The 142,486-nt window shown below is 31.1% G+C and overlaps 17 protein-coding genes across 23 annotated transcripts in view; 12 read left to right on the top strand and 5 right to left on the bottom strand.

The window, feature by feature from the left end:
• The window catches only part of LOC107922079 (villin-3), a 13,376-nt gene extending 12,710 nt beyond the window's left edge, over positions 1–666 (top strand). The window contains exon 24 of the mRNA XM_016851914.2: positions 75–666. Coding sequence (XP_016707403.2) covers positions 75–188 — 114 coding nt within the window. The 3' untranslated portion in view covers positions 189–666. The remainder of the gene's footprint in view (positions 1–74) is intronic.
• A 2,969-nt stretch (positions 667–3,635) lies between these two features.
• LOC107922230 (transcription factor MYBC1) lies at positions 3,636–7,482 on the bottom strand. Of its 3 annotated transcripts, none has more exons than XM_041114332.1 (3): positions 7,308–7,479; positions 6,139–7,181; positions 3,636–3,984 (listed from the first exon to the last, which is right to left on the bottom strand). In XM_041114332.1, the coding sequence occupies exon 2, from the start codon at positions 7,087–7,089 to the stop codon at positions 6,151–6,153; it is 939 nt and encodes a 312-aa protein (XP_040970266.1). In that variant the 5' UTR covers positions 7,090–7,181; positions 7,308–7,479; the 3' UTR covers positions 3,636–3,984; positions 6,139–6,150. The 3 variants fall into 3 exon arrangements, with proteins under 3 accessions (XP_040970266.1, XP_040970268.1, XP_016707635.1); XM_041114334.1 differs by lacking the exon at positions 3,636–3,984 and adding an exon at positions 5,367–5,860; XM_016852146.2 differs by lacking the exon at positions 3,636–3,984 and having other exon boundaries at positions 5,367–7,181; positions 7,308–7,482.
• Positions 7,483–11,897: 4,415 nt separating this feature from the next.
• On the top strand, positions 11,898–13,977 carry LOC121229624 (cytochrome P450 98A2). The gene is made up of 3 exons (XM_041114336.1): positions 11,898–12,470; positions 12,681–13,078; positions 13,160–13,977. Exons 1-3 carry the CDS (start codon positions 11,987–11,989, stop codon positions 13,802–13,804), a joined length of 1,527 nt encoding a protein of 508 aa, XP_040970270.1. The 5' UTR covers positions 11,898–11,986; the 3' UTR covers positions 13,805–13,977.
• On the bottom strand, positions 13,908–15,697 carry LOC107920920 (uncharacterized). The gene is made up of 3 exons (XM_016850751.2): positions 15,194–15,697; positions 14,926–15,073; positions 13,908–14,623 (listed from the first exon to the last, which is right to left on the bottom strand). The coding sequence occupies exons 1-3, from the start codon at positions 15,578–15,580 to the stop codon at positions 14,388–14,390; spliced, it is 771 nt and encodes a 256-aa protein (XP_016706240.2). The 5' UTR covers positions 15,581–15,697; the 3' UTR covers positions 13,908–14,387.
• Positions 15,698–17,717: 2,020 nt separating this feature from the next.
• LOC121229628 (5-formyltetrahydrofolate cyclo-ligase-like protein COG0212) lies at positions 17,718–21,672 on the top strand. The gene is made up of 6 exons (XM_041114345.1): positions 17,718–18,200; positions 18,306–18,396; positions 18,976–19,202; positions 19,941–20,016; positions 20,859–20,984; positions 21,323–21,672. The coding sequence occupies exons 1-6, from the start codon at positions 17,763–17,765 to the stop codon at positions 21,478–21,480; spliced, it is 1,116 nt and encodes a 371-aa protein (XP_040970279.1). The 5' UTR covers positions 17,718–17,762; the 3' UTR covers positions 21,481–21,672.
• Positions 21,673–24,545: 2,873 nt separating this feature from the next.
• Positions 24,546–28,262, top strand: LOC107922499 (dihydrofolate reductase). 2 transcript variants are annotated; one of them, XM_041114348.1, is made up of 4 exons: positions 24,546–24,792; positions 25,071–25,304; positions 25,405–25,636; positions 27,689–28,262. In XM_041114348.1, exons 1-4 carry the CDS (start codon positions 24,748–24,750, stop codon positions 28,033–28,035), a joined length of 858 nt encoding a protein of 285 aa, XP_040970282.1. In that variant the 5' UTR covers positions 24,546–24,747; the 3' UTR covers positions 28,036–28,262. The 2 variants fall into 2 exon arrangements, with proteins under 2 accessions (XP_040970282.1, XP_040970281.1); XM_041114347.1 differs by having other exon boundaries at positions 24,546–24,784.
• Positions 28,263–44,531: 16,269 nt separating this feature from the next.
• LOC121229631 (serine decarboxylase) lies at positions 44,532–47,551 on the top strand. Its single transcript, XM_041114352.1, has 5 exons — positions 44,532–45,236; positions 45,481–45,712; positions 45,795–45,988; positions 46,092–46,228; positions 46,594–47,551. The coding sequence occupies exons 1-5, from the start codon at positions 44,927–44,929 to the stop codon at positions 47,155–47,157; spliced, it is 1,437 nt and encodes a 478-aa protein (XP_040970286.1). The 5' UTR covers positions 44,532–44,926; the 3' UTR covers positions 47,158–47,551.
• A 2,236-nt stretch (positions 47,552–49,787) lies between these two features.
• LOC121229636 (uncharacterized) lies at positions 49,788–51,832 on the top strand. Its single transcript, XM_041114360.1, has one exon. The coding sequence runs from the start codon at positions 50,261–50,263 to the stop codon at positions 51,587–51,589; it is 1,329 nt and encodes a 442-aa protein (XP_040970294.1). The 5' UTR covers positions 49,788–50,260; the 3' UTR covers positions 51,590–51,832.
• A 15,968-nt stretch (positions 51,833–67,800) lies between these two features.
• LOC107921025 (trihelix transcription factor GT-2-like) lies at positions 67,801–69,324 on the top strand. Its single transcript, NM_001327184.1, has 2 exons — positions 67,801–68,081; positions 68,178–69,324. Exons 1-2 carry the CDS (start codon positions 67,801–67,803, stop codon positions 69,322–69,324), a joined length of 1,428 nt encoding a protein of 475 aa, NP_001314113.1.
• A 5,301-nt stretch (positions 69,325–74,625) lies between these two features.
• On the top strand, positions 74,626–87,599 carry LOC107921720 (uncharacterized). Its single transcript, XM_041095552.1, has 14 exons — positions 74,626–74,670; positions 74,854–74,905; positions 84,790–84,809; positions 84,982–85,038; positions 85,128–85,206; positions 85,322–85,469; positions 85,624–85,747; positions 85,907–86,075; positions 86,326–86,354; positions 86,483–86,631; positions 86,721–86,823; positions 86,929–87,024; positions 87,116–87,168; positions 87,265–87,599. The coding sequence occupies exons 1-14, from the start codon at positions 74,626–74,628 to the stop codon at positions 87,509–87,511; spliced, it is 1,371 nt and encodes a 456-aa protein (XP_040951486.1). The 3' UTR covers positions 87,512–87,599.
• A 1,384-nt stretch (positions 87,600–88,983) lies between these two features.
• On the top strand, positions 88,984–103,962 carry LOC107920944 (tetraketide alpha-pyrone reductase 2). The gene is made up of 6 exons (XM_016850777.2): positions 88,984–89,163; positions 89,270–89,442; positions 102,109–102,303; positions 102,402–102,564; positions 103,334–103,523; positions 103,675–103,962. Exons 1-6 carry the CDS (start codon positions 89,055–89,057, stop codon positions 103,814–103,816), a joined length of 972 nt encoding a protein of 323 aa, XP_016706266.1. The 5' UTR covers positions 88,984–89,054; the 3' UTR covers positions 103,817–103,962.
• LOC107921318 (glycosyltransferase BC10) lies at positions 92,737–95,984 on the bottom strand. Its single transcript, XM_016851195.2, has 8 exons — positions 95,095–95,984; positions 94,479–94,577; positions 94,261–94,361; positions 94,083–94,154; positions 93,891–93,981; positions 93,724–93,804; positions 93,233–93,292; positions 92,737–93,157 (listed from the first exon to the last, which is right to left on the bottom strand). Exons 1-8 carry the CDS (start codon positions 95,476–95,478, stop codon positions 92,966–92,968), a joined length of 1,080 nt encoding a protein of 359 aa, XP_016706684.2. The 5' UTR covers positions 95,479–95,984; the 3' UTR covers positions 92,737–92,965.
• LOC121229640 (uncharacterized) lies at positions 97,340–99,566 on the bottom strand. Its single transcript, XM_041114365.1, has 7 exons — positions 99,470–99,566; positions 98,585–98,613; positions 98,308–98,456; positions 98,116–98,218; positions 97,915–98,010; positions 97,771–97,823; positions 97,340–97,674 (listed from the first exon to the last, which is right to left on the bottom strand). The coding sequence occupies exons 1-7, from the start codon at positions 99,477–99,479 to the stop codon at positions 97,428–97,430; spliced, it is 687 nt and encodes a 228-aa protein (XP_040970299.1). The 5' UTR covers positions 99,480–99,566; the 3' UTR covers positions 97,340–97,427.
• Positions 103,963–106,916: 2,954 nt separating the features above from the next.
• Positions 106,917–109,175, top strand: LOC107921070 (ribosome-recycling factor). The gene is made up of 8 exons (XM_016850922.2): positions 106,917–107,202; positions 107,410–107,553; positions 107,654–107,769; positions 107,906–107,997; positions 108,147–108,168; positions 108,263–108,331; positions 108,641–108,709; positions 108,800–109,175. Exons 1-8 carry the CDS (start codon positions 106,989–106,991, stop codon positions 108,878–108,880), a joined length of 807 nt encoding a protein of 268 aa, XP_016706411.2. The 5' UTR covers positions 106,917–106,988; the 3' UTR covers positions 108,881–109,175.
• A 1,121-nt stretch (positions 109,176–110,296) lies between these two features.
• LOC107922438 (60S ribosomal protein L21-1) lies at positions 110,297–111,896 on the top strand. The gene is made up of 2 exons (XM_016852479.2): positions 110,297–110,802; positions 111,431–111,896. The coding sequence occupies exons 1-2, from the start codon at positions 110,566–110,568 to the stop codon at positions 111,686–111,688; spliced, it is 495 nt and encodes a 164-aa protein (XP_016707968.1). The 5' UTR covers positions 110,297–110,565; the 3' UTR covers positions 111,689–111,896.
• Positions 111,897–113,329: 1,433 nt separating this feature from the next.
• On the top strand, positions 113,330–119,771 carry LOC107922222 (carbon catabolite repressor protein 4 homolog 1). Of its 2 annotated transcripts, XM_016852135.2 has the most exons (12): positions 113,330–114,113; positions 115,455–116,208; positions 116,579–116,665; positions 116,750–116,833; positions 116,910–116,996; positions 117,089–117,175; positions 118,166–118,219; positions 118,313–118,404; positions 118,590–118,704; positions 118,887–119,031; positions 119,123–119,277; positions 119,409–119,771. In XM_016852135.2, exons 1-11 carry the CDS (start codon positions 113,956–113,958, stop codon positions 119,266–119,268), a joined length of 1,809 nt encoding a protein of 602 aa, XP_016707624.2. In that variant the 5' UTR covers positions 113,330–113,955; the 3' UTR covers positions 119,269–119,277; positions 119,409–119,771. The 2 variants fall into 2 exon arrangements, with proteins under 2 accessions (XP_016707624.2, XP_040970314.1); XM_041114380.1 differs by lacking the exons at positions 119,123–119,277; positions 119,409–119,771 and having other exon boundaries at positions 118,573–118,704.
• Positions 119,772–134,460: 14,689 nt separating this feature from the next.
• LOC121229645 (DEAD-box ATP-dependent RNA helicase 37) lies at positions 134,461–138,131 on the bottom strand. Of its 3 annotated transcripts, none has more exons than XM_041114386.1 (7): positions 137,859–138,131; positions 136,830–137,714; positions 136,666–136,749; positions 135,923–136,165; positions 135,596–135,763; positions 135,281–135,394; positions 134,461–135,031 (listed from the first exon to the last, which is right to left on the bottom strand). In XM_041114386.1, the coding sequence occupies exons 2-7, from the start codon at positions 137,586–137,588 to the stop codon at positions 134,537–134,539; spliced, it is 1,863 nt and encodes a 620-aa protein (XP_040970320.1). In that variant the 5' UTR covers positions 137,589–137,714; positions 137,859–138,131; the 3' UTR covers positions 134,461–134,536. The 3 variants fall into 3 exon arrangements, with proteins under 3 accessions (XP_040970320.1, XP_040970319.1, XP_040970316.1); XM_041114385.1 differs by having other exon boundaries at positions 137,912–138,110; XM_041114382.1 differs by having other exon boundaries at positions 136,830–137,769; positions 137,859–138,110.
• Between the last annotated feature and the right edge of the window lie 4,355 nt (positions 138,132–142,486).

Consider the following 142,486-nt stretch of genomic DNA (forward strand, 5'->3'; position numbering starts at 1 on the left):
GCCATCGATGTTTTAAGTTGATTCTTATCTATTTTGCCTGAACATATCCATATTCTCACTCTTCAATTTCTCAGGCTTATTTGGCGGATAATGAGTTCCAGACAGTATTCGGTATGGAAAAGGAAGCATTCTATAAATTACCAAAGTGGAAGCAAGACCTGAAGAAGAAGAAAGTTGGTCTATTCTAAGTGTTAGGGGATTTAAACAAGTTATTATGTGCTTCATCTCCATTCAACTAGCAATCCGTCATTCATTTTGATCTTTGATTCTGCCAAAAATTTGTTGTTTCGTTGGAATATGATTTCTGGATTGCCATGTCTAGCTTTTTGCCTTCTGCCTTCTTGATGAATGTAGTTGCGATTAGTATTCAAGATTGATCATATGATGATTTAAAAAGATTGATTTTTCCCCTTTCCTTTTTGGTTGGTTTCCCCCCTATCTTCTCATAGTGTCACTGGACACTGTAATGATCACATATTGTAGTTAAGGACAGCTTGGCATGGCATGCCAACATTCTTTCATTTGATTGCCATGTATCTCCATTATCTGTGGTTATTCAACTTTATTTTATTTTCCAATGTTTGAATTTGTTAAAGGTGCTGTATATGGTATTGCATTTGTAATGAACTACAATATTATAAGTAAAGAAAATTCATTGTTTGAGAACCGCATGTTTTAATATTCTTTATTACAGATATGTGGGAGATGATTGAAGTAGACAATCAAACGGCTTAATGAATAATGAGGGATTGTTTGAATTGTGTAATGCTGCAATTTTCCTAATTTGAGAGATCAATCATCACTTCTGCAGCCTTTTTATCAGTTGCATGGCCATGGCATCACCATCTAACATGATGTGTCTATAACCCTTTTGTTGAGCAGTCTCTGTTGCCTTGGTCACAGTGTACATCAGCTGTAAATAGCTTTGGAAGATGTTCTAATCTGGTTAGGATAATATCTATATATATTACAAGTTTCTAACGTATTTATACTGAAAATATTTGACATGTGGTACGGGAAGTTTGTGGAGGGGAAAATTGTAACATAAACCCCTCCCCCTTTATATATAATTTTTAATTGCGCTTTGGAAGTTATATTTTTATAATAAATTTTTACAATTTATTATATTCAATAATTCAACTTATGTTTTGATCTATCACTTTTGAGTCACCCAATATTGCCTCTGAACCGGTTGGGAAGGTTAATTCAAAAGCGAGGACACTCATAGACAGTTTAGACAATCTTAAGAAAATAATCATTACCTCCTCACTTTTGAAATAGGTTTGTTATACTCTCACTTGGTTTTGAGATACTCATAGACGGCCCTCAGCCTCACAACACTTAGCTTCACACTTGAGGAGTACTTAGATAGTCCCCCACCTTACATCGCCGCTCGAGCACATTGTCGTCCAAGCCATCCACTTTTAGCTAGAATACACTCATCTACATGGGGGACCACTAAGGGACTACAAAGGTGTCGTCCAGGCCACCCACTTTTAGCTAGAACCCACTCATCTACATAGGGGACCACTAAGAGACTACAAAGGCGTAACAACTTTGAACTACCCTAGCCAAGGGAGTGATAGATTAGTACCATGCATAAAGACAACCCCACATACAACGGTCTTGTTGCTTGGCTAACCACACAATCACCATATTCCAGGTTTGTTCAGTGACGTGGCATCATTGAGCATGAGACTTCCTCTCTATATATACCATCCAGGATGACAAAAAAAGAATCAACCTTTTAGCCTTTTAACAATCTTAAGCATTACGCAACACTCAATCTCTTCTATCCGTCTTTCTCTCTCCGCCTATTTAAGTAAACCAACTTTCCTTATACACCACCTTTTCTTTTTTGTCTCCTCCCATGTTTGACACTTACATCAACAAAACTCATTAATAAGTAAAAATATTAATCTAAATTTAGAAGTTTGATACAAGCTTTTAAAATATAAACTTTATTCAAATTCATTTTTAAATTTAAAAATATCTTTATTTATTTTTAATCATTAGATATATTTTGAAATAAACATTAATAAAAAAGTGTTAAATACTAAACAAATAAGTTTAGTGGTCATAAAGAAAACAATTTATTTTAGGGTAAACTATATTAGTATTTACTCGATTATTAATTTATTTTTGTTTTGGTTATTGAGGTCTAAAAAAAATTATATTTTAGTCACTAATTTTATCAACAATTAATATTTTAATCACTCCCCCGTTAAATCATTAATGAAGTATTAATATAACTTTTTATTGGCATAATAATTAATTTAGTCATTCTATATTTACAGATTCTATCAATTTAATATTAATTCTAAAAAAATTTAACAAATTAACCCTCAACTTTATGCATCCTATCAGTCTTTAATTCTATAAAAATTAAAATAAAAAAAACAAATTTATTTTTTGATAAAAATAAATAAATTATTCAAAATTCTCTTCTCGACCTCCACTGTCGCATTCTTTCCCTTCTCTACAACCATCTCTTCCTCTCTCATCTTTTCCTCCACCACCACCCCTTCCTCCTCAACTCTTCTCGACATTTCCTCAAACATCTTTCTTTAAGCCTCCTGATTATCCACTTTCATTTCTTACACCACCCCTAAACTTGGTCCAAGCTCAGTACCTTTTGCGAGAAAGAAGTAATAGTGTGATATATGGCTTTTTTTTTTTTGAAGAATAACTTTCTCCAAATTTTGCGTGTTTTCTTTCAAGTTAATTTGTTTTACTTTAGGAATTCCTACCACAAACATCAAACACATATTAAAAATAGAGATCAACTTAGAAATGTATGCAAGCTGCATATATTGAACCCATTTAAGAAGTATCGGTACTTTCTCAAATACTATCTAAATGGACATTTTAGAGGGATATGGTATTGATGTCATTGATACCTACAGTTAAAATGATATGAATTCTTTTATACTCTTGGGTACATGAATTTAAAATTGGATAAATACATATATAATGAACGAATTAATTAGAATTCAATATAATATATATTTGAAAGGTATAAAAATATGGATGTATCGAATCCAAAAATATTTTAAAAATGACTAAATATGGTACATCCTTTTATCTTCATGCATCATATATTTGATTGTTTTCATCTTTTATATTTCTTCTATTATCTTTCATTTTCTTCAAGTAAATCTATTGCAATTCTTTGCTTCTATACCAACAAGATAAACTCCATTATCTTTATTATTCAATCAAATACACCCTTACTCATCATAATAATTTAAAGGGCAACCCCTGTATTGCAAAACATAACTTTTAGGTTGTCAAATTATTTTTTAATTTACAAGTAAAATCACAAATAATATATGCCTAAACCGGAATAAATCTAAATAAAGTTTACACACAAAAGGATTTATGTGTGGGACAACCTACACATGACTTAATATATCAAAGTTCTTAGAACCTCAACTTTTATAATTTTAACCACGATTTAATGACACTTTCTCAGCTCAGAAAGTCTAATAGAATTTCTCAGCATTCATCCTTTATGATCCACTGCTACTGTCAAAGGGTGAGGCATGAATTAACTTGATTCGAATCCCAAGTATGGGAGGGAATGGAATTGAAAATACTATAATTCAAACACCAAACTTACTGAATATCACCCGTACAAAGCAATTGAGCTAAGCTCTAGATTCTATTGCTCATCAATTTTATTCTTCGCCAGATAATATTTTGCATCCATGAACAACACGCTTTCCCAAAATGACAAATATCAATTTAAATTTAACACACCGACTTCAGAAGAACCTGGAATGCCCTACATTATCCACTATTCCAAGCAAAGATAAAATGTCTGGTTATTTGCATACTAGTTCAACCCTGAGATTATCATTACTCTGTTTCATGCGTTCTCCAATGGTATTTATGTCCTTAGCACTCGGCAGGATGCACCATTTCACCCATTGAGAGAGTGAATGAGATGCTGGTAAACTTGCCATGTTCCTAGTCATGAACCTAGAAAGAAGCCATGAGTCTCTTAATGTGCTAAAGTTTGATTAAGCATAAAAATATTCATACCATCTTTAATCTATGAGTTACTTTTGTGGATTAAACAAATAACCCCTACGGGTATTACAATCAGGGGCAACATTTCTTAGCCAAAACATCCAATTTTGTTGTCTGTTTTAACAGCAACAGAATACTAATGTGGCAAGGAAATGAAACGGAAAGGAAATTAGAACCAAGAAAAGGAAAAAATGCTTCTTCTAGGAATCCTAACCTCCGGTAAAACTAGCCCCAAATGTTATCGACCACTCTACTCTGCTGCAGTTAGTAGAGTTAATAATCAAACAGAAAAGTACACCAGAATATAAAAGTTTCACTCAGAATTTATCCAAGTTACCTACATCAGGTATAATATGGCAGTGGCAAACAGTCATCCAATTCCAAGCCATTTGCAATACTAAATCCCCTACTTATCTAGTTTATTAAAAGAAAACACTGATCAAAGTCACCCTACCTATAAGAATCTAGCAATGTATTAGAATCAGATCACAAGTGCAATTAGAATGCGCATAACAAATTATACCACTGCCACCACTCAAAAGACTAGAGTAAACAATCATGATCAATCTCAAGGCTAACTTTTAATGTGATCAACAACTTAGGTGACTACTCTAATCAATTTAGAGATTACATGTAGGTACTGTGACCACAAGGAAGCTGATTTATAGAATCCATTATTGAAAATCTCTCTCCAGTTTTGAAATTTTAAAGAAATTATGAAGGGGATGTATACAGTCTAATGCTCTGCTTAGTTGCATAAATAATTGCCTATAGTCAGAATTCCAAAATGTCACTAGTACCAGATAAATATCCTATTTATTACAGAAATGAAAGCACAGTTGGCCTAAAAATGAACAAGCCCCAAAATTTAAACAATGATATGGTGCAGAGAAAGAGTAACAAAATGGCTCAATGAACATGGCTTATGCACTCAGATCACAAAGATGCTTCACTTTCAATGCAACAAACATTGGCACCAAAATTCTTTCTCTAGTTTGCTTTACAACAAATGAGAACTGATTAGAATTTCATCGACTGCCTTCTTGTTTGTTAGATTTAAGATTTCAGCCACAAATGACCGAAAATAAGACCAAAGATGGTATGTTGAAGCAGCATGCCAACAAATTCTACATCATTCTTTGATCAGAAATGCCGAGTGTTCTACTTAGCAGAACAGATTTATGTAATTCAACAATACAAGAAAAAGTTGCCGATGCTGTGAAATTTTAGCAGCTAATGTGTATGGGAATAAGACTTAACATGGAAAAAGTAACAAAAGCCAGAAAAAAAAAAATGAAAAGAAAAGTGAGAAGAAAAAAGAAAGTCAGAGATATCTGAAAGTCGCCCTTCATATCATAGGTCCAAAATCTTCTATGGAGTCATTCAATGTACAACAAGTACAACTTACCTCTACATAACACTGAAATAAGAAGAAGAAATCATTAACACAGAAGAGAATATAGGAAGCTCGAGAACCTCAATACCGAATGTAACAAACAGAACCACCAACTAAGATTGTCAACATTATGTCTTCTTTTCCCCACCTCAAGCTCAAAATTTAGTCATGTAGCCTCAAAAACCACCTTATTGGCTGAATGACCTCCCAAGCATGCAGTCTATAAATTTTAAGTAAACTGAGATATTTCCCAGTAACCATTGCCACAAAGAAAACCATATTAACTTGATACCAGCACACTGATGTAATTGCAAGATGATAAGCCTAAGAACATATTGTCACTTAGAGAAACATCACGATTAATATCCATCACCAGAAGCTGACTGAGGACACAGAATGCCACTGGCAACTTAATTGCAGCCGTGAAGTCTGCACAACTGACAATTACAAAAGAACTGACACTGCAACAGTGACACAACAGAGTGTAGTAAAAGAAACACACTAAGTATACTACCTACAAGCTCAAGATGAAACTCAGAAATTGAATTTCATTTCCAATTACCAGCACCCCCTCAGGATCACTTAAAAAAAAGCCAGAAAGAGAAATAACTACTAACCAAGACTCTACATGATGAAACTTGAAGAAAAGGGCTAATTAAAAATAGAGCAGAAATGTTGAATGATGAAAATGGGGTGTCAATGATTACCAAAGTTTTGAATCAATCATCCCCAGTAGGAAACAATGTAAGAACCTTCCTTCCACCATTCCCATTGGCCGATTCCAAATCTTCCACATAACTACTGGGAGCTTGATTATGCATGGGTGTCCCTCCGATCCTATGCATTGGTTGCTGCGTCTGCCTGCCTAAGAAGGGATGCTCAAATTGGCTATTCGGAGATGACCCATAGTGCCCCATTTGTGGCCTATGATACTGAGACTGCAAATGGGGATGTCCTACTGCAGCCGCCACTATCTGCTGTTGCTGGTGATGATGGTGATGCTGCAGTGCTGGCACTGGCACGAATGGTAAGAAATGCTCTGAATTACCCCTACCTGGATGAAGAAAGTGTGGTGGAACAGGTGAGCTTGCAAACAAATGGTCTGTGGCTGGATCAGCCGAGGCACCTAATCCGGCACCCCCAGATCCACCATTGGCACCACCTCCACTACCACCAGATAAACCTTGCATTCTCTTCAAATAAAGGCGATACTTCTGCAAATGACTAGCAACGTTCTCTCTTGTCAAACCATCAACACTCATCAACTGCATTATAGTCTTGGGGACAGCGTTCTTGATCCCCAAATGAGCCACAGCGTCAACAAATCTCTTGTGAAGCTGTGGGGTCCACACGAGACGAGGCCGCTTGAGAGTCCGTGCTGGCTCATCCCCAGCAGCCCCGGATCCCAAGTCCCCAGAATCAGCGGCGAATTCAGCTAAGGTAGGTTGAGAAGAAGGCTGGACAGCGGCGGAAGGTGGAGGAGGAGCAGGCTGTACTGAGGACTGTTGCTGTTGAGCATGGTGATGATTGGGGTTACGAATGTCGAAGGCCATAGCAAGATCAGGAGTAATTAGGGATTGGGAAAGAGGCATAAGCTCATCCGGAGATGGCAGCTCTTCCTCCCATCTAGAGAACCAATTCGAATCCTCTTCCCTCATAATTATTCACAAATTATAATTTTAAAACAATTGTAGTAATTAACCCAAACCCAAGCTCAGACCAACAAATCAAAACCTCCTAATTCTGCTCACTGCACCAACAATCAAACAATCACAAAATTCAGAACTTACATATTTATGGATTTATGAAATGCTAAAACCACAATTGCCTAATTAAAATAAAAAACAATAACAAGACTAAGGAAAGCAATACTCACGTAGCCAAGCAAAGGAAGAAGAAGAAGATTGGGGTTTGGTCGAGGGTTGAGAGCGAAAGACAGAGAGTGGAGGGAGGTTCGAGGTGGATCTTTGTTTTCTTTCTTTTCAGCTTTTATCAATGCCTACTGTTTCTCATGCTTTTCTTAAAATTCCTTTCCTTTTTTATTTTTTCATATTCCTTTTTTTATTTCCATTTTTAAAATATATAAAAAATAATAAAAGGATAAACTGCACCCTTCTCACTTAATTATACCTATCTTTCCATTTTCATCACCCAACTTTAAAATCTTATAATTGGATCACTGTTCTTTTGTCACCTATAGGGCCGTTTTTAATTGGTATAATAATAAATTTAGCTTCGATATTTATAAATTATATCAAATTAATCCCAATTTTAAAAAAAAAGTTAAACTCTTAAAGTGTCAATTTGGTATAAATAAAGTGAATTTTAGTGCATGCAATGATATATAGAGGAAACTATTCAATTATTAGGCCATCATTTTCTGCTTAAATTGAACTTTCCCTTTTTGTAATAAGGATGAATAGTTTGAACTAAGAAAGAGATTTTTATTTTTATTTTTTTGGTGAAAGCAACTAACAAAGGGATTTGAATGTTGATAATTTCATCTTCCTCCTCCTCCTACTCCTCCTCCTTCTTCTATTATAAATTTGAACAATTTCCATTAGGGCTTGGAATGAGTATATCAAATTTTAAATTTTTTTAATGAATTATTTTAATTATTTATATTTATATTTATTATAATTATAATTTTTTTATTTTTTAGAATCACGACTAAATTGATGCAATGTATAAATATTGAGGACCAACTTTTTAGAATCGGGACTAAAATAAAAAAAATCTAAAAATAATAATAGCTAAATTTTTTATTATGTCGATTAAAAATCCTTCAGTTAGTTATTTAACAGCTAGGTGACAAAAAAAACACACCCAATAATTAGGTGATCCAATTGTAATTTATTAAAATTAAATGACTAAAACAAAAAATTATAAAGTAATGATGATTTATTGATTCAGCTCTCTAAGATGTGAGATCTTATTTATTTATTAGTAAAAATTAGCACACCCATCATCCTGTTATAGGAATTAAAATTACATTTTTGGAAAAAATAATAATTTACATACGATAACCTTTTTAAGAAAATGGGAATAGTTTTTACTTTTTAATATATATATATATAAAATCATTACTATATATTTTTCTTAGTTGATTGAGTTTTATCTTGATTGGCAAGAGTATTATTGTCAATGCAAGAAGACATGGTTTTAAGTGCGTTGAATCGCATTATCCTCCTATTTAAGAGTTGGAAAGGGATTATGGATAATTTTAAGCATTATATAAAAAAATACAAATATAATAAGAAGGAATTGTAAATAACTTACAATGATTGAAGATTCATGCATCAAACACACATTTCTCCCATTATCTATTGGGAGAGAGGCACATAGCTTGCAAGTGAGGTAAGAACTTAGATGAACAAAGAAAATTTGGTTACGTAGTTCAGATTACTTCTATGTCTATCGGATTTTATTTAGAGAGTATTCATTATACTTTAACAAATACAAGCAACAATTTAAGTTCAACAGATTCACTATGTAACGGCCTCACATATATTCTTTAATATAGATCACTTTCCATTAAGACTTTCTCTCTAAAAGCTTCATTGTAAAGCAAGTGATTCACTTGAGTTTACTTACAAAATGCACTAGAATAAAGCTTCTTATATGAGCAAAGATAAGTGCTCTCTTGGTTGTTTTCTATCTAGTTCAAGACAATTATATATAAGTAGCCACACACAAAAAAAAAATAGTTATTCTAGTAAAAACTAAGATAAAGACCGAGATCTTCAATATATTCCAAAGTCAAACATGATCCAATCTCCTTAAACAAGAGAACTTTGATTACATTAAAAGACTTTGAGTAGATCTTTTGTGATTTGATTATGCACAATTGAACATTATAGATGAGCCATAGATAATTTTCAGGTGACACAAATATAAAACCCAACACGTTTCTGGATCTAAAAATTGTCAACATAAATTATATAAATTTTGACTTACTCCAATTATATATGTGAGAATAACCATCCCCTTATCCTTTCTAAATATCAGTGTTTTTAGAATTATATCGGTGATTGAACCGGTCAAGTCATTGGTTCGTTGATTCGATCGATTTGATTAAAATTTTATTAAAATTTAGAAAGGAAAAAATAGTTCAACTGCTAAGTTAACTAATTTTTTAATTGATTCTATTGATTCATATCGATTTCTAATCTAACTAGTTCAAAATCATTCTCCAAACTAATATCTTAATTTATATCAACCCGACCAATCAATTTGGTCCAATTTAAACATCATTGCTTAATACTCCCTCATCCATCCCGTACAATAAAAACCATCATAAGCCTCCAATGAAGTCCACTATAAAGTTTATCATGCAGTTCATCTTCAAGTTGATAAAAAGTAGAATAAACCATAAAAAATAAGCCCGTTTTTGATATTATTGGGGCCTTAGGCAAAACAATAAAATGAGATTTTAGGTTCCTTAAAAGTTGGAGAAAAATTTTCCTAGACCCAGGAGCGAAGTCAGAACAAATTTTTAAGGGGGGCCGGATGAAATTTTAATTTTCTATAGTCAATATCTTTATAATTTGTATAGGATTAAATCAACTTTTTATAATTTTAAGGGGCCAAAATGCAATTATAACTTCACTATTTTAAATTTTTTAAAAAAATTTAAGGGCCTAAATAACAATTTTACATTTTAAGGGGGTCGGGGCCCTTGCTAGCCCCCCTAGCTTCACCTCTGCTTAGGTCCCTTAAAAATTGATAAAAAAATTAAGGTTATGATGAAATCAATTTTAGAGCTAAACCTAAACCTTAATTTTTTTTCCCTTTTGCTCGTAAAGATTTATAAATTCTATAACAAAATTGAATTTTAATTAATATAACGAAAAAGAAAGAGAAAAAGAAAAGAAAAGAAAATAAGTATAATATGTAAACGATATAATATACAAATGATTAAATATACATATAAAAAATAAAATCAAGTAAAAGAATTACTTTCGAAAAACCTTTTGAAGTAAGAGAAAATTAAGTAAGAGGAAAGAGCCAATAGCTGCTTATTCTTATTCTTTGATCCTTATGTTTATTAATAGATTAATACCCTAAACTAATATAAAATAAGGTTACTTTTGTCTTGATATTTTTGTAATTTTCCAATCTACACGGGAAAATAACTTTTTCACATTTTATCACGAGGAAATTTGACATACCAAATATTGGAATCAATTTCCAACAGATTAAAATCTCCAAAAATTTATTACTTTTCATCATACCGAATATTACCCAAGTCTCGAATTGAGCATTGGGTAAGAGAAATTGAAGCAAAGATTTCTTTTCCTTTTTTTTTAAACTTTAATCTCGTTATAAATTCTTATCATATCTGTTCTTTTTTATACAATACTTAAAACTATTCATAATCCTTTTTCAACTCTTATATAAGAGGATAATACGTTTCCACACACTCGTTCTTTCCCTTTTTAAAAAAAATTAAAAAATATTTGGGAGAAAATATATTATTCTAACTCTTAACTTTATTATAAAGATGTTAGTAATATATATTTCTTGTTGCACCAAACACATACCACTTTAGAAGCTCTACTCTAGTGCCCCTTGGATTGTTGTTTGGAGATTTTAACTTTAATAGAAAGGAACTGCTACAACTTAACTATTATGGGTAAAAACATTTATTTGATATTTTTTAATTTCAATATTGAGAAAATTGATCTTTTTAAAAAAAATCGGAGTAATTTAATTTATGATAATTTTGAAAGTAAACATCTAAGGGCAATTAATTATGAAAATTAATATCTTTCATTAATTGTACATAATTTTGATTGATATAATAACAAATTAAGCCCTCGATATTTATATATTCTGTCAATTTGATCCTAATCCTGAAAAAAAATATAAAAATTTAAAAATTCAAAAAGAGCTCAATAATTATATATATGTGGAAAATATTTAGTGACAAAATTTAAAAATTTCATCAACAGAGTTGGGTTGATGACAAATTTATATAGGGTATGATAATATATATTTTTAAATATATATAAAAGAAATTAGATACTTGACAAATTTACAACTTTACTTGTGTAATTAAAAAGTACATTATTAATATACTAAATACTCACCCATATATGTATAATGCGTAATTAATATTTCAAAGTTAATAAGGATTTAATTTCTTCGAGTTTTTTAAGAATGACGAATTTGTTAAATATTAAAATCGAAAAGGATCAGAACGATCTTTTTACCAATTATTATGTTATGTAAATACCATGGGCTAAGGATTAGGAGAGCCCACCACCATGTCACCAACCATTGACTCCTGCCTCCCATTTTCTTCCAATTTCTCACCTCACCAACCACTCCAATCAATACTTGCATAACATTATCCACCGGAATCCCACTCCCTATCTTTCTGACGTGTCCTATTACCATTGGCCCTTCTCACCATCCATCTCAAATGTGCATGTTACTGTATCATCTCTCGTCACAAAACTTCGAAAAATCAACTCACCAACTCCCTCCTCTACTATATAATGACCTCCTCCCGACCATTGTTCGATCCAAGTTAAATATAAAAATTAAAAAATGAGTCCTTTTATACTTGCCATCTCAACCATCGCCATCATCTTAGCGTACAAGCTGTACCAACGGCTAAAGTTCAAGCTCCCACCAGGTCCACGACGGTGGCCGGTGGTTGGGAACCTTTACGACATAAAACCGGTTAGGTTCCGGTGCTATGCAGAATGGGCACGGGCCTATGGTCCGATAATTTCAGTATGGTTTGGTTCAACATTGAACGTGATCGTGTCGAATACGGAGCTGGCAAGGGAAGTTTTAAAAGAGTGTGATCAACAGCTAGCTGATAGGCACAGGACTAGATCAGCAGAAAAGTTTAGCAGAGATGGAAAAGACCTTATTTGGGCTGATTACGGACCTCATTATGTTAAGGTAAGGAAAGTTTGTACGCTGGAGCTTTTCTCTCCTAAGCGGCTGGAAGCTTTGAGACCTATTAGAGAAGATAAGGTTACTGCTATGGTTGAATCCATCTTCCTGCACTGCTCCAATCCTGGTATCCTCTTCTTCTTAACCTTTCTTCATTTGTTTTTCTGAATTACAATATAACAATAATAATGTCGGGAGTATAATGTATTTCTAAGAATCACCCATTTTACTTAGTTTTATGTATGAAGTTATTAGCCTTCTAAAAGCTAAAATGAGATCAATGGCTAACTCTTGTATTAACAGAATATATAATCAATATTAATCTCCTGCTATACAGAAAACAAGGGAAGGAGTTTGGTGGTAAGGAAATACTTGGGAGCAGTAGCATTCAACAACATAACGAGACTAGCATTTGGGAAGCGTTTTGTGAACCATGAGGACATAATGGATGAGCAAGGCCACGAATTCAAAGCCATTGTGGCTAATGGACTTAAGCTGGGTGCATCCCTAGCCATGGCTGAACACATTCCATGGCTACGTTGGATGTTTCCATTGGAAGAAGAAGCATTCGCCAAGCACGGGGCACGGAGAGATCGTCTCACCAGAGCTATAATGGAGGAACACACCGTTGCTCGCCAAAAAAGCGGTGATACCAAGCAGCATTTCGTTGATGCCTTGCTTACATTGCAAGACAAGTATGACCTTAGTGAAGATACAATTATTGGACTACTTTGGGTAAGCATGTTGAAACGTAAGCTAAGGTAAGCCTAATTATAAGTTGTTACACTAATGAATTGAATTGAATCGAATCTGCAGGACATGATCACAGCAGGCATGGATACAACAGCAATCTCAGCAGAATGGGCAATGGCCGAACTAATTAGAAACCCAAGAGTACAACAAAAGGCACAAGAGGAGCTAGATCGTGTTATAGGATCCGAAAGCGTGATGTCCGAAACTGATTTCTCGAATCTCCCTTACCTTCAAAGTGTAGCCAAGGAAGCACTAAGGTTACATCCCCCAACACCATTAATGCTACCCCACCGTGCGAATGCTAACGTCAAAATCGGTGGCTACGACATCCCGAAGGGATCAAACGTGCATGTTAACGTATGGGCAATAGCTCATGATCCGGTTGTGTGGAAAGACCCTGAATCGTTCCGACCAGAACGATTCCTTGAAGAGGACGTGGATATGAAAGGCCATGATTTTCGTTTACTTCCGTTCGGTGCGGGGAGAAGGGTATGCCCCGGTGCACAACTTGGGACCAATCTGGTAACATCCATGTTGGGTCATTTATTACACCATTTTTGTTGGACACCACCTGAGGCAATGAAGGATGAGGAAATTGACATGCTTGAAAATCCTGGTTTGGTTGCTTACATGAGGACTCCATTGCAGGCAATGGCAACTCCCAGGTTGCCTTCTCATCTTTACAAACGCATTGCTGTGAATATGTAATAAGTTTTATCTGTTTTATACTTTTATTATGTCTTTAAGTGATAAATCTTACCTGTGATTGTTCGGAAGAAGAAAGGACCAGATAAAATTTCTCGTTACTATATGAACTTTAATTTCATTGACAAATTTATATAGTTTGTATATGGCATATTATCAATAAACAAATTTATATACATCCGTAATGAAAAAGCTTCTTTTTCACCAAACACATTATAAGGGTCTTTAATAATGCATAATCTTTTGGAAGGAATAGATTGGATTATTCAAGTAAAAGTACCATGAAAATCTTTATACTATGAGTTGAATTGTATTGTGTCTTCTCTACCTAAAAAATAAGCACATTAATCCTTATACATTAGATCAAAGATCAAATTGGTCCTTCTGTTAAGCATTTCATCCATTTCTATTGTTAATAGAAAGAACTCATCTGCTCTTTGATCTAATATATAAGGATAAATTTACCTATTTTTTGAGTAAGTGGTGGCAAAATGCAATTTGAATTCTAATACAGAAGCCTCCATGGTACTTTTACCGATTATTCACAATATATACCATGTACAAAAGATGGATGCCTGCAATGACTTTATTCACAGAACAAAAGATGGTCCTCAGCAGCTTTCAGAATTGGAAGCCTCACTTTTGGAGATAAAGCTGAAGTATGAGCAGCAGATCCATTAGGTCTTTGAGGGCAAAATACAATATACACAACTTGATCAGAATCCATTTCTAGGTGATAAAGGTGCTGGCCGGCAGCATAGGCTCCGAGGAGAAGGTATGACCTCTCTGATTGTTCCATTGTCACACATATATCATCACCACCTGGTTAGCCAAATGTTATAATTAGTATATCATTGTATCAAAAGATTATCACACGTCTCAAATTTTAGTCTTTTTACTTTTCGAAATTTAAAATTTCGGACCTCATTAAACGATAACTTTAAATTCATTAAGTTCTGTTATTTTCGAAATTTAATGTGACAAACATATTACCATACCTAACACCATTTCAATTTGTTATTCTTATATATTATTCACTAAGAATTTAATTAATGGATTAATAATTACGGTTTACGTCAAGATTGAAATTTCAAATTTCTGACTACATAAATAAAAAAACTCACAGGCAGCCAACTCAATTTGAGTATTGTAAATGAAGTTGAGAACAGCAGAAATGTCTTGTTCAAAGTCATAGAAAGGTCCACTGTCGAAATCCATCTTTCTAAGTTTACACAGCCCCTCACCTAACTCCATCATAGCTCCTTTATGGTTCTGCATATATATATATAACAAGTTCCCATCATAGCTCCCTCACACACTGGTAGATGTTAAAATTAAGATAAAGACATGATGATGATGATGATTATAATAATGTGAAATTTGGGTTACAACCTGGTTAAAAAGGTGGTGGAATCCAACAGCACATTGTAGAATACCATGAATGAGAGTTCTAGTGGGATCCTCGGCTTTGTTCCATAAGGCTTCAAGCAAGTCATGGCACTTATAGTATTCCCTTTGGTTGAAAAGGGAAACTGCCTCGTCAAAGCTATGGTTGTCGTCTTCTTCTTCACTGCTGGAGTAGCGATACCAGATGGCGAAGGAGTGTGTGTTGGTAGGCCACTTGGAATGTGCATGGATTGGAAGTGGAGAAAGACAAGTGTTGGGGTTATAGGTAGAGTTAGAGTGATGGAGGAGCCAAGAAGGAGCTGAGCGTGGAGGTAGATGAGGCGAAGAAAATGGGGAGAAGTATGTCAATGGCGGTTTGAAAGCAAGAACCATCTCTCCAGGAGAAAATAGGAGACGAAAGCCCTTTCCTTTGTGGCCTTGGCCTCTTGCCTCTTTAGATTTTGTTTTGTTTGTGTGGTGGTGGGTGGTAGTCAATCTTTTATGTAATAATACAGGTCGGAATAAGACTTGGATTTGTTCCTTAATAAGGATTAGCTCAAACTAGATTTTTTTTTAAAAATAATTTCAAATATATTATATTCGGATATAAATTTAAATATATAGAATTATAGTTTATAATGATTTATTTTAATTAAAGTTATTCAAAAATATTGTTTCTAATTATGATTGTGATTTAGGTTGAGTCATCCGTCTAGATTTGATTCGCCCGAAAAACAGAAAGCTTTAAGCAAAAATATAGACTCGAAAAATGAGTTTGGATAAAAAATAAGGTCGTTTTCTTAATTAAACGAGCCTTGGGTAAGATCTTTTTGGGACTAGACCTGACCCAGCCCGACCCAAATCTAGCTAAAAGAAATTTTCCTACTACTATTTTGCTACCATTTTGTTGCTATTGTGTGGATATTGTATAACTCCTATTTTATTATTAATTTTGTTACTATTTTAGAGACATTTACTTGTTAAATTCCAACTATATTAGTGTTACTTAAATATAAAGGTTTTTAAATATATTTTCAATTTGTTTAGAAATATTCATTTTTAATATTTTTAATGTATTTGATGTATTATTTTTAAAAAAAAATTTATAAAAAATAATATAAAAAATTTTAATACGAACAGGTGAGGTTAGACTCGAGTTTAACATTTTTTATTTAAGCCGAGTTTGAGCAACTAAAATTTTGTATCAATCTAGTCTGACCCAACCCATGATCAAGTCTACTATGATTATACTTATTATTATACTTGTAACTTTAAATATCTATACCATCTATATTAAATTATTAAAATACCTTTATTTTAACAAAGTAATAAATATTAATTTAAAGTATTTCTATCTTTTTATACAAAATCTAGAAAAAGAAATTTATGCTTACAATGAGATTTGAACCCAAAATACTAAATATATGCTCTCTTAACTCTGTCCTTTCAACTAAAGTAACATTTCTTATATGTTACTTATAATCACACCCATATATTTTAAATACATAATTTTGATACGTATATCCATGTGATAAAATTTCTACTCATCTATAATTTCTCTTTCAAATTTTGCTTAAACCAGAGTTTCACATAAATATATTTTTAAAATATTTAAATTTTTTTATGTATAAATTTCTTTAAAAATATCTTTATAAAAAATATCTACTTAAATATCTTTATAAAATATCTTTATAAGAAAAGGTTAAAATATGTTTCAAGTTTCTGTACTCTTTGCATATTTGAAGTTTAGTCCTTCTACTTTTATTTCTAGAAATTTAGTCTCCTTACTTTTCATATTTCAAAATTCAAGTCCAATTGATAACTTCAGCTAAATTTTTCTACTAAATTTGTTGATGTGACATTTTAAAATTAAAAAATTCACTTGGTAAACTATGTAACATGACATTGTAATGAACTTAAATTTAACAAAAAAAAGAAGATTTTGACGGTATTAACAATTAGACCTGAATTTTTAAATTTGAAAAGTTGAGGGACTAAATTCCTTAAAATAGAAAAGTAGAGAGACTAAATTCTAAATGTATGGATATTTTTAGGGCATATTTTAACCTACAAAATAATAATAAATACATCCTCGTATTGCTTCAAGTTGCCGATGGGATATTTTGGTATTTGAACTTGACTTCAAGGTTTAAATTGGTACTTTAAAGGTTTTTTTAGTTCAATTAGATACCTAAATTTGGTTTTATAATTCAAATCGGTTCAAATAACTAAGCACCAAATTGAATCAGAAAGCTAAGTTCAAGTATCAACTTAAACCAAGAAGTCAAGTTCAAGTATTAAAATAGATCAATATAAACTTTAGGTATTAAATTAAACGTTGAATCCGTGTTTAAGTACATAATTGGAAAAAAAAAACTTTAAGTACCAATTTGAACCCTGAAACCAAGTTCAGGTACGAAAATATATATTTACCCTATAAATTATTTTGAATGCAACAAAATTTATTTCATTTAAATTAATTAATTTTAAATATTAACTTCTTAGGATGTTGATTAATCAGATCGAATCTGAGCCGTTCAATCCTACCTTTATCACTTCAAGTAAAAAATTACACATGCATGCACCTGAATTGCTTCATTATTACCCGAAATTCCATTCCATGGACTCGTATATGATCCGATTATCAAGTCCATTTACCTACAATCACAAATGCTACCTTTTTGCCAATCAAAAACTTAGCCGTCATTTCACGTCATTCAATTTCAGGCTCCAAAGCAGGAAAAATTCTACTTCTGATGCTAAGGAGTTCGACGAATCAGCATTTGAAGCTGAGAGGTTGAGACTGGACGCAAAGGCTCGAGAATCAATGGCCCAGATTTCCAAAACAATGACGGAAACGACTGCAGAAGCCGAAGCTGATCCCAAAGCTTGGAAATGGGTCATTCGTAAAAGGATTTGGGATTTAATGGAGGCGCAGAATATTGCACAGAACCCAAGACCCGTTCATCATCGGATCCCAAACTTCGTCGGTGCCTCATCTGCTGCCAAAAAAGTATAAAAGTCATTAACCTTTTAATCTATTGAGTTTTCTGGGTTTCGAGAAGAAAGAAAAAAGAAAGAAAGAAGAAAACCCTTTATTTTTGTTGTTGTTGCGCAGTTGAGTGAGCTGGAAGCATTTGTGATGGCTAACTGTGTGAAGGTAAACCCGGATTCGCCACAAAAGCAAGTCAGGTTTCTCACTCTTTCTGGTTAGTTTTATTCAATTAATCAGTTTGGTTTATGATGCCTATACCGATTGTATGAATGCGTTCCCTTCAAATTTTTTAAGTACTTTCATTTTGATCAGGCTGTCTTTCCATGTAATTCTGAATTCTAATATGCCTCATTTTGTTATTATCCTGCAAATTCTGTAGCTTTAAGAATGTGCTTTTGATATTTGTAAATATAAATCATATTTTTTTGTCTTCAGTTGATCTATGAAATGCTTCTAACAGTTGCAGTAACGGGAAGTGTTATTGAACCCCGGTATTTGGCCCATTGGCCAAGGGGATTCACCCATACCCCCGTTGTGAGATCGAGCCACAAGAATTGCGTGTTAGTGGTGTGTGTGGTAGTGATTTTGCCTAACTGGTGTGGTGATGTTTTTCATTGATTTGCTAGGTAACTGTTGAGGATATCATACAAGAGAGTTTTATTTGGGTGTATATTCTTGGATTTTAATAATTTGAAATCAATCCTTGTTCTCTTAATGACGTTTATAACACATCTGTTCTGGTACCGGAGTAGCTATACTTTTGGTGTAATATATGAACTCTTTATATGTACAGATGGCAAGAAGTTGCTTACTCCGCAACCTCGCTTGAGAACCGGTTTCTTTTCAATACTTGAGTCCTCTATGTTGACTCCTAGTACCATCAACGAGGCATGCACTTCTGTAGGGGTTGCAAAGTATGGAAGGCCAATTGGATTGGATGAAAAGATCAAGGTTGATGTAATTGTCATTGGTTCAGTTGCTGTAGATCCAACGACTGGGGCTCGACTCGGCAAGGGAGAGGTAAGGATTCATTCTATCTTGCTGCATTACTTTTTGGTCATCCTGTAATTCTATGGTTGATGATGGTGGAAAATCAGGTCTAGAACATATAATTTTGTCTTCAACCTCATTGAAGAGTACAAATTACTAATTTCAGCCCATATTGTCCTCTTGTTATCTCATCTGATAGTCAGTAATCAGTGGATAAATGAACCATTCCGATCAGTTTTAACTTTTGAGCACTAATGACTTGCAGAAACTGACATGTGTTGCTTATTTTCTTGGCTGCTTATAATGCAATTTATTTATCCACAAGTTGAACACATTGACCAACATTTTCCTGTTATCTTGTTTTTCGACATTTCATTAGCACGGTACCGTTGTATGACCGAAAACTTATCTCCATTAACTTACTAAGAGGACTTCTTTAGTGTATTTCTGTACAAACTGCTATAACTAATTGAACTCTACAATTTACTAACTAAGAAACTCAGAAGATCAAGGAAACCTTTCTCCGTGTGTGTGTGTGCCTGTGTGTTGGAAATTCGGTCTAATCTTTTAGTGTATAAATAGGTGGAAACATTTTCAGTCTAGAATTGATATTTCTGGTTTTGTTGTATGGTATACTGAGTTTGAGATGTTTGATTTTCAGAAGCCATATGATTTTTTGTTGTATGGTGTACTGAGTTTGAGATGTTTGATTTTCAGAAGCCATATGATTTTTTCTTATTTTAAGAGAAATTTGGGACTTGGCGACAGGGATTTGCTGAACTCGAATATGGCCTGCTGCGGTATATGGGTGCCATTGATGATTCAACTCTGGTGGTTACCTCAGGTACAACAGTCACCTATCTTTCACTAAAGATGAAATTTTAACAAAGATACCTTTCCATTTAAACTGGCTATGGTTTATACAAAAATGTAAAAAGTTGAACTTGCAACAGCAAGCCAGGAGTCTATTGCAAATGTTTTAGACCACACCTCAAATATCTCTATTTTTGTCGTGGGTCTTTACATTCCCAAACCACATAATAATAATTTGAACGTTTAGAAATATTTTCTACCCTTTGGCACTCAAAATTTATTGAAAGTTTTAGTACATAAGTTAGCAATAAACTAATTTCAATTGGTAATATTTTGCCACTGTTATGAGTTACTTTAGCAAAGAGAAGGAGAAGTTTTCACTTATTTTGAAGAGGCCATATTTTTTATAAGAATTTTACTCGACCTTCCAATTTCAAGTTTAAATTTATACTAATTATTCTTTATTTTATGTCTAACTATATTAACATGTGTGTATTAAATAAGCTTTTTCCTCGTGTTGTTACACTAGTATCCAAACGAAGCATAATTGTTTAGCGTTTTTCTGACTTTTGCTTCTATCACTTCACCATAAATTATTATAGACTAACTTTTAGATTATGGGATTTTCTAGACACACTGAATGGTGACGATATCTGTTATAATTTGTGAAATGTAGCTTTGGTTAGTATAAAGTAGTAAAGCTCCTTGTCATGGGGATTTTGTCCAACTGCTACAGCAGAAAAATGAAGAATGCAGTGTGGTTATCAGCCATAATTCCTCTGTTCTTGAAACTGTTTTCATCATTAATATATTTGTTAGATGTTGTCTAACAATTTTCCGACCTCATTAATTGGATTCTGTCTTTTGTTACAGTGCATGACTGTCAGATCGTAGATGATATTCCAGTTGAGAAACTGTTGGTCCATGATGTCCCTGTTGACATCATTTGTACTCCTACTCAAGTTATTTTCACCAACAGAACAATCCCAAAGCCTCAAGGTTGGTGAAAACTCTCTTGTTTTAATTTTTTATTTCAGGTCTTTACGACCCCCATTATTTATTTCCCGGGGGATAAATTTAACATCCTCTAGCTTACATTTTTGGCCTGAAAGTCATTGGTTACTGCAAGTACAAAAATGGAACGGTCCTCTATGGTTGGATATTCACTTATGATAAATACATCTTATATTCCATTACTACATTAATGAATGTAATTTTGCTTCTTCTACTGCTTTGCCAACTTGAATTTAAGAAGAATACCTTTCTTGATGCACAAGTCATCCATGACCATCAGTCATAGGAATAGGATTAGGATGTAACCATTCTTCTCTTTGCAGGCATTTACTGGGATAAATTGTCTCCGGAAAAGCTGGGGCAAATTCGGATACTAAGAGAGCTCAAAAGCAGAATCGAACAGGAGACTGGGCAGAAGCTCCCCTGTGGTCCATCTGAGAAATTACCCCCGAATGCTCAAAGAAGGCGCCGGCGTTCTTAAATACCGAAGATGGTAAATGAAGAATAACAAAAAGTTACCGAGATTGGCTTCTTGAATCTTCTTTTTTCTTTTTGGAAAATAGAAAATTTTTGTTGTCTAGACTTTGAATGACTCAATACAATGAATGTTGTTATTAGCACATAAGTCAAATACTGTTTTCTGTTGCATATGGAAATCAGCATTAAGAGTGTATATGGTGGTAAATATTCTTATCAATCTCCGCGAGCAACCCGGTTGTCAATTGATAAGAAAACCAGGAACTCGACTGAATGATCCAGTAGTAGATGGCCGTACATAAACTGGCAACTGCTACTCTTAACGGCTGTGGAGTTGGAGAGAGGTTGTAGTCAAGACCAAACAATGACTCCATAAACACGTGCATGAAATGTATCTAAGATATATCAGGTTGCAACGCCATAGTATACGCCGTTGGCAAATGTACTGCTGGATCATGTGCTAAACTTGCATCCAACCCAAACCACGTACGAGGATCATCAAGCCCTCTTATCTGTGTCCCAAGCGTTGGTGGTTACTCCATCTGTGGTTGCACCGGATTACTAGAACCCCCCTCAAACTGACCTGGAAATCTGGAGTCTGACATCTTCGGGTGGTAATTGCTCACCTATGATTGTTGACTCCAATGTTGGGTCTGCTAAGGTTGGGCGAAATGACATCGAATAATCGTCTACATTAAGTGCATTTGTTGACTGTTGGGGCTGCGAAGCTGAAGATGGGCGCACAACCCGCCTTAGATGACCATGCCCCGACTGGAATGGGATAACTGCTTCATTCAATAAAAACGGTTTTCCGTTTTCAGTGAACTGGTTCATATATTCAACTGAGGCTTTGAAGTTGCCTTGGCTATCAAACCCATTCACCACCAACAAATTCCAATTATCCCAACTTTGAATCCAGTCCTGATGGAACCATCTTCAGTCAACCCCCCTCTATTTCGCTTGTTGAATTTATGCATATTTTCCATTTTCATTGGATCCAATGAGCTTCAGTATAAGTGCTCCGATGGCATTTTGAACGTTTAGATTCAACGCCTCCTCCCGTAATACTTCAAGAAATTCATCCAGTCATGTATATAAGATGAACTTTCCATACAATTTTACGGGCGAAGGAATAGCTCCAAGCAAACATCCACAAACATCGTTTATGGGCATGTGCGTGTCCTCAGAAATTACAAACCCATACACCAAGGAGGAGTGTGAGGCGTTGTAGCATGAAGTCGACATTGTCATGGGTTTATGGGTTTCAAGTCGACATTGTTAAATATGCTAGAATTCTATTATTGTTTTTTCATCTACATCGTGGATACAGTAAATTCTAATATTATAAAACTAAAATTAGTTCTAATACACAAATGTGAGTAGAAAGTGAAATTAGGTTTAATACTCAAGGACAAAACCACTAACATTTAACCATCTAATCAAATAACCTAATGTATTAAATTATTAAAGAAAACGAATTTTGTAGAATGCGTTTTTAGACACATCAGCAGAAAGCGCAATGTTTCCTGCAAGATGCGTTTTCTATTTCTCTCTCTAAAATCGGCTTATTCCCTAAATATCAGAAAAATTAGCCTATTTTCCATTATCTTTCAAAATTTGCATATATTGTTAATGTACTTAGGGTTAGAGGGTTTTTCTTTTCTTTTGCCTCTTGTTTGGAAGTGGGGGAATTGGGGTAGGGATGTGAGGTGGAGAAGGGGGGTTTAGGGGTTATATAGGTGGTGTATGAGAGTGGGATTTAATGGGATGAGTGGGGGTTGGTATTGCGTAACCGTTATTATCGTCACTGTTGACTGATGGCTGAGTATTAGGTTCCCAAATTGTCAGGTCAGTGTACGGTTTGGGCTTTTAATGTGCTAATTTTTTTATTCACGGTCAGAATATGATAATTGATCTTGTTTTCATCCCAAATCGATATTTGAACTGAAGATTTAGGATCCTAAATCGAATCTATATTATTTCGGTAAAAAATTATATATTATTTAAATAAATAATTATATTATTTGGGTTTAAAAACAGTAGAATTTCATTTATTCACCTTTGTGACAAGCAAAAAAGACACCTACATCTAATGCTCAATTTAAGATAAACAAGAAAACTTCAACCTGTAACACTAGCTTCTGCGAGCACAACTCTTCCATGCGAAGTACACTTGTACAAAATCCAATTGAAACAATTCAATCTTATAATGTTTCTATCAATGAATATATGCCAAACTAGGAAGCACGGCCACCGCGGTATTCCCCTCATTTCGGTGTTGGACACTCTTCTAACTAGTGTATAGTTAGGGATTGGTAGGGCCTTGACTCCCCTAAAATTAATTTTTTATTTATTTAAATTCTTTAAAATTTTAAATTAATAAAGATAAAATTGTACTTTATCTCTCTAAAAATGATAAAATTTTAATTTAATCTTTTAAAATTTATAAAAATATAAACTATTAAAATAGTGAAATTACATTTTTATTATCGTAAAAATTACAATATAATTTTGGCTCCTCCCTACAAAATTTTCGGCTTCTCCCCCAATCTCTGACAGACCTTAAGTATCTATGGGACACGCCAAAAAAAATTTAAAAAGAAAGGGGACACGATCTCGACATGATCAAGATATGGATGACGAAAAATGAACATTGACAGTGGCTGGAGATAACTGAAGAACAAGCAAAGAAGATGAAAAAGGGTATGAGTTCCAGAAAAGAAAAGAAGAATGTATGGCGTAAATTTACTACCTAAAAAAAATCATAAAATTACACATAAATTTTGATTCAATGTCTAATATAAGGATTGAATTTCGATTTGGTGTATACATATGAAATATTAGTTTTAATTCAATTATACATATTTTAAAAATAAATCGAATTATTTTTATATTAAAAAAATAAAATTGATTGCGTATGCAATAAACAAACCTTAAATGATGTCACATCAATAAATACATTTTCGAGCTATGAAAATTAAGTTGAAAAGGGAAAAAAGCCTTTTGCTAGCTACCAGCTTGATGAAGAGAAGGTGCATAAGAGACTTTATAGTAAATCACATGCAGCACCAACCAAGGCAGTGCAAGCTGTACCTAACCAGGGAAAGGTGGTAGGTGGCCATAGTTAAGGAGCAATTACTAGTACCATAAAATGAAAGACCAATTTAGACATTGAAGAAAGAAAAATGGAAGGCCAAAACCAAAATATGAAGATACTATGCCTTCATGGGTTTAGAACCAGTGGGAAGTTCCTGCAGAAGCAAATCAGCAAATGGGATCCTTCTCTTTTTCTTCATCACTTTCAAATGGTATGAATGTATGTATGATAATTGAATCATGTAAGATAATGTTTGAATTCATATTATGGCTATATATTAATGTTCAAAATTATTAATAAGAGTTGCGAATGAAATCTTGACATTGTTGGTAAAGTTTGAGTTTTTAAGTTTTTGAATATCCAAATTTACATCTCATAATATGCAATTACCATTATAGGTTTTAGTGCATAATTAATTTGTGCTTTGTCTTGATTTGATTCTAATTTGTAATTGTTCGAATATATATATATATTTGTTTTGTATTTTGTAAATTCAGGATTTTCCTGACGGGTTATTTAGTGCCGGAGGAAAGTCAGACATAGAAGGCATATTCCCTCCTCCATACTTTGAATGGTTCCAATTCAACAAGGAATTCACAGAGTACACAAACCTTGAGGAATGCATCTCTCACTTGTGTCAATATATCACCCACAATGGCCCTTTTCATGGATTGCTCGGCTTTTCCCAAGGTGCAACTCTTGGTGCTCTTCTACTGGGCTACAAGGCTCAGGTAATATAAGTTTTTAGTTCCAGAAACATGGATCAAAAGCCAAAACTAAGCCTACTCTAAGCCTTTTAAATGATGATGATGATCTCTGTGGCAAAAACAGGGGAAGGTGTTAAAGGAGCATCCACCTTTCAAAATGTTTGTATCAATATCAGGATCAAAATTCAGAGAGCCAAGCATATGCGAGGTGGCTTACAAAGACAAAATCAATGTGAAATCAGTTCACTTCATCGGAGCTAAGGATTGGTTAAAGTTGCCTTCAGAGGATTTGGCTACTGCTTTCCATGATCCTCTTATCATAAGGCACCCCCAAGGTCATACTGTCCCACGTTTGGGTAGGTACCTTAATGCTCGCTTCTGTTTTGCCTTTTCATACGCTGTGTTGGATTCCTATTTCTAAAGGGTTTTTTTTTATAAAATAATACTAAAAAATTAATCATATATAAAAATGAGGCCGGAACTGATTAATTACGAAAACGAGGTGTTTGTTATAGTATTTCTTGGTGCCACCGGTGTATCAGAAGGCACCACCCACTTTTGCCCAATCATGCAGCAATCAAATCGTTTTTTTAAAAATTAGTTTTTTTTTTGTGTTGGTACTGGTATATATTTTTGAAAATATTCATATTTTCATGGGTATACACGTTGAAAGAATAAAAAAAATATTATTTTTGATACCGCTTGACCCATCGATGACATTGTTCAAAATTTAAAAAAGAAATTCCTGACAGTCAGGCAGCACTAGCCTGAAGCTTGTTGCCGATGTGACCAATCGGCCATGCCTTGGTTGTACCGAGGCACATTTTCTTTTTTTTTTAGGCAATACCAATAAAAAATATTTTTTTTTTGTTTTTTCAATGTGTATACCCATGAAAATACGAGTGTTTTTAAATATATATATCGGTACCGCCTAACATAGTGGCGACGCAAAAAAGAATTGTTTTCTTTTAAAAACGTCATGATAGTTGCATGATTGGGCAAAAAGTGGGATGGTGCCACTTGACACACCGATTGCACCAAGAAACACCGTAGCTAACATCCCATTTTCGTATTTAATTAATTTTTTAGTATTTTTTATTAAAAAAAACCATTTCTAAGCTCATCCATATTTAACTTGATTTTTTAATTTTCATTGTCAATAGAATTTTAGCTTGCTCATGGGTCGGGTCATCTATCCAGGACAATTTGAAAAATAGGAGTGTTTAGACAAAATATGATGCTCAAAAAATGGGTTTGGGTAAAATTTAAGGCCCAATTTCTATATAAGTCAGGCCTTGAGCAAGGTCTTTTGTTCGAGTCCGGTCTGGCCTGAATATACTATGTTATAAAGATAATTATCTTAATTATAATATTACTAACCCAATAACAATTAAACCTATTACCCAAAACCTAAAAAAAAAACCACTTACCCAACTAAATAATCCAACTCAAAATATAAAAATTTAAAAATTATTCTTAATACAATAAAATATTTATTATATTTATTTGTGTTTTTAATATAATAAAACATCTATTATATGTATAGTAGTATTTTTTAATACAAATATTTTTAATGTATTAGAAAACTTTTATTTTAACGTCTTTTTAGTTCATTTAGTTTATTGCATTATTAAAAAATATTTTTAAATAAAAATTAATCTAAAAAATATTTGATACTTTTTTTTTAATTTGATACCTAAACTGACACTTTTCTTAAGTTGGTACTTAATATTTTTTGGGGTCTAATTTGATACCTAAACTTGACTTTTTTTTCTAATTTGGTACTTGAACTGGTCAAATGTTTTACAAATTACTCCAATATACTAACAATGTTATTTTCATGAGATAATAAAAATAATCAATGTATAACCAACATGTGACAGATAATGTGGTATTTCTTTTGTATTTTATATGTTTAACTACTTTTAGTTTTTTATTTATTTTTTATTAATTAAAAAATTAATTTCTTTTAATTCTAGTTTTTAAACCTCTTTTTTTCTTATTTAATGTTAATTCGTTAATCATAATTCAATACCTATCTTTTTTAATTTGAATTTCCTCTAGTACTGGCAATATTTTTGTAGCATAACTAAAAAAAGGTTAACACCATTATTGTTTTGTGTAATTTATACAACATTTAATAAATTTAGGTACCAAATTTGACCTAAAAAAAGCTTAGGTACCAAATTAGAAAAAAAAATAGCAAGTTCAAGTATCAAATTGGACCCAACAAAGTTTAGGTACCAAATTAGGAAAAAAATACCAAGTTCAATTATCAAATTAGACCCAAAAAAGTTTAGGTACCAAATTAGGAAAAATGTCAAGTTTAGATACCAAATTAAAAAAAAATGTCAAGTTCATATACCAAATATTATATTAAACCTTATTTGATTCATCTCTTCCCACAGATGAGGTATCCACAGAGCAATTGCGCAAATGGATAGCAAATATTGTCTTTGATAACAAAGATAGTATTAGCAAAGGGGAAGAACATGATGAACAAGAAACAAGGAAGGTCGACACACCAAATGAGATGCAAAATAACATCATTGACGACGACAACAACAACAACCAAATTAATGCCTTGGAAAGTGCAACAACTGAAGAGGAAATACCAAAAGAAATGCAAAATAAGATCATCATCAACAACAACAACCAAATAAATGCCTCGGAATTTGCAGGGAAGGAACATAAAGTGGTGATTCAAGATAAGAGCATCAACACTCAAATTGATGCCTCCCAAGATGCATTGTAAGCACTTGGGATTGCTTTTTTCTTATGGAGGATAAGGTTAGGATGTCGAAATTAATAGTTTAATTTTTTTTATGTTTACTTTATTATTTATGTTTGTTTGAATTGGACCGACCTATTTTTCATTAATTAATAAATTTTTGAAATGAGTCGACCCATTTTTCATTTTCCATTTAGATAATTGTTTTTATTTGATTTTTTTTATATCTATCAACTATTATTATAGCCTCATTTTGTGCATCAATTTTCCTAATTTTTTATTTAATATAAATTATATTTAATTAATTAGTCTAAGAATTTATATTTTCGGGGAAAAATAATGCGAAAAGAGTACTATATCTGTAGAAGGGTAAATTACAAAGTTAGTCTTAAGTTTTTATTTTGGTCACTGAAAAGAAAAAATTCTCAAATATAGAATTGCCATTAGAGAGTTTTCCTTGTTTTATTCACCCATCATTAGTACGTTTTTATTTTGGTCACTCATTTTTCTTTTTAAAATTAATTTTACTTTCCAGTAAAAGAAAAAGGGAAAACCATTTTTTTTATTTTTTTCCCTTTTTTAAAATGAATCTTAGTTTTCTTTTCCAATAAAAAATGAAAATATCTCGGTTTTTATAGAGAATTACATTTGCTTTATGAATAACTCAATTCCTGGTAAAAATTGAAAATTTTCCCTTCATTTGAAAAAATAATAATTCTAAAAAAAAGAGCAACCAAAATGAAAAATTTTGGTGACTAAAATGAGTGTATATTGCCATTAGCCATATTAATGGTGAATGACCAAAACGAAACATTGCTAAAGTTGGGTAAAAAAAAACCATCTAAAGATAGTGCTAAATTTTATTTCGGTAACCAAAATGAAAATTTACTAAAATCGTGTGACTAACTATGTAGTTTATCCTATACATAAATATTTACTCATATCAAAACATCTTTACCTTATAACCATCCTGTTATAGGCCAATTTTGGGCCGTTTTTAAAATGACTCGGGCCCAAATACATTACATAAACCCAAATACCTTACAACCTAAACCCACAAACCCAAACAATAACCCTTACCCAAAACCCATTACAAAATCCAAATACCCCAAGCCCAATACTACCCTAAAATCTAACCCAATAGAAGCCCAAACCCATCAACTAACAGCCCAAAACCCACCAAACCCTAGTCGCTTAAGTTCAGCCGAACCTACCCCTACTTGCGCCACCAACCCTGCAGCACCTGCCACCTGCCCTCTGCACCCCATGCCTCTGTCACCTCCATCGTGCCCATCCCCTGCAAAGAGACAAGACAGAAACAATAGGAAATTAGATGAGAAAGGGTATAAAACCCGAATCAAAAGTTGTAAAATGGGGGGGATGAATTTTTTATAAATGAAAACAACAGATTCGGCCATCTCACACAATAAATTCCAGTGATATCAAAACCAAATCGGAAGACAGAAATAACAAAAATCGAAAGCTAAAATCTAAGGTGATTTCTTTTTTTCCTTTTATTTTAGTTTCATTTTAAATCTATTTTCTCTCCTATCTATACTAAAAAAACATATAAAAGAAAATATAATAAAAATACCAAAAAAATTAAAATTTTTACCTTTCCGGCCACCATGTACGGTGGCCGGCGATCGGTCAGTGACCGGCCCCCTGGCCGGGAATCCCCTCCCCCTCCCTTCTCTCTTCTTTCTCTCTTTTTTTTTCCATTCCAAATGATTTTTTTTCAAAATTTTTTATCTTTTATAGGGGACCAAAACGGTGTGTTTTGGTCCCCCCCTTTAAACAAAAAACGACGTCATTTTGACCCCGGGTCGGGTCGACCCGACCCGCTCCAAGCCAGGATCCGAGTGTTTTTGAGCAGAAGGGCAATTTTCGCATTTGGCCCTTCCGCTTTTCTGGGATTTTACAATCAAGTTTTTCATTATTTTTAATTTGGCCCTGGAATTTTTCATTGTTTTCAATTTAGTCCCCGTGCATACGCTGCGTTTTGATAACAGGGAAATATTGCCATTTTGGTCCCTTCACTTTTCTCGCGTGTTCTAATAAGTCCTTTCCTCTTTTCTTTCTTTTAAAATTCGCCCAAAACTTTGACTCTAATTTGATTTTCGTCCCTTTTCATTTTATTTATTTATTTATTTTATTTTCGTTTCTTTTAATATTGTTATTATTATTCCTAATATTATTAATACTATTATTTCTACTATTATTGTTATTATTAATATCCTAGTTACTAACAAATAATTATTTTTAATATATTATTATTAGTTATTACTATTTTTAGTATTATTATTATATGTAATATTAGTATAGGTTTTATTATATATGTACGTATATATATAGTATTATCTTAATTACTTTATTTTAATATTATTATTATATTCTATGTTTTTTTTTATATTACATCATCATTTTTAGTATTACTGTTATATAATATTAGTGTATATTTTATTATACGTATACATATATATTTGTACATAGTATCACTTTCTACTTTATTTTATTATTTTTATATTATGTCTATGTATGTGAATTTAATATACTTATGTATCATATTACATATATCTTTTATATACGTTATATCTGCTTTTAATACCATACTTTTATATATATTATTATGAACACGCATTAATATTATTAGTTATGTATCTTTATACTATTATAGTATATTCCTAACACCATTATTATATATATATATACTTTATGCAACATATTAATAGTTGTTCTTTTATTATTATTATTATTATTATCTTCTTTGAAATATATGTATATTATATGTATTCTTTTAACTTGTGCTACATATATATATTTTTATTCTATGCTATGTATATATATATTTTTCAATATTGTTGTTCGAATTGTATGTCATCTTATGTATATATTTTTAATATTCTTAGCTATATTTGATATACTATCCCCATGTATATATTATTATTACATTTATTTTATTCCTATTATATTTATTATTAGTACATATATTTCAATATCCGTGTATATATATTTTTTATAGTTTCATATGTTATTACACTCATTAATAAACTTATTATTTTCCATATTGTCACTTATGATCTCAATATTATTATATGTTATTTGGTGTACATGTATCTTTTTATTGTTACTATTGTTACTATTATTATTAGTATATGTCTGTTATATATGTATATTGCATATGTTCATTTTAAATATGTTATATATATATGTATGTATTATGTACCCGTATTAGTATGATTATGTAAACCTTTTTCATCCTATTTTACATACATATTCTTAATGTCATTACTATGTATATATATTCATTGTTTCCCCTTCATGTTTAATTCTAGTATTACGTTTAATATCGCATACATCTTTATCATTATTGTCACATTGATTATTTGCTTCAATATATTTCTAGCTCTTTCGTTTATTTATTTTTATTCCATATCAGTTTTGCTTTGCATTACCTCGAAAATCATATTCTTGTTTTCTAATTAATTTCAATAATCAAGGTATCGTACCAATTTAACATTAAGTTATCAAATTTCATCGCTATGTTGGGTGAACATCAATTGACTCGTGTTAAAACGGTATGTCTTTTTCGAAAACCGAAAAAACTAAAATTTCCCGTCTTTTCAATCGGATCACGACTAAATGTTACATTGAACTCGCATTTTTTAAAATCAAGATAACACGTGTTTTACAATATACCAATTTTGGGCGTCGCGAGGGTGCTAATACCTTCCTCGCGCGTAACCGACTCCCGAACCCTACTTCTTCTCTGGATTTTGACGTAGACCTAAATTTGGCCTTCTTTTTGTTAGAAGAAAATGAATTTTCTTATCAAAAGATGATTTATTAGGTGTCCGATCGCACCTAGAAAAAAGATCGGTGGCGACTCCCCTTTTTTCATAAAACCGAAATTCTATTTTCAAATTTTCAATAAATCGCCACAATTAGCGACCAAGCTAAAGATTTTACGTCGCTACACATCCCACACATAATAGGATATCATTACACGGCTCCCACAACCCTTTTTATACCCACTTTGAGGATGGGACAAAGGGACTCCTACCTAGAGGTGTTTATGGGCCGGCTTGAGCCTAATAAAAAATTTAAGCCTAAAAAATGGGTTTAAAATTTTACTTAAGTCTGGCCTAGATAAAAATACTAAAGCTCGGGTCTGGCCCACCTATATTAATTTTTTATATTATTTTTTATATACTTTTTAAATATATATAATACATCAAAAATACTAAAAATATTAAAATAAATATTTCCCAACAAATTGAAAATAAAATTTAAAAAATATGTATACTTAAATAACACTAAGATAGATGCAACTTAGCAAGCAAATGCCTCTAAAATAATAATAAAATTAACAAATACATCTAAAATAATAACAAATAAGATTTATACAATATCTAAACAATAACAACAAAATAGTAGCAACATAATAGTAAAATGGTAGCAAAATAGGGAGAAAGTAACAAGAAAATTGCATTAAAAGAAATTGTCCTTTAGTGATTTCGGGCTAGGCTCAGGGCTAAAAATGCCTTACACAAGGCCTGACTCATTTTTTAAATGGACGTTATTATTTATCCAAGTCAATTTTTTGAGCCTATATTTTTACTCAAATTCTCTCACATTTTAGGCAGGCCTTCGGACCAAGTGACCCGATCTATGAACAGGTCTACTCCTCCCTTACTCTCAACTAAGCTCCATGGGAGCTCCCATTACCTCATATCCCTCAGACTCAGCTACTTGCAACTCTTAGCTCATTAGGTGGATCATCTCTGATTTTCTTAGAACATTTTTATATCAACAATACTTAATTTTTTTCTTACATAACTTTCACGATGTTTTAAGGTCGCAATGTGAATAACTTTTTTTTACAAAATGCCACGTAATCCAATTAGCAAAATTACACTAAACCCCAGTTTTTCATTGCTTTTGAAAAGTGCTTTTGAAAAGTGCTGTGGAAAAATGCTTTTGAGGAGTATTGTTGAGAAGTGCTTTGGAAAAATTTAAGTGTTTGATATTACTTTCAAAAAGTATTTTTGAAAAGTAAAATGTTCATTTTAGACATGATATTATAAAGTAACAAATATGTATTTAAATAATGTTCAAATTAGTTAATATTATGATATTTTAGTAAAAATATAAAAAAATAATTTATTATAACTTATTATTAATATTTTAATATATAATATTAATTTTAAATATTTCTAAGTAATTAATATTAATTATTTATTAAATTTAATTAGAATATATAAACTATATTTAAATATTTAAATATAATAATTAAATATTTGTAATTAGATATTGACACAATTGTATTATTTTAAAAAATATTTTTATTTTTAATTAATGCTTTTAACACATTTGTAAAACTCATATTAAATAACCAAGAAAGAGAACATAAAATAATAGCATCAAACACATTTTAAGTCAAAAAGTAAGGTTAAAAAGGTAAAATAACAGACAAAAGTGATTTTTGGCTGAAAAAGCTAAAATTTACTGCTTTTTCATCTATAAAAAAGCTCATCCCAAAAGTTAAAAAAGTTGCCCAATGATATGTGTTCTTTATTACTTTTAAGAGAAAATCACTTTTTTTAGAAAAAGTTCATCCCAAAAGCAATGGAGAACACACCCTAACTTGTTAACAATTAGATTTTAATTATTAAATAAAAAATAAGAATTTTAAATTCCTAAAATTAAAAATAAAGAGATTAAGTTTCAAAATATACAAACGAGTAAAAAGATTGTGAGCATGATTAGGCCTACGAATAATAATAAGTAGAAGCAAATCAATACAAAGTTCAATCAAACTAAAATAAAAATATATCCATCCCTATATCACAATAAATCTGGATAATATTTATTTATTTTTAAGGCATAATGATTTATTTAGTCCTTCAACTTTATAAAAAATATCATTTTAACCCTCCATTTAATTTTTTACCTTTTTAGTTCTTAAACTTGTATTTTTCATCAAATCACCTCAAAATGAATAGAAAATTTAACGTTTTTAACTTTTCTGACATTGCATACACGTGGATTGCCATGTTAATGACATGTCAGCATTTAATTAATTTTTTAAAATTTAAAAATTCAAATAAAATTATAAAAACTATTTTTAAAAATTAAAAATCATTAAATTTATTAAAAATTTATAAAACTATAAAAAAAATTTCAATATTTTTTATATTTTAAAAAATTAATTAAATACTGACATGTCATTTATGCAACAATATACATGTATACCACGTCAGCAAAGTTAACAAACATTAACTTATTCATCCATTTTAGGGTAATTTGACATAAATATAAGTTCAATGGGTAAAAGAGACGAAAATTTAAATGAAAATTAAAATAATTTTTTTTAAAATGGAAGGATCATAAAAGTTATTAAACCTATTTTTTATTTTTTTTATGAATTTTTTTTTGTTTTTTTATTGAAAAGAAAGCTATTTTTTCCACAATTCTTTTACTACTACAAATGAAATACTTTCTTAAATATAAATATAAATATATGTAGAAACCATGATAATACAAAATCAAAACAATAGGACAACACATATTCATAACATCCAATTATTAGGACTCCATGCTTAGGGCCATTAGTTAAGGGACAAATTTGTACATTTCAAATTCTTAGTGACTCAGCAGTGGGCACCCCACTTTGTCTGAAACACAATTGATATGACTGTTTGTCCCCTTTGTAGATTAAATAGAGATATAGGATATATTATTACATCTTTAGATGTTATTAAAGTTCAAGTTTTTTTATAATTTATAAAATATTAAATTAGTAATAATAATTTTTTAATTTAAAAAAGTTGATATATTATTTGGTATTTGAATATTTGAATTTTTTTTGTCTCAATTTGATATTGAATTTGATTTTATTGTTCAATCCGATATATGAATTTTCTTTTGTCTCGATTTAGTATCTATATTTTTTTACTAGAGTACACATATCAGGCACTCATTGGGCTATTTGGTATAGTTACCAAATAAAATATTAAAATTAAACTCAAATATCAGGCAAGTTTTTGAAGTGATTGTCTATGTGCCATTGGAAATGGCCACTTTCACTTTCATTATGCCAAACGCATAACTTGTTTTATTTATTGGCATGTTTGACCAAAATATTTTGATGATTTGTTTGTATCATTTTAAAGATTTTGTGTAGCCAATCTCATCTGTATTATTAGAGAATATATTGAATCAAGCAAAATTATTGTTTAAGGATTCTTATATGATCTTTATGTATTGAGAAAGTAATCCATGAATATATGAGTTGACTTTATGATATTTTGTATCATTATATTAAGGATAATTTATTATATTAAGATATGCTATCTATGAAAATATGAGTTGATTTTATGATCTTTTGTATCCTTATATTAAGGATAATTGATTTGATAAGATTTGGGTAAATCAAAATAGATTAGAAGTTACCTTGTGAAGATGAATTCACGCTCTAAATATAGAAAGCTTGATCAACCATGATAGAAGTTTTATTATTGAGGTAAAATTTTTTATTTGTTTGTCGAAATGTCAATGAAAGTGATCACTTTAGCTAGCATTTCCACAGGCAACATAACAAGCCTTGGAGTTGAAAATCTTTTCAACCAAATTAGTTGAGTAATAACTTCAATGATTTTGTGGACATGTGTTGGCCAATATCTAAAGATTAATATTGTAGAGAACAAATCTTTGGAGTTTGGATCGGATCAAGCAGTTAAATTCCTTACTTTATGGAGATCAAATCGGAAGTATTGAAGACATATCTCTCAAAAGTCTAATTTACTTTGGTCTTTATTAGTATATTTTATTTAAATGTCTTAGCGACTCTTTAATAGAGATTAGGATTATAATTGATCTCTAATATGTTAGCAATGCTCAAACTTCTATATATTTGAGAAACTTGTATGGGTTGAAGTATAGTGAGTATGGGTGAGCAAAACTAGATTTGATTCAAAAAATTAATTTCTTTTTTAAATTTCAAGTTAATCAAATTGAGTTTTTTGAGTTAACTCAAATAATTAATTCGAGTTTCGAGTTTGAATCGAGTTGAATTTTTTAATTCAAATAATTCGATTAACATATTAGTGTAAATATGCTTTTGGTCTCTGTCAATTTAAAAAATGAGCAAATTGGTCTCTCTCTCAACAAAAAATACAAAATAATCAAAATAATTTTCAAAAATTCAAAATAAATTTAAAAATCAAAATATTTATAAAAATTCTAAAATTTATATTTTTAAAAATTATAAAAAAATTAAAAAATTCTAAAGAGTATATATAGAAAGTTAAATTTTTTCTAAAATAATAATTTTAGGACCTAAATAAGTTAATTAATTATTTAAGTTTATTATATTAAAGTATCTCATTCTTTTTTTATTATTTTGCTTTAAAAAAGTTGTCAAATATATATGTTTTTAAATTTATGTGCTCTAATATAGAATTAGTTAATATTGTACTAAAATTTTAATTTGACATATTTAATTTTTTTATTTAACTCGAATAATTCACTCGATTTGACTTGACTTAAATTTCATGCCACTCAACTCGATTCGAAAAAAGTGAGATTTCTATAATAGGAGAGTGATGAAATTTGAATCACTTTTTGTATTTGGTCTTAAAGATAGTGGATTTACTCAGTTAATTAAGCTTCGCAGTCGTAGGAAAACCGGACAGCTTAAACAATTTGTTGTCCCCTTATTTTATTTTGTTTTTCACAGTACCATCAAAAGTGTCCTCTTAAACTATCACTTCTGTTCATACTTTATTTCTAACAATTATAAACTGATACAAATCAACAATTGGTATAAAAACCTCCCACTTAATGTAACTAGTGTTATTCCTAATGTTGATAGTTGCTTCATATGGAAGTTTGTTGTTCATTATAATATAAAATCAAAACAATAGTACAACACATATTCATAACATCCAATTATTAGGACCCCATGCTTATAGCCATTAGCTAAGGATAAAATCCAATGGTTAGAAGGGGACAAACTTGTACATTTCAAATTCTTAGTGACTCAGCAGTGGGCATCCCACTTTGTGTGAAACACAATTGATGTGATTGTCCCTCTATAGATTAAATAGAGAGAGGATATATTATTACACCTTTTGATGTTTCAGGTATTTGATTAGCCACCTTACTTGGGTGGAGTTAGAGGGGTATGATAGAGGCTAGCTTTTCTAAACTAGAAATTTTTTTATTTGGTATTTGAATATTTAATTTTTTTTGTTGTCTTAATTTAGTATTTTAATTTGATTTATTGTTAAATTTGATATATTAATTTTTCTTTTGTCTCGCTTTAGTATTTATATATATTCTTTTTACTAGAGTATACATATTAAACATTCATTGGGTCATTTGGTTTAGGTATCAAATAGAACATTAAAATTAAACTTAATTATTAAGTAAGTTTTTAAAGTAGTTGTCTATGTGCCATTGGAAGTGGCCACTTCCACTATCATTATGCCTAACACATAACTTGTCTTATGTTTTGGGTTTTTTATTAAACTAACCCTAAAAAAATAAATTAATTATCAAAATAACCTACTTTTTTAATTAAATACAAAAATAACCCGTTTTCCACAGTAAAAAGTGGTGGAGCCATATGATATGGCGCCACCACAGTGCCACGTCAGCAAGGGGTGTTAAAAAATTATTTTTTGGTGGAGCCACCAGTATTAAATATCAGGGAAATACTTAAAGTTTTAGAAAAATAGGGGACTTAAAAAAAATTACCATTTTCGGGTGGAGCCATTCTTAATGGCGCCACCACTTTTCTGCCTTCACACCTTTTTGTTTTCTTTTTCTTTTATTTTCATATTTCTTTTGTTTTTTTCTTTTATTTTCATATTTCTTTTTTTTACTTTTTTATTTTGTTCCTTAATAAATTTTATCTTTTTATTTTTTTTACTTTTTTTATTTTTTTCTTATTTCATTTTGTTTATTTTGTTTTATTTTTTATTATTAACTTTAAAATGATACAATATAATATATTTTTTAATTATGATATAATATAATTATGTGGTGTCTAATATCATTTTATTTTTTTATTTAATATGATATAATATAATATATTTTTTTAATTATGATTGGATTTTAACACCCATGTCAAAAGAAAATATTATCTACTATAACTATTAAATATAAAAATAAATTTAATAGTTTTCTATTATAATTTTAAAATAAATAAATAAAATTTATTTTTATTTTACTTTTAATATTCCCGCCCCCGCCCCCAAAACCTTAACCATTTATAATGATCCTTCAATAAATTTTATCATTCCATTTTAATCGACTTTTATGTTTATAATGATTTTTTTATTCACATTTTGTCGTTTTTGCAGTCTAATTTTATAGAAAAATATTTTAATCAATTTTTTTATTTTTTTTATTAAAACCACCTCAAAAAATTTAATTTTGTTGACATATCTCACATTTGATTGTCATATAATGATATGTCAACATTTAATTCATTTTTAAAATTTAATTTTTTATATATTCTTAATTATTTTAAATTATTTTAAATTTTTAAAATTAATTAAATATTAAGATATCATCCACATAACTATTTATGTATTGAAAAAATTCATCAATTTTGAGTAAAAAATAGATTTAAAAGTTAAGAAAAATGAAAAATTAAATGAATGAATAAAATATTTTTTTTAAATGCAATATATTTTACTAATATTTGTTAATTATAATATTGGATTTTTAGAAAAATAGGATGAAATATTCTTCGCAATTAATACCTATCTTTAAAAGGTAAAAAAGCAATCATGGCCATATAATTCTCATTTAATACAAAAAAGATAAACCAATCATAATTAAAAAATATATTATATTATATCATAATTAAAAAATATATTATATTATATCATTTTAAAGTTAATAATAAAAAATAAGACAAAATAAACAAAATGAAATAAGAAAAAAAATCAAAAAAGTAAAAAAAATAAAAAGATAAAATTTATTAAGGAACAAAATAAAAAAGTAAAAATAAAAGAAATATGAAAATAAAAAAAAACAAAAGAAATATGAAAATAAAAGAAAAAGAAAACAAAAAGGTGTCAAAGGCAGAAAAGTGGTGGCGCCATTTAGAATGGCTCCACCTGAAAATGGTAAATTTTTTTTAAGTCCCCCATTTTTTCAGAACTTTAAGTATTTCCCTGGTATTTTATACTGATGGCGCCATTCAACATGGCTCCACCAAAAAATAATTTTTTAACACCCCTTGCTGACGTGGCACTGTGGTGGCGCTATATCATATGGCTCCACCACTTTTTACTATAGAAAACGAATTATTTTTGTATTTAATTAAAAAGTGAGTTATTTTAATAATTAATTTATTTTTTTGGGTTAGTTTAATAAAAAAGCCCTTATTTATTAGCATGTTTGACTAAAATATGTTGATGATTTGTTTGCATCTTTTTTGAGGATTTTGTGTAGTCAATCTCTTCTTTATTATTAAAGAAATATCCAATCAAGCAAAATTACTGTTTAATGATTCTTATATGATCTACTTACCTTATGTATTGAGAATGTAATCCATAAATATATGAGTTGACTTTATGATTTTTTGTATCAATATTAAAAATAATTTTTTATAATTTGAGATATGCAATCCATGAAAATAGGAGTTGGTTTTATAGTTTTTTTTGTATCCTTATGTTAAGGATAATTAATTTGATAAGATTTGAGTAAATCAAAATAAATTAAAAGTTAATTTGTGAAGATGAATTCACGCTTTAAGTATAGAAAGCTTGATCAACTACGATAGAGGTTTTATTATTGAGGTAAGTTTTTTTAATTGTCTATCGAAGTGCCAATGAAAGTGACCACTCCGGCTAGCATTTCAATAGGCAACATAATTAGCCTTGGAGATGGAAATCTTTTCAATCAAATCAATTAGGCAATAACTTAAATGATTTTGTAGACATATATTGGCCAATATCTGAAGATTACTATTGCGGAGCAACAAATATTTGGAGTTTGAATTGGATCAAGCAATTAAATCCCTTACTTTATGGAGATCAAATCGAGAGCATTGAAGGCATATCTCTCAAAAGTCCACTTTAGTTTGGTCTTTATTAATATGTTGTATTTAGCAATTTTAGCGACTCTTAAATAAAGATTAGGATTATAATTGATCTCTAATATATTAGCAAGGTCCAAACTTCTATATATTTCATAAACTTGTATAGGTTGAGGTATGGTGAGTAGAGGTGAGCAAAACTCAATTTGATTCAAAAAAATCGAATATTTTGTTAATTTCAAGTTAATCAAATTGAGTTTTTCTAGTCAACTCAATTAAGTAATTTAAGTTTCGAGTTCGAATCGAGTTGAATTTTGAAATTCGAATAACTCAAATAATTCAAATAACAAATTGATGTAAATACCTTTTTGGTCCCTGTCAATTTTGAAAACAATCAAACTAGTAACTCTCTCAACAAAAATCGCAAAATAATTTAAAATCATTTTCAAAAATTCAAAATAATTTTTAAAAGTCAAAATATTTAGAAAAATTCCAAAATTTATATTTTTAAAAATTATAAAAAATTTTAAAAAAATTCTAAAGAATATATAGAGAAAGTTAAAAATTTTCTAAAATAATAATTTTGGAACCTAAATAAGTTAATTAATGATACAGGTTTATCATACTAAAGTATTTTTTTTTTGCTTTGAAAAAGTTAAATATATATGGTTTCAAATTTATGTGCTCTAATATGGAATTAGTTAATATTGTAACAAGACTTTAATTTGACATGTTTAATTTTTTTAATTTAACTCAAACAATTCATTTGATTCAACTCAACTTGAATTTCATTTCACTCGACTCGATTAAAAAAAATTTCAAATCGAGTTAAAATGCTAAAATAAGACTCATCAACTCGATTAACTCAAAATTTTTTCACTTATTCAATCGAATGCTCACCCCTAATGGTGAATATTGGGAGGATTTTACTATTCATTAAGGAATGCATTTGTGACTGCAATTGAGATTAAACAAGTTGTCTTTACAGCCTAAGTTCTCATGGGGGAGAACTTAGAGGGGAATGATCTAGGTTTTTAAGATACAAAAGTGAGGTTTTTTTACTAGGAGAGTGATAGGCTTTGAATCACTTGTTGTATTTGGTGTTAAAGATAGTGGATTTACTCACTTAGCTAGGCTTCGCAGTCGTAGGGAAACTGAATTGCTTAAATGATTTCTTGTCCTCTTATCTTTATTTTGTTTTTCACAGTGCCATCAAAAATACCCACTTTCGCTGTCATTTCTGTTCATACTTTATTTATTGCAATTATAGACTAGTACAAACAAACAATTGGTATCAAAGCCTCCCACTTAATGTAGATAGTATTGTTCCTAGTGTTGATACTTGCTTGAGATAGAAGATTATTCTTCATTGATACGACACCGTATGTTTGACGGAGCAATAATCAAATCTTTAATAAAGTCTGTTGATAAAAAAGTATGGTAATCGATTCTCAATGTTGGGAGCCCCCAATTTTTTTATGTTGTTGGTGTCAAAACTCCCAAAGTTGAAACTACTAGGACCACTGAAGAATAAAGGCTTGCAAATTGCAAAGTCAAAGACTCTTAATGCAATCTTTTATCCTATTGATAGCCTAGAGTTTAAAAAGATTTCTAAATACACTATTGCCTGTGAAACTTGATTAATCTTTTGAGATTGCTCATGAAAAACTCAACCCGATGAAAAAATAAAAACTGTAAATATTAATTGCCAAATTCGAAATCCTAAGAATGTTGAAAACAATGAAATTATTGGTTGCACCATCACCTGAAGATACCATACTGTTGACAAGTATAATTACAGTATCCTTGACGAAGCAAGACGAAAAACAAGTGCAAAGGTCAAGTGAGGGGTAAAGATAGTGGAAATGAAAAATTATCACTTCAGTTATTTTTGACTTTTATTTTTTATATTCTTCTTGTTCATTTTACAATCTATATTTAAGGTTCATGACTGTCTTTTTTAACAGAGTTGTTTCCAAGATTCAAACCTAGGTCCTCTCTAAATCCTCCCATTAGGAATACAATATGTTTTATCATTGCATTCAACTATTGTCTTTTTATTTTTATATGTTAAACTGATATTATAAAAAGAAATTAAAAAGTAATGGTTGGCTATGTATGTGTTCAACCTAAAAGAAAAAAGAATTACTTAAAAAATAAATGAGAGCCGAATGGTGAATATAGAGAAATGATAAAGAAAAAGAAAAAATGAGATAAGTGTCTGGTGCGGGGATGAGGAGTTTTCCTTCCGAGCCGTCGCGTTTGTTGTGATCCACTCCTTTGTAGATTTTACGAGGCAAAAGGCAGGAAGCTAAGAACCGACACCAAGCATCAAAGCACAAATGAAGGCAAAGTTGGGACAATACGTGGCAACTAAATAATTATTATAATAATGTGGTTCTTGTTTGTTGGGGGGGACACATTCACCACGTGACACCATTTCCATCTCAAAGAATCTACTCATGGGTCATACAGAATCGCCAAAAGCTTAGCTGAATCAAATTTTATTCTATTCTATTCAAATCACGTTCAATACTACAATAATAATAATGTTTTTATATTAAAAATTAGATTGTTTTATTTTATTAAAAAAATTAAATTAATTAATTATTGTATAAAAATTTTTTAGGTCGGATCGAAGTTTAGTTTAAATTTTTTTTTAAGCTCATGCCTATTTTCGACTTGATCCACCTAAAGTTAATTTTACTCTTTAAAAATTAATAAAATATTATAAACACATTTTAGTTTTTATATTATATAATTAAATTTAAATTTAAAAAATATTTTTATTATTAAACTTGAATTCGGGCAGGACCCAAGGTGTAAAAATACTTACTAAAGTTAGGTTGAATTTATCGGCTTAGACGAGCTACTCGACCCTTGGATAAATTTAGAGCAAACTCATCATTTTATTAAAATTTCCATCTATTTTGACGAAGCAATATGACAATGATAACACATGCTGACATATGGAAATACTAAATCAAGTAAAATGAATAAAATTTTTATCGTGAAGAGACTAATTTAAGGAACCAAACAATAATACATCATCACTTAATAGTAAAAATAAATAATATTTTTAATATTTTTAATATAATATATAAAAATTTATTTATTTATTTTTAATTAAAAAAATAAAATATATTCCGATTGTTAATATAAAAATGTCCGCTGAATAGACAACAATAACAAAATAAGTAAATAGAATGAGGTGATTTAAAATTTGAAATATAAATGCACTTAAGAAATGTTTCTTGAAACTAGAAGCTTCTTCTTACAAACAGTACTTAATTTCGACCATCAAATTATTACTACAATATTCTGAGTGGACTTCATCTGAATTTCTATTTAATAACTAAATTTTTTATTTAAATTTAATAATAAAATATATTAATATTAATATTTTAAGGAATAATAATTTGTGCTCAGATTAGAAAAATAAAAAATAAACAAAACTCATTCAAGCATTCATTCCCTTATGGTTATCATTTCAATTAAAATTATATTTAATTTTTAAATTAATTTATTACATATTTATTTTCGCTGAAAATAACATAAGTTCGAATTGCAATTGTACTAAAAAAATAAATTTAAATTTTATTTCTTTTTTATCCTAAATAAATAAATAATAACTATTAATATAACAAATAAAAAATACATACAATAGTATTTGGTACACCGATAATATTTTTTTTATTCTACAAATGATCATAAAAATTTCTATGTATATTTTTTTAATATTTTACTGCACCATTGTAAGGCATTTGTCACCTGATTGTGGAGCCTAAAATAATGTAAGAATGCATTTAAAAAATCATTTAATTTTACTCAGATAATTTCATAAATTAATTGAATTTAAATGTAACAATTTATATGGTGAATTTTTAATAAATTGAAGATGAATTTTTTTAATTTCACAAGTGAGTTTACGATACTATCACGTATCTTTAATTAAAGTTTAAAAAATAAATGGGACACATGATAATAAATTAATCCCGTTTTCAAAATTAAAAAAATTCAAGAAATAATAATTTCAAAATTATCTCGTTCTTGAACATTTTTAAACATTTATAAGCAGAACAGATGTTATATTTGTTTATATATTTTATCATATCTTATAAAATATTCGTCTTACCTTAAAAAATCCAAAATAAACTTCTAAATAGTAATGAAATGATAAATTCGAGGACTCAACACTAAAACCCATTCATTACAAATTTTTTTTAGATAATTTTATTATAAATTCTGATTATATATATTCTATTTAAAATTATATATAAATACGTTTCAGTACATTTAAAATCATATTTTATTATATTAATAATAATATTTATAATCGTACCCGATTCATTACATTTTACAGATAGGTTATGAAAGTAATAATTACATGCAAATTGAAAGGCAAAGTGGGTTCTGTTTCCCAAATTTAATGGATCTCCATAAATCTAGTTTCAGCCATCCAATCCCAAATATCTGTAAACCTACCTTCACGCGGCAGTGACACTACCATTACTTTATTTTAATTTCTGTTTTTTTAGATTAAAATATTATTAATATTATTATTGTTTTTGTTATCAATCTGTAACTGCTAATAATACAAATTGAATAGTTCCGGTTAAAAAAATGAAGAAAGCAGATTCGGCACGACTCAACAGTACACGAGCCAATCTCCATTAAGCATAGGAAATTTAGGCAAATGCCAATGGCTGCCGCCTATAAATGTAATCGAAGCTCTGCAGAATCTCTTCGCCATCACCATCTGCATCTGCATCTCAATCTCCATTGTCTTCGATATTTTTCAGATCTATAATCACTCTAGAAACTACCAAACCCTTCTCATTTCCGATCTAAGTATTCATGGCTGGGGGCGCCGAGATCAAGGCACCGTCGCCTAACGTGAACGGAAAGGCAGAGATTTTGAAGGGTAACTTTGAACCTACCGCTATTGAAGTGGAGCCGTTGCCTCCGGTTGTACCGGAGAATGGCGTGGACAAGCCGTCGGAGAAAAGTAGGAACATTGTGTTGGGGAGGAACGTGCACTCCACGTGCCTGACCATAACTGAGCCTGAAGTTAATGATGAAGTCACTGGTGACAAGGAAGCTCAGATGGCTGGCGTCTTGGCTCGATATCGCAAAAACCTTATGGAGCGGACTAAGTACCATTTAGGTATGATGTGTAACTAAGCAAAACTTGTGATTATTAAATAAAAATGAAGAAACTAATACAATATGACATCGGTAAATGTAAATCTTGTATTGTGTTCTAAAATATTGAAGAAATCTTTTAACTGTTAATTTTTCGAAAATTTTATTTGGTTTTTTGCATCCGTAATCAGATTCGACTTTTGTCTATAACCAGGTCGTAGCTTAAATTTTTTTATGGGCTAGTAATTGAAGTGCGAATTTTGCAGGTTATCCTTATAATCTGGACTTCGATTACGGTGCATTAGCACAGTTGCAACATTTCTCAATCAACAATCTTGGAGATCCATTCATTGAAAGCAATTATGGAGTTCATTCAAGGCAGTTTGAAGTTGGTGTGCTAGATTGGTTTGCCCGTTTGTGGGAAATAGAAAAGGATGAATACTGGGGTTACATTACAAATTGTGGTACAGAAGGCAATCTTCATGGAATTTTAGTTGGGTTAGTGTTTGTTTAAAACTTGGTTACGTACATTTTGACTATTATAATTGAAAAAAAAATCACTGATGATTGAATTTTGTAGGAGGGAAGTGTTTCCCGATGGAATTTTGTATGCTTCACGAGAGTCTCATTACTCTGTCTTTAAAGCTGCACGAATGTATCGTATGGAGTGTGTGAAGGTTGACACTTTGGTCTCGGGTGAGATTGATTGCAGTAATTTGAGACCGAAGTTGCTTGCTAATAAAGACAAACCGGCTATACTCAACGTTAACATAGGTCTCTTTCGTCTCTCTAGCATATGTATCCTTACACTGTCACAGGTTCAGGCCAATAAGAATTGAAACGAGAAGCATAACTTGGTTAATGATGTTTGCTGCAGGAACAACTGTAAAAGGAGCAGTAGATGATCTTGATGTTGTGATAAAAACCCTTGAAGAATGTGGATTTTCACATGATCGATTCTACATTCATTGTGATGGAGCTTTATTTGGACTCATGATGCCTTTTGTCAAACGGGTAAGTTATCACATGTATAGCTCCTGATTCATATGTTGGTTTTGAGGGAAGATAGCAAAGCTCCCTCGTCACATGTGAGGCATGAACATACTGCTCTTGTTCTTCCAATTTATTATTCCTTTCTAGCAAGTTTATAATGTAAGCTGGTATGGGTTTCCTCTGGTTTTTAGCATAAATTAGGGCTAGATAATGTGATTCAGGAATAGTAATTCTAAAGAACAGAGATAAAGTACCATAAGAGTCCTTTCTTGCTTTTTATGGTCTGTCTATGTATGTATCAAAAAAATTATGATGTTTGTTGGCATTCTTAAAAGATGTGAAAGAAATCCTGTCTTAAGCTTGATATCATTCTTGGTGGTGAACAGGCACCGAAGGTTAGTTTCAAGAAGCCAATTGGAAGTGTGAGTGTTTCTGGCCATAAGTTTGTGGGTTGTCCAATGCCTTGTGGTGTTCAGATCACAAGGATGGAACACATCAATGTGCTTTCAAGCAATGTTGAATACCTAGCATCAAGGGATGCTACGATCATGGGAAGTCGGAATGGTCATGCTCCTCTTTTCCTTTGGTATACTCTCAATAGAAAAGGTTATAAAGGATTTCAAAAAGATGTTCAGAAATGCCTCAGAAATGCTCACTACTTGAAAGACCGACTGCACGAGGCTGGGATCAGTGCTATGCTAAATGAACTCAGCAGTACGGTTGTGTTTGAGCGGCCCCGGGATGAGGAGTTTGTTCGTAGGTGGCAACTTGCTTGTGAAGGGAATATAGCACATGTGGTGGTGATGCCTAATGTGACAATCGAAAAACTGGATTTCTTCTTGAATGAATTAGTTGAAAAACGGTCGACTTGGTATCAAGGGAATGTTCAACCTCCTTGTATTGCAGCAGAGATAGGGAAAGCGAATTGCGTTTGTGCTCTGCACAAGTGAAAAAAAATATCAGTCTATGATTCGGGAATTCCTCTATTTTCATGCAGCTTGTCATTTGGTTTTAATGAAATATAGATTATATTCATAAGTTTTTCGTTTTACATTCTCATTGTTATGGTAAATAGTAGCGCCTATCGACATGTTCATATATTGGCTATTCTGTCTGCCGTGGTCAGGGGCTTTTGTGTGCGGCTTGTGACATATTCATATACCAACTTTATTGACCGAGTAACCTATGTCTGGTCTTGTAAGGCATATGTCCTGTAATGCTCCTACCACACTTCGATTATGTATTATGCCGTCATTTTTATGCTGCACTTCTCGTAGCAAGAAGTTGTGAGTAGGGGTGTAATTGAGTCGAGCTATGTTAAAATATTGTTAAGCTTGAACTTGATATTTGGCTCGAGTTTGATCGGATATTTATTTTTAAGTTCGAGTTCGGCTTGAGATATGCTTGAGTTACTCTAGTTTGTTTATTAATTTTTGTACTCAAACTCGAACTTAAATTTGAGCTCGACTCAGTCATTAATCTTAGAGTTAATAAAATATATTAAGGGAAATGACATAATATAATAATATAAAAATATGAATAGTTTGATTAGGCTCTCGAAGGTAGAAGTATCATGAAGGTTTTTGTATTGAGAGTTAGATTATATTTTGTCTCTTTTATTAAAAAAATTGAACAAATTAAGTTTTATATATTAGATCAAAGAGCAAAATGGTCATTTTATTAAAAAAATTATTAATTTTTATTGTTAAAAATTGGTTTATGCATGTCGAAATGAGGTGTACATAGCACGCCATGTGTAACTATTTAGTTATTCTGTTAGCCATGTCAGTTTTTAACATTAGAAGTAGATTAAAATTTTAATTGAAATGATCAATTTGCTCTTTGATTTAATGTATAAAGACTAGTTTGCTTATTTTTTGAGTAAAAGGGAGCAAAATGAAATTTGATTCTTAGTACAGGGGTCACCATATTACTTTTACCAGCTCGCGAGTCGCTCAAATTAAGTATTACTAAGTTCGAATTCGATTCAATCGTTAGCTCGAGCTCAATTCAATAATTATCAAATCAAATTCAAATTCTTTTCGAGTTAAACTTGAATAACTTTTGAGTATCAATCTCTGAATTATACGAGTAGCAACATCCTTGAGGAAAAAACCTTCATTCAACTGCTACACTACTATATTAACTTCATCAGTAGAGTTTCCCGCAGTGATAACGTATTAGTTATCTAATATTGTAAAACAATTTAAATTTATTGTCGATTATTAATATTTTCATAAACTGAATTATAAGTAAAATAATAAAATATTTGTGTTTAAAATTTAATTTCTAACCAACAACTATATATTTTCATATTTGGCGGTGCCTGTTATACTTAAGAAATCTAAATATTAAGGTTGGATTTTGATGGGCGGTGTATTTATATATGGTTAGTCTAAAATTTGCGATGGTAGTAAGATTAGATATTGTAACGATACTGTAATGCAATACAAAAAATAAACTAAACGCACCGCACCTAGTCACCCATTCAAACTCACCTTAAATATCCATGCATCTGCTATTTCTTATCTCCATAAAAATAGAACATATTAAAGTTTCAATCAAATTTATTTGTAGTACAATATGTTTATATTATTATTATTATTATTATAGTAGTAATTTTGTTGGGAGGGTCTAAAATGACATTTATTATTTTGATGATGGGTTTAAATTTTTGGTTCAATAACAAGAGTATTATGTTCTAGGCATGAAAATCTGAATTTGATTCCAAGCAGTTTCATTATCCTTCCCCAATTATTAAAATAAATTTGAAATTTTAAAATAAAAAAAATTATTTATATAAAATACATTTTTTTACAATTAAAAAGAAATAAAAACCCTAAAGGTTGTGTTTTAAGGAAAGATTTAAAAGACCAATTCCATTTGTCGATTGAGTCTTAACTCGATTGGTATGAGCATTATTGTTAATGCAGTAGGCGCATTATCCTCCTATTTATGGGTTCGAAAGAAGTTATAGGTAATACTAAGCATTGTATAAAAAAGAACAGATATGATCCGAATTTATCATGAGATTGTTAAAAAAAAAAAGGACGAAATTCATTATTGTCAAAATCTACAATTTTTTAAAAAATAAATTTACTTTATTTAAGTAGAAACAATAGAAGATTTCAAATTTTATAAAAAAAAAATTCCAAATAAAAATTGGGTAACTCAAATTTTCATAATTTTATTCTATTTAATACGTACATGATTATGAAATAAATATTGTTTATTTAATTTTAATATATATTTTTAAATTTTATATTATTAAAAATATATACGAGTTATAATGAAAAAATATTTATATATATTTTTTCAAACAAAACAATTACAAATAGTAACCAAATAAAAAATTATAACGGAAACAGGGATTCAACATTAAATTGAACCTATTTAGTCTAATCTAATATAATTGAAAAATTAATCAATTTGTTAATTTATAAATTTATATTCTATGTTACTACTAAATATATGAATATTTTATTCATCTCTTAAATACTAAAATATGTCAAGAATGGAGCCCATCTTCCCCATACATTGAACCTGTAAAAGTTTTTAATATAAATAATTATACAAAAGCCAAAAACCCTCACATATAAAACGCTTTGGCAACTTCTACTAAGTTTTCCCTTTCACTTTTCATTTTTGCTGCTTTCATTAACTTAGTCTCAGCTAATAGTTGATGATTCCAACTCCTCGATTATCGGCCCTAATTTCAGGAAAGCTTTCTTTTTTTTTTTTTGGTGCGTGACTTTTTTCTCTACGTTTTTGGTGATGTTGAATGTAGGTTTTTACTAGTTTGTATCATTTTTTTTTTGGAATTGTGATTAAAGGGTAGAAATCTGTTAATGTATGCTTGTTTAGCTTGGTGAGCTTGGTTAATTTGGGATTTTTTTTCTAATTGGCTTTGTTTGGTAGATTGCAATGTATTGAAAGGGAAGACTAGAACATGTTATGCTTGATTGTTTTTGGTTAATTGAGTGCTTGAATGGTATTTATAGTTTAGGCTGAATAGCTTCAAAGGGGCAATGACATGAAATCTTGAAATAAGCAATGGAAGGCAATTTATCAAGAGGAATGATTCCTGGTGGGAGTTCTTTTGGAGGTCTTGATTTACAAGGATCAATGATGGTTCATCATCATGCACAAAACCCACATAATATACATCATCATCATCACCACCCTAACCCTCGCCGTGGCACTTCTGCCCATCCTGGTTTTCCGCTCACGGCGGGGACCATGCAGAACTCTGATCAACCTATTTCAATGATAGATTACAACAAGATGGAAATAGGGAAATGTTCAGTAAGTGATGAGGATGAACCTAGTTTTGCAGAAGAAGGTGTTGATGGTCATAACGACGGGAATAAAGGCAAGAAAGGATCCCCATGGCAGCGTGTGAAGTGGACTGATAAAATGGTGAGGCTTCTAATTACGGCGGTGTCTTATATAGGGGAGGATATGGCGGGGGATTGTGGTGGTGGGATGAGGAGGAAATTTGCAGTTCTACAGAAGAAGGGTAAATGGAAATCGGTTTCGAAAGTCATTGCTGAGAGGGGCTATCATGTTTCTCCTCAACAGTGTGAAGATAAGTTCAATGACCTGAATAAAAGGTATAAAAAACTAAATGATATGCTTGGTAGGGGCACTTCTTGTCAAGTTGTTGAGAATCCGGCACTTTTGGATGTTATAGATTACTTAACAGAGAAAGAAAAGGATGATGTGAGGAAAATTTTAAGCTCAAAGCATCTTTTCTATGAGGAGATGTGTTCTTATCATAATGGGAACAGATTGCATCTGCCTCATGATCTAAAATTGCAGCGATCCTTGCAATTGGCTCTTAGAAGAAGAGATGAGAATGAAAACGACGATGTAAGGAAGCACCAACATGATGATCTTGATGATGATGACCATGACATGGAAACTGATGATCATGATGAACTTGAGGAGAATCATGCTTCACATGGGGATAACAGAGTGATATTTGGTGCACCAGGGGGCTCTACAAAGAGACCTCGACAAAGTCAAGTCCATGAAGATGCTTGTTTCCAGAAATTTTTAAACTCTCAGGACTGCAACAAAAGTTCATTTTCCTGTCCACCTGTCGCCCAAGCTGATACGAACCAAGTCCTACCTGACTACTCAAGAGCTGCATGGTTACAGAAGCAGTGGATTGAATCCCGCTCACTTCAGCTAGAAGAACAGAAACTGCAAATTCAAGTGGAGATGCTAGAACTGGAGAAACAACGTTTCAAGTGGCAGAGATTCAGTAAGAAAAGTGATCGCGAACTAGAAAAGATAAGAATGGAAAATGAGAGGATGAAGCTCGAGAATGAACAAATGGCATTAGAGTTGAAGCGAAAAGGGTTAGCTGCTGATTAAAACCATGTATTTTGTTTTCTGCAGTGCCAAGGCCTTGATGCAAAATTATTTTGTTGTTGGTAAGCTGCTATTGATTTTTCCTTGGAGTATCACATATAGTTTGTTGATATCGATTAATATTATTATGATTACTGTATTGGATATGGCCTTTTCCTACTTGTCTTAGGTTGCTAGTGTGTTTAGACTTTGGTTCTCTTAGATGTTCCACTATTCTATAAGATGGATGTGCTGTTTATTGTTTTACATGTTAAATATGTTTAATTTTAGGGTACATTAGATTGCAACTCATGTCTACATTTGTTTGATTTTAGGGTTCTTTTGTTCCATATGATTGGACTCTCACTCTTTCCCTTCATCTTAAATGTTGTTGGTTGATGTGTAGCTTCTGCAAGCTTGGCAATCTTCTCTATGGTTGCCTTGTATCTACTTACGGTGGAAGTACCATAGGGGCCCTTGTACTATGAGTCAGATTGCAATTTATTCCCTCTACTAAAAAAATGAGCAAATTAGTCCCTATACGTTAAATCAAAGAGCAAACTAGTTCTTCTGTTAAAAATTTTATCCAGTTTTACGATTAAAAATTAGTCCCTGTATATCTGCATGAGTTACTAGTGGCATGCTGGTTATTTCGTTAGCCATGCTAGTTTTTAATAGTAAAAATGGATGAAAATTTTAACAGAAAGGACAGATTTGCTCTTTGATCAAACGTACAGGGATTAACTTGTCCATTTTTTAAGTAAAGGGAACATAATGAAATCTGACTCTTAGTAAAAGGACTTTCACGGTACTTTTACCTATCTGTTACCTATGTCTTGAGACTCTTGAGAGATAGGCTGTGCATGGGATTGATTTCTTGATACTATGATTGCAAACATTGCCTATATATACATATATAGAGAGAGATATAGAGAGAGATAGCATTTAATAACCTTCCAACCCACCGTTTTGAGTGTCTCTAAATGCTGCCCGAGTATATTAGAGGTCATATATAGTAGGTTTTCTTGAATTCTGGCCTGGAGTACCCCCTCTGAAGGAACAGTAGAAGGGAGCATTGAACTAATTATGGGTTATTATTGTCCTTTATTTATTACTGGTGGTGGAGTTTAAGCAGGTCCATACCATTTTAACTATGTTATTGATCTTTAATTGACTTCCTTGTATACGTAAATGGTTACATAATAAAAGCATCTATAACACTACTTGGTTGGTGAAAATGTAGAGGTGAAACGATTGCTCTCAATACTGCTTATTCATTTTGTTCAGTTTGCTGTCAAGCTACATATGTCCATTTAAAAAAATTAGCTATTTTCATGTAAGTAAATACAATTGTTTGTGTGTGCCATAAGCAAACATAAAATCTATGAAGCATGGACTTGCATAAGTATACTATGACATGAACACCGCTGACATGACAGCTTAAAAAGAAAATGACATGGACATGGAAATTAATATAATTTAATTTCATATATAAAATAAAGTCTATTATTATTCATATCAAAATTCTTTTATAACCAATAATCTTTTTTTTATTGTTAACATTGATTTAAATTATTTATTTCAGGAAAAGATAATTAATAATTTTTAATTTAAGTTTAAGTATTATTTGTTAAAAAATTAAATTGTTTTTGGGTTTTTGGGATAAGTGAAAAACATTTCCGAACCAATAGAAAACCTTAACCTCCTCTTCTGTTTTTATTTTTCATAAAACTAAACGTGATCGAATTGGAGGTAAATGTTCATTTAGATGAGATTTTAATAATTTCAAGCAAAAGAAATTACTAAAAGATTGATTAAGAAACTTTTCCTCTTAATCAGTACCTCTCCCTAATCTAAAAACTTAACTACGTGTATAATAACTATAAATGTTTATGATATAGATGCATTGATAATCAAAGAAACCCAGATACTATCATAGTTAAAAGGAAAGACTTCAAGCTGAAATATAAGCAAAGTTTGCCAGAGAAAAGAAATCAACGTTAAAAATTTGAAAAGCAACAAACATAATCCGATAAAGTTCAGAGCCAAAACAAGCAAATCAGCTCCTCCTTTTTGTTCAACAAATCTACCAAAGGACTTCATTTATCGGTAAGAATATCCATCCTATAAGGGTGAAGCACCTTAAGCTGATTTTCCAAGTATTTGGTGCTTCTATCTAATCCTACAATTTCTTCATCAAGATGTTCAAGCCCTCTGTTCTCCAATGCTGAGTTTGGTCCGGCAGTAGCAACTGGTTCAGTATCGGCCTCGCAGCAGCTTCGTCTTCAACATCTTCAATTACAACAACCACATGCAAATGTGAGCAAATAAGAGCCTAAAATGTGTAACAAATATCCGCTCATCACCTTTAATCTTAACGGTGTTGACTTAAAAAGGTCTTCTTTGGACAAAGTTTAGCTTTGACATCTTGAATCCCTCAAGAAATACTTGGGATGAATTCATCAAGGAATGGAGAGACTCATGGAAGATTTCTCCGCAAGAGGAGTCTTTGACCCCTTCAGTGATCACCCGATGGCAAAGAAAAAGTGTTGAATGAAGTAAAGGTTACTAATAATGCAACTACATAGGTTTTTTATTGATTAACATTCACATTAATGAATTGATATTTTTCTTTTGATTTTCACTAAATCTTTCTGTATATTGTTTTACTTGACTGCATGCTATAAATTACTGGAATAATGTGTTTATGGTAGCTGATTTATGTACAGTCTTTCTTGTGAATGTATAATTTCTAATAAAGTAATCAAAGCAATGTTTTGAGATGCAAATACCTTGTATTATGAAGGTTTATTCTATCATTTTGTCTACAAGTTTTCAAAAATCCATTGACTTAAAGTTCATCCCCAATGTTGCTCTTGTAAAGAATCCATTTTAAAAATTGTTGGCTTTGTTTACATAACAATGAACTATTTTTAAAGACAAATCCTTCTTAAGGATACAGTAGCTTGAATAAAATTAACCTTGAAGGCAAAGTTGACCACGAAGATATGCGAGCTTGAATAAGATGATGTGATATTGGATTGGGCTATCTGTTTAAGTCAAAAGGTCCGCTCAAAAAGTGTGAGGGTTTGGGTAAAATATAGATTTAAAAAATGGATTTAGACAAAAAATAATACCAATTTTCTAAATGGGTTGGACATTGGGTAAGTTTTTTCACTTGGGTTTGGCCCAATTTTGCCTAAAATTTTTCCCCTGCTATTGTTTACTACTGCTTTGCTATCATTTTGTTATTATATTGCTAATATTTTCTCGTTATTGTCTGGATATCGTATAACTCTTGTTTTATTATTAATTTTGCTTACTAATATACAACTATTTTAGTGTTATTTAAGTATAAAGATTTTTTTAATGTATTTTCAATTTGTTGGAAAACAATTATTTTAATATATTTGGTGTATTTGATGCATTATATTTTTTAAATTTCTTTTTATATAAAAAATAATATAAAAAATTTTAATATGGACAGGTTGGACCAAGCTTGGGTTTAGCATTTTTTTTTATCTGAGTTGGCAAAATTTTAAGTTCATTTTTCGAGTCCGACCAAACCTAGGCCTAAAATTTTACATCAACCCCACCAATGATCAAGTCTATTTTAAAAGTATGGAAGTTGAATAAAATATTATCTTTTGATAAACTTCATAGTATTTGTTAACTTTGTAGTCCGAAAATTTTATCATTTTTTGACATTTATGTTGAATTTACATTGTTAATATAGAACAACTGCTTTGTTTCTTTATTTTCTTTATATTTTTATTAAAATTTCATGGATTGTAATTAATTTTAACATTCCATTTTTGGAAATATAATTGTTAGAAAAGAAAATTTTGAAAAAATAAATATATAGGAAATAGTATACTTTTGCCGACGGTAGCAACCGCTGAATCTGTCAGTAAATGTCTTGAATAATTATAAAAATTAAAAAATAAATTTAACTTTTACTGACGAAAAAGACGTCAATATAAGTTTAAAGGTCAAAACTGAAAATTAGTGGTCATAAATAAGATATGTATAATTGGTTGGGATAACTATCCGCTAACATTATTTTTATCGACGGATTTAACAAGTTTTTAATAAGTATAAGGTAAAAGGTATATATTGGCAGAGAATCTCCGTCATTATAATCCTATATTGACCAAAATTTTATCGACGGTCCCATTTTTGTTCCGACAATATTTTTTTCGCTGGTATAGGTTCTAAGGTGCTATACCGATGGTTTTTGGATTTATATTGACAAAATTTTACCATCATTAAATGGAAATTGAGATAATTTTGTGAGAAGTGATTGTAACGAGATTGGATTCAAACACTCATACAAGAGACTATAAGTCCTTAAATTATGTATATTAGTGTAACAATGATTTAAAAAGAAAATAAAATGTTGATTTAAATAAATTAATTTTTTATTTAAATTCAAAATTTAAGCAAATAAGTTGAATTTTACAAAATTCCAAGATTTGATTAATGCGTAAACTATCAAAATAGTCACTTTTGTTTTTCTCGTGTTACATTTTTGCACTTATCTTTGAAATATTATGTTTTAGTTACTTACGCTATCGTGTTTAATATTTTAGTGACTAAGCATTAATTGACATTAACGGTGTAACGGTAAACTGACGTGGCACGTTAAGTCATCATTTCAAACAAAAATTTTAGGTTAAATTATACAATTGGTCCCTATTTTTTTTCATTTTGAGCAATTTAATTTTTTTACGTTAAAAGAGATGGAGAAGGGAGGAAAATAGAGGGAGAAGTAGAAAAGAATGGAAAAAAAAAGGAAAGTTAAATGAACATAAAAGAAAAAAAATTACTCAAAACGAAAAAATATGGGAACCAAATGTATAATTTAATCTAAAATTTTTGTTTGAAATGATGATTTAATATGCCTCGTCAGCTTACTGCTACACTGTTAACTATAATTAACAGCTCAGTGACTAAAATATTACTACACGTTAACGTAAGTGACTAAAACGTAACATTTTAAACATAAATAACTAAATGTAACTTGAGGAAAACTAAAGTGACTATTTTAATGATTTACCATTTAATTAATTAATACAAATGACAAAAAATAAAATAAAATAAAATACAGTTTATCCATAAAATAATGTCAAAAAAAAATAGCTCTCAACAACCTTATCACAATAAGGAGTCATTTTCCAATTAAGTTAGTGCAATATAAAAAGGACCATAGAAATTGAAAAAACATATAATGTTAGAAATAAAATAAAATAAAATAAAATGATTTAACATTGCCTTTCAACAATCACATCTCTCATTCTTAGGATAAAATTGACACAAATGGTCCAAAAAAGTTGCAATAATTTTCTTCCATTTCTTTTTAGTTTTTCTTATTTGGGTTAATATCTCTTTTGGTCTATATATTATAGTTAAATTATCACTTTGATGTTTGTAAATTTTTTTTATCACTTTGACCTATGTATTATCATTTTTTATACCCATTACCGTTAAAAAAACTTTAAGCCTATCACATAGCAACATGTGGACAACTTAAGTTCCAGATAGAATATACAACATAACAATATAAAGGCCGAAGCGACAGTTTAACTAGAATATAGTGGCTAAAAGAGGGAATAAACCTTCTTTTTCTTTTGGGTAAACTATAAAAATAGTCACTTTTGTTTGCTTTATGTTTGAAATGCTATGTTTTTAGTCACTTACGTTATTGTTTTGTTACGAAGTAGTCACTCTACCATTAAGTTCCGTTACCTCCCTAACAGCGGTCCTATGTGGCAGTCCAAATTAAGTTTATTTAATTAAAAAATTATTTTCATCCCAACAACTGAACATCTAACTTGGCATTTAAAACCCATTTGGACTGTCATATAGGACTGCCGTTAGGGAGGTAACGAAGTTTAATGGTAGAGTAACCACTTTGTAACAAAACGATAACGTAAGTGATTAAAACGTAACATTTCAAACATAAATGACTAATATGTAATCCGAGGCAAACAAAAGTGACTATTTTTATAATTTACCCTTTTCTTTTTAAATGGAAATGAGTAATGGAGCAAGGAGGTATACAAAATGATAGTAAAAGAGCTAAATTGATTAAAAAAAATTGTACAAGTATTAAAATGGTAATTTAACTATAATACAAAAACTAAAAAAGTTATTTTTATTCCAAAATTAATTTTTCTTATTAATTGGTAGGTTGCAGACCTAACTGAAATGGCAACCAATTTACTTCAATTCATAAATAGATTGGCCCGTAATAACATGACTTACATCTAACCAGTTTAATTCAACAGTGGGTCCTATTTCAATTTTTTTTTATAATTTCGTTATAAATTTTACTCATATCTATTTTTTTGACACAATATCTAGAACTTCTTATAGTTCCTCTTCAACTCATAAATAAAAAGATAATACTCTTCAGCACATTCGAACCTACGTCCTCCTACATTAACAACAATGCACATACCAATCGAGTTAATACTCCATCGGCTCAATTGTTTTATTTATTTTATTTTATTTTATTTATTTAGATAACTTTATATGCAATTTATTTTTTCCTTGTAAAAATTATGAAATTTCCAAATATTTTGTCAAACTTTTCATTGTCACCGTAGGACCCCCTTTTCGCCACCATTTGTGTACCACAGTCTCACCCAACAAGTTGAAAAGGAAATAATAACAAGAAAAATCTATAGCTGTTGTTATTGGATGATTCTTATTTGATAAATTGATTTTCGGGTGAATTATTAAATTAAAAATAAATTAAATATTAAATAATTTTTTTTAAAGTTTGATTATTACAATTGAAGTAAGTACAATATAAATACAAATACAAATACAAATACATGTATATATAATCAACTACAATGTAGAATAAAACTAGTGCAAAATAAAATAGACAAAAGAATCGAAAAAATTGATGGAACTGGAAACTCATATATTGTAATCGAACATGATAAAACACGAACCTAAATATTAAATACTTAAGACTTTCGCATTAACCAATAAAATCAAAATCTCATTGATAAATATTAAATAAATTTTCAAATATAATAAATAATTAATTATGTATTTAACTTAATATATGATTACAAGGTAAAATTTTTAAATTTGAAAGTTTGTAAAAATAGTTTTACTAAGAAACAAAAAAAAAATACTGATTTAATCTTTTTTACCAATTTTGAATAGTTTTCTACTGGTTGATCTCAATAGAATCTACGTACAAAAAAGTCTAAGATATAATAAAAAAGAGTTAATATAATTTTGGTATAATAATTTATTTGTCTCTCTAACTTTATATAAAAAAAAGTTATTTTAGTTTTTCATTTAATTTTTCCTGCCATGTCAAATGAAAACACGTCCTACTTGACACGCTTTCAGGCAATGGTAAGTTTTCCAACAGTCCAAAATTCCAATGGGCAAATTATTTCCAACGACTAAAAATAGCTAGTTTATTTACTATATAAATTCAAGCCATTTTCTCCCTTTTGCATTCAAATCCCATTCTTCTAATTTTCTCAATTCTTACAAGTCATCCATTCACTCAATTCTTTAAAGTTTTTAGTTCTCAATTTTTAAAAGATAATTTCCCTAAAAAAATTGTTTTAATTTTACATTTCGTAATTTATTTGTTTTTATTTGATTTTTATAATGGCAATTTCTCTAATTTGTTTCGATAACAAGTACATTTCCTGTGTCCAACTGCAAATAGTAAGAAAATATTTCTAAATTTTTAATTGGAATTAAGTTCATTATTAAGTTGTGAACATTATTAAATTTAAAATTTCTTTATATTTATATAATCAGGTCGAAGATAGAATTTTAGAGATGTACATCCACAATTTATCTATGAGGCATCACGTGTAATTGAAGGAGACTTGCAAGAGGTGGGATTCTTGCACGTGTCTCTTATGCTCAGGGGGTGTAAATTGGATCCCACACTTATCAGCACATTGGTAGAAAGATGTAGACCCAAGACACACATATTCCATCTTCCATGCAACAAGTATACAATCACACTTGAGGACATAGCGTTAAAACTCAATTTATCGATCGATGGGCCAGTCATTACGGGGGCAGTGTATGTTGGCGATTGGAGTGGCATTTACGATGCACTATTAGGCAAGGTGTAGGAGAAGTTTTTTGGTAGCCGAATAAATATGAAATGGTTGGAAGAAAATTTCAATTATCTTGATAACTCCACGAGTACCCTTAAAAGACAATAAGACGGCTGAAATTTCATCCTGAGGTTAATCAGGGGCATTCTAATACTCGATAAATCTCAAAATTTAGTACATCTAAAGTGGCTACTACAACTCGTTGACTTGAAGGAAATGGGGTGACTCAATTGAGGATCAACTGTGTTGGCCACACTATACTGAGAGATGCGTTAGGCGACCAACCAAAAAAAATTAAAATTAATGGTTGCATACTCCTTCTGTAGCATGGGCATGGTTCCGACTACCATTTTTATGTCCCCAAGTGAACGCCCCTTATCGATTCTCATTCATAACAAGGTAAAATTCATTTGATAATATAGTTATCATAATATTTATTCATTATTATATTTTTGAAATAACATATTATTTGAATAGGTGGAACAATGGGGCAAGTCATGTGGGTATAGTAGACAAGCTCAAAGATATCCGGCTACTGTTAAATCAATGATCGGAAGCGGAGGTTAGTTTTTGAATTTTTCAATTATATAATATTTACACAAGTATTTGAAATTTAATATTAGGTAGATAACAATATTTATAATTTCATACTATAGTTTGAATGAATGTCATACGCCGATCGAAAATTCAAGAATGCATCCCTGTCGAATTTTTAGCCAATTCAATATCTGGCACGTGAAGATGCCATTGATAGTTTTCCCGACTGTAGAGTTGCATGAATCTTACCAAGTGATGCATCAGTTCGAGTTTAGGCGAACCATTCTGCTGTCACCTTAGGACCTCGAAGAACTGCACAAAGTCGACTTGTGGAGGAGGACCAATGAAGATTAGGCGAAATTCCACGAGAAATATATTAACATTTGGGAATATAGGTACAATTTCATACCTATGCGCAACCCTATTCTTGCATCGAAATACGATTTAGACATCTGGACAAGTCATACCTCATCCAAACTCATGAAAATTTTTTGGAATCCCGGGATAACTTTCAAATATCTCAGTTGGTACATTATTTTTTTTATTTCTCAATTTTCCCCCCGGTTTCTTATATAAAGGGGGTTTCACTCCCCCTTAATACATCATCTCTTTCAGCCACAATCCTTAAATCCTAAACAATTCTCTCCTAAAATGTTATATTTTTTGGTTGAGTGTTGAATTTTTTAGATGGAAAGGTTTATTTGTGTTTAAGGGAGACAATATGATAGTTTTAATATGTATTTGAGTTCACAGTGGTGCAGTGGCACTCAAAGACTCCGACATTTCATCTGCAGTATGGGGATTGAATTATCACCTTAAAAGCCTGGCATATTGCTACTCGGCCTTCAGTTCACAGTGGTTATACGGTCACGGGTTGAAGTATAATTAGGGCTCGTGGTTGACGGTGGTTAAGCGGTTAGGGGTTGGATTATAACTCGAGAGCCTAGTTGACGATGGTTATGCAGTCACAGGTGCAAATTTCATGATACTTGAAGATGATGCTTTATAAACCCGATACATAAGTTTGAAACCATAATCATTGGAAAAACTAATGGGCTTTCTAGTATAATCAGTTTATTCTTTTTCTGCATCTCCACCAAAACAGTATCATTAACCTCACTGTTCAAAACCTATGATGGAGTTAGGGGCAAGAGGAGTTTCAAGAGAGGAGTGAATATGGTGCTGGAAAAAAGCTTAAGGTTTTTACAGGGCGGCAGCAGTTGCTGTGATTAAAGAAATCATTAATAACTACAATCATTGTCACCCTCACTCGAGTTTTAGCTTCTCTCCACTGCCACAGTTGCTCCCACTAAGAGTAATCTTGTGTAACAGTCCGTTTTCAGTGAAATCGGAACAGTGGTTTCGGGACCACAAATTTGAGGTCGGAAGAAAATTTATTTTAATATTATTTTATAGTCTATGGTATGATAGGAATGTTGTATGAAAATTTTGTTAAGAAATTTCACCGATTACATGTTTAATTTGTTAAAAAGGACTAGATTAAAAAAGTTACAAAACTTGTTAACTAAAAGAAATAATTAATAAATAGCTTAAATAGTAAATAAGGAAGGAATTTAGGCATAAATATGCCTAAAGTAAATGGCTGAGGCGGCATAAGCTTGGAAAAATGACAAAATGATGTGAAAAAAGGCCAAAATTGTAAATTTTGCCAAATTTAATGAAACAAATGGAAAATTAAAGGATTTTGACATTTTCATCATCATTTTCAGTTCTAAAACAGAAATTGAAGAGGGTTTCGGTTTTTTTTCAATTTTTGCTTCTTGTAAGTTCAATTCTTACTCGTTTCTTGCTATTTTTATGTTTTTGTGATTGTTACAATTAGGTCCAATTAACCTTACCTTAGTTTTTGATTTTATTGAAAATCTTGGAAGTTACCATTGATGAGTCCATATAATTTAAGCTATTAGATGATGAATTTGAGATGTTGATGAGTATTTAAAGGTATTTTATTAAAGAATTTTGATGAAAACATGATTTAGGGATTAAGTTAAAAAGATGTTGAATTTAGGGTAAATTCTAAATTTTATGGAATTCATGGGTTGCTAGTATTATATATAAAAATTTCTAGGCTTTGAATGAAGATTAAATTTCATGAATTTCATTTTCCGAGCCTAAGGACAAAATCGAGATTAATTAAAAGTAAAGGGCAAAATGGTAATTTTGCATAAGGTGTGAATTGGATTGAGTTGAATGTAAATTTTATTAAATTGATTCTAAATTCATTCATATAGATCCGGATAGACCAAATACAGAGTTAGATCGAGGAAAAGAAAATGTGTCAAATTAGTAGATTTTGCATACACGAATATTGTTGAGGTAAGTTTATGTAACTATTTGTGTAATTAAATGATTTAAATTGAATATTTTTGTGTGTGAAATGTATAATTGCTATGTAAAAGTATTGAGCAAATATCTAAGTAGATCCGACTAGTATTAAATTTCGTTTGAACAAATGAAATTCGATGGATACAGGGTTCCCGGTTAGTTGTGTTCTTGCATGTGTTGTGGACACACCATAGCTTGAAAGAGAGTCCCGTTATTAACTCTCATGAGCTTCCGTTAAATGGTTCTTGCAAGCTTCTCGTTAATAGCTCTTCGGAGCATCTCGATTTGTTTGTGATCCTACATGTGTTGTGGACACACCATAGCTCTTATGAGCGTCCCGATACATGGCTCTTCGTGAACTTCCTGATTAATGGCTCTCTAGAGCTTCCTGATACTGGCTCACTTGAACCTTTCTGATATTGGCTCGTATGATCTTCCCGTTAATGGCTTTCTAGAGCTTTCTATTATATGGCTCGAAAGAGCTTCCTATTTATGTGCTCGAATGAGTATTCCCGAATATAAATTGACGGGTTACAGATTTGTACACTTCAAGTGTACTACCCATGTATCCATCGATATTTCAAATGATTTAACGGGTCAAGCTCTGACATGAGACCACATGAAATTAAAGTGAACCATTACCCGAAAATACTTGAATTACATGAAATTGATATATGAACACAAGATGTGAAAAGTTTATGTACATGGAAGTTTGATATTTAATGAGTTCATATATGTTTCTTGATTTATATATGTAATACATGACTAACATGTTTGATGAAGTTATATGTTTAGGCTATTGGCCAAATTGTTGAATGTATTTTGTATGCTTACTTTTAATGTAAATGAATGGTAAGTTAATTTCTCATTATACGAACTTACTAAGTATTAAATGCTTACTTGGTTTTGTTTCCTCTGTTTTATAGTATTTGAAGGCTCATAAAGGTTGGAAGCAGGTCGGAGCTACATCACACTATCTATCAGACTTTTCGTTATATTTAAAATACTAAAACTTGGTTATAATGGCATGTATATGATAGTTTGGCTAATGTTGGCATATATATGTTTTAATTGTAACTAGCCTTTGGGGATGGCTAGTGATGGCATATTTTGATGTATATTTATATGTGAGGATATATCATGTTTGATATGTGTATGCTTGGTATAGTTGTGTTAGATTTAGTAAATTAGACATAAACATGTATAAATGTGTATTTGATTAATGTGGTAAGTTTATATGTTTCGACAAATAAGTAAGTTTGTAAACTTGAACATATGAGATGATATATCATGCATAATACTTGGTTTTGGCTTGATTCAAATGTGTGAAATTTGTTTAAGGATGTGTTAAAATGTTGTAGTAGGTGAAAGACAAGTTGGGTGGGAAAAGTGGCCTTAAAAATGGCCTATTTTTTATCCATACGAGCGTGTGTCTTGACCGTGTGTGACACACGGCCTAGCACACGGGCGTGTGATCTGGCCGTGTGTCCCATGCATCTTTAAAATTGAGAAATAGAATGCCCCAGGTATTTTCACACGGCCTAGCATATAGGGCGTGTGGCTTGGCCGTGTGACCCCTGCACCTAATTAATGCAAATTAAATTGTTCACATGACCTAGCACACGGCGTGTGGATTGGCCGTGTGACCCAAGTCAGTAAGCACCCTAAATTGGACACGGGCTAGAACACGACAGTATGCCCCTATTTCGGTTTAGTCCCAACTTGTTTTCGGTTTAAGAATGTGCTTTTGATATTTGTAAATATAAATCATATTTTTTTGTCTTCAGTTGATCTATGAAATGCTTCTAACAGTTGTAGTAACGGGAAGTGTTATTGAACCCCGGTATTTGGCCCATTGGCCAAGGGGATTCACCCATACCCCCGTTGTGAGATCGAGCCACAAGAATTGCGTGTTAGTGGTGTGTGTGGTAGTGATTTTGCCTAACTGGTGTGGTGATGTTTTTCATTGATTTGCTAGGTAACTGTTGAGGATATCATACAAGAGAGTTTTATTTGGGTGTATATTCTTGGATTTTAATAATTTGAAATCAATCCTTGTTCTCTTAATGACGTTTATAACACATCTGTTCTGGTACCGGAGTAGCTATACTTTTGGTGTAATATATGAACTCTTTATATGTACAGATGGCAAGAAGTTGCTTACTCCGCAACCTCGCTTGAGAACCGGTTTAGTCCCAACTTGTTTCTAATGCATATTTTGGGCCTCGATGGCCCACATAAGGGACAATATGATTGAATATGATTCATTTATGACTAAATGATATGAATTAACTGTATTTGATCTGTAAACTTCAGTAATGCTCCGTAACCCTATTCTGGCAATAGATACGGGTTAGGGGTGTTACATCTTGTATCTAACTATGTCATAAGTTTTGGACAATTAGGTTTAAGATACTGCTTTTTGTGGAGATGGAGAAAATGAATAAGTTGATTACACTGGAAACCCCTTTTGTTTCTCCCTATTATTATGCTTTTAAGCTTATGTATCGGGTTTATAAAGCATTCTCTTCTAGCATCATAAAACTTGAACCCATGATCGCATAACCACTGTCAACTAAAACCCCTAGTTATACTTCAACCCATGATCGTATAAGCATTATGAACTTGGACTCTAAGTTGCAATATGATGGGCTTCTAAGGTAATGGTTTCATCCCGACACGACAAATGAAATATGTGGGTCTCCGAGTGTTATCGCATCACCATCAACTCAAATATACTTTTAAGCTAATCACAATGTCTACCTCAAACACAAGCACAAATAAATATTTCTCTTCAAATTTCTAACTGTAAACCTTAAGAAAGAAAAACATTAAACATTAAACAAAAAATACAAAACCTTAAACCTTAAAAAACCTTTAAACCTTAAAAAAACAAAGAGTCGAAGAGAAAGAAATTAAAAGCGCGTCTTGTTGGACGCATTTTCTTTCTCTCTCCAAAATTAACATATTTTCTTAAATATCTCAAAAGTTGATCTCAAACCCTATTTTTTAAAAAAAAATTTGACATTTTCTTCAAATTTTTCCGATATATATTTTTCTATTGAATATATTTTATTAAAGTAAAAAAGCTTATCAACTGGCAAAACTCAACAAGTCAAATCACATACTTATTAAAGAAGAAAAAAAGTTATAAAAATACTTTTAAATCATGAATCGGGTCAGCAAAATCGGCCCTCCAATTTTTCTTAAAAAGACTCCGAGCTAGAAATTCACTCTGCCTAAAAATAAAAGGGAAGAGGTGGGGCCCCGGCTTTTAACTAAATAAAAATGATGAGCAACAGCTGTTATAAATTTCTGAAATGTTGATTTGTCTTTTCCATATTTGATAAATATATCATTCTGTGCCCTAATTATTACTCTCAAAATAATAATAAATGGAAAAGGCAATCCTCCACCTCCTCTTTGCTCTTCTTTTTATACAACCAACCAACCAACCCTTTTTATTTATTTATTTTGCCTTTTCTAGAAAAACTAATAATAAAACCCTGAAGATTCCACTGCAAAAGAGTACACAAAAGGTATTTAAGTAAAAAAAGCAAAAAAAAAAAGAAAAAAGAAAAAAAGGTCAAATAAGACACAACTTCTTTGATATTGACATTTGACAAGCAGAACCCTAGATATGATTATGGATCAAGTTGGGTTAAGTTTAGATTAGGTTTAATTAAAATTTTATGTTTATTTATTAAGCTCGGGCTCGGTCGGGTCTAAAAAATAAGTTTAAAATTTTTTTCAAATCTGATTCAGATAAAAATATTAAAATTCAGGCCTTACCCAACCCTTTTATATTAATTTTTATATTATTTTTAAATATATAATACATCAAAAATACTAAAAATATCAAAATAAATATTTTCCAACAAATTGAAAATACATTTTAAAAAATATGTAAACTTAAATAATACTAAGATAGATGTAACTTAATAAGCAAATGCCTCTAAAATAATAAAAAAAATTAACAAATGCCTTTAAAATAATAACAAAATTAACAATAAAATAAGTTTTATACAATATCCAAATAATAATGACAAAATAGTAGCAACATAATAGTAAATTGGTAGCAAAACAAGGAGAAGATAACATTCAAAAATAAAAAAATGCAGATTTTTTTTGTCCTTTAGTGAATTCGGGTCGGGTCTGGGCTAAAAATACCTTACCTGAGGCTCGACCCATTTTTTAAATGGGCCTTATTTTTTTGTCCAAGCCCATTTTTCGAGCCTATATTTTTGCCCAAACCCTCTCACATTTCGGGCGAGCCTTCGGGCCAAGCCGGATAGCCCGGCCCATGAACACCTCTATCCACATCAGACAATAATAGAGTAATAAATTCCCCTACATGAATAAAAACTAGACTTTATGAGTTTGGCAGTTTGAAGATTCATCTGAAAAGTTAAGAGATTTGAATAAAAATATAAGTTTGAAGAATGAATTTCGGTAAAAAAAAAAGATCTATTTAACCTTGGATAAGGGTTTTTTTGCCCCAGGCCAGACCAACTCAAATTTACAAAAAGAAAAAAAATCTTCTATTTTACTATTATATTTTTTATTGTTTTCTCACTATTTTTACTGTCATTTTCACTATTATGTTATTACTTTATTGTTAATCTTGTTACTATTTTAGTATTATTTAAGTATAAAAGTCTTTTTAAATTTATTTTTAATTTGTTGATAAATATTTTTTTAATATTTTTAGTGTATTATATTTTTAAAAAATAATATAAAAAATTAGTATAGGCAAACTGAATCAAACTCAAATATTAGTATTTTTATCGAAGTCGAGACCTAAAGTTTTGTCAAGACCAAATTTAACTTATAAACAGGTCTAATACAAAGCCATTATTATTATTGGTATAATTGGTTTTCGCACTTCAATTTTATAAATATTCATTTTAATTTTTAAAATTTTAAATTTATATTGTTTATTAAAACATCTTAACATGAATGACAATTAAAGTACGTTAATTCATGTGTATATCGCATCAATAATTAATTGTTAACCTATATCAATTTTCACATATATTTTAAAGTAATTTGATAAATAATATAAATTTTAAAAAATAAATAAAAAAAGTTAAAATCATTTTTTTAAGTTATTATGCTCTTTTTTTTTCTTTTTCTTTTTTTTCCATTGAAAGCTGTGAGTAAATAGCTGGATCTTGTCAAGGGGCAAAAACGAAGAGGAAGAAAGGACTACTTGTAGGATAAAGAAAACGTTCATATATGCTGGGTGGTGGTGGCACAACTGCTAGTGTTAGCAGCGTCGGTGGTCGTAATGGAAGAAATGAAGCTGCTGCTGCTGTTGCTGTGTTTGATACCAACGACGGCAATAATAACAATACCGGTGAAGATAATAGAAGCAAAGTTGATGAAGGTGACCGTTCTTTTGGAGGTAACCGATGGCCGAGGCAAGAGACTTTGGCACTTTTGAAAATAAGGTCTGATATGGATGTTACTTTTCGTGAAGCTAGCGTTAAGGGTCCATTATGGGAAGAGGTTTCAAGGTCATTATTATCTTTTCTTTTTTATATTTTTTTTCTTTCGGTTTCCTGTAAGTTTGATGAGTAGAGATCTAAGTTTATTTTATGTAAAAATGTCAGGAAACTAGCAGAGCTTGGTTATCATCGAAGTGCCAAGAAATGCAAGGAGAAATTCGAGAATGTTTACAAGTACCATAAGAGAACTAAAGATGGACGAAGTGGTAAGGCCGATGGTAAGACTTATCGGTTTTGTGATCAGTTAGAAGCTTTTCAAAATCAGCCTTCCATTCAATGGCCACCACGACCGCCAATGACAGCAGCAGCTACTATAAATCAGTCCATTTCGGCAGTTCAAATGTCGAATTCTATTTCTTCGTCGACTTCATCTGATTTAGAATTACAAGGTCGTAAGAAGAGGAAAAGAAAATGGATGGATTTTTTCGAGAGGTTAATGAAAGAGGTGATTCAGAAGCAACAAGTGATGCAGAAGACATTCTTGGAAGCAATTGAGAAACATGAGCGTGAAAGAATTGTCCGTGATGAAGCTTGGAAGGTACAAGAAATGTCAAGATTAAATACAGAAAGAGAGATATTAGCCCAAGAAAGATCAATAGCAGCAGCCAAAGATGCAGCTATAATGGCCTTTTTGCAGAAATTATCCGAGAAACAAAACCTGGGGCAGTCACAAAATAGTCCACTACCGCCAACGGCAGTGGTTCCTGCGGCGGTTGCTCCACCACCGGATAATGGGAATCAAATTCAAACCCATACATCAAGTTCATCAAGATGGCCTAAAGTTGAAATCGAAGCATTGATTAAGATAAGAACTAGCCTTGATTCTAAATACCAAGACAATAGTCCTAAAGGACCATTATGGGAGGAGATATCAAACGAAATGAAAAAGCTTGGTTACAATCGGAACGCCAAAAGATGCAAAGAGAAATGGGAGAACATAAATAAGTATTTCAAGAAGGTGAAAGAAAGCAACAAGCGAAGGCCGGTTGATTCAAAAACATGTCCCTACTTTCACCTACTTGATGTTTTATATAGAGAAAAGAACAAACATGACTGTTCTTCCAAATCCAACCCCTTGATGGTACGCCCAGAGAAGCAATGGCCACCTCCTTTAGAGCCCCATCAACAACACCATGATACTATAATGGAAGACATGATGGAAAGTGATCAAAACGATGATGAGGAAGAAGATGAAGGGGGTAGCTATGAACTTGTAGCTAGCAAACCAGTTTCGATGGGCACAGCTGAGTGATGTCAGAAGGAAACCACTGAAATTTCATTTGCCCACATGATAGTCAGATAAATGCCAAGAATCAACAGCTAAGTGGGACAGGATCCGGTTAATGGTGAATTGAACTTTTATAGGTGAGCACACATTGGGGTGGGGGGGTTTGTAGCATATAGTAAGAGGTTCATTATTATTTATTTTTTTAGATAAATGAATAAGTTGAGAATCTCATTCCTCATAATAATAGACAGGGAAAAAAGAGGCCTAGTGCTGTATATTTTTCTTGTTCATGTTCTTGTTGATGGTGGTGTAAATGTGAGAAATGGTAAACTTTTGTATTGATTTGTAGCAACTGCATCCGCTTTATAGCTTAGGTACTGTTCTCTATGAGATTGTTGCTAAGTTCTTGGCTAATAGATTAGTGCATGCCATAGATATATGTATTGATATGTCTCAAAGTGTTTTTTGTTTTTAGCCATTGGATTTTAGATAACATATTGTCCAACATGAGCAAAGCTTATGAACCTATTGAATATGATATGTTTTGGAAAATGTAACACTAAACTGGATTAGTTTGATTATGGATTGAATATTATTTTCTTATTGAACCTAATCCTGGCTCGAGAAATAATGCAAAAGTTGAAGGTTATATATATCCAAGGATGAATTCAGGATTTTATTCTAATTGGGCAAAACTTTTAAATCCGAAAAGCCTTTTTTTTTAACGTAAAAGAATGTCAATTCTTCATTGATATTTTTTTCTTATCAAACAAATCAATTTAATATTATTTAAAAAGTATGAACGGTTTAACTGTAAGAAAATTAAAAGAAAAAAATCACACTATATAAAATTAAATATTTCTTTCTAATGTGCAAAAAAGAATAACTAATACTATACTAAAATTTTCATAAATATCTTTATAATTCCAAAAATTAAATTAAAAAAATTGGCCTTAGTCCTATTTCTCAATACTAAGCATCCTAAATTGCACCATCCGCTTTTTATAAGATCGAACTCATCAATGAAAGAATCTGTTGAAAATTCTCGAGCTATCTCTTTTTCGATGTATGCCACCAAGTAAGTTGAAAGAAAATCATCCTCCATTCTATTGCGAAGCCTTGTCTTTACAATTTTCATGGCTGAATATGCTGTTTTTCGAGGTCTTTTGCTTAAGCCAAGAGGAAGATAATTTATATTTTTTTACTCTGTGCTCTCAGTCTCGATATCAAACTCCTTTCTTTTTCTCTCAACAGTGTCGGCACCTTACCAGAGGAAGATAATTCCTTAATAATACATACAAACCAATATACAAGAAAGTTACTAACCTAATATGTATGGTATGGACCAAATCAATTAATTTTGGAATTTTGCTTTAAAGTCCATATTGAGCCTCTAAATTTAGTCTTTCAAGGTCCATCATATATTAATATTTGATTATTATTAAAATTATATAATTAAAAATTGAAATATACTTTATTAATATAATGTATAACGTTATGGCTTAAGGGGGTAAATTATATGAAATACAATTAGGGCAAGGGGAGCGAATGCTATACAATGAAACTATAAATATTAAATCTTAAATTATAGAAATATTTGGATTAGCTGATGATATTATAGAAATATAGAAAACAGATTATGTAAAATTAAACTATAAATATTAAATCCTAAATTTAAACATAGTAAAGGGATCATAACCATATTTTGAACTATATTATACTCTCTAAATAAAAGGAATGCCCTTTATGACACAACTCCCACTCTGTTAGCCATTTAAAAGAATGATCAAACTGCAGTTTAAATCACTTTACTATGCTCACATTTGAGATTTATTATTTATAATTTAATTTTACATAATTTGATTTTCTATTTTTACAATGACATTAGTTAGTCCAAATACTTAGCTATTTCAATTAAATGATGACATGAATTCTTCTTAAAAGCACATTTAAAAAAAATTTATTTCGACATGATAAATTGAAATTGATATTTTTAAAAATAAATTTAGTCTTAATATTTTAATCGATATAGTTAAGGTATTAACTATTTGAAATAGCTAGTGATATCGTACAAGTACAGAAGCTAAGTTATGTTAAATTAGAGTATAATAACCATAACTAGAATTTAACCTAAAACAATCTATATCTTCCACAATCTTTTGTCATTTAATTTGATAAAAGAATTTGATAATTTTTTTAAAAAAAATATTAAAATAAAATTTAAAAAATACAATAAACTATTTAATATTTATTTATTTTTTTAAAAATTTAATGTGCAACTTAGCTCCTTGTCAGCAACTAGACCTTGAAAATTGACTGCCCACTCAACTTTGGGCCATTACACTGTGGGTCTGCTTCCTTCCCTTTGTGTTTTCAACCTCTCTTCTCTAGAAGACTCTACCCATCCATTACTAAACACAAGGGTACCTAGGCAAAAAAAAAAATTATACAAGGGTATCAAATTGTGATACTCCTTGATTGGCTTCCTGAATTTAAAATTTATTGAAATTCACTTTCTTACTATTTTGCTAGGTCGTTTTCCACCACCTCCAACACTCGTATTCCTGTATCACAACTCTATGTGTAACGATGGTTTCGCATTTAGTTGTGTTTGTTAATCCTTTGTTGTAATTAGACCTACTCATAAGTCGGGCTACCCGGTTTGGCCCGAAGGCTCGCCTAAAATGTGAAAGAATTTGGGCAAAAATATAAGCTCAAAAAATGAGTTTGGACAAAAAAATAAGGTCCGTTTAAAAAACGGGTCGGGCCTCAAGTAAGGCATTTTGGCCCTAGGCCCAGCCCAAATTTACTAAATGACAAAAAAAATTACTTTTTCTAAATACTATTTTTTTGTTGTTTTCTCCCTATTTTGCTACTATTTTACTATTATGTTGCTACTATCTTGTTGTTATTATTTGGATATTATATAAAACTTATTTTACTGTTAATTTTGTTATTATTTTAAAGATATTTGTTAATTTTGTTATTATTTTAGAGACATTTGCTTGTTAAGTTGCATATATCTTAGTATTATTTAAGTATAGATATTTTTTAAAATTTATTTTCATTTTGTTGGGAAATATTTATTTTGATATTTTTAGTATTTTTGATGTATTATATATATTTTAAAATTATATAAAAAATATAAAAATTAATATGGGTGGGCCAAGTCGGACCAGGATTTTAGCTTTTTTATCCGGGCCAGGCTTGGGCAAAATTTGAGACCCATTTTTTGGACCGGGCCTGAGCCTAGCAAATGGGCCTAAATTTTTAATTGAGCCTGGCCGACCTATGCACACCTCTAGCTGTAACGTTCTTTGGGCGTCTCTCTATTATATGATAATATCTTCCACAATTAAAACGTATGTTTGATAGTGATTGTAACGTTCTTTGGGCGTCTCTCTATTATATGATAATATCTTCCACAATTAAATCGTATGTTTGATAGTGATTCATACTCCATGCATCCTCTATAAATTTCGTTCAATGCTAATTTTGGAGATCAATGGTTAGTTTAGGTTAATACAAATTGTCGTTTAAGTAAACTTCGTGTGTGCTCCACTATATGTGATAATCAATCTTAATCAAATTCCCTGATCACTTTTAAGATGCTAATTTTTGTACATTGCTCTAAATAAATCTTGTAATCGGATCCTTGTAACCTTATTGTTCGAATATGGTTGAGCGACATTTAAGGAAGGCAACCAAGGTTAAACCATAAGATATTGTTCAAATACAGTCTAGAGACTTTCCACCAACACCATTGTATAGAAATCATTTGATTGGGATTTTACCATGTAATGCATTAGACCCTATCTTCCTACTAAGGAGTTTGATGATCACATTTTGTGCCATACTTTGTTTCATCAAAAGATGTACTCGTTCCAAGAATTTTATCAATGGAATGCCTTTCTCAAAACTAGTCACGACTACAGCTTCTTTTCTTTATATTTTGATGACATATTCAATAACATATGACATACTGACATTTACTTGAGAATCAATAATCATAGATTCATCATTGTGAGGATCCTCCTCTTCTAACTTTACTTTTTTGGTTCCCCTCTCACGATTCCTCTTAATTGGTGGTTCAATGTTGTTGCTATTGTGAAAGAACATATTTGTTACGTAAGAAAATGAACTATAGTTTAATACTCTCTTAAAAAATATCAATTTTCTCAAGAACTTAATTTATACTACTTATAAAGTCCCTGAATTAATTCTCGAGTTAATCAGACCTTAACTTAATTTAAAAAAATCGAGATTTTTAAAACCAATAAACTTCCTTAACTTAATTTAAAAAAATCGAGATTTTTAAAACCAATAAACTTACTTGTTTCACGAGATAAACAAAAAAACAAAAATTCCAACTTATTGAAAGGGATGCATAAGTTAGAAAAATATGTGAATGGTACTACTAGAAGTATGGCTGATCATTGGGGTAAGTTGGCCGCATTGAATTGCATTTTATCAAATTTGAATGATTATAGTAAGGCTACAATGTTAATTCTCCCCAACTTGGCCGGAAGGATTGAAGAACTTGTTATTCTTGAATGTGGGGGAGAGAAATATCCAATCCTAGTTACTGAGTTTGGTGACTTTGCAATTTCTATGCTTTCTATAGAAAAATCGAACCTTTTTCTTTATTGCATAATGATCGATGCTCAAAGATGTCAAACAAGTATGATTATGGATTTGTACGTAAAGGAGACACAATTATTTCACTTTTGCCAAGGACACTGACATTAGGAAGGAGGTGGTCCTAAGTGCATGCATGGATATTGAAATAATGAAACTAAAAATTAACATATAGCATTTATACTAGAAGTTAAATTGTATTTTTTATTTTTTATTTTAAAAGAGTAAATTAGTCTCTGTATGTTAAATGAAAGAGCAAATCAGTCCTTTATGTATAAAAACTTCACCTATTTGTATTGTTCAAAAGTGACTTAGCCAACGAAATAGCCCGATAATGATACGTGACCTATCATTTGTACCTCATGCTAATGTATAGTGACAAGTTTTTAACAGTATAAATGAATAGAATTTTTAATAGAATGATCAATTTGCTCTTTGATCTAATGTATAGATACTAATTTGCTCAATTTTTTAACAGAGAGAGCAAAATTCAATCAATTTCTAGTACAAAGGCTTCCATGATACTTTTACCAATAATAAATCATAAAATTGATGATGTGCTTCATAAGAACATCAAAGTAAAGCCAAAACATGATAAATAGTATCATTGTGAGGTCAATTAATACAATAGAAGATCTATTCTTACTTCTATTAAAAAAAACAAAACAAAAACAAGAAACATGAGAAATGGGCACAATGTTGGAGCTTCGAGTAAAAGGAGATGTGAGAGAGGTGATAAGGAATTGACAACAATAGCAATGATGCATTTACAAAAAGATGATGGAAACAAAGATTTGATAGGATAAGATTGTGGTAAATATGATTTTGAGGTGCTTGTAAGTATGTACAAAGCAATATATGCTATAGAATGATGAATCATGTTCATTTTGGTGTACCTTTGCCTTGTTTTGACAGGTGAAGGGGATCTGGTCTTGGAACCAAGGGTCGTGTTGGGGGATGGGGGCTGGTAAGGGGCCGAACCTATTAAAATGAAAAAATTTCCTCTTTAACCCCTTTATAATTTATAAAACTTTAAATTAGTATATAAAAAATTAAAATTTAACCCCAAAATGTAACACCCCTTACCCGTGTTCGACGCCAGAACAGGGTACAAGGCATTACTGGACTTAATCACTAATCATCGTATAAAAATCGATTCATAATTTCACTCTAATTTAAAACTTTTTCAAACACATTCAAGTTGTCCCTTAAAAAGAGGTTACAAGGCTTATATCATGCTTTAATTCAACCACACACATAGGCAAACATGCACATTCATAAATTGCATCATTTAATTAATAACATAATCAAGACTATCTACATTAAATGACTTTATACAATAGAGACCTTCAATTAACATAGGTCAGTATTTTAGGCCAATTCCTAGCAACTTAATAACAATTAAACGAGTCTCCATACATGCCAAAGACTTAAAAATACTTTAAACCTGTAATAGCCTAAATTTCAACGATGTCGAAATTAGTGGTTCGAGACCATCAAATCCAACAAATGAACTCGTAGATTATATTATTTAATATTTACGAGCCAAATGTAGTTTTTAAAAGATTTTTGGAATAGTAAATTATGTTTTATAAAGATTTATTTGGTCAAGAAATTGAGAAAAAGAGGTATCGAGGTCTCAATGTTATAAACCGAGCCATAAATATTTTTATAAATATTTACGGAATGTCAATAAGGTAGTATTAAAATTTCGTTAGAAAATTTTGACGTTTGGGTGGTCAATTAAATAAAAGGGATTAAATTGAAAAATGTGTAAAAGTTGCTAAAAGGATTAAATAGCTCAATTGTCAAATGAGGAAGGACCTAAAGTGAAAATAAGCCCAAAGGAGATATTTTGGGCGGCAATAGCTGAGAAAAATCAGGAAATGGGTGAAATAAGGGCAAAATTGGAAAATTGCCAAAATTTGCTAAATAAAAATGGGACTAAATTGGAATATCTAGAATTCTCTTCATTTCTCGTCATATTCATCAGCTGAAAAACAGCCATGGAAGGGGGTTCAATCTGGTTTTCATGCTCTAGCTTCATGTAAGTTTAATTCTTGCTTTCTCCTTGAAATTTCTATGTTTTTGGAATTTTACAATTGGGTCCAACTTACTATTTCATTAGTTTTTGGTTCCATGGCTAATTTTTAAAGTTTTTATGGATGAGTGCTGAAATAATATGATGAATAATCATAGAATTGAAGCTTTACTTTTGGTATATGATGATTTTATCAAGTAAAATTGATGGAAAATTCATTTTAGGACCTAATTAAGAAAGAGTTTGGAATTAATGTCTAATGCTAAAGTTCTGATTTTTAGGGGTTATGAAGAAGTTTAAAATGATAGACTAAAGTATTAATTGAGAAAAATTAGCTCAATTGAGGGGTTAATTGAGCAATGACTGAATTGTATAAACTGTGAAATTTGGCGCAAAATGGAAATCAACATTTTTCATTAAAACTGTTTTGGACAACAGCAGTAGTGTAACTTTGAAAAATCACAAAAAATTGTATAAATTGAATTAGAAGATGAATAAAATATGAAATTAAATCTTATTGAGTCTAATTTCTTATAAAAAAAACTATGTAAGCAATGGAATTGTGAATCATGAGATATAATAAATTTTATCAGACAAGGTTAGAATGATTTCGGGTTCCCCTGTTTTGACTTTGGAAAATCATAAAAAATTGGAGAAAAATAATTACGGGCTTAAATTTATATGTTTAGAATCATTAATGAGCCTATTTTCCATAGAAACAAATGAAAATATCATTTGAATCTTGTACGAGGATATAATTAATTTTTAGTGAAGAAGAGTCGGAACTATTAGACAACAGAACAGGGGTAACTTTAAAGAATAAACTGTACTTATTGGCTAAACAAAAAATTCTGAAAATTTTATGGTAAGAAGATATATGAGTCTAGTTTCAGGGAAAATTATTGGATCTTAATTTGGAGTTATATAGCTCAAGATATAAATAATTTAGTGACTATGATACAGATAGACAGCTTGAATATTCATAAAAGTAAATAATAAAGATTATAGATAATGTTACTTACAAGTGTGTTATATACATTAAGGATGTGGAATGGAGAGGAGGAGGAGGAAAATATATATGAATATCCAGCTAGCATGGCTAATTTGCATGTTTTAGGTTTAAGGACTGAATTGAATAAAAGTTAAACTTCAGGGGGTAATTTTGTAAAAATGTCAAAAATGACCAAATTGAAGGGAATGAATTTTTATTATTATCTAAATTAATAAATTGAATGAAATTTTCAATTTAAGATCGGGTGAAAATTGGGAAAATGGTAAATTACCAGAATGCCCATTAATCTTGATATTTCTGCAATATCGCCAAGTAAGTTCGTGTAACTTGAATTATATTCTTAAATGCTTGAAATGCATGTTTTTTTTATATGTATATGATTTGAATGTTCATTATATGGAAATTTATGAAACATTGATATATTTGAAAAAAAAAGGGAAAAAAATCACAGTTGAATGGAAGGAAAATTCGATGGATCTCTGAAAAGGAATTGACGGTAAAAAGGATCTAGCCCGGACGGGTGATCCTATCCTGATATAGCCCTCCCAAAGAATATGTGGAAAATGGATTTAGCCCGACAGGTAATCCGAATTAGGGTCTGAATTTAGTCTGGACTGGTAATTCAGATCCAAGCTCATTAGAGTAATTGTCGTTGCAGGGGATTTAGCCTGGGCTGGTAATCCCGACAATACTCTATGAGTTTATATTACAGGGGATTTAGCCTGGACTGGTAATCCCACTGTAAGGATGAGGTTCGCGGGAGTGTGCTTTCTGATATGGAATGTGTAAGACCATGGTTGAAAGATACCATGGCAACCTGATATGAAATGTGTAAGACCATGGTTGAAAGATACCATGGCAACGTGATATGGAATGTGTAAGACCATGGTTGAAAGATACCATGGCAACCTGATATGGAATGTGTAAGACAGACCATGGTTGAAAGATACCATGGCAACGTGATATGAAATGTGTAAGGCCATGGTTGAAAGATACCATGGCAACGTGATATGAAATGAATAAGACCATGGTTGAAAGATACCATGGCAACCTGACATGAAATGAGTAAGACCATGGTTGAAAGATACCATGGGAACATGACGGGAAAATGAATAAGACCATGGTTGAAAGATACCATGGCAACATGACAGAAAACGAGTAAAACCATAGTTGAAAGATACTATGACATTATGTCGAAGATAAATAAGACCGAGGAAGAGAAACGCCAAGATATCTATTGAACAATCAATATTCAGGTAATATGTATAAGATGGAATGGTTATATGAAATGGTTGTGTGAAATGTTTACAGGAATTGGTCATATGGAAATATATGTACAAAATAGTTGTATGAAATAATTAAGAAGATAGATAAATGAAATAAGTATGGGTACATGGAATTTAATTTATGTTAAGTTTAATACGAACTATTACCGAAATAAATATATACAAGATATAAGGAAATGATGGTGCATGAAATATTGACATAACGAAATGAATGATATATGCTTATGAAGAAACAGTAAGAGAATAATATATTTTGTGACATGTACATATATAATTATCTTTGATATGTTGATACAAGGAAATTATGTAAGTTGAGACTATTATTAAATTCAAGTGTGATATGTTGAGAAAATAGGTATATCAATGTTGAATTTATATGAAATATGTGCAAGTATACTAATAATGTTGTTGTTTGACGCTTAGACAAGTGCCAAGCTATTGATTGAATGGTAACATGTTTAATTATAAGGAGCGTTGAAATGATAAGTACCTAGATGAAAATATAATTTAAGATTTTGCGAAAATTTTTATGATCTCGATTTTATTCCAGTTGGTTTCTAATGTATGTTTTGGGCTTCGAGAGCCCAATAGAGAGGCGTTATGATTATTTCAAAATATGAATAATAAATGACTCAAAATTATCTGAAAATGTTCAGTAAACTCCGGTAATGCCTCGTACCCTATTCCGGCAATGAATACGGGTAGGGGGTGTTACAAAAACCTTTATATATCGATCAATAGTTTGATAGTGTGATTTAACTTCCGGCGACCTCCAACTCGAGCTAACATCTGCGACACTATAGGAAAAAGGAAAGGAAGGGAATAAGCATTATAGCTTAGTAAGTAAGTACGTAAATATTAATAAACAATACATTATCATACTTTAAACAAAGTCACAATATGTTCCCGGAATATTACCATCACAAACACACATACTTTCACTATTACAATCATAAACAGGTTCAAAATAAGCTGTCTAGCAGAGTACCAGCAGCTAAATTATTTATTTATGGAGCTCCAGAACTCCAAATTACAAAATGTCAATTTTCCTTGAAACTATATTCACATATATTCTTACCATAAAAATTTCAGAATTTTTGGTCTAGCCAATTAGTACAGTTTATTCATTGAAGTTACCCCTGCTTCACTGCTCAACTATTCTGACCACTCTTCACTACAAATAAATTTTCTCCTTGTACAGAATTCAAAGGATGTTCTTGTTTATTTAATTTGAAACTATACTCATTAAGGATTTAAAGCATATAAATTATATCCCCTAATTATTTTTGTACAATTTTTAATGTTTTTTCTAAGTTAGAACAGGAGATCACGTAGTCATTCTGAACCAGTCTCTCAAAAACTTAAATATCTCATAATATAGAATTCCTTTGCTTGCTCTGTTTCTGTTATATGAAAATAGACTTATTAAGCTCTAATTTGATATCTCATTCAGTCTCTGATTAAATTTATACTATTTTTGGTAAATTTTTAGATTCACGTCACTGCAACTATCCAGAACAGTTTTATTGTCAATTTTGATCTTTCACACTTCAATTGTATTCATCACTTACCCATAACAATCTTTCCAAATTTCCAATCACATATCGAGCATATTGCTCATAAGTTACACACATTTATACTTACACTTATCATCACAAAGTCATACACAATTTCATTTAATCAATTTCCCAGTTGAACGCTTCGGAATAATAACAGATACGCAATGGTATCGCACAGCCCACCTTTAAAATCGAAGCTCTCTTGTACACATAGTGATCTTCACTTAGCACCACTCATGTGACCTAGCTCGATTGTACACATAATTTTGGCTCTCTTGTACACATGGTGAACACTTAGTACCACCCATGTGACCTAGCCAGTTTATCTCGTAACTCTCTTGTCTACATGGTGTCCTTCACCTGGAACCACGCATGCGACCTAACTACATATATCCCGTAGCTTTTTTGTCTACATGGTGTACACATAGTATCACCCATGTGACCTAGCTACATCATAATGTCTCGTAGCTCTCTTGTACACATGATGTGCACTCAGCACCATACATGTGACCTAGCTACATACCATCTGTATCATCCAATCTTTCCGAAGGTTCAATCGGAATTTCTCTCTCTTTTTAATACTTGATTCCATACTTCCAATAGTTAATTATGATTCAAAAATCAGCTACAATACATAAAATATGCTGAAATATAAAAACATAATAAAGATAATGTATTATTTACATACAAACTTACATATTTTCTCATTTCCATGTCGAATTAATATTGAACATTTAAATCATCATAATTATACTTACTTTCAACACCTCGGCAATCATAATAAATATATCAATTTTACATTGAAACATGCATAAATTAATGCTTATTATACATATGAACTTACCTCGATACTAAAATGGCCATTTTACCAACTTTCTCGATTTTCGATTTTTCTCCCATTCTAGGTTCAAATCTCATTTTCCGGGATCTAAAACATCATATTTTAATTATTTAATTAATTTACTATTCAAAACAGTCCTTAACTCAAACTTTGGAAAATTTACAATTTTGCCCCTAAACTTTTGCATATTTACACTTTTGCCCCTAGGCTCGAGAATTAAACTTCATCCCTTGTTCTTATGTTTTATGACATGCTGATCATTTTCCCCTTCTATAGAAACATCAAATTCTCACTCTAACACATAGTTATAAACAATAACAACTTTTACCGATTAAGCCGTTTTACTCATTTTTGCTTAAAACCGCTTAGCAAAAGTTGTTTAACATAATTTCAGCCTTCATATTCTACCATAAAACATCAAAATAAACACATTTCACCTATGGGTATTTTTCCAAATATGAACCCTAGCTTAAATTATTACTAGAATAAGCTTAATCAAGTTACCGAGATTCTAAAAACGTAAAGAACTTGAAAAACGGGGATAGAACGGACTTACTATTGAGCTTGGAAAGCTTGAAAACCCTAGCCATAGCTTCCCCCATGCTAATTTCGGCCTCCATGAAAAAGATGAGTCAATTTTGGCTTTATTTTCCCTTTTTATTTCTTTTAATTACCAAATGACTAAAATACCCTTAAGGCATTTCTTTAAAATTTTGTCCTATTCATGCCCATTTTTGTCCAAACGAACTATAATGATCTAATTTCCATTTAAGGACCTCCTCTTTAAACTCCCATTTCAATCAAGTACTTATGAATTAGAACACATATTTTGTAAATTTTGCAATTTAGTCCTAAAAGTCCAATTAAGCACTTTATCAGTAAAATTACTCAACGATATTTTTACACAATATTTTAATCAATAAATAAACCTTAAAACTTAATCGGAATAAATTTTTTGACTTCGAATTTGTGGTTCTAAAACCATTGTTCCGTTTAGGCCCTAAATCGGGTTGTTACAGCAACTTCTACAAATAAGCCCTAATAAGCAAATTAAACATGCAATCTATAAAATTTCTCATCAATACTCTAACACATGTATCTAATCACTCGGTAAATCATAAAAATTAATCGAAATAAACTTTTCTATCTCAGATTTGTGGTTTCGCAACCACTATTCTATTTAGGCCCTATTTCGAGATGTTACACAAAATGATAAAAATTTGATTTAGTCATTCAAAATTTATAAGGATATAAACTATAAAAATGGGCCTTTTTATCAAAATAATCCTTTAATTTTAATTAAGTACCAAAATGACCCACTTTTTTAATTAAACACCAAAATGACCTGAAATCTACAGTAAAAGTTGGTGGAGCCAAATTATTTGGCACCACCAACTTGCCACGTCAGCAGGGAGCATAAAAAATTAATTTTTTGGTGGAGCCATGTAGAATGGCGCCACCTGTATAAATACCAGGGAAATAATGAAAGTTTTGAAAACATGGGAGGACTTCAAAAAAATTAACCATTTTTTGGGTGGAGCCAAATTAAATGGCGCCACCAATTCTGCCATGTTAATCTTTTTTTTTTTACTTTTTAAATTTTTTACTTTTCTTTTGTCTTTTTCTCTTTATTTATTTTATTTATTTATTTTACTTATTTATTTATTATTAACTTTAAAAAGTTTGAAATATATATTTGAAATATTTTATTAATATATATTTTGAAATTATTTTTTAAAATTTTAAATATTATTTTTTAATATTTAAATATTTTAAACTTTCAAATTTATTATTAATTTTATAATAATTTAAATATTATTTAATTTGTTTTATAATATTTTAAATTATGATTTTTACATTATTTTTAATGATATTAAAACCATTTTTTAAATTCTATTTAAAATTTTAAAATAATATTTTTTTTAAAAAGTGAAATTTGAATTAATAAAAAAATTAAAAAATATTTTTCATTTTCAAAATAAAACACAAAAGTGACCTAAAATCTACAGTAGTTGGTGGAGCCAAATTAAAAAAAATGGGACATTTTGATAATTAATTAAATTTTTTGGGTTATTTTTATTAAAAAGACGAATATCTTTAAAAATAATTTAAAAATCATAATTTAAAATATTATAAAACAAATTAAATAATATTAAAAATATTAACAAACTAATAATAAATTTGAAAGGTCATATCTTTAAAATATTTAAATATTTTATATTATTAAAAATATATATTTAATGTTTAAAAAATAAAATTCAAAATTTTAAAAATAATTTAAAATAATATTTAAAATTTAAAATATATATTATAAAACATTTCAAATATACATTTTAAATTTTTTAAAATTAATAACAAAAAATAAATAAATAAATAAACAAAATAAAACAAGAAAAAATATAAAACTTAAAAAAAGAAAAAAATTTAAAGAAAAAGACAAAAGATAATAAAAAACTAAAATTTACAGTATTTCTAGAAAATAAAAATTATTTTTTAATTTTTTATTAATTCAATTTTCACTTTTTAAAATAAAATATTATTTTTAACTTTTAAATAGAATTTAAAAAATAGTTTGAATATCTTTAAAAATAATTTAAAAATCATAATTTAAAATATTATAAAACAAATTAAATAATATTTACATTATTATAAAACTAATAATAAATTTGAAAGTTTAAAATATTTAAATATTAAAAAAATAATATTTAAAATTTAAAAAAGTAATTTCAAAATATATATTAATAAAATATTTCAAATATATATTTCAAAATTTTTAAAATTAATAATAATAAATAAAATAAAATAAATAATGAGAAAAAGACAAAAGAAAAGTAAAAAAAGTTAAAAAGTAAAAAAAAAAGTGGCAAATGTGGTGGCGCCATTTAATTTGGCTCTACCAGAAAAATGGTTAATTTTTTTGAAATCCTCTCATGTTTTTAAAAATTTCAGCATTTCCCTAGTATTTATACAGGTGGTGTCATTCTACATGGCTCCACCAAAAAATTAATTTTTTATGCTCCCTGCTGACGTGGCAAGTTGGTGGCGCCAAATAATTTGGCTCCACCAACTTTTACTGTAGATTTCAGGTCATTTTTCATTTTGGTGTTTAATAAAAAAGTGAATCATTTTGGTACTTAATTAAACTTAAAGAGTTATTTTGATAAAAAGACCGTAAAATTAATTTTTGCTATCGTAAAAATATAAAATTTAATTTTGTTCTCTCAAATTTTTTTAATTTTCCCTCACTTCAAAGTGGATCCCATAATCTAATTAATTTTATATTATCTATTTTTTTTATATTTTGTAAGATATTTTTAAACAAAAGATAACATAATCTATATATATATACATATATATAATAAGGGAAAATATTTGATGTACTCTCTATGTATAAATTTCATGCATCATCGATGAATAATAATATAATATCTCATCATTAGATAAAACAAAAAATAGTAACAAACTTATAAATAAATATTAATAATTTTATTTAAATATAATTAAATAAAAATTAATTATAAATAAATGTTGAAACCTTAAACCTTTAAATTTAAAATTTTAAATCCGAAAATTATTAATATTTATTTATAATAGTTGTAAATAAATAAATCGATCGTAATGATGGTCTCTGTTATTATTCGACTTATACACTGATTCCGTATAATATTAAACACTAAGAGTATGTTTGGTTGGGTGTATTGGCATAGCCAATACACCCCTAATCGGTGGGCCCACTTAATCCCACGTTTGGTTGGGTGTATTGCCCTAATACGGGCCTATTACGTTACGTACGCAATCCTCATTTTCTCTGCTTCAACGCTGATTTCCAATCCCTTCCAAAAGAAATGATTAGCTAATCGGTGTCTGTTTTACCCTTCCCAGCAGAAATCGTTCTCCCCACCCTCTCCCTCTCCCTCTCCCTCTCCCTCTCCCTCCCAACATCAACAGAAGTTGCCACCGAACCAAACCTCCACCCGCTCAGATCTTTCGCCGACTTTCATCTTGGCATCTTTCACCAACATCAACAGAAGCGGCAAGTGCTTCTTCTCTTTTTTTACTTAATTTGGATTTTTAATTTTCTTCCTCATGATTGTTTTGTTGACAAAAAACAGATTTGTGTTCTTCAACTATGGTGGGTTTTGTCTGTTGAAATTAGGGTTTTTTTGGGGATAAATTATCAATTCTCCTGCATTATCATTCTATCTTGTATATTGTAGGCTTAATTTGCATTAGACTCTTCCTATATAAAACTCAATGTGTCGGTTTCGTTTGTTGATCTTTTTGTTTTCCTTTTCCATCTTCAGCAATTTGGGCAGCCACAGTGGTTGACTATCAAAGGGCACTCACATTTTGTTAAAAGGGTGAGCATTTTTCTAGTTTCCTAAACTCTCCACATACGGTTCTATTGATGTAAGCTAATTAAAAGTATAATCCAATTCAATGAAATCAGGTTAGTGAAATACTGGAGACTAAAGGTTGTCAATTTAAACTTGGTTGTGAAGTACAATCTGTTTTGCCTGCTGATAATGGTGAGTGCTTGCCTCGAAAATCATCCATCTTTAAATATTTACCAGGAAAAATATGACTTTTTCATATCAGATTTTACAGACCCCTGAGGATAGTTGTGTATAAATGGATTGACAGGTACCACCATGGTCTGTGGAGATGGTTTTCAAGAAACTTACAATGGATGCATAATGGCTGTTGATGCTCCCACTGCCCTAAAATTATTAGGAAATCAAGCAACATTTGAAGAAACAAGAGTACTGGGTGCTTTCCAATATGCTACCAGGTACTAAAATTTGTACTCCCTCGTTGATCTGTTTGCCTTCGAACGTCTCAAAATTAATATGCAAGTATAATCTAATCTATTTTGCACGTTCTTTAGTTTATTTAAAGTGAGCTACTAAAATTCATGAAATCTAATCAATTGTTTCTGTTGGCAGTGATATTTTCCTTCACCGGGATAGTACTTTAATGCCACAAAACAAATCAGCTTGGAGTGCATTGAATTTTCTCAATAGTAGCAAAAATAATGCATTCTTAACATACTGGCTCAATGCATTACAGGTATGTCAAAAAATTAAGTTTGCTAATATTGTCTAACATCTAGGGAAGCATAGAAGATTCTTGTCAGATACCATTTATTTCATCAGAATTACTAAAATACTTGGTTGTTTATCCAGTTATAACTTGAGTAATGCTGAGTGGTTCTTATTCTTTTTACAGTATATTGGGAAAACAAGTGAGCCATTTTTTGTGACTGTCAATCCAGACCATACCCCGAAGAATACCTTGCTTAAGTGGTCGACTGGCCATGCAATTCCCTCTGTTGCTGCATCAAAAGCTTCACTTGAGCTTGGTCAGATTCAGGGGAAGAGAGGAATCTGGTTCTGTGGTGAGATCCTCATGAAATTAGTTAACATTTTGGACCAAAATTTTGGGGAGAAGTAAATTATCAAGGGATGAAACTAGCTCTTTTAGTTCTCTTCCACTAGCTATAGATTTGTGAAGTATTATTGCTACTGTTATGGTGCTGTGCTTTTATATTTCTTGTGTTCTAAAACCTTCATTAGCTGTCATTATAAGATAATAAAACACGATGTCAACTGCCTCTCGTCTGAGTATCTGTTTTACAATTATTTCAGGCTATGACTTCAATCAGGATGAACTAAAGGTACCTCTACCTAGTAATTTCTGCTTATTTTCAACTCTTAACAAGCAAGATAAATTCCTTTAGTTTAGGCTGCAATGAAAGTACAAGAATCCACAAAGCATGTTTCTAAGGTGCTCTTTTTTTCTCAGGCTGGTATGGATGCTGCACATGGTATCTTGGGAAAGCATTCTTCTGTTCTGCACAGTCCAAAGAATATGTCACCCTCTTTCATGGAAACAACGGCACGCCTCTTTGTTACTAAATTCTTTCAACAATATATATCTATGGGCTGCGTAACGTGAGTTCTTAAATATAATCACTCAATGTTAGTTCACTGCATGTTTTTCTACTTGAATTTGACACAATTGACCATGTGGCTATCATCAGTTTCTTAGAGGAAGGAGGCAGAATTTTCACTTTCAAAGGAAACATGGAAAAGTGTCCTCTTAAAACAGTTCTGAAAGTGCATAATCCTCAGTTTTACTGGAGGGTACACACCACACATTACTTAATTCTTAATTCAGTTGGATTACTTGTTAATATTAAACTCTATTGTCACCTTTGCTTATGAGCATTATATGTGCTTTCCCTCCAGATCATGAAAGAAGCTGATATAGGCCTTGCAGATGCATATATCCATGGAGATTTTTCTTTTCTTGATGAAACTGAAGGCCTTCTTAATCTTTTCCGGGTAAGAAAATGTTATCGAGATCTGTTCCTATACATACAATAGAAATTAGGTTTGTTATGATTTATCATAATCTTCATTGATAACTTTGCAGATTCTTGTTGCCAATAAAGAGAACTCAGCTGCCTCAGGATCGAATAAAAGAAGGTTCATTATAAGCTTGAAGAAGAATCTAGATTGCAATACTGGTAGAATCCATAAATAAAACCGGTTTATTAAGCATGGACATTTATTTGGTTGCAGGACTTGGTGGTCACCTGCTCTGTTAACAGCTAGTATATCATCTGCAAAGTATTTTGTGAAGCATCTCTTAAGACAAAATACTATTACACAAGCTCGTAGGAACATTTCTCGTGTTGTTTGTGCAGCTATGCCATCAAGAAGAAGGACGAAATCGAGAGAGTTGCCAAGGCCAATCGTTGAGGAATTGGTAGGACTTTGCATAAACCATGGCAGTGGACACTTCTGTTTTTTATTCAGTACTTTATAAGTTACCTATTTTGTGTTCCGAACATAATATGAATGTTCCGTTATTTAAGTTGAGATGTTATTGAAGAAAGCATATCCTGTTTTGGTTATATATGTTGTACTTATTTTGCCATGGTTTGAAGCTGTTGAGTTCATCTTTGCTGCAAACAAAGAGATGAGAGTGCTTGATGTGGTTGTTTTGACCACATTAAATCGCCCTGCCTGTTGCTGATAATTAGTACTTAAAAAAGAGACAATTAAAGGAAGAAATCAAATTGAGTTTTTCCAATTATTGAGCAGATGAAATTATACAAGTCTTTCAAAAATATTGTTTTGAATTTCTAACCCAGCCAATAGAAGCAAAGAAAAAAATATTAATTGGAGCAATTGTACAAACTTCTATTTGAAGTTAAATACAAAGGCCGTAACACTATTGAAATCAAGCCTTTCAACCTGCATTAACAATGGAAGAGACTGCAGTTCATCAACGTCAAATTTTATATGTTTTATGAACATGATTCTCTTTATCTACAGATAAAGAAAATTTTTTTGGAACTTTATACTACAAAAGTCGATTTAATAATCCCCGTTCTAATACTGCTTATGTTGTTTGGCTTGTTTCAGTTGGAAATATAATTTATTAGTTATAATTATTTTAAATTTTATTAAATCATATATTTTAATTAAAATATATTTAATATTAATTATTTCAAATTTTCTTTTATAGTATCATATATTATGATTTGAGTAAATTCATATAAGAATATTAATTATTAAGAATTTTATTAAATTATATATTTTAATTATAATATATTTAATAATAATTATGTTACTTTATATTTTACAGTATCATATATTATGATTTGAGTAAATTCATATAAGAATATTAATTATTAAGAATTTTATTAAATTATATATTTTAATTATAATATATTTAATAATAATTATGTTTAAATATGATTAAATTATTTATTATTGATATTAATAATCTTATTAAAATTTAAATAACAATAACAATAATAATTTACCAAAACAAATTTCTGCTAATTATAAGAATTTATTAAATTATATATTATTAATTAAAATATATTTAATAATAATTATGTTTAAATATGATTAAAATATTTATTACTGATAATAATAATCTTATTAAAATTTAAATAACAATAACAATAATCATTTACCAAAACAATTTTATGTTAAGGGTATTCTAGTCATTTTAGTTTTTTCCATTATGCTATTACACCTCTATTCCATTCAACCAAACACAAGATTACTATTACGCCTCTATTCCATTACATTCAACCAAACAGTGGATTAGCTATTACACCTCTAATCCAATACACCTCTAATCCCAATACACCTCTAATCCAATACACCTCTAATCCAATACAGCGAACCAAACGCACCCTAACAATCAATCAAGTTTATTCACTGATTTTTTAATTTCACTATAATGCATACAATAATATCCTATTTATAAATAGAGAGTGGTTAGGGATCTTAGAAATAAGACTCTGATAAACACACGCACACAAAAAGAGAGGAAATTAGAGGAGAGGGAGATGGCGCCGGAGTACTGTGTAACAGGAGGAACCGGATTCATTGCTGCTTTTTTGATTAAATCCTTGCTGGAGAAAGGTTGCTTTGTGCGCACAACCGTGCGAAATCCAGGTATCATGTTTTGCTTGCTTTTTTTTCTTTTTTTTTTTCTACTTCTAAAACATTTTTCTAAGGAATATATCAAAATCTTAACATTATATAAGGTTATTATGAGCAGAGAATGTGGAAAAGGTTAGTTTTCTTAAGGAGTTAAGTGGAGCAAAAGAGAGGTTGAAGATTATGAAAGCTGATTTAATGGAGGAAGGAAGCTTTGACGAAGCTATTCATGGCGTTGACGGTGTTTTCCACACCGCTTGCCCGGTTCTTGTTCCTTATGACGATAACGTTCAGGTTCTGCTAATGCTTCTTTTTTTCTTTCTTTTTAAGAACGTAAAGTTTCCCTTCTGTTGGTTAGGTTTTTTTTTTTCCAATTTTTTTTAGTTCCGATCATATCTGTTTTTTACACAATATTAGAACTATTCATAGCTCTTCTCTACTCATAAATAGAAGAACTTGAATCCACACATATTACATTAACAATAATACTCATACTAATCAAATTAAGATTTAATCAATTTTTGTTAACTTTTCACTTCAGGTTTATAGAATATGAATAGATTATATGAGGTATAAAAAAATTGTATAAATATATAGAACCCAAAACATAATTATAACATAAAAATAGTGCAAATATTAGTATTACAGTTTTATCTGCTCTAAATTAGTTAATTAATCAGAATTGCAGCACTAGCATGTGCAACATTTGAGCAATCCTATGGTCTTGATTTTGATAGTCAACTTTATATGTATATATATTACATCGTTCTGAGTGAAAAAAAAACTTACATATATTATAAAAAATTTATATAAAAAATTAAATATGAGTTTAATTGAAATAATAAAAGTAAAGTTTTTATATTTATAATTATTCGTGTTTAAATTTGATTATGGGTAGTTTTTCTTGTAGATAATTGTTGAATATAAAAAATAAAAAATACCCTCGTAAGTATATTTATATTTTGTAAAAAAATAAATATTTTAATAATTGGATTAATATGTAATTTATCTCATGAATTTATTGGTAACTCTGCATTAATACTGTTAGTTTATGATGATGTGAAACTGATGATTTATTTAATGGTGACACGTGATAACCTCTTAATATGATATGTGATGAACATAAATTAAAAACTTTTTAAAATATAAATTAATTTTAAAATGTATAATTTTTTGGACAAATTTATGTACTAAATAAATATGTTTAGACAAGTTCAAGGGGCAAATTACATATTAATACTTAAAAAATTAATGATATTAACAAATTGAGGTTATGTGTGTGTCTGATTTTAAATTTAAATATCAACTAGATATAAAAAAAAATTGAAGTATCAACTAAATATTCTTAAACAAATTTAGGGAACAAATTACATATTAACCCTTAATAAATTTTAAATATAAATAAAAACATATAGTTTTGATATCCGGATTTTATGCAAAGTTGGTATAATTGATTTGTCTTTTATGTCCCACTATTTTAAATTACTTGGGTGCTTCTCCCACCATGAAAGCTTACTTTTCTTGAGACCTAATTGCGATCATCAGCTTAATTCCAAAATTTGGCGCAGGTCACATTCTAAGCAACTTTGATCATTCTTTTTCATTATTAAAACTACTTTTTGTTATTATATATCGCCCAAAATCAAATATGTATATATATGTGGACGAAATTTTTTTGAAGAGTTTGAAATTAAATTATATATTTTTATGATAAAAAAATGTAATTTTATTTTTTTAATAGTTTATATCTTTATAATATTTAAATAATTAAATTAATTTTTTTATCATTTTTCGAGAGTTAAAATATACTTTTATTATTATTAATTTAAAATCTTATAAATTAAAAATAGTTTTAAATGAAAACTTTTCCAGTTTCAAAGTTGGGAAAAACTCTTTGAAATTAAGAATGAAATCAAATTAAGTTATAATTTTATAAGAATGTTTTTTGTGTTTTATATAATAAATTAATAAATTAGTATTTAGTAATCAAACAACTTTGCTAATATAATTAAAATTAATTAATTTTTATATAAAATTTTAATTAATATATTTATTACATACATTTTTTATTCACGTTACAAGCATGCGATAAATAAATTTAAAGCTCTGTTTGTTTTACTGAAAATAACTTATGAATTTTTTTTATTTTCCTGTGTTTGTTTTGTAGAAAACAACAAAAAATAACTTACAAGTTAATAAAAAATAAGTCTTTTTTCCTGTCAAATGACTTACCCTTTTGAAAAACGTAAGTTATTTTCCGAAAAAAAGTTCATCTATAAGTAATTTTATTTTTATATAAATAACTTAAATCAAATCTAATATTATTATATTGATAATAAAATTTATTTTTAAAAAAATATTTAAAATATAATATAAATTATTATAATTTTCAATATTATTAAACATATATATCAATAATAAATATTTATTATAATTATAAATATATTAATAATAAATGTTTTGTAGTATAAAGGTTAAAATATGTCATAATTCAATATACTTTTCACAAATTTAGAATTTAGTCCTTGCACTTTTATTTTCAAGAATCTAGTCCCTCTACTTTTTAGATTTGAAAATCAAGTCCAATTGTTAATATTGTTAAATTTTTTTGTCAATTTTGTTGATGCCACATTTTTAAATAAAGAATATTCACTTGGTAGTCATGGAACTAAAAAATGACATTTGTAATGAACCTGAATTTAATAAAATATTTTTAATTTATGCAAAAACAATGTAAAATATAAATTAATAGATATAAAATAAACTCAATTAAACAATGATAAGATAAGAAAATCTCACATGTATGCTTGTTTCATTGAAAATAACTTTTATAAAATATTTTCAGAAAATTTACCAAATAACAAAAAATATTTTATACAGATTGATCCAAACACTAAGAGTGCGTTTGGTTCGCTGTATTGGATTAGAGATGTATTGGATTAGAAGTGTATTGGATTAGAGGTGTATTGGATTAGAGGTGTAATAGCAAATCAACTGTTTGGTTGAATGTAATGGAATAGATGCGTAATAGTAATCTTGTGTTTGGTTGAATGGAATAGAGGTGTAATAGCATAGTGAAAAAAACTAAAATGACTAGAATACCCTTAGCATAAATTTATTTTGGTAAATGATTATTGTTATTGTTATTTAAATTTTAATAAGATTATTATTATCAATAATGAATATTTTAATCATATTTAAACATAATTATTATTAAACATATTTTAATTAAAATATATAATTTAATAAAATTCTTAATAATTACCAAAAATTTGTTTTGGTAAATTATTATTGTTATTGTTATTTAAATTTTGATAAGATTATTAATATGAATAATAAATAATTTAATCATATTTAAACATAATTATTATTAAATATATTATACTTAAAATATATAATTTAATAAAATTCTTAATAATTAATATTCTTATATGAATTTACTCAAATCATAATTTATTATATGATACTATAAAAGATAATTTGAAATAATTAATATTAAATATATTTTAATTAAAATATATGATTTAATAAAATTTAAAATAATTATAACTAATAAAATTTAATAAGTAAGAATTGAACTCTAAAAAATAAAAAAAACATAACCATATCGAATTATCATCAAGAACTCGATTGAATTTACAACAATTCTGAATTAAACGGAAGTACTGCCTCAATATCTCACTTTCAACTAAAAATATAAAGCAAGCATTCAATAGAAGAAATTCAAGCCGATACAATATCTCTTTCACCTTGCTCTCAACTCCAATTGGCCTTCCATGAAACCGATTCTTCACTTCAAACAAAATAGCTCACCAATCTAGCAGGAAAACGAATACTGTCCAAAGTTGCCATTGAAAATAACCTCCAACTTCATGTGTCCATTCCACAAGTTAAGGGAAAAAGCAATCTCTGTAACATCCTGTGCCCTGTATGATTTAGGGTGCCATTTTCTCTCAGACCAGTCAACGCGCGTTACTGACCAGTTTGCGATGCCACCGGGGTCAACCAACTGATAAAAGGAACAAGCGTTAGAAGAAGCTAAAGTGAAATGTATGAAAAACATGATGCAGAGTATGATTCTTACATTGAAAAAGGTTGGGAGGTAATGCTCGTCGGCAATGCAGTTTTTGCCATCCGCAAATGGCTGTTATAATCAAGAACGTGAATGACTGAATGTCAGCAACATAAACTTAGGCACAAATTCTATCATTTTGTGCCCTTGTTAAAGCTAGAAATACTATCTTAGTGCTAATGCTAATAGTTAAGCTAGAAAATGACGGAAATAAACATCAATAAGGATAGTTGAGACCAGTCTAACAGACAATAGTAAGGATACGTAATGCTTTCGATAAACAGCAATTGTTAAGAGCTACTTTTGGCATCATGTACCAAAAGAAGTTACACTTAGGCCACCTAAAATTAATTCTTCTTATGTTTCAACATTATAGTCGAAATGGTGAATACAAAGAATAATCATTAAAATTGGAACAAATAAAAGTGAACCAACGCTCTCATCAATGAATGCAAGGCTGCTGTAAATTCGAAACGAGAACAGAATACTTTAATAAAATTTACCCTGCAGTAATCCCGAAACCTTGAATAGTAAAGACTGTCAGCCATGACTAGCAGAGCATGCTGCCGCCTCATTGTGAACCACTGCATAAAATTCAATGATTTAAACTTGCTACAACAAGACACTGTATAAGTTCATAAGAGACTTTATAATATCAATTAACACATACCTGTGCACCCTTTCTGAAGTCTTTCTCTTCTACTTCAGGTAACATGCGTGTTGAATACCTGCCATTTCCATGAGGTCCAGGATCCACAAAGCTGGCAAACAAAGTGGGTGGGATAAATTTCAAACAAGGGAAATGGTGCAACAAAGTCCATTATGCGTATGTGTATGTGTAATACTCTCAGATTCTACTCACTAGTCAATGAAACTCATATTAGCATGCATTAGATAATTGTAGACGTAATCAAAATTATGCAATGGAATACAACTGCAATGTCACCATCAATACTTCAGATTTGGTAAAAGTACAAGTAAATATATATATGTATATTTTGGGAGGGGCGGGGGTGTTAATGACACGAACTATATTTTACCTGTCAGAGAGTAAAACAAAATGTTGGTTATCAGGATCTTTTAGAGCATATGCCAATAATCGTCTCTCTGCATCAACCATAGAAAATGCTCCCCATGTAACCTGCAAATTCAGTGTCAATAAATAGATCAATAGAAAAACTAACCGTACAATAATTGTTGAAGTAGTCATATATCAGATAGCAAAGCTCAACCACAAAATTTGATCTAAGAAACATACCGGAGAACTGTGAATTTCCCGGTTAAGGAAGTAAGGGCTCACATGCACTGGTTTTTCTTTTGATGCATGGATATAAACAGAAAATCTTCCCTCATTACCCTGCCAAGAAAATTGAGCAAACCTTTTTATCAGGATACATGGTTATTATAATTCAAAAACCAAAAATGCAGAAAAAGATATACAAAGTTATTAGAATTCCTTTCTGCAAGAATTCAAGAGAAACAATACAGACTGAGCAGACAGTCGATATAACCAAAAGGAATTGATACAGACATCCTGAATCATACAAAGCAGGGAATTGCCTTGTCCTCCACCCTAGCAATTATATCAATTCACAATAAGCCAGATTGATTTCACTAATACCTTCGCCATACACATTAACATATTTGCATTGGCAATCAACAAAGGAAATGTTCTTTACTAAAATGAAATACATATGGCTCTCATTCATATTAGGCAATTCCTGGACACAAAAACTAGTAAAATGACCAACCTGAATTTAAGGATAATAACCATGAGATTTAATGGAATAAAAAATAAAGTCCATGAAGAATATGAAGACATTAGATCACGGAAGGGAAAAATGAACTAGCAACAACAACCAAAAAAAACTTACACGGAAGAACATATCCCAAAGCTTCTCGAATGGCAATGAACCTGGAGTTAAGAACATGAATGCAATTTTAGGATTTTTGGATTCGACAGGAGGTGTATCCAAAATATCCCTAACCACAACCCGTGAAATAATCTCCTCATCAGTTAATTCCCTTTTAGGAGGAGGAAGCCAATCAGTAAGGACCTTGCAACCTCTAGAAGAAAATACATAACATGCAACATCGCTATTCGGTGGATAGATGTAAGCACAAACTAGAAAAAGGCTGACAAAAGAAACCATTAAAATAATCCATATTGGCCTCTTCAAAGGAGAGCGATGGCGAGATCCAGGCAAGATCTTAGTATCACCCATGCTACCTAATCGCCACTCCTTAGCTACCTTCATCTAGTATAAACAAAAGAGCTCTATATTCATGTGTTTCTCCTTTGTTTCAGTTTCCTCCTCAAGGTAATCAATCAGTATCCAACAACCAACCCCAGATTCTTCAATGGATCAATGTAATGTGATCTGTAAAAAGAAACCATAGGTGAAAAAGAAAGGAAACGGAGGGAACAAATCGGCAGCAAAGAGGCATAATGGACTGGGAGGAAATCGGCAGAAAACAAAAGCAAAGAAATAAGGAAGGAAATCGGATGAAGGAACAGAAGAGAAACAAGGGGATGGGGGGAGGGCAAATCAGGGAGGTGATGCTCAATCAGTAGCTAATCTGGGCAAAGAGGGGGGAATAGAAATCGGTGGATTTCACCGATTAAGAAGGTAATGGATTAGATGCGTATTACCAATACATCAAACCAAACGACGTATTAGAGAAGTATTAGGTGGGGCCCACCGATTAGGGGTGTATTGGCTTAGCCAATACACCAAACCAAACAAGCTGTAAAAAAGTAGTAACTTTTCAAAAAATTATTTTCTAAAAGTCATTTTAAATGAAACAAACCAAGCCTAAGGGTGCGTTTGGTTCGCTGTATTGGATTAGAGGTGTATTGGATTAGAGGTGTATTGGGATTAGAGGTGTATTGGATTAGAGGTGTAATAGCTAATCCACTGTTTGGTTGAATGTAATGGAATAGAGGCGTAATAGTAATCTTGTGTTTGGTTGAATGGAATAGAGGTGTAATAGCATAATGGAAAAAACTAAAATGACTAGAATACCCTTAGCATAAAATTGTTTTGGTAAATGATTATTGTTATTGTTATTTAAATTTTAATAAGATTATTATTATCAGTAATAAATATTTTAATCATATTTAAACATAATTATTATTAAATATATTTTAATTAATAATATATAATTTAATAAAATTCTTATAATTAGCAGAAATTTGTTTTGGTAAATTATTATTGTTATTGTTATTTAAATTTTAATAAGATTATTAATATCAATAATAAATAATTTAATCATATTTAAACATAATTATTAAATATATTATAATTAAAATATATAATTTAATAAAATTCTTAATAATTAATATTCTTATATGAATTTACTCAAATCATAATATATGATACTGTAAAATATAAAGTAACATAATTATTATTAAATATATTATAATTAAAATATATAATTTAATAAAATTCTTAATAATTAATATTCTTATATGAATTTACTCAAATCATAATATATGATACTATAAAAGAAAATTTGAAATAATTAATATTAAATATATTTTAATTAAAATATATGATTTAATAAAATTTAAAATAATTATAACTAATAAATTATATTTCCAACTGAAACAAGCCAAACAACATAAGCAGTATTAGAACGGGGATTATTAAATCGACTTTTGTAGTATAAAGTTCCAAAAAAAATTTTCTTTATCTGTAGATAGAGAGAATCATGTTCATAAAACATATAAAATTTGACGTTGATGAACTGCAGTCTCTTCCATTGTTAATGCAGGTTGAAAGGCTTGATTTCAATAGTGTTACGGCCTTTGTATTTAACTTCAAATAGAAGTTTGTACAATTGCTCCAATTAATATTTTTTCTTTGCTTCTATTGGCTGGGTTAGAAATTCAAAACAATATTTTTGAAAGACTTGTATAATTTCATCTGCTCAATAATTGGAAAAACTCAATTTGATTTCTTCCTTTAATTGTCTCTTTTTTAAGTACTAATTATCAGCAACAGGCAGGGCGATTTAATGTGGTCAAAACAACCACATCAAGCACTCTCATCTCTTTGTTTGCAGCAAAGATGAACTCAACAGCTTCAAACCATGGCAAAATAAGTACAACATATATAACCAAAACAGGATATGCTTTCTTCAATAACATCTCAACTTAAATAACGGAACATTCATATTATGTTCGGAACACAAAATAGGTAACTTATAAAGTACTGAATAAAAAACAGAAGTGTCCACTGCCATGGTTTATGCAAAGTCCTACCAATTCCTCAACGATTGGCCTTGGCAACTCTCTCGATTTCGTCCTTCTTCTTGATGGCATAGCTGCACAAACAACACGAGAAATGTTCCTACGAGCTTGTGTAATAGTATTTTGTCTTAAGAGATGCTTCACAAAATATTTTGCAGATGATATACTAGCTGTTAACAGAGCAGGTGACCACCAAGTCCTGCAACCAAATAAATGTCCATGCTTAATAAACCGGTTTTATTTATGGATTCTACCAGTATTGCAATCTAGATTCTTCTTCAAGCTTATAATGAACCTTCTTTTATTCGATCCTGAGGCAGCCGAGTTCTCTTTATTGGCAACAAGAATCTGCAAAGTTATCAATGAAGATTATGATAAATCATAACAAACCTAATTTCTATTGTATGTATAGGAACAGATCTCGATAACATTTTCTTACCCGGAAAAGATTAAGAAGGCCTTCAGTTTCATCAAGAAAAGAAAAATCTCCATGGATATATGCATCTGCAAGGCCTATATCAGCTTCTTTCATGATCTGGAGGGAAAGCACATATAATGCTCATAAGCAAAGGTGACAATAGAGTTTAATATTAACAAGTAATCCAACTGAATTAAGAATTAAGTAATGTGTGGTGTGTACCCTCCAGTAAAACTGAGGATTATGCACTTTCAGAACTGTTTTAAGAGGACTCTTTTCCATGTTTCCTTTGAAAGTGAAAATTCTGCCTCCTTCCTCTAAGAAACTGATGATAGCCACATGGTCAATTGTGTCAAATTCAAGTAGAAAAACATGCAGTGAACTAACATTGAGTGATTATATTTAAGAACTCACGTTACGCAGCCCATAGATATATATTGTTGAAAGAATTTAGTAACAAAGAGGCGTGCCGTTGTTTCCATGAAAGAGGGTGACATATTCTTTGGACTGTGCAGAACAGAAGAATGCTTTCCCAAGATACCATGTGCAGCATCCATACCAGCCTGAGAAAAAAAGAGCACCTTAGAAACATGCTTTGTGGATTCTTGTACTTTCATTGCAGCCTAAACTAAAGGAATTTATCTTGCTTGTTAAGAGTTGAAAATAAGCAGAAATTACTAGGTAGAGGTACCTTTAGTTCATCCTGATTGAAGTCATAGCCTGAAATAATTGTAAAACAGATACTCAGACGAGAGGCAGTTGACATCGTGTTTTATTATCTTATAATGACAGCTAATGAAGGTTTTAGAACACAAGAAATATAAAAGCACAGCACCATAACAGTAGCAATAATACTTCACAAATCTATAGCTAGTGGAAGAGAACTAAAAGAGCTAGTTTCATCCCTTGATAATTTACTTCTCCCCAAAATTTTGGTCCAAAATGTTAACTAATTTCATGAGGATCTCACCACAGAACCAGATTCCTCTCTTCCCCTGAATCTGACCAAGCTCAAGTGAAGCTTTTGATGCAGCAACAGAGGGAATTGCATGGCCAGTCGACCACTTAAGCAAGGTATTCTTCGGGGTATGGTCTGGATTGACAGTCACAAAAAATGGCTCACTTGTTTTCCCAATATACTGTAAAAAGAATAAGAACCACTCAGCATTACTCAAGTTATAATTGGATAAACAACCAAGTATTTTAGTAATTCTGATGAAATAAATGGTATCTGACAAGAATCTTCTATGCTTCCCTAGATGTTAGACAATATTAGCAAACTTAATTTTTTGACATACCTGTAATGCATTGAGCCAGCATGTTAAGAATGCATTATTTTTGCTACTATTGAGAAAATTCAATGCACTCCAAGCTGATTTGTTTTGTGGCATTAAAGTACTATCCCGGTGAAGGAAAATATCACTGCCAACAGAAACAATTGATTAGATTTCATGAATTTTAGTAGCTCACTTTAAATAAACTAAAGAACGTACAAAATAGATTAGATTATACTTGCATATTAATTTTGAGACGTTCGAAGGCAAACAGATCAACGAGGGAGTACAAATTTTAGTACCTGGTAGCATATTGGAAAGCACCCAGTACTCTTGTTTCTTCAAATGTTGCTTGATTTCCTAATAATTTTAGGGCAGTGGGAGCATCAACAACCATTATGCATCCATTGTAAGTTTCTTGAAAACCATCTCCACAGACCATGGTGGTACCTGTCAATCCATTTATACACAACTATCCTCAGGGGTCTGTAAAATCTGATATGAAAAAGTCATATTTTTCCTGGTAAATATTGAAAGATGGATGATTTTCGAGGCAAGCACTCACCATTATCAGCAGGCAAAACAGATTGTACTTCACAACCAAGTTTAAATTGACAACCTTTAGTCTCCAGCATTTCACTAACCTGATTTCATTGAATTGGATTATACTTTTAATTAGCTTACATCAATAGAACCGTATGTGGAGAGTTTAGGAAACTAGAAAAATGCTCACCCTTTTAACAAAATGTGAGTGCCCTTTGATAGTCAACCACTGTGGCTGCCCAAATTGCTGAAGATGGAAAAGGAAAACAAAAAAATCAACAAACGAAACCGACACATTGAGTTTTATATAGGAAGAGTCTAATGCAAATTAAGCCTACAATATACAAGATAGAATGATAATGCAGGAGAATTGATAATTTATCCCCAAAAAAACCCTAATTTCAACAGACAAAACCCACCATAGTTGAAGAACACAAATCTGTTTTTTGTCAACAAAACAATCATGAGGAAGAAAATTAAAAATCCAAATTAAGTAAAAAAAGAGAAGACGCACTTGCCGCTTCTGTTGATGTTGGTGAAAGATGCCAAGATGAAAGTCGGCGAAAGATCTGAGCGGGTGGAGGTTTGGTTCGGTGGCAACTTCTGTTGATGTTGGGAGGGAGAGGGAGAGGGAGAGGGAGAGGGTGGGGAGAACGATTTCTGCTGGGAAGGGTAAAACAGACACCGATTAGCTAATCCTTTCTTTTGGAAGGGATTGGAAATCAGCGTTGAAGCAGAGAAAATGAGGATTGCGTACGTAACGTAATAGGCCCGTATTAGGGCAATACACCCAACCAAACGTGGGATTAAGTGGGCCCACCGATTAGGGGTGTATTGGCTATGCCAATACACCCAACCAAACATACTCTAAGTGTAGTGTAAAACACTTGGCGTGAGATCACATGCTTGGCATTTTGTGAGTCCAAAAGGACAAAATGCAGAGTTGCATTTTTATATTTTGGTTTTTTTTCTTTTTATAAAAATGACAAAACTTTTGATTATTTATAAAAATGACCTACCCTGAAAATTATGTATGTAAATGACATGTTTTGAATAGTAAACCCCGATGTCATTATTGTCATTGGCGGCACTAGTATATGTATTTGTAGACCCGCTTTAAAATACCGTTATTCTGAGGGAAAAGAAAAAATATATATTTTAATGGGTGTCACTCTTGCAATTGGTAGCACCAGTATTTTTTTTTTAAAAAAAGGGTTATTTTAAAGCGGGTATTGATTGCTGTCACTATTGCCATTAGCGGCACCGAACTTTTATTGTTAGGAAATTTTAATGGTACTTTCGCCGTTGAGTGAAGAAACATGAGGACAAAGAAAAAGAAGAAAAATTGATATATACATGGCTAAAAACAGAAACTCCAATGGTGAGAAAGCTGAATCTAAAATAAGAGAAAAGTAAAAAGTTATGGGAGAGATTGAAAACAAGTTTAAGTACTTGAGCTTTTAATTGCATTAATTAATCCAGCTTCTAATTGCATTGAAAATGCTTTTTTTGACCGTTGGAAAATTTTAATTAGGATTAACAATCGTTGGACAGCTTTTTTTTTTAACGTTTTTCTAGTTTTTATTAATGCATTAACACCATTAATTAATCTAATTAAAATCTTTTAATGGTAAACGTTAAAAAATTTTCCAGTTTTTAATTAAATTAATTAATCCAGCTTTTAATTGCATTGGAAATGTTCTTTTTTAACGTTGGAAACTTTTAATTAGCATTAACAGTAATTGGAAAGGTGTTTTTTTTAATGTTCTTTCATTAACAGATTTTAATTGCATTAATTAATAGTGTTAATGTTAATTAATCTAGCTATTTAATCGTTTTTTTATTATTTCAATTTTTCTTCAATTTCCACCATATACTTTTCTTAGCAGTATTTCAGTTTTCTTCATCTCATTCTAAATTTATACTTTTCATTATTGGAGTTTCTGTTTTTAATCAGGTATATATCACTTTTTTTTTCTTTTTCTTTGTCATCATGCTTATTCACTCTACGACAATCGTATCATTCAAATCTTTTGACAAAAAAAAGTCTGGTGGCAACAAACGAATCTAGAGGGTGGCAGGGCCTCGACTCTCTATAAAATGAAATATTATTATTTAAACCCCTTAAAATATTTTAAAATTTTAAATTAGTAAAGATAAAATTATACTTTACCTTCTAAAAATTATAAAAATTCAATTTAATCTTTTAAAAATTATAAAGATATAAACTATACAAAATTAAATTTCATTCGGTCTCTCTAAAAAATTGTTCTGGTTTCGTCCCTATATAGACCATAAATGGAAATTTCAAATTACTAGAATTTTAATTCTAATTTTGCAATAAGAAACTATGGGTTTTTTTTTTTCTTTTGCAAGAATTCGTTTCCTTGTATCGCAGGCAACTTTGATTGATCCATGCATAAAGGGCACCTTGAATGTGCTGAGATCCTGTTCAAAAGCCAGCAGCGTGAAAAGGGTTGTTCTCACCTCTTCTTGCTCTTCAATACGCTACCGTTTTGATGTCCAGAACCAGCAAATTTCTTCTCTTAACGAATCACACTGGAGTGATCCAAACTATTGCAAACGCTACAATGTAAAAAACATGCAGGATGACTGCAACATTTTTCTTCCGTCTGTTAATTTGTTTACATGAATTTTCTTTTCCCTGAAAATCTTGGTTTCCCCATGCAGCTGTTTTATGCGTATGCAAAGACAATAGGTGAACAAGAAGCATGGAGAGTAGCAAAAGAAAGTGGGATGGATTTGGTGGTTGTCAACCCATCTTTCGTGGTTGGTCCTTTGCTTGCGCCGCAACCGACCAGTACTTTGTTGCTGATACTCTCCATTGTTAAAGGTCAGATATTTCTTTTGCGCTCATGATGAGGTAGAAGAAGGTAGAAACGTAGAGATGGCCGAATGGATCCCCGTTTCCCTTGTGCTCTCATGCTTATATAGTGGATCATTTTTATCTCATAGTGCCACGTGACGGGTTGTATTGGCAGATTAGAAGTTAGGGGTTAGAGGTCAGTGACCAAACATTCACTGCCAACATAGGTTGTTTGGCGTTGTGGTATGTCCCATGTGATCATGTTTGTGTCTTAGGTTATCTTATTCTAACGTGGCAGTCTCGTGCGGTACTAACTAATGAGTGTGCTTGCTCATCGTACAAGCCGTTAGACAAGAGGCTATTACAAAGAGTTGTCATGGAGAGTTTTTGAGGGGTTCACACAAATGGTCCTATTGGGGTATAAAAAAGGTATTTGAGTAAGTATTAAGGAAACATTATAACGAAGGATGATGGATGGAATTATAAAGTAACGAGAAAATAATGATAAATGTAGAGAGGATTAGAATCCTTGAATCAACAAATGTTGGATATAGTGGTAATACACATTGTACTTCCAATGAGAGAATGCAGGTTTAATTCTTGGAAACAATATTGTTGGGAGATGCAACTACAAACTTCGAACATGAACTGTCTTAACTTAAGCATATGTATATTGTGGACATGTTTTAAGTATAGTGCTAAAATATTTATGCAATGTTTCTTTCCTCTTTGCTGTAAGTGCCATGGCTAGTCCTCATTCCCTGGAGAAATAAATTCTCATCGACATCCTTACCAGGTATAAAAGGTGAATACCCAAACACCACAGTAGGGTTTGTGCACATAGATGACGTGATTGCAGCTCACATTTTAGCTATGGAGGAAAGCAAAGCATCAGGCAGGTTGGTATGTTCTGGCTCGGTAGCTCATTGGGAACAGATCATTGAGATGCTGAGAGCTAAATATCCTTCTTATCCTTTTGAAAACAAGTGAGTCACAAACCATTTCGAAATGTCTCATATGTTTAATGTTTCCCTTTTATCCATCTAGTATCACTTATCAAGTATCATCGGGAAACATTGCAACATGCTATGAAGCAGAAAGTAGTAACTGACTTTATCAACTAAATCGGCACTGTAGGTGTAGCAGTCAAGAAGGAGACAACAATGCACATGGCATGGACACGAGTAAGATTCAACAGTTGGGATTCCCGGAATTCAAATCACTTCCTCAAATGTTTGATGATTGTATAAAGAGTATTCAGGACCAAGGATTTCTGTGAAGTTCACTTGTTTTGTGCAAATGGGTTCATATGTAAGAGCACTAGCACTACTTAACGATATCCTTATTTCTATGAACCCCTGCTCTAGCAAAAGTATAGGATATGTTTCTAAATCAGTAATAATAAGAGTTGATCGGGTCAAGGTTTCAATTTTTTTTTTTAAATTTAGGCCCCTTTTTTAGTGAATTTGGTCGGCAAGTCTATTTCACAATTCAAAAATTATTAAAATATTAAAATATATATTTTTAATTAATATTTTATATATTTTATAATTAAATTTAATTAATAGAATTTTTTATTATTTAAATTGAATTCAGACTGAACCATATAAGTTCAAAGTGCAAAAATTTTTATCTAAACTTAACTCAAATCAGGTTGGATAGGTTATCCGACCCGTAGACAAGTTTAGTAATATAAGTGATTAGACTTAAGTATTGATGACATCGATGTTTCTAAATAAGAGGGGTAGTGAACTAGGTTAGCAACGAGAGAACAAGAGAAGCGGAAGTTACCTTGAAGGGTGGCAAATGTGAGTTATGAACTTCTCGAACTACTCTAGGTCCTCCAAGGTCCTTAGGAAGGCAACTCAACTCCCAAGGATTGTTGCAGCTAGTCGGGTGGAGGCCCTAAAGGGCCGATATGTTAGGCATCAAGAGAGGTTATGGAGAAACCCTAATAAAGGCCTCAAGAAAAAGCATTTTTAGTGGAAAAATAATAGTCTCTAAAATTTGTAGTGATGATTTTTTTTAAAAGATAAGTTCATTTAATGAATGGAACCATACAATTCAGATAAAAAATAGTAAATACTCATTATAGATGATGAAGGATAAGTTTTATCAACCCAGCAAAGGCTTTAACCTCAGCATCAATAGAACATTATGACACATTGACAATTGACTTTGTCACAACTCAAGCACAACATATCTGGAATGATTTCAAGCACTTAATGCGATAAGAAAATCAACCCCGAATGGTCTAAAGCATCGCGTAAAAATCGACAAAAGAATTGAACATTCGCCGAATTAGAGAGTACGACAACAAAATCATCCCTAAAATTTCTTACAAAACTAAGATTACATGCATAAACAAAACTCAAACGTGCTACAAGAGTAGACAAAAACTTCTAAAACTGAAACTTATTAAACAATTGAAAAACAAACAAAAAAAATATAAAACTTAAGACAACACAGATCCAAATCGACATGTGAAATCATTTATTATTTTAAAATACTTTCAAAACAGAAACATATTAAGAAGCTGACGAAGAGTCACCCACTTTTCAAAAAAAATACTGGTGGTCGGTAAAGTTTTAGTGAATGACATGCACCGTCAGTTGTCCATGTGAAGATAAAGATACCCACAAAATAAATCTGTAAACTGAAAAGAGAAAAAACGCGTGTAATGAATGAGAAAAAAAAATAGTTGATGGAAGAAAAAAACGACGGGAGATAACCAACCCGAAAGTTGACACTGCCACTGATGTAGTGATCAAATTTTAATTCGTTACTCCTCGTCACAAATAATACCGCCACTATTAGTGTCAATTATTAAAAAAAATTCACAATTGTTCAATTTTCTAACGTTATAATTGTTAGCAACTACTATAAAAAAAATCAACATAATATCTTATCTATTATCACCAATTTGTTTGACACTAAAATTAAAATTTGTGGCAAAAAAAATCCAGTTTCAAAAAATCCATTTGCATTTGTTTGCTGCAAAATAAAGAAAAATATATCTTTTTTCAATTTTTAAAATTCTTTTAAAATAAACATCAAATTCCTAAAATCTGTATAAGGTTTGTTTTTTCATTTAAAGTAAGATAAATTTGATAAATTGTATAAATTTTGAGCCTTTCATCTAATATATATGTACATAAAGTTACAATCAAGGAAAGCGTTGTAACATGGCACAATTAAGAAATTGCTATTTGGCAACTTAATTATTTGCTAATTACAAAAGTTACACCATCCTTCCATCAAAGATTTAAGGAGGGAGTGATCAAAATATTCCATGTTGATAATGTAAGTGATGAACTATGGTTTTTTTTTAGTTTGATGACCAAAACAAAAATATGTTAATAGTTGGGTAATCAATTATGTAGTTTATCCAATTGTTTCTTTTTTACTTTTTTTAAGGTTAAAATGTGTTATTAGTCCTTATAGTTATCTAAAATTTAAGATTTAATCCCTATACTTTAAAAATTAAAAATTCAATCCTCCTATATTTCTAATTTAAAAATATTGTAGTCTAATTATTGTCATCGTTAGTAATTTTAGTCAAAATTTGTCAACTGAACATGCTTATTTTTTATTAATAATATGCTACGTCATATGAAGGCAGGCTAATCAATATGTCAAAATGAAAAAATTTGATAAAAAATGCTAATAATATTAATGATCAATTTGATATTTTTGAATTAGAAACCTGTTTTTAAATTTATACATAAACTACACCCAAAGCTACTAAACTATTAGTAACTTTACATTTTGGTCACTTAACTTCAGAAAGTTATAGAATTGTCATTGAACTATTTAAAAGTTTTCATTTAAGTCACTGAACTATTCAAAAGTTTTATTCAAGTCCTTAGACTATCAAGTTCTTTTTTTAAGTTTGGCTAGTGAGCTCCAAGTAACAATTCGACAATGTATACAATGTATTAATTAATACTTGTCAATGAGTAGAAGAACATATCTTAGATCCAAGTTGATTCGACGATTAGTGTAAGAGATTGGAGAAAAAAATTGTTTGGATTTTGATTCATAGATTCGTAACATTCAAAGTTGCTTAATGAAAAAAATTAAATTGTAGAAGAGAAGGGGAATGAGAGTTTGCGATTGGTGCAGACGATGCAAATAGAAAATGCCATATAACACAATTTTAACAACCCAGCGACTTAAAAACTTTCAAATAGTTTAGTCATCATTTTGTAAAATTTTGAAGTTGAGTAGCCAAAATGTAAACTTAATAATAGTTTAGTAACATTGGGTGCAGTTTATCCTTAATTTTTTAAGAACATGGACTAAATCACATATTTTATCAAAGTACAAGGACTAACAAATATTTTAACCTTTCTTTTTATTTCCAAAACCCTAAACCCTATGCCAAAAGTAAAGAACTTGAAAGAACTGAAAGCTTAGACAGAGACGGAAAACAGAGAGGAGGGTCAACAATGGCTTTGTATCTTAGACGAGCAATCAAATTAACGAACACAATAAGAACAACCACCATAATACTTAGAAGTTCAAATACCCAAACCCGCAACATCTCTCACTTTCTCCTTTCCCATAACCAATTAACTCCCCGTTCCCAAAACCTCACTCCTTTCTGTTCATTTGATTTTCTTAGAGATTCTCGCCGCGGTTTCGCCAAAGGAAAAAAATCAAGTATTTTTCTATCTCCATCTTTCTGATTTTCTGCTGGGATTTCGTTGTTTTCTTTCATCTTTTCGTGGATTGTGTTAATGGGTTGCTTGTTGTTTTGCTAAAATGAGCTTATATATGTATATAAATTAGAATGAATTGGATTCTTATGAAAACTAAAAGAAATGGGTTATTTCGTAGTGATTTTTCCTTAATTTTGCATTGTCACAGAGGATGATTCTGGTGGGAGTACAATGGAACTTGCTCCTGATATTGGGCCTTCTGTTAAAGCAAGTGCTGCATCACAGATGGATGCAGCAATAGTTGCCTTATCGCGGGAGCTAGCCAAATTGAGAACAGGAAGGGCATCTGCAGGTATTCACTATTCATCGACTTCCTGTGCATTTTTTTTAAATTTTATTGTATTTGTAGTATAATGGTTTGAAGTTAAAACAATTTTGTTGTGTTTGTACAGGAATGCTTGATCATATTATCGTTGAAACTGATGGCGTAAAGATGCAACTGAACCATTTAGCTGTTGTTTCTGTTATTGATTCAAAAACCTTATCGGTGAATCCATATGATCCCAATGTAAGAGTCCCAAGTCTCATCTATACCGGATTACAATAATTTGGTTTAGGGTTTGACACTTTGAGGTTTAGGGTATGTCAAATTACAATAATTTACAATCCGCGTTAGAGAAAACGCTGACGGGTTTTTTTTGCAGACTCTCAAAGCATTAGAGAGTGCCATCATTTCATCTCCGTTAGGCTTAAATCCAAAGGTGGATGGACAACGGTTGATCGCACCTATTCCACCGTATGTTTATGCTGAATACTTTCCATTTGGTTTTATCCGCAATGAGTGTTTCCTATGTTTTTTTCATGATTTGTTGTTATATATCCGTTGTCCATTTTGCTTTATGGTCCCTCAACTGATTTAGTCATTCTTTGTTTTGTCATGACCAGATTAACAAAAGAGCATATGCAGGTGAGTTTAGGATTGTCATGCCCTTTTTTTTTTCACTTATTTTGTACTTTCATCTATATGCTATTTGCTGCTAAGATATTCTTACATCTACCAGGCTATGTGCAAAGTTGTTGCCAAGTCTTCCGAAGATGTTAAACAAAGCATAAGAAGGGCTCGACAAAAGGTATTGAGTAATCTCTGATTTTTCTTTTATCGGTAAATTTAATGCAAAGAAAGTAATTATGAGTTCTAACTAGTGGATGAAACTTTTAAAAATGAAATGTCCAGTTTTGAATGCGAAATCTCTTCTTATGGAAGAAGGTTCTCCTAGCTATGGTCTAGATGTTCGTACTATGGTGATTTTGCATGTATTGCCTGCACTACTTTTTAGTGGATGATCTTTTATAGCATGCTTAAAATATCAATTTTCATTTTAATTTTTAATGTTATACATGGCAAGTGCTACTAAGTAAATATTTTGCTTGCTTTACAGGCATTGGATACAATAAAGAAAGCGGGTTCTAGTTTTCCCAAGGATGAGGCTAAGAGATTCGAGAAAGAAGTGAGCTTGTTTCATTGCAGTTGAATAACGTGATTGAAGTTGTGGATTAATTAGACTGACAATCTACTGATGTTTGAAAATTGTCTCCAGATTGATGAGTTGACTAAAAAGTTCGTCAAGTCCGCCGATGAATTGTGCAAGGCAAAGGAGAAGGAGATCACTCAAGGCTGAGAAGCAATGTTGTGGTGCTCATACAATCCAACAAAATTTCTTTGCATTGAAAGCTTAGGTGCCTAGTTCAAACTAGTTTTCGACTTGATATATATGGTAACATTTACTGTCAGACTTTCATTGATTCAATGGTGAAAGTAAAATTTTATGCTTTTGCCATAAGGTTCAGCTGATGAGTTTTTGGGGCAAACATGAATGACTTTTCATGCACTCTTTCGTCCAAATTCATGGACTATATTGAATGTATTTTAAGCATATAAATTTTAAAAAGATGCAATGAGTTACAACTTTTGAATCCCATGTATTATTATGTTTTTGTTTGTTTGGAAAGAATTAAAGAATATGATTTAGGGATTAATTTTGTTATACATGCACAAGAATCTATGTAGTATAAAAGGAGAATTTACCTTGTGGTATGTATAATTTACAAGAATGTTAAATGTTTTGGTATATGAGATATTGATTGAGTAATTGACAAAAGGAGAATATGATCATTGACAATAGTTAAAGTATCAAACATGGTCATCGATGCCTTTGGGCATCGAATGTGATGCTTCTCACTTGGGATCACAGACGGACTAAGTAAGGGGTAAGGGGTGTTACAATGTCTGTTGTTACCTGCTTGGACTGAGGAGATTAATGCTTACTTGTGATTGACACACTCGTATTCATGATTAGAATCAGAGAAATTGAGAGGTTGGACCTTAGTCGACCATATCTAATCGGCTCACAAATCATGGTTTTTGGGTCAAGACGAGAGACTGGGATTAGTCATAACCGGTATACAATCAACTCATAGAGTTGAAGTGAACTAAATATTTTACTTGATTTGAACCATTCCAAATATTCCGGTATACAATCAATTGGTCGTTCTGATTTAAGGGTGGGGTTATAGGGAGAAATGGGCTTTGTATTAAAAAAAAATTATTTTGTGCATCGTACTGTTAAAAGAAAACTAGTTTCATAAAATAGGTCAAACTGTGATTTAGTTCTTTTATTATGTTTAAATTTCAAATTTAGTCCCTATATTTTAATTTAATTCATCGGCTCCAGCATGGATTTTTCTTAAAGCATCCCTTTCAATACACAAAAAAGTGTTAGAATTATGAGCTGCAAAGAATTCTTTTAAGAAAAATCTAAACATTTTACTAATAATAATTAATTACACGTAATTTCAAATTTGAGAACTAAACTTTGTCTATATGAACTATATCTGAAATTTAAGCGTGACCGAAACCATAATTTCATCGAATCCCTTGTGTTTCGGCCTGTTAATTAGGGCGTTCACCGCCCCAAGTATGGCTTGAATTCGAATTACTTTAGTGGGCTATTGTAAGGGTTTTACCCTCTTTTTATAATTCACCAAAAAAAAAACATAACATCACCTGGAAAGTAAAGTATTCTCAACATTATGTTGGACATAATTGAATTAAAAAATGTTTATTTGGGCCTCGAATAAAAAAAAATTGTTTGAACCAGACATCTTTTGAATCTTTGTTTAAACCGGTCCACATGCTAGACGGGCTTGGAAGTACACGAACCGGAAAAAGAAATGGAAACCCTAAAGGAAGTATAAGGATGCGGCTATAAAACCATCAGATTTAGGGTTTTTGCTGGTCTGCGAAGCTCATAGCCACTCTTTTCTTCAAGCGGGTGAGAGAGAAGAAAATCTTAAGAGGCCGAAGATGCCAGCTGGTCACGGTCTACGTTCTCGAACAAGGGATTTGTTCGCCAGACCCTTTAGAAAGAAGGGTTACATTCCCTTGTCTACTTACCTCAGGACCTACAAGATCGGCGACTACGTCGACGTCAAGGTAAACGGTGCCGTTCACAAGGGTATGCCCCACAAGTTCTACCATGGTCGTACTGGTCGAGTTTGGAATGTCACAAAACGTGCCATCGGTGTCGAAGTCAACAAGCAGGTATAAAAATGGCTTTTTCTTTCTTTTCATTAAGAAATGAAGGTCTTTTAGTTCTGGGTTTTTGTTTAATGAGGTTTTGGTGAATGGTGTTCTTGGGTTTTCGATCTTCACTTTGCTTGATGTATTATTTGAGTTATTTTCTGTCTGGCTGAGAATCTCTGTTTTGTTTACTGTTTTCAAATGGAATCTAAGTCATGCTTCTGAAAATCCAATTAGATTTGTTTCTCAACTTGTATTTTACTGTTTTGTTATATGTACTTGTGGCTTCCATTGTTAATATCTTACGTTCTTTTATTGTAAGGTTAGATTTGCTTGCTTATATGGTAGGAATCAGTATAATTGCACTGACCTATCTTATTGTAGCAGTATAGCATTTGTTTAAATTCAGGATATATCAGGGTAGCTGTCAGGCTAATATAATCGAAATTCACTCTTTCAATAAAGATTACTTGCAAATTTCCATCATTGTTTTAATGAATGGGCTTTGATGTAATGCTTAGTGCCTATATTAACTGGACTCGGGGATGAGTGTTGAATATGGTATGTGTTTGGCACAGTTATATGAATGATTTGTATGTTGTAGATTGGAAATTTATGTGCTTTGTATTGGTATATTTGTGGACTGCAGGTGGGAAACAGGATTATCAGGAAGAGGATTCATGTACGTGTTGAGCATGTACAGCCTTCGAGGTGCGCTGAGGAATTCAAGCTCAGGAAGGTGAAGAATGATCAACTCAAGGCAGAGGCTAAAGCAAAGGGTGAGGTCATTAGCACAAAGAGGCAGCCAGAAGGGCCTAGACCTGGTTTCATGGTGGATGGTGCTACACTTGAAACTGTTACGCCCATCCCATACGATGTCGTTAATGATCTCAAGGGTGGTTACTAAATCTACTCTGTTTTTTGTTTGCGGTATTGTTTTGGTTTTCCTTTTTTTTTTTTTTGGCAAAACATCAATGGTGAACTGAATTAAACATTTGGAAGTGCTGTTTTCTTTAGTATATTTTGAAGAGGTACTGAATCTTCAGAGATTTTAATGTTATGATATCATTTTAGAGATTATGGATATGCCTATGATAAAGTGTAGTATTTGTTTATACATTGTGTTTAATATTATCATTTTGTCATAGTCCAATTTAAAACCTTACTACTTTCATAATTTTTCATAAAAATTATTTACACTTGTATATCACATAATTTATATTGTTTTGAACTTTAATGTCATTATAGGTTCTCATCATATTACAATGCTTAGAACTATTTATAGCTTTTCCTCAACCTTTAAATAGAAGGATAATGTGCTTCAGCGCAATGGAACTCCCGTCCTCTTGTATTGGCTTGTCGATACTAATTGAGTTAAGATTCATTCGGCAATTTAAATTTATTCTTCTTTCATTTTTCAGCTTTGCATATTCTACACTTTTTAAGCTAGATAATTCATAACCATTACATTACATTTGCATTTCAATACCTTTCTCAATATTATTTCAGCTCCTTAAAATACACACATTATTTGATTAATGATATAGACTTAACTTCTTTCATTCTTATTACTATTTCCATAAGAAAAATAAAATAAAATAAGAGTTTGAAATTAATATTAAAATCAAGAACTTTTATGGGTAAAAATTATAGGTTAGGGGTTTATTTAATCATAAAAATAGTTTAAGGGTTTGTTTAAATAAAGTATGATAGTTTAAGGGCTTTTTTAGCATATCAACCAAAATTATTTTTTAATCACTTTTTTTCATTTCTAGGACCATTGGAAGATACAAATATCCATATTTAATTACATACTATATCTATGCCAGTTAAAATGAGGTTTATTCCAATTCGGATTTAAAGATTAAAACCCAGCTAAAATCAGCCCTGACTCAATTTACAAATTATTCAATTTAATCCCTTAATCAATCATAAATGTTTTAATTTGACCGTAAAATCAATCTAAAAATTGATATAATCCTAGTATTTCGATTTGGTCCAAAATTCTATCTAAAAACTCATTTTCGGTAAATTTAAAGGCTAAAAACACTATAATTGAGATTTGATTTTGGTGATTTTTTAAAGAATTAGGATCAAAATTGATAGATTTTATAAATACCAAATAGCTAAATTTGTTATTGTGATAATATCACTTTGGTTCTCGACATTCAATTTTTAGTCAAATTATTTTTTTAATAGAAAAGCTAATTGAATTGTTAAAATTTTAATAGCACTAATGTTACAACCCACGTAACATTTTATGTGTACTTCATTCTCAACCTGGATAACTGTTTTAATTTTTTTTAAAATTTATTGAAATTTATAATAATTTTTATAAAATAGATGTGAATTATGATGTGAATTTCGATAAAATTTTAATAATTTAGTGAAGTATTTCAACTAGAAATTTACTTCAGTTGACAATTGAGGACCAAAGTGATTTAAAACAGAAATTAGAGCCAAAGTGAAAATAATAAAAGTTAGGGGTTAAATTGAAGATTATGCCAAAAACTCTGTTTCTCTTTCTTAATATAAAGAGATCCGACTAGAAAGAGGAAGGGAAACCCAACCAAAGCCACCCTGTCCCTCCGCCACCACACTCCCACCGTCGCAACCACCATTTTCAGCACCCACCGAACCGTCGCTGCGGGTCCCCAAGGAAAATCCGTACAATTTATATGTATATTTTTTAAACTGATTACCACTACTAATTTTTGTCCTGCAACATTTTTTATATAAAATTTCTCTTTATAAACAGTCTTTCCTTTCTAACTTCCTCTGTAAAACCCTAATTATTATTATTAGATTGCTTCTTCCCCCTTTTATTTCTTTCTCTCAAAAGTCCCAATTTTTTTGTTCATTCTTTTCAAAACCCTAAATTCTGTTTCAAGATCTGGTGTTAGCTTTCCTTGTTATATCTTCGAGATTAAATTTAGAGGTTTTTTAGGGTTTGCTTTAATTGGAAAAGAGAGGACGATTTTAGGTCAAGTCTGGTGGGTTTTTGGCTCAAGTAAATGGCGGATCCGCCTGGACCCTGCCCTGATAGGATTGCTAATCATTTCAAGGACATTTCTTGTTCTGCTGCTGCTTTTAGTGTGGGATTGGATTTGATAGGTTTACAAAGAGGTGACCGTTGCGAACTGTGACAAACAAAGGAAGCCGGAGAAGTAAAGCATGCTGAGCGTGCTACGGGTGCACCTCCCTTCTGATATACCAATTGTTGGCTGCGAGCTCTCGCCTTACGTGCTTTTACGCCGACCAGACAAGACCGTTACTACTGATGATGTGCCTGAGTCCGCCCCTCTTGATGGTCACTTCTTGAGGTACAAGTGGTAAGTGTTTTTAAATCCATCAAAGTAATTTTTTTTTTGCTGTTTTGTTGATTTCTTAGCTCATTTGATTTGCATTTTTAGTTAATATGTGAACTTTTGAAATTAATAGTTAAAGTTCTCTCTTTCTTTTTTTTGGCATTAATATTTAATTTTTTGTGGTTTTTGTATTTCAATTACGTGTCATGTTGGCCAATTGAATTTTGAGCTTTTTTTTTTGGGGGGGGGTGTCATATCATTTTATTGTTCTTTTAGTAAATATGTGGATGCTTTCTGTTGGTTTTAAGTGTTTGCAGTAAGAAAAATTCTCAGGTTTTGTGTTTTATCAGATTGTGGGTTTGGGTTAGTTTCTTGGGTGTGGTATTATTTGATTGTTTTTGTAAATAAGTATACATACACATAAGGGGATGCGTGGAATTGAGTTTTATAAGTTCCTTCCCCCTTTTGAATTTTGAGTTATTGTCTTTTGTTATTACCCTATGTGCTAGGTTTATTATGTGATTGCTTTTGATTTATTGCCATCCGCTTTTTGTTACTCCATGTGCTAGGTTTATCATGTGATTGCTTTTGATGTGTTGCAATATGTCTTTTGTTACACTATGTGCTAGATTTATCAGTATGTTTAATGATGTCTTTTTTGCAATTTTTAGAAGGCCTAAGAAGTTTATTGATTCTGGTTATGCTGTTGAGTTTTGCAACATTTTGTTTGGGTTCACTTGGATTTAGTTTACACCGCTTCTTTAGTTGCAAGAGTCGAAGTGTTTTCAAATCTTTTTTGTTATTTGCTGACCTGACTCTATGAGTTAGGATGTCCATCCTGCCACCTTGCTTTATTGTTATTATTAGAGACTTATTAATAGGTGATAGAAAGTTGTAGTTGTTTCAATATCATTTCTTTTATTACAAAAGGACCTTAAAACTTTCTTCTTTGGTTTTGACATCAGTTAGTTTTTTCAATATAAGAAAAGATGATTACTAAATATGAAGCTGAATTGTTGGATTACTCAGTCCTTGAAGGGCATTTATATCTATTCATGTTAAAGAGAAAAGTCTTTAACTGCTATGGGTTACTATCTCTGTGAAGGACTAATATATGCTTTGGATGCCTTATAGTTTTACTGAACTTTGAGATAGGAGATACTATGCATTGTTATTTTAGATTTCTCTGGATTTTCATATTGGAGAAGAGATATTTATCTGTATCATGTTCCTTAAGTTGATCTTTCATTAGATTGTGTTCTGTTTGTGGGATTAGGTTGAAAGTTATGTAGCATGTTGATAGTTTGAAAATTTATATATTATCTGTCTAATAGGTGTTGCTCTTTTCTTGGGGATGTTTTGCAGGTATCGCATACAAAGTGATAGGAAAGTTGCTGTCTGTAGTGTACATCCCTCTGAGCAAGCCACGCTGCAGTGCCTAGGTTGCGTGAAGGCAAAGATACCTGTTGCTAAAAGTTACCATTGTTCTCCAAAGTGCTTTTCAGATGCATGGCAGCATCATCGAGTCCTTCATGACCGTGCTGCAAGTGCTGTAAATGAAAATGGAAATGAAGAGGAAGAGATATTTGGCCGTTTCAATAGCACTGGGTCTGGAGTTATTAGTGCTAGTTTAACCGGTTCAGCATCAAGCACTAGCTTGACAAATGGTTCAACACCTCTGTATCCTACTGCGGTTACCCAAAGGAGTGGTGGTGAAACCTGGTTTGAAGTTGGATGCTCTAAAACATATACCCCAACTACAGATGATATCGGTCATGTTCTCAAGTTTGAGTGTGTTGTCATTGATGCAGAAACGAAACTACCTGTGGGACAGCCCAATACTCTTTTGACATCTCGTGTTATTCCAGCACCTTCCCCTAGTCCTCGGCGCTTGATCTCAGTAGGCGGAGCTGATATGATGGGACAACTAGATTCAGATGGTCGCCTTTCATCCTCTGGAACTTTTACTGTTCTCTCATACAACATTTTGTCCGACTCATATGCCAGCAGCGAGTTATACAGTTATTGCCCTTCGTGGGCTCTTTCTTGGCCATATCGCAGACAAAACCTGTTGCGGGAAATCGTTGGTTATCGTGCAGACATTGTTTGTCTTCAAGAGGTGATACTTCAGTATTGTTTGATGATAGTTTTATCAGAACTGTTTTGAACTGAAACACATCTTTGAAGTTTAGTGCTTGGAAAAAACTTTGTTTCATATTTACCATTAAATTTTGGGTGGAAACATCTAACATGGTGCAGTTTCATTGTCTTAATTTAGATGGTGTTTTATACTCAACTATTTTTGTTAACAAAGGATACAGTTTTTAGAAAAAAACAAAGAGATTGTAGTTAAATGAGAAGGAATATTCTGGATGTTGGAATTTCTTATTGATAGATACACTCATATTTAGCAAGAAGTCATCTACAGTCTTTGGGCATCCAGGTGAATATAGAGTGTGCCTCAATATGAATTATTGTCATCTTTTCAGGTGCAATGTGACCATTTTGATGAATTTTTTGCTCCTGAGCTGGACAAACATGGATATCAAGCTTTATACAAGAGGAAGACAAATGAGGTTGCTTAAGAACTCCTTGATTCTCATCTCACTAATTTAGTGATATTACTCTTCTGTTTGTAGTTGAGATCGTTTATGATGCAGGTTTACAGTGGAAATATCCATACAATTGACGGCTGTGCTACATTTTTCCGTAGAGATAGATTTTCCCATGTCAAAAAATATGAGGTTCGGAAGTATTTGTAATGTGGTATATGGGTTTTTACATGTGTTTTTGTGCTAAAGCAAGTGATGTCTTTTGCAGGTTGAATTTAATAAGGCTGCTCAATCCTTGACTGAGGTTGCAGTTCAAACTACTCAGAAGAAAGTTGCTTTAAATCGATTGGTTAAGGTAATAAATATTTATAGCTAACTTGGATATATCCATTCTCATATGTTGTATATTCCTCTAATGATATCTTGTAAATTCTTCTTTGTCTACAGGATAATGTTGCACTTATTGTGGTTTTAGAAGCAAAGTTTACTAATCAAGGAGCTGACAATCCTGGGAAGCGTCAGCTTCTTTGTGTGGTAAGAATTATTACTTTATTCTTCTAGGCTAAATTTTCCTTGCTTTCTCCAGTACTGTCTGTACTGTGCATGATTTCACTTTCATGCCTTACTTATGATCAGAACATGATACCATATTGATAGTGGTGATTGTTATCTTGTTATCAGTTTTAGCGGGCCATTGGCAAGTTGAACATGATTTAATCATGTTGCAGCTATTTTGCTCTAAGATAAAGGATGTTGGGGTTCTTTATTGTACTTTTGAATCCATTTAGTTTCCTGGTTCCATCCTATATCATCTAAAAAGGATTTAATTAGCAAGTTTAGCACAGCCTGTTGAACATGTTGCAAGAGGAGCAGCATTTTCTGAGTCTAAAGTAGCCTGTCTGGTTTTATAGAACTGAAATTACCTAACTTGTTTCCATGTTATCCCGTCAATTGGTTTGATTAGCAGGTTAGTTCAACTTCATCACTTCATATAGACCGTATAAAGGTGTAAATAATTCTGTGCACTGCATCTGGCGGGCTGTGATGCCAAAAACAGTTGTAATGCACTGAAATTGGCTAATTAGTATCTTTATTTGAATAATAGGATGTTTGATCTTTCACTTGATTGATATAATTGGCTTGTGCATAATAGTTACTCTAACAATTAAATGTATCAGTATCCTATGAAACTTTCCATACTTTATTATTACTGAATCTGAACACAATTAGATTGATTCAACTATTGTAAGATCTCTTTCTCTCATATTTGGTTTGTATTTTGGTTCTTTTCGTCCTATCTTCATGCTCCTTTGAACGTCTATTTTTCTCAAACGTGGCATTGAAATGTTTTAATATATTAATCCCTTCTGGAAGTCGGGCTACTATTCTGTACATTCATGAAAGTAAACTGATCTAAGTTACTACATTTACTTGTTTATTTATATCTTTTTGCAACCTTTTTATTTTTGTAATTTCCAACTGCATCATGTAACTGTTCCCACTGTTCCTGGTTTTGGAATACAGGCAAACACACATGTAAATGTTCAACAAGAGCTAAAGGATGTCAAAATCTGGCAGGTTCTGATTTTTCTTCATGTATATAATTATTTATGCATGCACGTTTCCATAATCCAAATAATTGCTCACTCTGTTTTTCTAATGTTAAATCAGGTGCATACTCTCTTAAAGGGGTTGGAGAAAATAGCTGCAAGTGCAGACATTCCAATGTTGGTGTGTGGGGATTTTAATTCTGTTCCTGGAAGGTAACTCTGCTATTCTTTACATTATATTAGATTATTTAGCGCTTCAGATCAGTTACACAATGCTAGATCAGTAGATGTTTATTGCTTCAGAACAGTCGCAGAATGTTAGATTGTTTACTGCATCAGATCCATCTTATTCACATTAGACTTTTGCTGAATTAAATGTAGTGTTGAATTTTGTCCAGTGCTCCCCATTCACTTCTTGCTATGGGAAAGGTTGATCCACTGCATCCGGATTTATTGGTCGATCCACTTGCAATTTTGCGTCCTCACAGCAAGTTGACTCATCAGTTGCCACTGGTAAACTTTCTTACATTAATGAACTGCTTTAAGCAGTCTCTTATGTTTTTACCCTATCATCCATTTAACAATGTTTTAATGGGGTTTTAAGAAAACAGTGGAGACAGTCTTTAGTTGAAATGGGGCTGGGGTTCGATAGATAATTCCGGGGTTATGTTTGACTAAGGTAGGTTTTCAAATAGGTTAGTGCTTACTCAGCCTTCCTAAGAGGAATTGGTCTTGGTTTGGAACAACAAAGAAGAAGGATGGACCCAGCAACTAATGAACCTTTATTCACAAATTGCACAAGAGATTTTATCGGCACCCTAGATTACATATTTTACACTGGTAAGTTAATTCCTGAATGCCTTTCTCTTAGATGTTTGATGTTGCTGTTAGTAATTTCAGTTGCTTATGAGTATTTGGCTTCTACTTTCAGCGGACTCTTTAACGGTGGAGTCATTATTGGAACTCTTGGACGAAGATAGCTTACGGAAAGACACAGCCCTTCCTTCCCCGGAGTGGTCCTCTGATCATATAGCTTTGTTAGCTGAATTTCGATGTGTGCCAAGGACTAGACACTGACACTATTAGGTATGCTGTTACCACCCTTGATTTGTTAAATGGGACACAACAATATGCAGCTGTGCTGGTCTCTATTCTTGCCTTTCAACATCTCCTAAAGGATTTGTTTGCATAATAACAAGCTGCTGCATGTTGTTTAGGTCTCGGTGATGACCAAGAAAATGGCGGAGAGAAGCCGATGGTTACACAGATAAGTTATATACATTTGTGTGAAATGGTAGTCATGCTCCCTGTGTTTTAAGGTATCTCTACAAGGGATCTCATTGCTGTGATCATATGTTACATTACACCTCTGTTTCATAGAGAAAATCATTATGGCCCCTTTTTTTTCTCGTTTCTTTTTCTTTGTTTTTCCAATAGAAATGTCCACTCAGTGTCCTCTGTACTTTAAAGATCTCTGCAAAAGAAAAAAAAAAAAAAAGAAGCAAGCTGTTCTCCATTCTTCTTAAGTTCCAATTTTCATTTTGGTCTCCAAGGAATAATATTCTTTATTTATTGCTTTATATGTTATCTCTTTTTTACATTATTTGTGAGAAAATTTGATGGAAAAGAGTTTCAGAAAATCTCCATATCAAGTTTCTTCTGGGAATGTTAATCCAAATACTGAGCTTATTTGCACAAGAATACCAAGAGGGACTACTTAAGGAACGGAAGAACACCCCACATAAGGTCCTACAACACTATCCAGGGTTTTTACTCTTTTTTTTCCCTTTTTGAAGCACAAAAAAAAAAAACAATTGAAAGAAAGAACCATTATTGGTTCTAATTATTCAAAAATTAAATAGATTCTTGTATATTTTTCTTATACAGAATAAATTATTTATTATGGTTTTTTTTTTTTTTGCTGAGCTACTATAATATGTGAAAAATGTAATCTATAATATATAAAAGCACTGACTTTTTAGGAAAATTGAGAATATCTTCTATTTTTGGGTAATTAGGCAAATATATCAGATTTTGAAATGTATTAAGGGTTTTAGGTCGTTTTTGTCAAAATTCATGAAAATAGGCCATTTTTAGAAAGAGAAAATGAAAACGCTTTTTTGCTAGATGCAGTTTTGTAACAGCCAAGTGTGTTCCTCGCAATGCGATTTTTAAAATCGCAACCCAAAATAACTCTAGATCATAACTTTAAACTTAACACTTGTGAATTTTGGGACAAAACTTTAGAAGCTCGAGAATGTTAGGATAAAATTGATACATCCCATCGAAACTTTTCAGAAAAATGTTTTTTTGAAGAGTTCTTTTATTGGTCATGTCTAATTTTTTCCTTCATTTTGAAGCTATGTTTTGTATCCTGTGGCAAAGGTTTCCATATGATATATTTGATGTCAAAGGCGACATGGATGTCAAGGCGATGTTTGATAGGCATTGCCTTAGTGAGAAACACTAGAGTTATATATTAATTTTGTTGATGTTGAGGAAAATGGTCAGGGTTTGACAACAGTTGTAAAAACTAGTATTGTACTTAATGCTCATATTCATGGTCTCGATGAAGTAATGGTAGGTGAATCAATATAATTTGAAGACGGTACCGTCAAAACTATTTTTTATTTTGAGAAACGAGGATCAACTTTAAAAACGAAAACGGAGTCACCACTAATCATTTTATTTAGGTGTGATTGGATTACCTTAGAAAACACTTTGTTGTATTTAAAATATTGATTTTGGCCTACGAAATTATAGAAAACGGGTTCAGGAGTCGGTTACGTACGAGGAAGGATTAGCACCCTCGCAACGCCCAAAATTGGTACCAATTGATTAATTAATGTCCTAACGTTGAAAATTTGAAAAAATGTTAAAATATGATCCCTTTAAAATGTGCGAACAACTCGAGTTGGATTTTAAGATTCTCCTGTTCCAAAAGAACAAAATATCACGTCCAATACGTTAGGATACGACATTTTAAACCTTCGAAACCAAGATCCTCTCAGGGTTTATAAAACTCATGCCTAAAAAAAAGATATTCAGTTATTTGGTCAAACGGAAAATTGACACCTAGCACGTTAGGGCACTATTTCCCGAATTTCCAAACACAAAATATTGCCTTGTTTTTTAATTTAAGAAAGCACGGGTGAAATTTTAAAAGGATACTTGGTTATTTGGTCAAACGGAAAATCGAAACCTAGCTCATTAGGGAACGATTTCTTGAATTTCCAAACACGAAATATTGCCTTGTTTTGAGAAGTTTTCAAATAAGCGATTATAAAACTAGCTCAAAATATATTCATCTAGTTTACTTAATGATAAAAGGCAATCGATATTGGGCGAAATTAAAACCTGATGTAATAATAAGAAACATACAAGCATAGTATCGAGCATGAAATAAAAATACCTGGTAATAATATTAAATGAATGATAAAAAATAATAAACACAAAGGAACAAATTAGGGTACATGCAATGGCAAGTGGCAACCCATCATGTACTATACAAATACTAATGTTAATAACCGAAGGCTAATGAATTAAAAGCCAATTTGAAAGAAATTTCAAGTAAATTATACAAATGAAATATAACAAGTTTTAAAATAAAATAAAATGAATAATATGAAAGAAAGAAAATTTGAAAACATCACTATACAAACAGTACAAAAAATTTTAAAACAAGTAATTGATATAAAAGTTTAAAATAGGTAAAAAGGTAAAAATAAACAATATATTAAATAGCAATATACAAATGAATTTTAAAATAAATATTATAAGGTAAGTAATATACAAAATAATACATATGTCAATCTACATAAATAATATACGTAAAATAAAAACTTAATATAAATAATTGATACATGAAAATACAAATGTATAAAAGTATTTGAAATAAACAAAAATATATAATAAAATAGGGTCTTTATAGGAAATAAATTATATATAAATAGATTTTTAAAGAAAATATATACATAAAAGAATATAACATCAATAATATATGTATAGAATAAGAAAATAATTTTAAGCTAAATTATGTGTAAATATATAAAATGTATAAAAATATTTAAATTAAATATCACATAAATTTTTAAAACATAGAAATATAAAAAAGAATCTAAAATAAGTAAAATTGAAAAACAATATAAAAATATACAAAAGTGAGTAACAAAAACACTAAAACAATGCGAGATCAAACGAAAAAACAAAAATGTTAAAACAAATTCTTTTAACGATAAATAATGAATAAATTATAGAGAATAAAATACATAAACTAAAAAAAATAGACTCAATTGAAGTAAAAACCAAAATCAAAGGAATGATTTACAAACGAATAAAGTTATTAAACAAAATCAATGATTAAAATAAAGTGCGTGAAAACACACGAGAATTAAAAATGCAAATGCCCCAAGTCCCCAAAACGCGGTGTTTAAACGCGAACTAATTTGAAACAATACTCAACTTTCAGTGACAAAATAAGAATAAGAAAATTGGAGTAGGGCCCAATCATAGGACTGCGCACAAGAAAAGGACTAATCGTGCAGATATCCCCTTTAAGCAAAACATGCGGTTCCTCATGGGTACCGGATCGAGTTGAACCGAGTCGCCTTATACGGCATCGTTTTGGAGCCATTGAAACAGGCCCTAAACGGTGCCGTTTCAAATACAATATAAAACTAAAAATAAACCCTAAAATTAAAGCACTTTGTCATTTAAAAGCAAAAATAAAAAAACTAAACACCCCTTTTTACTCTCATAAGAGCCTTGTTCAAGGGCTTGGCATTCTCAACCACCAAGAATCAAAAAGAAAGGGTTCTCTGTCAAATTTGATTTTGACAAAGGAGAGACTTCGACGACATATTAACAATTCACGTACCCCTCTTTTATCCCTTTCTTTTTATTTTCTTCTTTGCAAATGGATTTTTTTTTAAAAAACAAAAAAAAAACAAGAGAAGAACTAAAAGAAAAAAAAAACCACGAGATGTTGAGTCTAATCAAAAAAAGAGAATCACCTTTCCGAAAAATTTTTCTTTGCACTAGATTCCTCCATTTTTTAAAGAACAAAATACCCCTATTTATATACATGGGGTTTACTAAAAATAGCTTAACTAATTTAATAATAAAATTAAATAAAAATAAAATAATATCTTCCTATTTTTGGCTTTTTACCAAGTCAACAAAATCTGATAACTCATTAGCTTTCTCCATCTTTTTGATTTGACCCCAATTTAATGATTATCTTTCAATTTGGCCCTTTTTGGCTTGTTTTCGACCAGTTGCATCCTATGGCTTTATTTATTCGGTTATTATTTTTTTCGGGCCCAGACCAAAATTGGCCTATTACAGGTACTATAGGCATTGCCCTAAATTTGAAATCAAATAATGTTGGTATCGTATTAATGGGTGACAGTTCAATGATACGAGAGGGAAGTTTTGTAAAACCAACAGGAAAAATTGCTCAGATACTAGTGAGTGAGGCAAAGTTGGGTCATGCAGGAACAAGAAGCAAAAAGTCCAACAACACGATTGTGCCATGATTTCACAGCGTTGTTACAAAGCTTCTATCAAGAAATGGTGGAATCATCAATGGGAAGGCATTCCTCGGTTTCAGATTTGGTATACAGTTAGAGTTAGTTGGTAACTTAAGCTTGAAGATCCCAACATGATTGTGAGTGCTTTTGATTTCAACTTTCAATGTCGATATTTTATGTTGGAAACACTTATGAGGGTATGCCATCAAGTTACATTGGTGGACAATCGGCAAATAGTTTTGCTTTTAACGTAGGGTTTACAAGAACGAATGATGTACTCCCTACAACCTACATTAGTGAAAGGACATCCAACCCTAAACATGCAACTAGGGTCAATAACGAATAGAAAGCTGGGAACAAAGAACGAAAGGGAGTTGAGAATGAAGAGGGATCTGAAACTGATGATGATTCAATTCAAGAGTCACGGGCCAGATGGTTCGAAAATTATATTAGTTTTTGAACCAGAGGTCATTCTTACTGAACCAGAAGGGAGTGGTTCCGAAAATGAAGGTTCGAACAATACTAGAGGAACACATCTAGGTTTTACGACATATGCACCTCCACATCACATGTTTAATGTCGACCTTGATGTTGAAAGCGGGTTAGAATTTCAAAACTTCCTCATAAAAGATCAGACCATGCGAGTTTTTTTACAAATTTGGGTGATTTACAAGTTGAAATGGAGTTCTCCTCCAAAGATGCTTTAGTTGTTGTATTGAAGCAGTATAGCATAAAGCATCTCAAGCCGAAAAGTATGAGGCCAAGTGTGCAATGTGTGACAGTAGATGCGTGGAAAATTATGACATCTATGAGAGAGAATACAGATTTCTAGACAATAAGAAATATGACGCTCCATATACTTGTGTTGTTGTAGGTGCGTTATAAGATTATCCAAAATTGGATTTTGACCTGATCTCTGACATTGGCTTACATATTTTGAAATACTTGTGTTGTTGCAGGTATGTTACAAGATAATCCAATTTTGGATTATGACATGATCTCTGACATTATCTTATCTACAGTGAAAGTGAGTCTTAGGATTTCAGTGTCGGTTTTGATTGTCAATATTCGTAGTCAATATGATTACACTCTGTCGTACTATAAGGCATAGGTTGCTAAATAGAATGCTATTGAAAAGATGTATAACGAATGGGATAAATCGTATAATGATTTGTAGAAATGATGTAAGGTACTAAATCACTACGTACCAGGTACCGTCGTCGATCTGCAAACGAAACTTGTGTATCATGGCAATCGAATGGGCAAAGTGAAAGGAATTTTCCATTTTTTATATTCATGCATTGAATCATTCTTGTACTATAAGTCATTAGTACAAATTTACGGCACATTCATGTACAAGAGATATCAACATCACTTGTTGTTGGTTGTTGCATAGGATGATAATCGGAAAATCTTGCCAATAGCTTTTGCAATTGTTGAAAAAGAAGTCGCTAATGATTGTGATTTCTTCTTGACTAACTTGAGAAAGCATTTTGTGCCGCAACCCGATATATGCATAATTTATGATAGGGCACCCGAAACACAGGCTGCAATTGATCAACATGGAAGCCTATAGGATCATGCACAACATAAGTATTGTATATGTCATATTGCGTCTAGTTACTTGGGCCAATTTCGTAAGGATGTTGAGCAACAACATGTTATTAACATGTGTACATATTAAATATTATTTTTTATATCATTCTTTAATATATACATTGTTTGCATTGATGAATATACTCTTTAGTTTCTTCGATAAGGTACAAGCTCGTCCAACATCGATTCTATGAAATTTTGGAGAACTTTCGGACTGTAAACTTGCACAGTGAGAATTACCTCGATGGGATACCCAAAGAACAGTTGTAACACTCCTTACCTGAACCGATCGCTGGGTCCGAGCTATGAGATGCCACATTTGTTGCTAAAGAAACTACCGACGAAAACATTGAAAATAAATCAATTAAACATGCATCCATTTCATAAAAACATTCATTTCATAATAAACTTTTCAAGGTTAAATCTAGCTTACAAGGACTTGAATGTTAATTCAACATGAACTAGGGCCACACTATAAATTTCAAAACTTTAAAATAGGTATCGCTACATATTTATAAGTACTGATACTTTCTATAAGTACTGATATCAAATTGTGAATCTGTTTATTTTGTAAAATCCCAACCAAAGTCATATGTATCGATACCCTGATATAAGGTATCGATACTTTAGCTTCTATCGATATCAAATTGGTATTCTGTTTGTTTCAAAACCTGATTGAAAATTTTAAGTATCGATACTTTTGCCAAGGTATGGATACTTCAATCCAAAAATGTCAAAATCTTTCATTTTATGCCCATTTCATTTTTGCATTCAAATGGTGCCTTAGGTACACTTAAAAACCTGCACTAGACTCACTAAATTGCATACCATCTCATCATATTCAATCAAGTCTGAGCACTAAATGTAACATGTCCACAACTTTGACACCAAAACTTAGCAACACCAATTGCTTAATTGCAATTCACCTGACATTCATATACCAATACAAATCGTCATAGTTTCATCGCAATATGCATCAAACCATACTATTAAATTTCTTACCAATACTTCAACATTAAACCAAAACACTTTCATTCTACCATTTTCAAATCAACCAACTTCCGTACATCAATATGAACTTTAAACATACCATTTCTAAGATGAAATTTCTTAACTAATCACAATTGTATATTCATTTCATACTATTATCATTGTCATATTAAATGACTACCAAAATATGCCATTAAAGTGATGCATGAAACTTTTAACAAACCACTATTCTATTCATATATCCATATAACCATTACCAACCTAAAATAAAGCATTCATCAAGGTTCAAATCAAAACCACATCCAAAATAAATACATATATTAACCCTATATACATGTCACGTAGTCAGAGGTAAAACGTTCAAAGGCTACCAAATGAAAGGCTGGATAGTGTAATCTTTAAGTTAGTCTGATTAACGAGTTCCGCAAACCGAATCTGCAAAGAAAAGAAAAGTAAAGAGGTAAGCATATCGAATGCTTAGTAAGTCCATATGAAAATAACTTAACATATCTTGACATTTCAACTAGTTTAAGTAATTGAAATACAATTGTACAAAACATGGAATTCGTTTGGCATCATTATGCATACATATACAACTTCACAAAATCTCCAATAGGTTAGTCCATTATACAACAAGATTATAAAATTCAATTCATATACAAGTACAACCATGCCATTTTATATCATGTTATTCAACTTTTCTCATTTTGTAAACATATCAATCTAATAACTTGATACAATTTAGTCTGACATAGCATTTTACATTAATAAGGTGAGTTCAACGTATAATAGAGTAATATACCATTATAAATGTAATATACCATTTAATATATTACAATACACATAAACTCAACAATACAATTCCATTTGTATCATTTATTCATCATATAACCATTTGAGCATGAGACTTATATCATTTCACTGTCATTTCTCTTTTCCATTAATCTAGTAGCCTAATGAACTGTAATAAATAGATTCGGATACATGGGTAATTACACCATACCAAGTTGCTTGTCAGAGTAGTAACTGCACCACATCTAGACACCGAAGTGTAAACCTCGTAGGCATCATATAATCAGTAACAATACATCTCTCCACCACACCAGTATAACTCAGTAATCTGCAAAAAATTTTGGATTCTGGTATAATCAGTAATATCTATGTACCATCACATATATGTTGTACAGTGCGTAAATAGCCCTAATGGCATGCCAATTGTATCATATCTTTTAATACGTTCACTCAGGCACTTTTACGATATATAATTCATTCATTTAGCTCTAACGTAGTCAAAACACATATCGTTCGAGTATATCAACGTTCCATATCCATTCAATACATCGTATTCATTCATAATAATATTTCTCATATTAGTCCATAGATGCCAAAATCATCAAATTATATTTAACTCTACTAAAAGACATTACAATATAGATCAGTCATAACATAAACAACGTAGTAAATTCTAAGTGAACTTACCTGGCAAAAACAACAACAAACAAGGTATCAGGACTAATCTGTAATTCTTTTTTTCGTAATTATCCTTCGATTAATTCAATTCCCAATCTATAATAATTTATTTCAATTTATCAATTCCAAACATCTTATAATATCCTATTATAAACATATATCAATTCAGTTTTATTTTTTATATTCCCCTAATTTTTTGCATTTTATTCAATTTAGTCCCTAAAACCAAAATAGTCATAAATTTCAAATTTGAGCCTCGATTTTGAAGCCAATCTCAATTCCATCCTTCTAAAACCCTCTATTATCTATAGTTATATAAATTTATCATCATTTTTTAAATATTTACACTTTAGTCCCTATATTAAAAACTAACAATTTTCACTTTACAAAATAGTCTTCTTTTTTTCATTTCTAAACTTCCAATCTAACCATTTAACACTAAGAACCTCAAGAATTCAACATTGGAAATTTTTAGAAACTATAACAGTTTAGAAAAATGACTTACGAGTTAGCTAAGTCAAGCTACAACGATCACAAAAAACATAAAAATTACAAGAAATTGACTAAAATGAACATACCATGCAAGGGATTAAAGTTGGCTGAAATTATCGGATCTTTAGCTATGGAGAAACGGTGGTGAAGAAGAAAAAAAATACCTTTTTGTTCCTTCCACTTTGTTTCTTTTTTTTTTGTTTCACATTTTAACATTTTAATTATAAATTCTAGTAAAATTAATGCCAAAAATGTGTTCTAACCGTCCACTATATTATACTATAGCCTAATTACCACTTAAACATTAGTTTAATTACTAAATAATCCTTTTAACAAATAAAAACTCTATACCAATTAACTTTTACCATTTTTACGATTTAGTCATTATACCTTAATTAGTTACTAATTCAACAAAACTACCCATCTAAAATTCAATTCACCTATATAATAACTCCGTAAATATTTAATAAAAGTATTTACGAGCTTGGTTTATGGAATTGAGGTTCCGATACCTCATTTTTTGACACCACTGATTTTAAGGTTGTTACACTTGTATCTCACTCATAAATATTAAATAATAATATTTATGAAACCCATCATCGAAAAATAAGGTTCCGAAACCACCGTGCTCGGTACCACTAAAAAAGAGTTGTTACAACAGTGGACTCAATCATATGATGGATGTCTATAATTTGAACAGATGACAAAAAAACCTAGTGGAATGCATAAATGTCGTATTGACGGGATGCATCATTTGTTGATAACCTCAGTCATCAAAAAAACACATTGTTACTTATGAACCTTGTTTCCAGAGCAAGTAGAAAAATATGTTGGACAGATAAAGGGCGGCTACATTGGTGCGAGGAAGTGATGAAAAATAGTATAGAAAATGCAAAAAGAGCGAACTCTATGTTTGCAATGTGTCACTCGTATCCAAATCAAATATTTTGGGTTGCGCAGTTCTATAGACCTGACAAAGGTATTATCGAGGGATCGTACCGTGTATACCTGAGATAGAAGATCTATGACTGTAGGATATTTCAAGCACTTTGTATTCCATGCGTACATGTAATTGTTGCATGTGCCTCGGTAGATCCAGATTGCATGAGCTATGTTGATGAAGTGTACAAACTAAAATGCATATATAAAGTATGGAAATCTGAATTCCCACCAGTCCCTAAGGAAAGTATGTGGCCGCCTGTTTCAAACTTTCATTTGAGTTGCTATCAGATATTACATTGCATCGCAAGACAAAAGATCAACTGAATTCTTGTCAGATACGTAACAATATGGATATTCGAGAAAAGATAGACCAACCAAGGTTATGCAATTATTGTAGGAACCTTGGGCATAGTAGGACAACATGTCCACACTTGGAGGGAACATTGAGGAGATGATCGAATTAAAAACTTTATTCATTTTTTTCGTAAATTGTAAATATGTATATTATTGATGTAAAAATACAATACAAACAATTTTTGCAATTTTCTTAAATTGTAAAAAAAGTATATTATTGATATAAAAATACAATAAAAATATTTTTTTCATTTTTCGTAAATTATAAATAAGTATATTATTGATGTAAAAAAATAAACAAACACTTTTTTTATAAAATGTGAATAAGTATATTATAGATGGAAAATTTTAATACAAACTTAATGATGATTTACATGAGAAAAAATTAAATTTCAAAAATCATCTTTGCTGTCGGCCCAAATGTGTGCCACAACCCTATGGGTGTTAATTATGAGGAGAATTTCGTCGTGGTTGAGGTTCCAACTCATCATCTTCATCACCTCCATCTTGATTTTAATCTTCATCTCCAACATTGTCTTCATCTTCATCTTGTTCTTTCGTGCTAGAATGCTTTTGCATTTTAGGTTCCCATCGTATATTGTTAATGGAATTAATAGATGATTGCGAAGATGACCCACCTCTAAAGAACAGTGATGTTGGGGGTGTTTGTGACACTATCGATGGAGAAGTATATGGTGTCAAATAACCCTATTGTAGATAGAATGTTGGAATTGTAAGCGATGGCGGATACATTGATGTTGTTGACGGTAGTGGATAGAATGCTTCTGGGGATGGAGGTGGTGCAAAAAATATTCTTGGAGAAGGTGTTGATGCATGGTACGATGGTGCATAATTTTGTGCTTGTGTAAAAATATAAGGTTAATAAAAGCACTAGAAAAATATGAACCATACTGACTGAGAGGTGGTACACTCATTAGTATAGTATTTGGGGTTGGAGCTGACGATGATGAACTCAACACATGTACTCTCAATCGCGGCCTCATGTGAGGTCGTGTTGGCCTTCTACGATGAATTTGTTTACTCCTTTCCTCCTCCAGCAATAGATATAGCTTACCATGAAGTTTAAACCATGTAATGTAATCGGAAGAGGTTGTCAAATCCAGTAAGACAATTGGTTCGCGTATAGGTATGAAATTGTACCTATGTTCCTAGATGTAGATATATTTGGCATGGAATGTAGGTCAATCTTCATCATTTCTCCTCTACAAGTCGATCTTGTGAAGTTCATCGAGCTCTTGAGGTGACGACAGAATACTTTGCATAAACTCGAACTAGTATTAGTACATCACTCAATAAAATTTGTGCATCTCAACCGTTGCAAACACTATCAATGGCATTTTGACATGCCAGATATTGCAATTCGCAAAAAATATCGGTTGGGATGCATTCTTGAATTTTCGATTCAAAGTATTGCATCTATTCAAACTACAATACAATATTATAATTTTTATTGCGTACCTAATATTAAATTTAAAATCCTTACGTAAATGTTATATAGTTGAAAATTTCAAAAACTAACATCGACTTCTGATCGTTGATTTAACAATAGTCGAATATCTTCGAGCTCGTTCGATACCCTACATGACTCGCATCATTATTCCACCTATTCAAATAATATGTTATTTCACAAATATAATAGTGGAAAAAATATGATAATTATATTATTAAATTAATCTTACCTTATTACGAGTGGGAATTGATAAGGGAAGTTTACTCAAGGACATAAAAATGATAGGCGGTACCATGCTCATGATTGAAGGAGTATGCAACCATTGATTTTTTTTTTTGCTTTCGTTGCTCAACTCATCTCTCAATACAATATCACCAACACAGTTAATTCCCAACTGAGTCACCCGACTTTATTTAAGTCGATTAGTTGTAGGAGCCACCTTAAAAGTATCAAACTTCGAGATTTATCTAGCATCAGAAGACCCTCGATTAACCTCAATATGAATGCTCATGCGAATTATTGTCTTTCAACCGCACTAGAGGAGTTGTCGAGATATGATAAATTATCTTTTAATCATTTCATTTTTGTTCGACTACCACTAAACTTGTACGACACCTTGCCTAATAGTTGGTAGTAAATTGCGCTTCAATCACCAACACGCACTACCCCTTAACGATCAGCGCATCAATTGGTAAAACAAATTGTAATGCTACATCCTCGAGTGTAATTGTACACTCACCGCATGGAAGATGGAATGTGTGTGTCTCGGGTCTCTATCTTTCCAACAAAGAGCTAATATACGAGACACATGCAAGAATCTCACCTTTTGCAAGTGTTGTTCAATGACACGCGGTGCCCCTGCACTTAAATTGTGTATATACGTCTCAATAATTCGATCTTCGGTCTGATTATATAAACATATAATTTTAAAAATTAATAATATTAAAAACTTAATAATTATCTTAATTAACATAAAAATGTACTGATATTTTCTTATTATTTGTAATCGGATATTGGAAATGTGTTTGTGATCCAAACGAATAAGAGGCATAGACATTTTTTACTTTATGAAATTCAATTAAAATCAAAGAAATTACAAAATATAATGAAAAGAATAGATGGATTGATAGAATTGAGAGAAGAGGATTGAATGAAGAAAAAAGAAAATAGCCGTTGAGAATATTGGACCATTGGATGATTACCGTTGGGACGAAAATGCCTCCAAATGGCCTATTTCTCTAAATTCCGAGAAAAATTTGTTTCAAAACTGACATATCGCCTAATTATCACGTTTATTTTCTATCAAATTACTAACTTGAGGCTTAAATATAATTATAATTATAATTTAAAATTATTAATTCACATATAAAATTAATTATAATATACATTATAATTGCAATTTAAAACTAATTATAGAATATGTAATAATTACAAATTATAAACATATAAATATTATTATAAACTTGTGGTAGTTTAGAAGCTTTGATAAGTTTTATATATGCTTTAATTTATGTTAGTAAAATAAATTTTTTGGAAGCTTTGAGGCATATTCTCGATTAGTAAAGATGAAAATTTTGATGTCTTAGTTGATTTATTTAATTTTGGTATATAAGTATCGATCATGAAGATGGATGATTGAAGATGATGCGTAAAAAATGTCTAATTGAATCCCTTTGAAAAAAAATTAACAAAAACAATTATATGACTAATAAATTTTATCAAGAATTATTTTTTGAAAAATTGATAATCGAAAGATTTCACTCCAATTTTGAAATAAAACCGATATGAAGAAAATGTTAAAGATAACAAATGAACTTTGAAGGAACAATTTTGTTATTATTGAATCAAAGCAAGATGGTATAGTCTAGTGGCCGATCATACCTACTTAAAAGGCATAGGATTTGATCAAGTGCAACTTAAGTTGGTACTCGAATCTTGGTGTATAAGAAGGCTATAATTTCTGAAAAATAATAATAAACTAATTATACAAGTTTGAACTTAACATTTAAGTGTTATACTTTTTAGTAAAAGTGGTATGTTGAATTGTATAAATGCACGATTATTAATTCGACAATGCCTCTGAAAATTCCTTTAAAAGTGGCCACAAGACTTCTAAAGAGGAAAAAAAAAACTCTTATAATGAGAACCATTTCTTTATATATACTCAAATATTACCAATTTATACCCACCCATTACCGGCATAATTTAAGAATGTTGCTCAAAAATGTTTTTGGGAAAAATACATTTTTGGAAGAAATTTTTAGCTTCTAAAAAGAATGTTTGGGGCTAATTTTTTACTTGAGAGAAGTATTTTTTTTTCTTAAAAAAATAGCTTATTTAGAAATATTTGTGCCAAATATAATTTTGATATCTCGCCCTAAATATGATATTAGACATTTAAGTTAGTTTTAACAAAATGAAATGTCGACAAATTAAAACAACTCGTGTCTAAACTCTAAATTGTCCTAAGTACATTCCAAAAAAAAAAAAAGAAACTTGCCTAATTTTTACTTGACTTTCATTGTTGCTTTACCCTCCAACTTCAAACTTATTTTTATAACAACAAAAGACTTCCAAGCATGACATTTTATCAAAAATTTAATTTTTTGAATTAAAAATTCCAAATCTTGAAATCTTGAATCTTAAAATTAATTAATTAGAAACTCTCACAAATAGTTAAACAGTCAAGAGATATTCACCCATAAAACTCACTTGAGTTTGAGCTTCCGGGAGAGCGAGTAGCAAGCATTTATTTGCACTTTCTTTTTTATGTAATATGTGTGTATATGGTGTATATATGCCTCTATCGTGTGTAAATTCTACCTCTAATTGTACAGCGCACAAAGATTCACTTAATTAGACCACGGGAGTCCATAATTTGGTTTTTTTTTTTTTTGAAAACAAAATTTAAAAAATCTTTTAAGAATCACTCCCTTGGAATTGAAATAATCTTTCTTGGTGGACTAACAAGTTTACCTTCAATCACAAAATAATAATAAAATTGTTTTAACTGGGCTAACTTCAATTTGGTTAACCTTACCCCATGTCATCTTTTAATGCAGCAAATGTGGAACTTGGTATGAAATTAAGAGCAGAAGTATCAATTCATATGATTACATTACTTGTTATAAGATAATAATTTTGAACACAGAGTTTGCACCCAAAATCCAAGAGAACAACTATGTGTTTTGTAAAATGCTTGTTTTATTACTATATTCATGTTAAAGAAGATATAAATGTTCTGGCTAGGATATATATGGTGCCAAAAGGACCCAAGCCTAAGTGGTTAATTTTCTATATATCAGTGATCAGTGGACAGGCTAAATGGTCAGTTTCCTATGTCACCAGCCTACAGCCCCCTCTACACAACCCCCTATGTTAGAACCCAGATTGATGCAAATGCTAAATACTGAAAAACAGAGATTGATCCTTGAACATCTGACGAAAAATATATATACTCAGCGAAATACAAAATATATAGTCCAGTATAAAGTGGGATCTAATCCCAAGCACTTGTCATTCCCGGAGCATATCCTCCTCCGCCATAATTCCCGGGAAATCCATATGCAGTGCCACTATTACCTCCGCCGTAGTGATCTAGGTTCCTACCAACTGAACCCTCCCTTCTGAAATCACGCCCACCAAAACGCCCTCCTCCTCCTCCATATCGTCGGTTTTTATTACCACCGTAAGGAGCCCGGGATGCATATCGGGTAAGCCATGCAGGTACCTCTTGATTTGCTTCTTGCATTAGCTCAGCTAGTGGCCTTGCCATTGACAAATTGCCTTCGTTAAAGAAAGCAGTTGCCAATCCTGTTTTACCGGCACGCCCTGTCCTTCCAATCCGATGGACGTAATCATCAATGTCATTAGGGAGATCAAAGTTGACCACGTGAGCTACATGGGGTATATCAAGACCACGAGCGGCCACATCTGTTGCCACTAAAATTGGGGTCTTTCCGCTCTTGAAAGATCTCAATGCTAGTTCCCTTTCCTGCATAAAAACAAACCATGCATTTATACAGGCATTCAGCACATACATTGCAACACATCTCAGACCAGCTTTCAACTAAAAACCCTGCTCTACTAGGAGGTAGTGCAACTTCCAAAACCGGACTTAATCAGACACAAGTCACCTTGACGATAGTAAGGCTCAATAGAATAAAAGAAACTAGCATATAATATAGGCAAAAGAGCATTATGATAAATTATCATATCAAGCAACATTTTTCCTAACAATTACCTGTTGAGTCCTATCACCGTGGATAGTGGTTGCTGGGAATCCATTAATGCACAACCAATGTTCCAATGAGTCAGCTCCTTTTTTTGTCTCCACAAAAACTAATGTCAAAGCTTGCTGCAAAGTAAAAGACATACACGGATCAACAACTAACAATTATCTCGGACCTATAGATTCAGTGAGACTAGATACCAGAATTAGCACCCTGAATGGTAAATATTTATCAAAACATATATATACAGTAATTAACTCCAATCCAAATGTATATCGTTAAAGGAACTTCAATAAGCAAGCCCATTCCTGATGGTCTCACATTACCTTTCCATGAGCTCCGTTTTCCCTTTGTGCATGCAGAAGATCCATGAGATGACTTCTTTTATCAGACTCTTGAACAAATTCAACCCTTTGAACAATCAAATCCGTGCTAGAACCAACCCTCCCAACAGCCAAGAATATGTAATTTGCAAGAAAATCAGATGCAAGTCTCTGCACAATCACCAATTAACAAAAGAATTCAAACATATATAGAGATAACAAAAGAATTCAAGCCAGCACTAAGTTATATTCCAATGCAAAACTTGACAAAAATACATCAAGAAAACCGGCTATAATACAGAGAAACTATATTTAATAGTTATAACCAACCTGTATCTCTCTTGGAAAGGTGGCACTAAACAACATTGTCTGTCGCACACCCCGATTAGGCATGTCCATTTGTTCCACTATCTTCCTGATTTGTGGCTCGAAACCCATATCAAGCATACGATCTGCCTCATCGAGCGCTAAGAATCTTATCATCTGCAATGATACTCTAGCCCTCTCTAGCAAATCAACCAATCGCCCTGGAGTTGCCACTAGAATATCAACTCCTCTCTCCAGCTCTCGCAACTAAGTATAGAACAAAGCATTATTATTCAGAAGTATGGTTTTGCAAGGAGACTGATAAGCCATATAATCATTACAGATCTAGAGAGAGAAAAAAGGGTCACATAACAACAAAAAGAGAAATGCCAGGCAACAGAATTTGATACGGAGCAAAAAATGAGTTTCCTTAATAGTTAATCTAAACAAGCTAGTATACATATTAGCGCAATTCAACCTAACCATGTATTCCATGGAGAATATATCTAATAGCTTATGAAACACAACAGACCCTTCCCCCTCTCACACTCTGCCTCAATGAGGATAATAGTGTTTGAAATTAGGCAGAAATATCGAGTCAAATCAGTAATCTCTGTGCACCATTGTTTCTCCTATGAATGCATAGACTTTCCTTTCTGTTTGTTGCATTGATAATAAATAAAAGATAGATTTTGTAAAGAATCCTGAAACCAAATATAACATACAAAAAGATTGACATTCAAAACTTAATTCGATGCGATAATAACCTGCTGGGTAATTGGTGCCCCTCCGTAGGCAACTACAACCTTGACACCAGTTTGATATGAGAATTTTTTCACCTCATCGTGTATCTGAAATTTAATATTATCAGAACAAAAAACACATAGCACCATTCTAAAACATCAAATGTTCTAAAGAATAAGAATCTTACTTGACAAGAAAGCTCCCTTGTGGGAGATAAAATGAGAGCAAGAGGGTAAACAGTTCGTGCTACACGCGGTCTCTGTACATACTGTTCCTGCATAATTCCACTAATAATTGGAAAGCAGAAAGCAGCTGTCTTCCCAGACCCTGTTTGAGCACAAGCCATTAAATCTCTACCTCCTAATACTATAGGGATAGCGTGTCGTTGAACTGGAGTCGGTTTCACATACTTGCATCTCCTAATGTTTTGATTCAAAAGCTCCCCTAAATCTATATCAACAAATGTATTTACAGGTGGTGGCACATTTTCACCACTAATTTCCACCGGAATGTCCTCGTAAGCATCGAAATTGATCCCCGAATTCTCTTGTTCATCCCATGCTTGGTCCTTAACATCAGCTTCATCATTATCATCAAATGGATTTACTTCCCTTTCTCTCCTATTCCAACCACCACTTCTATTGTTCCAACCACCACCGCCACGTCCAGAAGAGCCATATACCTGACCCTGACGCCCTATTTCGGGCTTAGTCCCACCGCCACCGCCCCCAATGCTTGGCCGGGACCATTGGGACACGCCGGTGGTACCATTAAAACTTGTCCTCTCAGTAACCGGTCCTGAAAGGTTAGGTGTGTCGGAAGATGGACGGTTACGAAGGTGGGGAGGGACATAAGTGGACCGAGTTGGACGACGTAAGGAATTGTTGTCTGAAACTACAGTTTCAGATGCAGAGTTTGCTACAGAATCTGCCCATGAAGTTGTCATATTTTCCCAAACCTAAGGAAAAAAAACAAAAAAAAAACTAACAAACACCTAATTCAACCACAAAAAAAAAACCCAATATCCTCCAAAATAAAAGCCTTCTTATCTCCTCCTCCTTGTAGATCAGACCTTGTCAATGAGGATGCAAGCAAAAGTCAACAAATGACAATCAACAAAAAAAACTCTGGAGAAAAAGTATGAAAATAATCAAGCAAAAAGAAAAAGAAAAATCAAAACAAATCCCACAAGAAACAGATGAGAAAGAGCAGAAACCTTGTTGAAATTTCTTTAGCAAGATGGGGTAGGAAGCTGAAAAATGGGGGTACCTTGATTTTTTATAGTGTTGTTTGCTTTATGGATTTAAAGAAGACAAAAATCAGATTAAAACCTCTGCTTTTTGGTCTTTTCTGGTCTTTTATTTTCTTTGATTTTTCTTTCGCTTTTGGTGTTGGCGTTGAGCTAGAAATCTAAGAAACGAGAGAGTGTGAGAAAAAATCTACAGAAGGTTGTTTGGTGACCGTACAATTTGGGGCTTGCGTCATAATTAAAAGATCCTACCAACGGGTAACGGCGTCTTAAATTCGTGTTTAATTATGGATATTTTTTTTTTAATTATGGGATATTATTAATAATATTAATAATGTGTTTTTAAGTTCATTTCTAATTATAATATAAATCTTATTTAAGAATTAAACTGCCGCATTAATTAATATTTAAAATAATTATAACCATTAACCCTTTTTTTTAACATTTTCAATTACACAAAATTTCAAACTCCTCTTTTCATAATTTTTGAATTTGTATTTATATCAAATATTTTTAATTGTTTTATTTTTCAAATTTTTGTTTGATATTAAAATTTATAATTACACAATTACATAAATTAATTTTTTAAAATATTAATTATTATAAAAATGAGAAAAAATAAACAAATAACAAAAGTTAAAATCAAATCACCGTATGTGATACGTTAGTCCAAATCATCATATATAATATGTTAGTGCGAGAAAATAATCAACAATATGATTACTAATAACAAATAAATATCGTATGCAATTTTATCTACTTGCTCTAGCATTTTATATTTGGTGGGTTATAATATATATTTATTATCATCATTTGTTTGTATTTGACCAATTTTTTCATCATCTAAACCCGAATATGAATTTGTATCATTAATATTACCAAAATCTTCTTCTCCATGTACTTTTCAAATTATGAATCATCTTAATTTCACCTACAAATGAAAGTATAAAGTATGCGACATGTTAGTACAATCCATTCTCTTTTAAACTATACTAAATTAGTGGTGTTAATATGAGAAATCTTTTCTTAAAATAACAAATGTCCTATTAGCCATATTTTGAAAATTTACATGTCTCAAATTAAAGAGTTCACAAACTGCATTTGTGTTTGTGTCTAGTTTCATTCTTTCAAATGGTATCGTACTATGTGACATGGTTTAAAAAAACTTTTATTTTTATAATATAACTTTAAAAAAATTTATAAAATTTCAGTAGTTTTTATAACATTTATGTAAATTATATGTCGATGGAAAAATAATAGAATTTATAATATAGTATTTATATATCTAATTTGTTATTAGGTCAAAAATAGTGTGACATATTTGAGCTTCTCAATAACAAAAAAAAGTTATCTAATAACAAATATATAATTATATTTTTTTAAAAGTAATATATTATCTTAAAATTATTATATAATTATATTTTAAAAATAAATTATATTTCTAAAATTAAAATATATTATTATTGTATAAAAATAGCTTTTGTAAATGTGTATAAAAAATAAATTCTTATACTTAAAGCATGTACATGGTGTTTAGGGAAGTTATAAGGTAATTGGTATTTGCTTGTAATTCTCAACCCCTTAAGAATTATAGTGTAATTGAGATCTTTCAATTACAATGGCTGTCCAAACATATCTAAAATGTGTAGTTACAAATAATTATACTAAAATTTAATTATTAAATAACTTTCTAAATATTATCTTAAAAAAATAATCTAAAATTATTGATTAAGAAGAATTTACTTTTCCCTATAACACTTTCTATAGGACACGCTTTTGCCCCATTAACTGTCCATTTAATAATGTTTCTTTTTTCCTCTTAACTCAAACCGTTGATCCAATGATAACTAAACCTAGACCTTCGGATAAAGTTCAAATTTTGTATTTGACAAAAGCTGGTATCAATTGATTTTCAAGTAACTGCTTTTAGTTAAAATCATTTTTTTTAAAATCTTAGAAGTCTTATTCTGCAGTGAAAAAAAATATATTTGAATTTCTTTAGTAAAACACTTTTTTTAAATATTATTTATGACAACGGACAAATCCATAATACTGAAATCGAGGTTGTATTTGATCAATTCATCCGATCAGCTTAGCTTTCAACAAAAGCACAAAATTGGATGAATTTATATAAAATATTATTAGGAAAATTGGATGAATTTATATTAGGAAAAGTTTTGAGGTTGAAATTAGAAGAGATTATCTAAGTTGAAACATCATTAAATTTAGGGTCCGTTTATTTATATCTAAAAGATTTTATAGATTTTTTTTTTGTATTTTTCTATGTTTGTTTCACAGAAAATAGTTCAGTCAATGGAAAATGACTTACAGGTCAATATAAAATAAGCCATTTTTCTTGTAAAATGACTTACCATTTTAAAGAGCGTAAGTCATTTTCTGAAAAAGAGCTTATCTATAGATAATTTTATTTTTATATAAAAATTAACTTAAATTAAGCTTAATATTATTATAATGATAATAAATTTTTTTTAAATATTTAAAATATTATATTTTTCAATATTATTAAACATACACATTTAATTATTTATATTTAGTCTTATAATAAATTATTAATATAATAAATATAAATTATTATTTTAATAAATTATTTAATATTTTAATTTTATTTTAATAATAAATTTTAAAAATAATAATTTTAAATAATATTATTCACATATTATTGAAAATATTCAATATTGAAATGTTAATAATAAATATTTATTACAATTATAAATATATTAATAATAAATGTTTTGTGGTATAAAGGTTAAAGTATGTCATAAGTCTATGTACATTTCACAGATTTGTAATTTAGTCTTTGTACTTTTATTTTCAAGAATTTAGTCCCTTTACTTTTCAAATTTGAAAATCAAGTCCAATCGTTGACATCGTTAAATTTTTTTGTCAATTTTGTTGATGTCATATTTTTAAATAAAAAATACTCACTTAGTAGTCATGTTATTAAAAAATGACGTTGTAATGAATCTAAATTTGATATAATATTTTTAATATATGCAAAATCAATGTAAAATATAAAATTATAGATAAAAATAAATTTAATTAAACAATGAAAAAATAAGAAAATCTCAAATGTATGTTTGTTTAATTGAAAATAACTTTTATGAAATATTTTTAAGAAATCTACCGAACAACAGAAAATATTTTACAAAGATTCCTCCAAATACCACCAGAAATCATTTTCGGAAGTCATTCTCAGTGAAACAAACAGAGCCTTAGTCAAATATGTTACAATTGAGTTGAATGACAACAAGGATATTGAAATGATGAATGATGCACATTGCTCAATTGAAATATTGCAACAAAGATATATACCCAGTTTGACATTGTAGAGGTAAGTGGTCTAAGTTCACCAATAATTCTCGTTAACATGTCTCCCAATGTTAGCCAGCAATATGAAGTAGAAAGTCCAATAATATGATTGTGTAATAAATGTTAGATTTGGTGCCTTACGTGTAGTATTTTTGTCTATGTATAATTATATTTTTTCAAACATATTTATTTAATAAAATTATGCATGAATTGTATTAATACTCTTTGTACATTGTCCCTAATGATTTTTGTACACAAAGCAAAATGGAAGCAAATATTAGTTCACTGGTTATTTAATGTTTAACTAATACGGAGCAATATTACGTGGTCAGATCGTAATACGGAAGACGGCTTATATTAGTAGATGAACCTAAATATGTCCTTAGTTTAATTGGAAATGAGCAAACAGATTGAAAGACTAATGTCTTGTTTATAAAATCCAATTTGAGAAATGCTTTGTCTTAAACATTAGAGCAAATGACTCCTAAAAGATAGAGACATAGATGTGACTGACTAGACTGACAGTACATAAAATAGGACCCAAGTAGAATAGATCATGAATCTGTTTATGAATTTATTCATTTGTAACGTTCATAGTATGTCATAACTTAATTCTAAGTGGATGATGGACTATGTGTGTATGACTCGTATACTTTGATGTAAGTAAAAACCTAAGTTCAAATAGATAAGGAATTGAAAGTTGGTGCTTTGGGTATACGACTTCTGCAGTATGTAGCATCATTTACAATAGTAGAAATCATAGCACAATACATGGGTAAATGATATCTCTTATTGGCATTACATGATAGATGAAAAGTAAACATGGCTACATGTCATTCGTCTTTGTGATGAATGACTTAATTACTATCAAATAGTAATTGACTTTTCATGAAAGAAGATGTAATGATTACTATAAGATATACGGGATCATATTGAGAGAACAAATTTATACCAAAGATATTAAGGATATCCTACGAGGGTAACACACTTACGTTGGGGTTATTGGACGAGCATGTAACACCCCCTAACCTCGTCCCGTCTCTGGAACAGGACTACGGAGTATTACCGGTTATTACAGTACATTTACATGTAAAACAGGAATAAATACAATACTGTACATCAAATACATCTTAATATACCTCTAATGGGCCCACGGTACTTAATAAGTACATTTAAACAAACCGTGGCTCGATTGGAAGCTTAGAAAATTTTACGTGAAATTTTAAAGTTTCCTCCTATGAACAGTGTCACACGCCGGTGTGGTC

This window comes from Gossypium hirsutum, chromosome A01 (genome assembly GCF_007990345.1).
Source record: "Gossypium hirsutum isolate 1008001.06 chromosome A01, Gossypium_hirsutum_v2.1, whole genome shotgun sequence".
NCBI classification, from domain to species: domain Eukaryota; kingdom Viridiplantae; phylum Streptophyta; class Magnoliopsida; order Malvales; family Malvaceae; genus Gossypium; species Gossypium hirsutum.

Excerpts from the sequence above, each read along its gene's own strand:
- LOC107921318 (XM_016851195.2), bottom strand. The coding sequence starts at position 95,478 with ATGAAGGTAGCTAAGGAGTGGCGATTAGGTAGCATGGGTGATACTAAG. Across the intron at positions 93,293-93,723 it reads GGTTTCGGGATTACTGCAGG|CCATTTGCGGATGGCAAAAA; the intron begins GTAAATTTTATT and ends TGATTATAACAG. Across the intron at positions 93,158-93,232 it reads ACCTCCCAACCTTTTTCAAT|TTGGTTGACCCCGGTGGCAT; the intron begins GTAAGAATCATA and ends TCCTTTTATCAG.
- LOC107921025 (NM_001327184.1), top strand. The coding sequence starts at position 67,801 with ATGCTGGGTGGTGGTGGCACAACTGCTAGTGTTAGCAGCGTCGGTGGT. Across the intron at positions 68,082-68,177 it reads TTATGGGAAGAGGTTTCAAG|GAAACTAGCAGAGCTTGGTT; the intron begins GTCATTATTATC and ends TAAAAATGTCAG.
- LOC121229631 (XM_041114352.1), top strand. The coding sequence starts at position 44,927 with ATGGCTGGGGGCGCCGAGATCAAGGCACCGTCGCCTAACGTGAACGGA. Across the intron at positions 45,237-45,480 it reads GCGGACTAAGTACCATTTAG|GTTATCCTTATAATCTGGAC; the intron begins GTATGATGTGTA and ends CGAATTTTGCAG. Across the intron at positions 46,229-46,593 it reads TGATGCCTTTTGTCAAACGG|GCACCGAAGGTTAGTTTCAA; the intron begins GTAAGTTATCAC and ends GGTGGTGAACAG.
- LOC121229628 (XM_041114345.1), top strand. The coding sequence starts at position 17,763 with ATGCATGCACCTGAATTGCTTCATTATTACCCGAAATTCCATTCCATG. Across the intron at positions 18,397-18,975 it reads CAGGTTTCTCACTCTTTCTG|ATGGCAAGAAGTTGCTTACT; the intron begins GTTAGTTTTATT and ends TTATATGTACAG. Across the intron at positions 19,203-19,940 it reads CTCGACTCGGCAAGGGAGAG|GGATTTGCTGAACTCGAATA; the intron begins GTAAGGATTCAT and ends ACTTGGCGACAG.
- LOC121229636 (XM_041114360.1), top strand. The coding sequence starts at position 50,261 with ATGGAAGGCAATTTATCAAGAGGAATGATTCCTGGTGGGAGTTCTTTT.
- LOC107922499 (XM_041114347.1), top strand. The coding sequence starts at position 24,662 with ATGGAAGGCCAAAACCAAAATATGAAGATACTATGCCTTCATGGGTTT. Across the intron at positions 24,785-25,070 it reads TTCTTCATCACTTTCAAATG|GATTTTCCTGACGGGTTATT; the intron begins GTATGAATGTAT and ends TTGTAAATTCAG. Across the intron at positions 25,305-25,404 it reads TACTGGGCTACAAGGCTCAG|GGGAAGGTGTTAAAGGAGCA; the intron begins GTAATATAAGTT and ends TGGCAAAAACAG.
- LOC107920920 (XM_016850751.2), bottom strand. The coding sequence starts at position 15,580 with ATGGTTCTTGCTTTCAAACCGCCATTGACATACTTCTCCCCATTTTCT. Across the intron at positions 15,074-15,193 it reads TCCACCACCTTTTTAACCAG|AACCATAAAGGAGCTATGAT; the intron begins GTTGTAACCCAA and ends ATATATATGCAG. Across the intron at positions 14,624-14,925 it reads TCAAATTGAGTTGGCTGCCT|GTGGTGATGATATATGTGTG; the intron begins GTGAGTTTTTTT and ends TTGGCTAACCAG.
- LOC107920944 (XM_016850777.2), top strand. The coding sequence starts at position 89,055 with ATGGCGCCGGAGTACTGTGTAACAGGAGGAACCGGATTCATTGCTGCT. Across the intron at positions 89,164-89,269 it reads CACAACCGTGCGAAATCCAG|AGAATGTGGAAAAGGTTAGT; the intron begins GTATCATGTTTT and ends TATTATGAGCAG. Across the intron at positions 89,443-102,108 it reads CTTATGACGATAACGTTCAG|GCAACTTTGATTGATCCATG; the intron begins GTTCTGCTAATG and ends CTTGTATCGCAG.
- LOC121229640 (XM_041114365.1), bottom strand. Across the intron at positions 97,824-97,914 it reads GCCTTCTTAATCTTTTCCGG|ATTCTTGTTGCCAATAAAGA; the intron begins GTAAGAAAATGT and ends ATAACTTTGCAG. Across the intron at positions 97,675-97,770 it reads TCAGGATCGAATAAAAGAAG|GACTTGGTGGTCACCTGCTC; the intron begins GTTCATTATAAG and ends ATTTGGTTGCAG.
- LOC107922230 (XM_041114332.1), bottom strand. The coding sequence starts at position 7,089 with ATGAGGGAAGAGGATTCGAATTGGTTCTCTAGATGGGAGGAAGAGCTG.
- LOC107922222 (XM_016852135.2), top strand. The coding sequence starts at position 113,956 with ATGCTGAGCGTGCTACGGGTGCACCTCCCTTCTGATATACCAATTGTT. Across the intron at positions 116,209-116,578 it reads ACATTGTTTGTCTTCAAGAG|GTGCAATGTGACCATTTTGA; the intron begins GTGATACTTCAG and ends TCATCTTTTCAG. Across the intron at positions 117,176-118,165 it reads AGCGTCAGCTTCTTTGTGTG|GCAAACACACATGTAAATGT; the intron begins GTAAGAATTATT and ends TTTGGAATACAG.
- LOC107921720 (XM_041095552.1), top strand. The coding sequence starts at position 74,626 with ATGGGCACAATGTTGGAGCTTCGAGTAAAAGGAGATGTGAGAGAG. Across the intron at positions 86,076-86,325 it reads GAGAGGAATCTGGTTCTGTG|GCTATGACTTCAATCAGGAT; the intron begins GTGAGATCCTCA and ends CAATTATTTCAG. Across the intron at positions 86,632-86,720 it reads ATATCTATGGGCTGCGTAAC|TTTCTTAGAGGAAGGAGGCA; the intron begins GTGAGTTCTTAA and ends GGCTATCATCAG.
- LOC121229645 (XM_041114386.1), bottom strand. The coding sequence starts at position 137,588 with ATGACAACTTCATGGGCAGATTCTGTAGCAAACTCTGCATCTGAAACT. Across the intron at positions 136,750-136,829 it reads CAAGGGAGCTTTCTTGTCAA|ATACACGATGAGGTGAAAAA; the intron begins GTAAGATTCTTA and ends ATTAAATTTCAG. Across the intron at positions 135,032-135,280 it reads ACGGTGATAGGACTCAACAG|GAAAGGGAACTAGCATTGAG; the intron begins GTAATTGTTAGG and ends GTTTTTATGCAG.
- LOC107922438 (XM_016852479.2), top strand. The coding sequence starts at position 110,566 with ATGCCAGCTGGTCACGGTCTACGTTCTCGAACAAGGGATTTGTTCGCC. Across the intron at positions 110,803-111,430 it reads GTGTCGAAGTCAACAAGCAG|GTGGGAAACAGGATTATCAG; the intron begins GTATAAAAATGG and ends TGTGGACTGCAG.
- LOC107921070 (XM_016850922.2), top strand. The coding sequence starts at position 106,989 with ATGGCTTTGTATCTTAGACGAGCAATCAAATTAACGAACACAATAAGA. Across the intron at positions 107,770-107,905 it reads TGAATCCATATGATCCCAAT|ACTCTCAAAGCATTAGAGAG; the intron begins GTAAGAGTCCCA and ends TTTTTTTTGCAG. Across the intron at positions 107,998-108,146 it reads TTGATCGCACCTATTCCACC|ATTAACAAAAGAGCATATGC; the intron begins GTATGTTTATGC and ends TGTCATGACCAG.
- LOC121229624 (XM_041114336.1), top strand. The coding sequence starts at position 11,987 with ATGAGTCCTTTTATACTTGCCATCTCAACCATCGCCATCATCTTAGCG. Across the intron at positions 12,471-12,680 it reads CCTGCACTGCTCCAATCCTG|AAAACAAGGGAAGGAGTTTG; the intron begins GTATCCTCTTCT and ends CCTGCTATACAG. Across the intron at positions 13,079-13,159 it reads CAATTATTGGACTACTTTGG|GACATGATCACAGCAGGCAT; the intron begins GTAAGCATGTTG and ends TCGAATCTGCAG.